Raw genomic sequence first — 144,179 nt, 5'->3', positions numbered from 1 at the left:
CAATACAAGAAGCTTAGGTCAGTGCCCTCTGTTCCCCAGCAGGAGAGCTCAATCTCTTTAAAGGCCAGGGAATAAAGAAACCATAAGTAAAACGAAACATACCATAGATTCATATTATAAGAAGAGTGAAGATCAAGAAAGAAATTCTGAAGAGGGCAACATTGTCAACAAACCCACACCTGCAACATCAAAAGGGAATATGAACTGGTCTGAAGCCCAAAAAGCCTTCTTAGAAGAGCTCAAGAAGGATTTTAAAAGTCAAATGAGAGAGGTAGAAGAGTCCTTTAAAAATACAATTGGCCAATTGGAAAAAAAGTATGCTGAAGAAAACAAGTTCCTAAAACACACAGTTGGCCACCTGGAAAAAAGTACACTGAAGAAAATAAATCCCTTAAAAATACAATTGGCCAATTGGAGAAGGAAGTACAAAAACTAACAGAAGAAAACAATCTGTTAAAAACTAGAATTGGACAAACGGAAACTAAGGACTCTATGAGAGAGCAAGAATCAGTCAAACGGGAACAAAAAAATAAAATTAGACGACAATGGAGATACATAACTTTTCATTCCTGCAGTTAAGAAGTCTTAACAAAATATAGTTTAGAAGAGATTATAAAAAGAAAAAATAGGCAATTTTGACTACATAAACTCAAAAGTTTTTTCACAAACTAAATCAATACAAGTTTCTCCCACCTGGGGGAAAGTCTTTGCATCCAATATCTGTGATAAAAGTCTGATAGCCAAGATATAAAGGGAATTAACACAAATATATGAGACCAAGAGCCATTCCCCAATAGATAAGTGGTTGAAGGACATGAAGTTTTCTTTCTTAAACATCTTTTTATTGATATATTTTGTTTTCACATAGCCTATATTTCCCCCTGCAACCCTACCCCTTACCTCCACTGGAGGGCCATCCTTTATAATAAAGCATTTTTTAAAAAAGAATGGAAGAAGAAAAAATCAGCAAAATCAATCTGTACATTGAAAATTTCTGACATTACATAAAGTGTTACATATGTGCGGATGACCATCTCTACCTCTCCAAAGAACTGGTTGGGGTAGGGGGAGAGAGAGTTAGGTGTTTTCTCATATGTCTGGGCCCAAACTTATTATTCCTAAAAGAAGAATTTTAAATGATCAAAAAACCACATGAAAGATTGTTCCACCACTAATAAGCATACAGCAAATTAAGACAACTCTGAAGTTTCACCTCACATCCAACAACCTGACAAATGATAACGAAAAGACAGAAACAATGTTAGAGGAGTTGTCATAAGACGGTCACACAACTATATTGTCGATGAGTCTGGGAAGCGATCCAACCATTCTGGGAAACAATTTTAATTATGTGAGAAAAGTCACTAAACTACTCACACTTCTTGACCTGCCATTGGGCCTATATCCAAAGGGGGTCAAAGAAAGAAAGGGGCCACAGATAGCAAGATACTCACAGCAGGGTTTTCCACGATTGCGAAACAAGCCCGGAAACAAAGTGAGCGTTCATCAATTGGAGAGCAGCTGAACAAGTCATGACCTGTAATTGTAACATAACATTGTAGTGCTATAAATGGTGAAGGTGAGAATTTCAGAAAGATCCGGGAAGACATCTATGAAGTGACACAGCGTGAAGTCATCAGAATCAGAAAAATACCCTCTCTGACTGCAGTAATGCAAAGTACGGGAGAATAAAGCCAGACATACAATTGTAGTGACCAGGCCTGGGCCCGGACAAAAGAGGACAAAGTTCACCTCCCTCCTTTCCTTGAACAGGTAAGGAAACAGGAAGGCTGGATGCTTCACACACCGTCCAACACAGTCAAAGTGTGCTATAGGGTTTAATCTAGTTCTATATTAAAAAAAAACAACCAACTGTGTTTTTCTGGTCTGATTCCTAGATGAAAGAGACTCCAGTACTGAACAAAAGAACCACGGGCACGCTTAGCCTGTTTTGGGCTTATAACACATCACCAATGGTTGTGGATGTTGCATAGGATACACTCGGCTGACTAACCACCCTTTCCTTCCTATCTCTCACACCCAGTTACAACAATTAGCTTCTTTGGGGGTGTTATTTTTGGCATAGGGGCAATATAATGGCCTATCAGGTCATGGAGAACACCCCACTGGTGCTTTCTAGGGTCCAATATCACATAAAGAATTGGTACCAAAATTACATCAGCTCTGAGCTGCCAGTTAGGAAAATGCCTAACATTTGGGCAGAGGTTTGGTTCACCACACTAGTTTAAATTTATGTGTATCCCTGACACTAGATAGACAAGGAATGGGAAGTTGGAGAAAAACAGACATTTTTGTTGGAATTTGGAGGGAAACACCCCTCATGCCTTCTGCTTGAGTCTTCTACTCCAAAATGCCCATAGGAAAAGTCCAATGGACCACCTTTTGCTTCTTCCTTTCCCGTGTTGCCCCATGCCACCAAATCTTTCCAACTCAATTCATTAAGTCCTGGGTGGCACTTGAGAGGTCCTTCCCTATTGTTCTGACTGCTCAGGTCTTGAGGCCCACACTCCTTTCTTTTAGTCTTTGGCTTAAAGATTGTACGCATCCCTTTGGGAACTCAGGCTCCTGAGGCAATGTTGTCTCTCTGCTCAAAGTTGACAGTAGTCCCAAATGGCTTTGGGTACTGAAAGGGGAATGCTTGTTCCTCTGAATTACAGCTCCCAGGATGCCCACCAGTTTGGAAACTCCTATTACATTTTTCTCTGGGGTTTGGAATTTTGCAGCCTCCTGTTAAGATGGCTTTGGTCACTTGATATCTGGATTTATACAGTAGGGCATCAAATTATATTAGCATTTAACAGAACCAGGATGATTAACTTTATGTCCCAGGTAATCACTTTACAATGCCATTCACAGCACACACACATCAATAATACATGCAAAGGACTGAGTCCCATGCAAAGCATCACTTGAAAAGCTGCTTTGCTGATTGGAGGTCTGAATTTCACGTTGGCTATGTTATATTCATCTGCCTCCACAGTGCATGTAGACCCATATAACACAAATAAACATGCATATAAGCAAATAAGACCAAAACAATAATGACATTCATAGGATATACAGAATGGTCCCCCTATGTGCTCACTTCTTGGATATCTTCACAGGGAGTTAGTGATCTCTGAATGTGACTTGTTTCCATTCTTTCCAGCTCCCCTTCATGGAATGTCTTCCCCATTAATATATAATCTCTTTAAGGATCTTGCTTCTTTATATTTGTATTCACAGTGTAAATGCTCTATCTACCCATAATATGCTGTAGAGTCTGGGAAATGGCTCAGGAGAAATCCCTTGTCCTAAATTCAAGCCATGAACGAACCCAGTGACACCTTTGTTCTTTGTTTTTTGGCTTTGTCTTTGGTAACTCTCCATTCTTCACAGGCACCATCATTGCCCCACCCAGGAGAAGCTGGTCACCTGGAATCTCAGGACCATGCTCTTTAACTCAGCCTTTCATAATCAACATCTTCCCAGCTCCCTCAATCGTCTTTACCCTCTGACTGGACACTAAACTCCTCACAAAGCCTTCCTGTATAGAGGTCTAGGATCTGAATTTTCCAGGTAACGCTCCTTTTTCCATCAGCTGCTTTGCTTGGTTTCAACTTCATGGACCACTGGGTACCTCCAGTGGCTTTTCAACTTCCTTCTGTGTACTGTCTTCCCCCAATAGAGTGTAGGCTCCTTGAGTGCAGGGGCACTTGATAAATGCTTATTGAATTGAATTATTTTGCCATAAGGCTCCTTATATACTAATTAGAATGTATGCAGAGAGATAAACCCTTGGACTCTTGGAAATTTACAGATCAATGTTCTAAAGAATCTAACCAAGGCCATAAGAGCAGCCCCCTATTTCTATAAAAACAATGAATAAGCCATGGGGCAGGTCAGACTTTGCCCCCTTCTTCTGGCCTCCCTCCCTCAAGTAGTTACGGTCCCAAACTAGGTGCTGGAGGACAGGAAACACATCGCATGTTGCTTCTCCACTCATCACTGCCCTAGAAAAGGAAAACTGGTTAGCCCGCTAACATACCTCAGAGATGGAATCTGTCCTGATAGTGCAAAAGAAGGGGAAACAAAAGTGGGAAAGAAGAGATTTTTGTTGGGGGATTCCCATGAGCTGCTACAACACTGTCACTTTAGAATAATAGCGGAGCCAACATGGAGCTGTTTGGCCAGGTCTAGAAATTATTCTTCATCAATGTCATTTAAATTCTTCACTTTTCTCCCACCTCCCCTGCCAGTGTGGTTGCTAACTAACCACAAAATCGCTCATTTAAAACAACATTTGCTGGCACATGGTAGGGAAATATGGGGAGGAGACACTGATTACTCTTCTCTATTTACTCCTGTGGTTTTCACCTGTGGCTTCAAGAAGCTGAAGCATGCTCAGCAGCCACGCCCCAGTACAACTGTCTTGGCAGACAGGCTAAACCAGATTGAGGGGAGCCAGTGGGCCTCAGACCCATCTGTGAGTTAGGGCCATGTCTACTCCAAGCATGTGAAGACGTTTCCCAGAAGAATGGAGGACAAGGACAGTTTGTTCCAGCAGCCATGAAGGTGGCTGCAGTAGGCGCCATGGAGCACTTAGAGCTTGGTCAGACACTGAAGACGCCAAGGTCATCCACTGCATCCTTCGGCATCGCCACTCATCTGGCCCTTTGTCTTGCCACTGGACTTTGATGACTGTGGAAGAGAGAGTGAGGCTCTAGACTGCACAACTCTGCCTCACTTAAGTCCAATTCACATGCAAGTCAAGACATCACCCAAAGCAAGTCACCTAACCCCTCAGCAAGCCAGGTGAGTCTAAGATTATAAACCACAGAGAAGGTGCTGACATGCATTGGGAGATAGAGTTTCTTCCTGCAGCAGTACCTTCTTACAGTGAGATTACAGGTCCAGTCCCTTTTTCTAATGGAAACTCTAGAGGCAGTGGGTTTTTAATAATAAAGAGTGGAAGGAATTAGGAGTAAATCCTAGTCTTCAATAAAACATAAATGGAAGCCTGGCCTTCATCTCTACCCTCTTCACTATCCAACCTTCTTTGTTTCATTTTCCCTGGAGTTAGTCTGGTCCACACTTCTCTGGTTGGGTGTGGGATCCAGCTCTCAGGCTCCTAGCCCAAGTGGTCTGTGTGGGTTAGACTGCTAGGATTGGCCCCCTCTTTTTGAATCTGTTTCTCCATCTTACCTTGGGATGATGGGCCCCTGACTCAAAAGGGTAAAAAAAAAAAAGAGGCAGTGCGTTATAGCAGAAAATGACCAGATTTGGCGTCTGAGGAATTGGAGTCTGAAAACCTAGCCTGTCACTTACTGTCTGGTTGCCTTGGTCAAGTCACTTAACTCCCATAGACCTCCATTCCCTCATCTCTACAATAAGAAAACTGGACACGATGCCACTGGATGCCTCTTCTAGAGTTTTAAAGCCAATGATCCCATGGACCATCATTCCCTCTCTGGTCCCCCAAAAGATTTCCCAAGAGTTTTAGGCAGCCACAGTTCTTGCAGAGCAGCCATCTCTTCCCTGGAGGTCTGAGTCTCCGTGTTCTTTTTCAGTTCTTTTCTGCCCATTGGCTCCCTGACTTAGGAGGCCATTTCTAGGATCAGGCCCCCAGAGCTGCTTCTTGTAAACCTCCAGCCTTCCTACACTGACCTCTCCTGTCCCTGATTTCCTCATCTGAAAAATTATTTGCTGAGGTTCTCCATGGTCCCCATGGTTCAGATCTGTTTCTAAGTCTAATAGAAAAACACTTAGTGCATCCAGGAATAACAAGACAGTTCTCATCACTAGCAATACAAGGGTCATTTTGTGAACATCCATAAAAGAATCCGCACCATAACTGAACTCAGGACTGTGGTGGCTGAAGGAGAGAAGCTTCAGTGCTTCTAGTCCTGTAAGATCACTCACCTCAATTAAAGGCAGTGTAGTAGAGTGGAGAAAGAGCTGATTTTGGGGCCGGGAAAACCTACTTCCAAGCTCCACCCGGGACTCATGCCAGGTGTGTGACTCTGAGCAAATTACTTAACCTCTCTGTGCTCTCAGTAACTCTCTGATACTAGAAACTGCAGAGAAGGTGCCACACTGCTTTGCAGAGGGGAGTTTCCTCACCAGAGAGTTTGCTGTATCAATGAAATCACACATCTGCTCCCTATTCCTATCCTTACCTCATTCAAATATCAAATCAGGAAGAAGCAATTTACTCCACAAATTGTCGTGTGTCCTTCGTTTACCCAAGAAGATGAATGACATCCCTTTTTATCGATGTCTTAACTTGAGAGTGAGTTGGACTTGGTCGATTGGTGCCCTTCATTCTCAAAGAGGACCAAAGTGACATCACTGTGTTGGAGTCAGGGCACAGTGTGTCCAGCCATGGCTGATCAGATCAATGTGAGCTCCGAAGGCTCTACCACAGGTCAGGCACAAATAGTCCATATGAACATTTGGAGCGGAGATGTCTCTGAATTTGCACCTCTCACGTCTCTTTTGAGCTGCTGCAATTCTGCTTCATTCATAGAGCACAGTGCCTTGGATTAAATTGGATTTAAGTGAGGCAGAGGTGCACAAAGTCAGCAACCTCACTCTTTCCTCCAGGGTCATCAGAGTTCAGTGGCAAGACAACTGGTGACGGCCAAGGATGCAGTAGATGACTTTGATGTCTTTGCTATCTGACCAAGCTCTAAGGGCCCCACGGTGCCTGCTTCTTTATGGTCGTTGGGACACATTGTTCTCATCTGCCCACTCTGCAGGAGGAAGTCTTCACATGCTTGGAATAGGCATCCCCCAACTCACTGACAGGTTTAAGGACTGTTGCCTGCCCTCAGAAGAGCTTAGACTGTCTACCAACATGGTTTTACCAGGGTGTAGCCACTGCCCACGCATGGGCAGACAGTCTACCGCCTGAACCAGGAAAACATTGTATACCACTGTATACAGCAATATTGCACAATGATCAGCTGGGAATGACTTCTTCTCAGCAATACAATGATTCAAGATAGTTCCTAAGGACTTATAATGGAAAATGCTATCCATCTCCAGAGGAAGAATTGATGAAGTCTGAATGCAGATTGAAGCATACTATTTTTCACTTTTTTGTATTTTTTTTTCTTCTGGTCTCTTTCTTCTTTCACAAGAATGACATATATAGAAATATATCTTACGTGACTGCACATATATAACTTGTATCAACTTGCTTACCATCTTAAGGAAGAAGGAGAACAGGGATGGAGGAGAAAAATTTGGAACTCAAAAACATTTCAAAATGTCTTTACATATAATTGGGGGGGGGGAATATTATTAAAAAAAAAAAGAAAACCAACTGCCTATGATATACATGACAAACTGGATACCTTTCTGATCACCACTTAAGTTCAATGTAATTCACAGACATGGAAAACTTGGATATTTTGCTTTTGAGCATTTTATTCTAGACTTCCCTATGTCCACAAGTGAATCCACATGACCAGTCCATTAAAATAAACTTGTGAGCCTTAAAAAACTGTCATTTTCTGCTAAGTTGAGATTACGCAGGCTATATACATCAGTCAGTCGACATGCATTTCAGTGCCTACTATGTGCCAGGCACTGTGCTAAGGGCCAAGGTACAAAGAAAGGCAAAAGGCAATTCCTACTCTCAAGAAACTCACATTCTAATCAGAGCAATAGCTTAAAATATTTGGCCTCTATCCTTCAGAAGTGTCTCGTTCTGATCGACCAGGGCATCTGAGCAGGGCTGGCTTATTTTAAGCTACATCCCCAATAAACAACAGGCAGTGGGCTAACAGACTGAACCAGAGAGGCAATGACTAATTACTAGTTCCATGAGGATCAATCCTAGAGTTTTTCTCTGGAGTTAGGTTTGATCACCCTAAGCCTAGTTACCCTCCCATCTTTGGTAGAAAGGCCATAGGGATAGTACTACCATATTTACCAGAATTTTACATTTTGGACATCAAATCTTCTTAGTATTATGAAAATAGTTTTGAATCTGTGGATTTCCTAAAAAGTTCTCCTTTCCTCTCTCTGAGACCTCTAGGATCTCTGGACAACACTTTGAGAACCTCCAGTCTAGTGGGTAGAGAGCCAACCTCAGGGCTGGGAAGACTTGAGTTTGAACTAATCCTAAATTCATCCTACCTCTGACATAAACTAGCTATTTGACCCTAGGAAAGCCACTTAACCTCTCTGCTTATGATGTTTCCCAGTTGTTTCAGTTGTGTTTAACTCTTCATGACCCCATTTTTGGGTTTTCTTGGTAAAGATACTAGAGTGGTTTGCCATTTCCTTTTCCAGCTCATTTGACAGGTGAGGAAACTGAGGCAAGCAGGTTTAAATGACTTGCCCAGAGTCAAATAACTAGCAACTGTCTGAGACCCAATTTGAACTCATGAAGATGGTTCTTATTGATTCCAAATCCAGTGCTCTACCCACTGTGCCACCTGGCTGCCAACTTCTCTGATTATCTCCAGGCCACTCTAAGTTCATGAGTTAATGACGCTTACTCACCAAGAGTTCCTTACCCCAATAATCACAGGTTCAGACCAGAAAACAATAATATCTCCTATGTTCTAGGCACTGGGAATAGAAAGACAAAGAGTGACAGAGTCTCATCCTTTCCAGCACATCTATTCTCCCTAGGGGAAGTCACAGCACACCCAGATGAGAGATATGAGGCACGCTGAGACCAGACCGAGCGCAAAGAAATACAAGAATACTTGATGGACTGATAAAGAGTAAGAAAGCAAAACTATGTAAACGTATGTGCAATGACAACAATATGGCCAGTCAATGAAAGTGACACTAAGAGACGGTGGAACCCAATTCTGGAGAACAGCAGGTCTCTTCCCATGATTCTCTGGGTTCCTCAGCTTGCTGTTTTGGCTGCCAGGAAGAATGAATCCACAAAGGAAGCCTCTGTGGATATGACCGCCCGAGCAGTGCCATGCTATCGTAGAATTTTGTAACTCCAGGAGGGACTCCACAGAATATAATGAGTTTCCAATGTTTTACTGCATTTCTTGGAAATGTTTGGTAAAGATCTCCATGGTTTTATGCAGGGGAAAGAGAAACTTACTCAGAGAAACAGTTCCTATGCCTGCCACTTTCCCTCCAAAGAGAGCAATTCCATGCCAACAGTAACACCCTTGGTACCCCTCTCCCAACAGAGAGGTGATGAACTCGGTGTAAAATGAGACCTATTTTTAGATATGGCCTGTGGAGGAATTTACTTTGCTTCACTACACAAATTTGTTCAAATGTTTTCTTTTCTTTTCTTTTCATCAATGGAGAAGGAACATAGGAGGGAAAGAAAATAAATGCTTGTTAATTAAAAAATCAATTTTTTAAAAATAGCCTAATTAAGAGTTCTTAACCCAGAGCCCATGAACTTAACATTTTAAAAAATATCTTGGTAATTTTATTTTAATTGAATTGGTTTCCTTATTAGCCTTTGTATTTTATCATACATATATATATATATATAAAAACAATAGTGCTGAAAGGATCCTTGACACAAACTTTTCAGAGTCCCTGCCTTCACTGATGCTTCTTAATTTACACTTTCCAGAGAAACTGTGAAGGCAGAATGGTATAATGGAAACAAAATGGCATGAGCCAAGTTCAAATGGCAGCACTACCACTGATTATCAGTATGGTTTTGGACAAGTCATTTAACCTCTATGTTTCCACCTCGGTAAAATAAGGCACTAGGATAAAGTGGTCTCTAAGGCCCTTTGCAGCTCCAAATCTATGGTTCTAGAATCCTGTTTTCCCAAGTCACAAATGAAAATATTGTTTTCTTTAATTACTCTCCACCATCATGTTACAGTTTAAAGGATAAAGTATTTCCATCAATTTCTATGAATATGAAGAAAAATTCCTGACACAGAAGGACAGAAAAGGTCTACCATGTAACTCAACTCAAAGGAAAAGTCTACTTTAACAGCTTAACAAAAATTGCCACTTACAGGACCTGTCTACTTTTATAGTCATGGGCCCTCAAACACTGAGAGACAGAACCCTTAAGCCCATGCATGTATCTGTGCACAACTTGACTTTCTCCTACAGTAATGATACATAAACCTCGAGTGAGATTCGCTAAAACTCCCAGGTTAAAACTGATTTCTACTCCACTGAGTACATTTAATTTTCACTTAAATTGATTTTTATTTCCTATTTATGTTTTGTAAGACTCAGGAAAAATATGTGTAATTATTCATGTTGATTCTACATGATACCAACATTCTTTTCAAAATTAATTAATTTATTTTGAACATTCATTTCTTTTTAAATTTGGAATTCCACATTCTGTCCCTTCCTCCAGCCTCTCTCCCACACATTGAGAAGGTAAGCAATACAACCTTCTTCTATAAGGGAAGTAGAAGAAATATCCAGAAAATCCCTGGAAAGAGGGCTAGCTTGGTAGTCGGAAGATCTGAGTTCAAATCCTAGCTCTTCTATTATCTGGGTGACTTTGGACAAGTCATTTCATTTCTCTGGGGCTTAGCTTCCTCATCTGCAAATTCAAGGGGTTTGGAAGAGATAAGAGGTGCCTTCAAACTCTGGATCCCAGGATCTTGAAGAGAATTTTTTAAAAATCGGACAGTATTTATCTATGGTCTTGTTTTATTTTGGTTTTTTTCCTTTGTCCTGCCCACTGTTGAAGCAAATAGTACCTTCATAGGCAGACAACAAAAGAGAGGCTATGGTCTCAAAACAGGAAGTCCTGGGTTAAGTACTGCCTCTCACCCACATAGGGCTGCTAGGGGATGCCAAGAGTGCAGAGAGCACTGGGCCTGGAATCAGGAAGACTCATCTTCCTGAGTTCAAATCCAGCCTCACACACTCCATAGCTGTGTGACCCTGGGCAAGTTACTTAATCCTGTTTGCCTCAGCTTCCACATCAGTAAAACGAGCTGGAGAAGGAAATGGCAAACCACTCCAAGAAAACCCCAAATGGGGTCACAAAGAATTAGACATGACTGAAAAATACATCAGCAACAATCTGACATATATTGGCTGTGTGACCCTGGACAAGTCCCTTAATCTCTCAATGTTCTAGACAACTCTCTAAGACAATAGATTGCAGAGAACTAAGCTGAATTGGTAGAGGGAGTTTACTCATCCAGGATTTCCCTATACCTTTGAAATTCTAGGTCAAGTCCCTCCCATTCATATACAAGAAGCTGAGAAAGTGAACAGTACATTAGCACCTGCTCAGACTCTTTCCTTGAAGACGATGCCCTTTGACTTTTATGCTCACTGATTACTTTTGTTTTGATTCAGTAATTAAAGCTAAGATATATCCTGGACATAATACAAGTTGTTGCTTAGCCAGAAGGGAGAAGAGACCTCACAGAGTGAACAGTCCCCCTCCTCAAATGCTTCCTACGGTTAGCTGAGTAATAATAACAATTAGAAAGATCCTCCATCAGAGGATCTGCCATGACCAGAAAAGGTGAGCTAGTCACATTGAGAGAGTTAGGAATGGCTGATAGAAAACCTGGGTGCTCCATTGTTTAGAGATTTCTTAGAAGACCATCAGCACATTGTGGGGTGTCTGCACCCCCACGGGGTATGATCAAGAGGACATGAACAAGAGTCCCACAAGACAAGACAGTGTGGATGGGCCGCAATCTATACTCTTGGAGGATATACCTCCATCTAGGAGATCACAGGTCAAGCCAAGTGTCAAAGCAATGACTGATACTTGAACAGAGTTGTCTCAAATAACATTTGCTATATCACAAAGTAGACTCTTTTCTAAAGTAGTGGTTCTCCAATCTTTCTTTTTTCTGCCCATGGTACAATATTCTTTATCACAAGGCATCATGAAATGCCATGAGAAAGTTGGGAGACTGACAGTCTGACTGCTGCTGTAAATTCCATACAATTCATGGCACAGCCAGTGGAAATTCTCAGCATATACCATGACACACCCTATGAGAACCTCTACCCGAAAGGTTGTAGGTTCATTTTTGGTTTTCTGGCTTACATTCACAGAATGACAGATTTAGAGCTAGGAGGGACCTTAATAACTACCCTCTCTCATCATCATGGTTTTAAATAATTGAAGGAAATACTAAATTTTAGAGGGTAGTGAAAATAAAGATGTTATTTTTCCCCATCCAAGTTCACAAACCCTTTGAAATCTCTCCATGAACCCTCTGGAAGGAATCTATGGACCTCAGGTTAAGAATCCATTATTCTAGCAGAAGCCTCTCATTTTTCATATGAAGGAATTTAATACCAGAGAGGTAAAGCAATTTATCCAAGATCACACAAGCAGGAGCAGGATTTGAACCCAGGTTCTCTGACTCCAAATGGAATGTTCTTTTCCTAGCACCATGGATGTATTAATCTACTTCTACATAAAATTCATGGTAATTGTAGTTACAGGCAAGAACAGCGAATTATACTGCCCAAACAAACGGTTTAAAACTATGATCAAAGAGATATGGTCAAAAATGCTAAATCTAAAAAAAAAAATCTAACCACTTTAGTATTAATACATTCAATGGTTTTGTTCAATCTTGGGGCAATGCAGGAAACTTCCCTGCAGAGCTCATGAAAAACATCTCCACCTTCCAGACTTTGCGCACCATGGATCCACAAATGAGTTACCAGGTGCAAGTTAGGAACAAAACCTAGGTAGCTACAAGAGAAAATGGAACCCTGTGTCCAGAATATAACAGGAAGGCACACAGCCAGAATCCCAAAGATTAAGAGGAGATACAACTCAGCTAGGTTTTGGTGACTGATATGGAAGGATGGGGAACCGATGATGAATAAGACTAGGCAATGAGCTCACAACATCAGTGGGGATGATTCCCTAAAGCAGTCCTATCCAAAACTCAACCAAGTCATGTTTCAGGTCAGTATTTGAAGTAGAAATATACTTTATTCACTCAGGGGAATGAATTTGTACTGGGAAAAGAAAGTAAATCCTAGCACATAGTAGGTACTTAATAAATACCTGTTGGTACATAGGCTGATAGATTTAGAAAAGATGTCAGAGGTCACCTAGTACAACTCCTTAATTTTGCAGATGAGGCAACTGTGGCTGAATCAGGTTAAGTAATTTGCCCAATATCACACAGCTAGCAAGTGGTAGAGTCATGATTTTAATGCAGTATACCAAATTTGGCACACTTTCCCCTACACCATGATTCCTCCCTGATAGAGTAATTATTTTTCCGATGTGTGGCCATTCATTGCTAAAATTAATCAATTAATTAATTAATTAATAGATAAATAAGTAAAATTTAAAAATAAAAAAAACATTGGCCCAGAGATAGAATGGACTGAAGAGGACATCTAGTCCGATCCCCCCATTTTAAAGACAAAGAAACTGAGGCCCAGGAAGGTGAAAAGATTTGCTCAATGTCACAGGTAGGACAGGGCAAAGCCATCATCCTGAAGGTGACCTGCAATATTTATTTGATGAGCCTGACCTTTAGTCTCCCTCTAGTAGTTAAACAAAGTCTACTCAGCTAAATTGTGTGGAGCATTAGGAGTGAAATTTAGTACCCCAAGACCTCAATAGAATGTAAGAGCCCTGCAGACAAGGACCATCTCATTTCTGTCTTTGTATCCTCAGTACCTAACACAGCACCTGGGGTTATGTCTGTGGTGGCACAGCGCCTGCGGTGGCACAGCACCTGGGTTACGTCTGCGGTAGCACGGCGCCGGGGTTGCATCTGCGGTGGCACAGTATCTGGCACAAATGCTTGTTGGTTGACTGACACAACAGCTACCATAGCATAAATAAGATTTTTCTCTTTAATCTCAGTGCCCGTCACTGCCTAGTGATTGGGGGGGGAAATTGTCCTTCCATGTATCCACACCTGCTCCTCTGCCTTTTCCCAAGCATCGTGGAAGATGCTTTTCTCAGGTTCTCCGGTAAAGTCAATTGAGGTTAAGAACAACAACAAAAATGTTAATTGTATCAATAAACTCAAAAAGCTTCTATTACCATGAGCTACTCTGCCACCCGAAGATGATCTGCAATGCAATATCTGAACAACTCCCTACTGGCCACAGCGGTGTTCTACTGAAACATAAGCTGACGTCCCTAACTCAATCCTCTTAACTCTGTAGGAGAAGAAAAAAAAAAATCAAGGCCAGGCACATGCTGCACTGATAACTGCAGCAGGGACGCAGGCATGTCCTTGGGAGGAGGGGCAAGAGCAATGTTGGGTTGTTCTTTGCTTTCATTCATTCTTTATGACAATCATTTGTGAGTGCGTCATTTACTACAAAACAACATGGGGAACCCTACCTACAATAGTTCTGAAATTACCACCCTTTCATTCTAGGGGACGTATTGGGCAAGTAGGTTTTCTCTAGGCTTGTACCTTGTGCTGTTGAGGCCACATGATACAATGGAAAGAACACTAGCTTTATACATACATATTATATATATACATATACATACACATATACACATACTTACCTATATACGTAAAATGAAGGGATGTGAGTAAATGGCCTCTCAGGTCCCTTCTGCCTCTAAACCAGTGCTCCTATGACAAATGTACTTTAGCATTCCAAGACCCCAGTAAAATGTCAGTTCCTTACTTATTCTCAGTATTGATACTCCTTCTACAGGTAAAGACTACAGCTCACTCCTTCAACAAGCTTAAGCTTACCTTAAGTTGTCTTAAGCTCCTACTATGTGCCAGACACTGTGCTGACTTCTGGGGCTGCAAATATAAGGAAATTCAGCAGTCCTTGACCTCCAGGAGCTTACACTGTAATGGGGGAAACAACACATAAAGGGAAGCAAGGGCATCATATAGAAATGTCCAGGAGGTGGCATGGAGAAAGACCTTAGCAGGTGTGCATTCTTTCATTTTATAAATGAGGAAACTGAGGCCCAGACAAGGCCCATGGCTTACTCAAGAGCACTAAGGTAGTACATGACAAAGCCAGAATTAGCACTCAAACTTAATGACACCAAGTTCACCACAATTTCCTCTGCATCACCCTGACTTTGCTCTCTTTATGTAAGGAATTCACTTCCTTTTCTAGTCATGTCTATCTTTGATGATATATTTTACTCAACTTTTTCCGTGTGTTATTGTTGGCAATGTGCTGTGACCTACTTGTCTGCTTTTTCTTTACCCTTTGGGTCATCCACAACATGTACTTTTTAGGCATCATACTGCTCTGTGACTGGCAGACATACAGAATCACCAGGAGCACATTGGTATTGAAAGCATGGGCTGTTATGTCAGGGAGCAATTTTAAATCATTGGGAAAAGCATTTCACAATTTCCAAATTGCAATCCAGCTGGCTTGCTTTCTTCCTCCTATTCAATTATATGCCTGTGTGTCCGTCAGTTTTGAGATTTCAAGTAACAGAGACAAAGCCACCAATGAAATGGATCTAATTAGAAGGTTTATTGAGTAACATACAAACCACATGGATTACTCACGCCAGCAGAGAGGGGTGGGCCTATCTTTGGTCCACCTCACTTATGCCCACTGACTCCCCATCTTTGTCTGGCCCAAGGAAATGAGCTGCATAGGTACCAGCTCCCAGAAGGTCAGCTCTAACCATAGTAACAGCCCAACTACTAAAAGGTTTAAGTTTCTAGGGGTTACAGAGTAAGGTTTGTACTGTGTTAGACAAAAGAAGAGGAAACCTCTCACAAAGACACTAACTTTTGGTAGAACAAATACAAGGATTTTGTCTGTTACAAAGGTTTTATTTTTCTTATTTTCCAGGAGGGTGGGGTGAGGTAGGAGCATGAGAAGGTCAGTCAACTAGCTTTTTTAAGTGCCTACTATGTGCTAGGCATTGCATGAGTATTGGGTTAGAAAATAGGTTTCTGATCTTTGAAAAAAATAACAAATTAAACACGTCCTCCTTCGTTTTATCTTAAAAATGCCTCATATGTTTGCATCAAGCTATCTCATTGTCCATCTGCAGTTCCCATCCAATACCGGTCCTGGCAGGTTAACTCAGTGACCTGCCTATCCAATTTCCTGTCAGAATCCAGATTATAGACATTCCTTATCCATTTGACCTTTTTTCCATATAGATTGCTGGGCTGGTATCTTTTGAGCAGCCATGAAGTCATTTAGGAGGTTGCAGGGCATTTCAAGACAGACTTGACACAATCACAACTTTACCTGCAAACAGGAGCTTCACAAGTGGTAAGTGGCAGAGATACAATTCAAACACAGTCCCGTGTCTCCAAATCTAGAGAGCTTTCTACTACACTGTGCCATGATTTCATAATTGAAGTACTCCTTCCAGCAGGAGTTATCATGAGTTATTATGGACAGATACATTCACAAAATGGAGAAAGGATGCCCACTGTCTAGACCGTGACATGGCATTGGATGGGAAGTGCATTGACTTAATCCATCAGGACCTATATCTTGGACTGGGACTACAGAGAGCTTAATGTACTATGTTTATGCAGACCTGATAGACAGGCCCATTTTGCCCAGAGGGGGTAGAGAGGGAGAGATATGCAGATAGAGATGGATGAATATCCATGAGCTCAGCCCCTAATTCTCAAGGAATTCTACCAACTCTTGCTTTTACTTTATCTAATACACTCATGATTGGTGCATTTTGACCATTATGGTAATGAATTTCTCTCCTCTTTTCTAAGTAGTCTGCTTCCAGGCCAGGACTCAGAGCTTTTTCAGCTCTATGGGTCCACCAAAGCTTAGACCCTGCTGGCCCAACCTTCCGGAATTGGGGCGGGGGTGGGGAAGACAATTGAACAGTCCTAATTTAATATTAAAGTACATTTTGTACTTCTGTTTTACTTTTCAGCATGAGAAATTTTTCTTCAAGCCCTGGTTTTATGTTAAGTGGCTATTTTTTCATTAAGATATAAGAAAGAACACCATGGAACATGGTGTTAGTTTTCTTAATGTTCTCATTATTTTATTTGCGACATCACAGCTTCTTGTTTATTTCTATTTATCACTTTCATTTCAGGATAATTTTCTTTGTTTTCACAAATAGGATCTTAATTTGGTGCTTTTTCCATGATACACTATGCTTCTTATTAGATTATTTAACATATTACTGTCTTCAGTATTAATAAGCCATGTTTTGTTGCTTAATTCTTCAGAGAAAATCCTCTAAAGCTTTTGCCCAGAATTAAGAAAGCATAAAGCATAGCCGATTGCAACACAGGTCAGGATTCTGGATTTGCATCAAATTTTTCTCTTTAATTCCCCCACAACCTTTTTATTTCTAGGCTTTTTCCAATCCCCTACTTCATGCCACAGATATTAGAGACCCAGAAAAGAAAGCTCTTCTCACGGAAGTCCTTGGCACTGCCAAATGCTGCAACATTAGAAAGAGATGTGGGTTTATTAATGGAAATGACACATAAAAAATAATCCGTGGCCACCTGCTTTGATACTGTGCCCTAAGGATTATGGGATCTTTCCATACGACTTGAAGCTGACACCTCCTGCATATGCTGTCTCCTCCTATTAGAATGTAAGCTCCTTGAGGGCAGGGGCTGTCAGACATTACTCCTTGCATCCCCAGCACTTAGTCCAGTGCTTGGAACATAGTAAGGGTTTAAAAAATTCTCTTTTAAACCTGGAAAGACTTACATGAACTGATGCTGAGTGAAGTGAGCAGAAGCAAGAGAACACTGTACACAGTAACAACGACGTCGTGCAATGACTAACTTTGATAGCCTTAGCTCTGCTCGCAATGCAAGGATCTAAGACCACTCCCAGAGTCTCATGATGGAAAATGCCATCCGCATCCAGAGAAAGAATGATGAAGATATGCAGATAGCAGCATACTAGTTTTTCTCTTTTGTTCTTACTCTCCTTTCACAACATGACTAATGTGGAAATATGTTTAATACGATTGTATTTGTACAACCTATACCAGATTGCTTGCTGTCTTGGGGAGGTAGTCCAGGAGGGAGGGGGATAATCTGGAACTCAAAATCTTATAAAAGTGAATGTTGAAAACTAAAAATAAATAAATGAATAAAAAAGAAGAGAAATTCATTTTCATTTATTTAGATTGACTTCAACATTTCAAGCATCTCTGAACTCCTATGTTGTGGATGGAGGATACAGAGAGAGAGAGAGAGAGAGAGAGAGAGAGAGAGAGAGAGAGAGAGAGAGAGAGAGAGAGAGAGAGAGAGAGAGAGAGAGAGAGAGAGAGAGAGGGAGAGAGAGGGAGAGAGAGAGAGAGAGAGAGAGAGGGAGAGAGAGAGAGAGAGAGAGAGAGAGAGAGAGAGAGAGAGAGAGAGAGAGAGAGAGAGCTCACAGATAGTATATGTTTGTGTATGTATATAAAATCAACCCCTCTATAATTTGGTGCATGATTTTGAGGCATGACATTATTTGAAAAAATGTATCTTTCTCTGGCCAACCCAGTGATAAACCTCTGAAAAACTGGCTAGTTAAGCCAGCCTTCGGACTACATACAGGCAGTCTTTCACCAGACCCATACTTGAAGCCTTACCCCCTCAGTAGCGCTCATCAAAGAGGGATTCAGAGACTTGAGAAAACTTGTATGACCTGAACTAAATGAGCAGAACCAGGAGAACAATGCTTAGAATGACTACAATAATATAAAGGAAAACTACATTAAAAGGCTTAAGATCTATGATCAGCACCGTCAGGCAGGCAATCCGTCAACAAGCATTTCCTAAATGTCCACTAGGTGGCGCAGTGGAGAGAGAGCCAGGCCCGGAGTCAGGAAGACATCTAAAGTACAAATTTGGCTTCAGACACCTACTAGCTGGGTGACCCTGGGCAACTCACTTACCCTTGTTGGCCGCAGATCCTCATCGGTAAAATGAGTTGGAGAAGGAAATGTCAAACCACTCCAGTATCTTTGCCAAGAAAAACCCCAAATGAGGTCGCAAAGAGTCAGACAACACCAAAACAACTGAATGACGAATGTCTCCTATATGTGGGACACTGTGCTAAGCACTGGGGATGTGAAGAAAGGCAAAAAGAAAAATGAAAAAAGATATCCGGTTCCTGCTCTCAAGGAGCTCACAGCAGGACGTGGAAACATCACGCAAACAACTATGGACAGATAAGACATATACAGGGTAAGTTGAGGGTAGACTCAGAAGGAAGGCACTAAGATTAAGGAGGATTGGGAAAGTTCTTTTAGAAGATGAGACTTTAGCTGAGGCTTGAAGGAAACCAGAAATGACAGGAATGAATGAATGAATGAATGAATGAATGAATGAATGAATGAATGACTCTCCAATGGGTAAATATGAGAGACTTCCAAGCATGGGGGCCAGCCAGGGAAAATGCTGACAGTGTCACATAAGGGGAATATTGGGGGGGGTCACTATCACTGGATTCCAGAGTATATGGGAGGGAAGAGGGGGGTATAAGATTGGAAAGTTAGAAAAGGGTCAGAATAAAAAGGGCTTTAGAAAGCAAACTGAGAGATTTATATTTTATTCTGAAGGGGACAGGGAGCCATTGGAGCTCATTAATAGGGAGACGACATGGACAGACCTGTGATGACTTTGACAACTGAGGGAGCACAGATTAGAATGGGGAGAGGCAGGCAGGGGGACCCATCTGCAGGGGATGACAATAGTCCAAGCATGAAGTAATGAGGACCTATCTAAGCTGCAGTCAGAAGAGAGAAGGGGGCATGTGCACAAGATGTTATGAGTATAGAAATTACAGTGCTTGGTGACTAATTAGAAATTATTATTATTCTTACAATTCTGATAACAGCATTTGTAAAGCATTCTGAGGTTTGAAAAGAGCTTTACAAAGGTTATTTTATCCTCACAACCACCCTGGAAGGTACGTGCTATTATTATTCCCATTTTACAGATGATCAAATTGAGGCAGCCACGAGACTTGCCCAGGGTCACACAGCTACTAGGTCTGAGGTCAAAGTCCAGCACTCCATTACATTGTGCCACCTAAATGACCATGGTGAATAAGAGGGTCTGGCAGGTATTTTAAATTTTTTATTGTCTTATTAGAGTTTACAAATCATCAACAAATACAAATTTTCAATAAGTAAAGAAGAAAAAAATGGGATTGTATACTCTCCAAGTATAACCTTTGAGAACTGAGGGTCATCTCCACTCTACAATAAGTCTCCAGGGGAGGGTGTTGGGGGTAATCTACTTGAGTACCCTGAGGAGAAGAGCTGGCCTGAATATCTGCAGTATGGATCACTGGACCTGCAGTCAGGAAGACCTGAGTTTGAATTCTGCCTCAAATACTTCCTAGCTGTGTGACCCTGGGCAAGTCACTTAACCTCTGCCTTGCTCAGTTTTCTCACCTGCAAAATGGGGATGATAATAGCTATTCCCCAGCATTGTTGTGAGGATCAGATGAGAATACATGTAAAGCACTTGCAAACCTTAAGACATTTGACTTACAGATAATAATGAATGACAGTAATAGCTAAATTTTAGCTAGCTATTGTTATTCATAGGCTAAACTAGGTCGCTTACTATCCCCAGTAGTGACACTGCATCTCCTGCCACCATGCATTTGCATAGGCTGTCCTCCATGTCTAGAATGCCCTCCCTGCTCCCCTCGACCTCTTAGAATTTCTTTTTTTTAAATTTTTTTTTTTGACTAGGCAATGGGGTTAAGTGACTTGCCCAGGGTCACACAGCTAGGAAGTGTTATGTGTCTGAGGCTGAATTTGAACACAGTTCCTCCTGAATCCAGGGCCGGTGCTCTATCCACTCTGCCACCTAGCTGCCCCAGACCTCTTAGAAGTTCTAACTCCCTCTTGGGTTCAGCTCAGACACCACCTCCTACACAAGACCTTTCCTAATCACCTGAGATGTTTGTGCTCTCTACTCTTCCGCAGAAATTACTTAGTACCTATGTTAAATGTATTTGTGTCTATACACATTGCGTACTCCATCTTCCAGCAGCATGTAGCTCCTAAGAGCAAAGGCTGATTTTTTTTGTCTTTGTATACCCAATGCCTACTGCAGTATCTTGTATATAACAGGTGCCTATTAAATGCTTGTCGAATGAATGCAGGTCTCTGTAAATTCCCTTAAAGATCTAGAGATCTATCATTGTGGACCAGAAAGGAGAGCTGGTATCAGGCAACATTTACAAAGTCTCCAACAAGGCAGACAGAATAAAGTCAGGACTCTGGCTTTTCCTTCTTTTATTTCTTCTTGTTTTTACTTGAGCCAACTTTTGAAATCCACCTTCAACTTTAACAATCCTACTTACTCCAGACTTCTTTCTACTTCAAGAACCAGTCTCCTCAAAGAAGATTAGTCTTCGGACAAAAGGATGGCTTTATAAAAATCCAATTCAAGATAAACAATGGAGTGTGAATCTTCTTTAAAATACACCAGCAGATTTGCTGTCTGAAATCGTACTCCCCTGAATTCCTTCCTGTTTCTGATCTCTGCCAAATTCCCTTGCAAAATTAATTTCAGTGTGGAATTATAATCCTCATTTCTGACTTAATTTTGTTTTAATGATAGCGCAGATGTTCCACATGAAAGAGGAAGCATTAATTTGACAACATTAAGGTTTGGTCGGCAAGAAATGCCAGGCACAGAAATGAAGTTGAGAGAAGGAAAGCAGATCCGTAACTCTTGGAATATATATGCGTGCTACAAAGCCAGAACACAAAGATCACCTCTGAGAGGTTTTTAAAAATGCTTTAAACCTTCATTTCCTGAATGGTCCAGAAAATAGCTAGACTTGAAGGGGGAAAAAATGAGTGAAATCTCAACTATCTGAATTGCCCATACGAATCAAATGAAAGAGGATCTCATTTGGAAGTGCATCTTAGACCTACATTGGAATTAAAATTTTGTCAGGGATTTATTGCTTGAATTTGGAATAATGCCAAGTTCCCACCACTTTTGCTAAAGAAAAAGGAAGACAAGTAAACTTTATCAATATATTTAAAAAGTACCTATTCACCCACCCAAGATTTTAGTCTCTCTGATAATAAATCACTTTTCTTTTTGCCTGGATTCCATTGTTACTCACATGTGGGGAACAGGAGAGTGGCTCTCCGAGGCTTCAGTAAGACACCTATAGGATGTGCTGCCATATTGTTTCTGTAATAATCTTGTGGCATCAGTGGCTTTGAAGGTTGGGCTATTGCAGGTAACATTCAATGATAATATGATATTACAGGTGAAAATGCTAGATTCTCCTCAGCCTCCTTTTGAGCATCACTGATGACCAAGCTGGATTTTCTTATCTATAGAAGACATGGATTCCATAGCAGCCCTCCTACCTGGCTCCTCTCCAATATCACGGCTACTATTCTGGTTGATACCCTCCCTCTTAGAACCTGGGGGGCAGACTGCCATGGCTGCCCACTACCCATTCTCGAATCCATCCTTCACACAAAAGCTAACTAGATATTCCTCAAGCACAGATCTGACCACGTCACACCCTCACTCAGAAATTTTCGATGACTCCCTATTACCTCTGGGCTCAAATTCAAAATCTTCAGCCTGGCATGTAACACGCTGTACAATATTTCTTTCCAGTCTTATTTCACGATATCTTTCTTCAGACACATTGCCTTCCAGCTGGTTTTGACACATTCCCTGTATGGGTCATTCCATCTGCTCTCCACATGGCATTACACAGATGGTTCTCCATGTCTGGAATGGATTTCCTCTGATGCCAACTCCTCCACAAGGCCTTTCTTGATCCCCTGACTTATTAGCACTTCCTTTTGAAAAAATGTATGACTTTATGTATATAGTTAGTGTTTACATAATAATAATGACGACGATAGTTAGCATTTATATAGCACCTATTATGTGCTAAGCACTGAGCATATAAAGGCCAAAAAAAAATGCCTGTCCTTAAGAAGCTTACATTCTCTAGAGGGAGACCACATGAACATATCTTGGTATATGCAAAATAAATTCAAGGTAATTGTGGGATCAATAATTGGGGGAATCAGGGGAAGGGAACAGGCATTTATTGAGTGCCTACTATGTGCCAGGCACCATGCTAAGTGTTTTATAAGCATTCTTTTATTTGATTAATCAAGAAAGGCTTCATGCAGAAAAACTGAAGATGAGTTTTAAGGGAAACAAAGGATTCTAAGAGGTGGTAGTGAGGAGGAAAGGCATTCCAAGCAGGGGAGAAAGCCAGTACAAAGTTGTGCAGATGGGAAGTGGTGGGAGGTATAGCAATAAGCCAGTTTGGATGGATAGTAGAGTAGAAGAAGGGGAATAACTTCTTCTAAAACAGGGGAAGTCTAATGCGGGCCAGGTTGCCAAGGGCTTTAGAAGCCAAAGAGAGGACTTAAGATTTGATTTCAGCCACAACAAGGGCCAGGGGAGTTTATGGAGCAGGAGTGTGACATGGTGGGACCTGGGCTTTAGGAAAGTCTCTTTGGCAGCCAAGTAGAGGAGGGCGGCCCATACTCAGCAGAATTGTCAAAGTTTGTGCTAGGTACAGTCAAGAACTCAGGATTATCTCCATGTCATGGGGACATGCAGGAGTAAAAATGAAGTAGAACTATTTCTATCTTACTTTATAGCCCAAGACAATATATCATAGTGGGTAGAGTGCCGGATTTGGGGCAAAAAGAAACCTAGATTTAAATCTCACCTCTGACACCTACAGGCTCCATGAATTTTAGCAAGATTCTTAACCTCTCTGAGACCTCAATTTTCTCATCTCTAAAATGGGGACAAAAATATCTCCTAATTCTAGATCTAACCCTGCTTCTTACCTGATAGGGTTATGGCAAGGACAGAATGAGATAGGGCTTGTAAAGGGATTTATAACCCTCAAAGCACTACATAAATATCAGCTTTTATTCTTTTGGTCATTTCCTGTGTATAACTCTAGTTTCCCCAGCAAGACTATAAGGTCCTTGAGGGCAGGAATTGAGGTATGGTTTCTTCTTCACTCTTCCCAGCTCACTCTAAGCACATACAAGAGCACAAAATAGATTCCCATGATTCAATCCAAAAAATATTTACTGAATGTGTCCTATGTATTAGCATTACATCAAATGCTATAGTTGAAAAAGAACTATGTCACAGTCTCTGCCTTCAGGGAGCTCATCAACATTTACTAAATGAATCTGGCAGTGAAGGCATGTGGTTTACCTTGCCTGTATTTGGTATCATTCACTTATTGCCCTTACACAGATGGACACAGTCTCACGGAAGGTGTGGCCAACGTCACCCAAAAAAAAAAATACGGAAACCACAATTAACCTGATTTACAAGTGGCATTTTCATTCCTGCTGCAATCATGGGAGGGGTGGATTTCTTCTGGAACATAGCATAAACAACCATAACCGATGGGCACAAAATACTGTCCATTACTTGTTATTATTCTGGAAAGGATTTGATGGTGTGGTACCACGTGGAGTAGGCAGACTTGGACACCCAGGATCTGTGCTGTGTCCCCCTTCATTGGCCAAGAAAATCAGATAGACATGCCCTGGGGCCAACCAGCATTGGACATCGATCCTTATTGCTGAATCACTGGACTAGGCTTGGGCCCGATCCCTCCCCACTTCTGATTCTAAAAACTCCACGTTTTCATTTGTTGGTGTTGCCATGGTTAGTACTGTTACTCTGTTGCTGCTGCAGCTACTGTTGTTTATACTACAATTCAAACATGAGCGCATAAGCAGACAACAATCTCCCTCATTTCCCTTCCCCCCACAAATGGCCATGACTGTATCAATCCACATTTTGAATTTTTCCAAAGAGAATTAGTCATCAGCCAATAAGCATTTCCCAAGCATTGACTATGTGCCAGTCACTGGGCTAAGTGCTGAGAATACAACAATGAGCAAAAAAGAATACAAGAGCTATGTGATAAGTAAAGGGAAATGATTGTGTTCTTTTGGCATCTGTCTCCTCTTCCCTGAAAAGTATTTAAAAGTGTAATCCATAACTTATCAATAATGGTGACCTTGGCAATGAAGTAACTCTTGCAATTACCATTCGCTCCCCGTCATCCCCATTCTCTGAAATAAAAAACAAGAGTGGGGGTTGGTTCCTCTGTCTGCCAGCACAAATACCTGTGTGTGTCTGCAGTGGAGCTTGGGCTTTTCCTTTGCATACAACATTTTGTATCTGTGTTGATGTTGCATCCTGCCTTGCAGAACGTAAACTCTAAGAATAAGAACTGTTTCATTTCTCTCTTTGTATCACTAGAGCCTAGCATAGTGCCTGGCACATAACAGGCTCTTCACAAATGCCTGTGAAATAGAATGTTTGCAAATGCTTTCATGGAATTGACCAAATGGCTCAAATCTGAAGTGGGAGAAATTTGTGACTAACATAGTCTATAAAAAAAAGGACTTTTCAGATCGGGTGGATCCTCTTTCGCCTCAGTCATCCAAGCTGTGCTCTGTAGATCACAGCTTCTTTCTATCAGCACATTTCCCAGCAAGGGCTGAAAAATCTTTTGGCAAAACAATACAAAATCAAACAAGAATATGATTTATTTTCCAAATGAGACTTGGTATGCTTTTCATTAAGAAAAATGGGATTTTCTCTTTATTTCAAAGCTAATCTTTTCTCAGCACACAGAATGTTGGTGGGGTTTGCCACGGATGCCTTTTTTTTTTAATTCACATGTCAAAATACCAAAGTCATCAGACAGGTCTGAATTTCCCTCATCTTCTACATTCTCCAAGTTTGCCCATAACTCCTGGGAATTTTTCTTAGCACTGCCAAGAGGCTGAGTGGTTTGGGAACTTTCATCAAACTAGGAACTCATGGACTGAGAATGTTAATCCTGGATTTGCCACATGAATCATCTAAATTCCCAGCCCCACATTTTGGCAAAATAAAGATGGCCGCCATGTCAGAGAGCCATACAGAGGAGACCAGGGGTTAGTACAGTGCTAGGGACATAGTATACACCAATGAAGACTTAATGATTAACTGATTAATGTGGATGTGATTTAATGTGGATCCATGGAAGAGGTACTAGATTTTAAGTCAGAGACCTGGATTTGAATCCCAGCTCTGTCCACTTCAACCAATGGGATCTTGGCCAAGTCACTTAGTATTTCTCGGCCTCAGTTTCCTCATCGGTAAAAAGAAGAAATTAAGTAAGGCATCTTCTAAGATCCCTTCTAGCTCGTAATCTATGATCCTATGAATTCAAATAACAGATTAACACCCTAAATTTCAACACAGTAACATCATGCCTCTTGTGGATAATACGTACATAATGATAGGTCCATATTGACAATGGCTATGATGAGTATGAAGCATCCCACTCTGGGTAATTCACTTATTTAGCTTCTGTCTTCCTGGCAACCAGTGGTGGCCAATCTTCACATTTCTGCATCCTGAATTAGACAAATGGCTTCTCATTTCAAAAAGATGGCGGCAGTGATCAAGCTAACTGTGAGCTTCAACATTCTGCATGTACCTTCATGGTTCCCCAGGGAGTGGGGACAGGACCTACTCCCAGATAGGCAGAGCATTCCTGGCCTGTGAAGACAGGAATGCTATACTTGCTTATTAATCCAGGAGTGTCTGCAGAATAATCTATTACTGATTAGACCTGAGCAGCTTCTCTGAGGCTATGAAATGGCACCATCCCATTGCTAAAAGATGTCCATTTACTGCAAAATCTACTTACATTCAGCCTTCCCTGCACTGGCCCATTTGTCTTTTCCTTAGCTATAATGAGCACACTGAGGCAAAGCCAAAGAGTGGATGTCTTTGTTATTGTAAGGAATTACAGCTATCTAATTAGATTCACATTTTGGGGACTCCTACAGCTTAGCTGCCGGAGCAGAGGTGATAGGTGCTCTAGAAACATGCAGAACCTTATAAACAGCCAGGACAGAAGCTACAGGTGGAACAGGTCTGGGTTCCCATTCCTTCCTTCCACAGGTGTGCTGGTCATCAGTTTTGAGTGGCAGGGAGGCAGTGTGGAACGGTGGAAAGAATGCTGGATCTGGAATCATAAGTTTACCATTATGGAGCAGCTAGGTAGTGTAGTAGATAGAGTGCCAGGCCTGGAGTCAGAAAGGCTTATCTTCCCGAGTTCAAATCTGGCTACAGACACTTCCTAGCTGTGTGACCCTGGGCAAGTCACTTAACTCTGCCTCAGTTTCCTTATCTGTAAAGTGAGCTGGAGAAGGAAATGGCAAACCACTCCAGTATCTCTGCCAAGAAAACCCCAAATGAGGTCACAAAGAGGACAGATACAAGAGATGTGGCAACTGATTTGATATGGAAGATGAGAAAGAGGGAAAAATTGGGAGTGATTCTAAGGTTATGAGTCTGGGAGACTAGAAGGAAGGCAGTAATCTCAACAGAAGTGGGAAAATCAAGAAGAGGGGAAGGTTTCAGGGAAAAGATGATGAGTTCCATGTTGGACATGTTGAATCTAAAATGCCCATGGGACATCCAGGTGGGGATGCTCAGGGAAGAAAAAAAAAAGGAAAGAGCTGGATAGGGGAGTCTTCTCCATAGAGACAAGAAAATTGAATCAATCAAACCACATGTACGGTTGAGATCATGACTGAAAGAAAAGGGCCCAAGGCAATACGCCCACAGATGGGGTGGGACACTGATAATGATCTTACAGAGAGTCAGAAAAAAGAATGGTTAGTCTGGTAGGAGGAGAATGAGGAAAGAGGCATATCATGAAAATTCAAAGAGGAAAAAGTATCCTGGAAGACTGGGCAGCCAAAGCTACAGGCAGGTAAACAAAAATGAAGACTGACAAAAAGGCCAGTGGGCTTAGCATTAAGAAATAACAATAATAAATACCTGGCACTTTGGAAGCTTTAAGGTTTGCAAAGAGCTTTACATACATGAATTCACTTTAATCAACAATCATTTGAGATAAGAACTATAGTTATTATACATGTTTATTCTTTTAAATGAGGATACTTAGGCTCAGAGAGGGTGAATCACTTGCCCAAAGTGATATAGCTAGTAATCCTCAGAGGTGAGAGTCCAGCCCATCTTCCTCACACCAAATTCAATCCCCTACCCAGCGTGCCAGTTGACCGGTGGGGTCAGAAGCCAGTTTGTAAGGGGTTGAGAAGTGAGTTTAGGGGAAGAACATGGAGACAACCAGCACATAGAGATAGGTCCAGAAGTTGGTTATGAAAAGGAGGAGATAAAAAGGACAGTGTCAAGTGAGATTTGGTTGTTATTGTTATTTTAAGGATTACGGAGAGCTAGGCATATTTGTTGGCAGCAGTGATAGAGATGGAGATTAAAAAAAAAAAGACATTGAATATTGGAGGAGGAAGTGTTGATGCAAGGGAAAAGCTCCCGGGGGCAGGTCAGGGCATCAGCAAGTCCTGGGCAAGGAAAAGGTCACTTCTTTTGTCTGGGGAAGATGAAGGAGGAGAAAATGGAAGCTGACCTTGAGGGGGTTGGGGGAGAAGAGAGAGCTCACCATAGCTGGTCTCTATTTTCTAGGTGAACTATAAGCTGGGTCCTCTACTAAAAGAGAGCGGGAAGTTAGTGGAGTAAGTGCCTTGAAAAAAGGTATCTGTGTTTGCAAAAGGAAGAATAGTGTCTCAGTAATGCGACTGTTAAGCAAAAGCTAGTCTGATGTAACAGGTGACTGAGATTGGTCAATGAATGCTCAGTCATTACGAGCACCTAGAGCACACTCTGCCTAAGGCAATCAACTCAAGAACCTGGGTATGGGTAGGTATGGTTTCAATCAGCTCAGCACGTGAAGAGGAGGAATTTTCTGATTGGCTGCTAAGTTAGGATGAATTCTGCATTCAATCCTGCCAGGCTGTTTTCATTTCCCTGCTTGGCTTTGCTTGAGTGAGAGAGACATGCTGGAAGCCTTGGGATGGGGAAAAGGCACCAGGCTTCCTTCCCCACCTGAGACTGACAGGTAGTCAGGGAATATGGCCCTTTGTCCTTTCCTGCCTTTAGGCAAAGAATACTGGAGATGACTATGACCTTGTAAACCTTGAAAGCTCAAGAGACTGAGCCACCACAGAACCTGTGATGAGAATCTAGGTCAGAGTTTGCAACCAGCTGAGGTACTAATGTAGCCTTGAGGATCAAAGCAAGCCCAGGGCTAGCAGGGATGCTACCATCCAGTAGTTTTGCTGATTCCATGGCTGGGGTAAACGTTTATAGAATATAAATGCTGTAAATGTGAGCCTGCTCTCCCCAGGGACGAGGGTACTATAGAAGAGAGTGCCCTCTCCACTACTGTGGGAAAATGTTCTTACTTCTATTCTTGCTGGATTTCAGTAGCTATACCTTTGTAAAGGCTAATTGATGTTAATTGGTTAAATGACATCGGTACTAAGCACTGGTGATTGATTTGGGGGAGAGTATATCAGAATGGGGGCTCAAGTCAATAACATTAGAGAAGCATTACCTGAATACCTCAGAGGTACCCCTAGAATCCTGAGGCGGATGAGACATGACCAGTCATGCTCTGGTAGACTAGATCTATCATTGTGAATAGGAGTCAGAATAAGTATCTTCAGAGTTTATACAAGCTATGCTACAATTCAAAACCACTCAGAAAACACAAACTGGACAATTCTCAACAATCAGTACTGAGGGGGGTGGGGGAGATGCAGACTTGATAACCCCCAAATCATTTTTGTAAGGTTATTAAAATGGTAGATCAAGAGAATGCCATTGACCCAAGATACATGTTGTGGTTTGCAAAAAGGGAAGAACATGGAATCTGCAAACCACTGAGTTCAACTCCTGCCAAAAGTCTTGATTGTATCATTAAAGGAATGCTCAGTGAAGAGCTGGGGGAAAAAAGGCAGAGATCACAGAGAGCCACCAGGACTTCACTGAAAACAAATCATCCCTAAATGTGCTTCCTTTTTTTAAGACCAAAACATCAGGGAAACAACATAGATATATTTTACCTAGATTTTAGCAAAGAATATCGTAAAGCATCTCGTGTTATTTTTGTGGAAAAGACATGAGCTAGACCAGTGGTTAGCACACTATGGCCTGTGGGTCAAATCTGACCCACAGCCTACTTTTTTACAATCCAAATACAATGAAACTTTCTTTTCAAACATAAAAAAAAACATTCTTAGCTCACCAGGCCATACAAAAACTAGGATGGATTTGTCCCTCAAGCACCATTTGTCTGAGCTAGACAATAGTGCAATTAGGTACAGACAGAGTTGTTGAATAGATTAGTCATTAATGGTTCAACATCCATCTTCAATATCGTTCCTCCCCAGGCTTCTTTCCTGACTCTCCTCCTAGACTTTCTCTATCATGACCCAGAAACCTTTTCACCTGGAACCATACTCTACCCCTGGACTTCACCCATTGGTGCCCTCTACCCCAACACTCCTTGCCTCTGTTGGACAGCTTCCTCTCTTGGCCTCCATTTTAAACAGGACATTCAGGCCTCCTACATTTTCATTCCTCTCCAGGCTATACCCTTTATTATCTTCCTCCATTAGAATATAAGCTCCTTGAGGGTGGAAACTGCCTTTCTGTATGCTTATGTTTGCATTCCCAGAGTGTAGCACATACTAAATGTTTAATAAATGCTTGTTGATTTGACTTGAAAGTAGGTTTCCTGTGTCATTAAACAATTTTATAAATAATTTGTATAAATTACTAAATGGCCTGCTTATCCAATTTTCCATCAGCTAGGTGGCACAGTGGATAGAGTACTAGGCCTGGAGTCAGGAATACTCATCTTCCTGAATTCAAATTTGGCCTCAGACACTTACTAGCTGTGTGACCCTGGGCAAGCCTCAGTTTCCTTATCTTTAAAATGAGTTGGATAAGGAAATATCAAACCACTCCAGTATCTTTACCAAGAAAACCCCAAATGGAATCACAGAGAGTCAGATACTACTGAAACAATTAAACAACAAATCCAATTTTCAGAGGATGCAAATCTCAAAGGGTTATTTTATCACATCTTGTGACCGATTCAGGATTCAAAAAGATCTTTAGGGGCTAGAATCTCGAGTTAGAGTGAATGAGATCAAACAGAATGGGGACAAATGTAAAATCTTCACTTGAGCTCCAAAATCAACTTCACATGCATAAGATGGGGAAGACATTCTTAGAAAAATGGTTTATCTGAAAAACGAAAAAGCTAATGGTTTTAGCGGCCTGGGATCCTACAGTGTGAGATGACAGCCCCAAATGAACAATCTTAGCCAGCCTTAAAAGAGACATAATGTCCAGGACCCTAGGTGACAGTCCTTCTGTACCCTGCTCGCATCTGGAGTACCAGTTCAGGTCTGTCCGATACATTTCACTGAAGATACCAATGAGTTTGAAAGCATCAGGCAGAGGGCAGCTTGTGAAGGGAGTGTTGGAGTATGAAGGGTTCTACCCTTTCCCCAAAGCCTTTTAGAGCCACTAATCATGTTCCTTGCCCTCTGCTGACCCAGCAGTGTGGTCATAGGACAGGTATGTCCCATATCTTAGGTCCCCTCCCAACTCAGGAAGAGTACAGATTTGCCCAAATAGTAAAATTAAATGTACTTTTAGCTGACAATGGCACTCCATGAGAGGTGATGAATAAACCATCATCACCTTGGTGGGAGGTCTTTGTTGCAGGGCACTATGTGGTGGCCTTTTTTTAGTGACTTAGTTGAAGATTTTGAAAAATATATTTTTATCAAATTTGCAAATGACACAAAACTGAGAGGAGTAATTAAGAGGGTAAAAGACATACTTAAGATTGAAAGTTATCCCAATAGTATAGAACAACCAGCTGAAATAAACAAGATGAAATGTAATTAGGATAAGTAGAAACCATGACATCAATGTATCAGTGCCACAGCTACATAAATATAGGATGGAGCTCCCTTCAGTTTAATGGCGGTTCCTGTGAAAAAAGACCTGGGCATTGTGACTGGACACTGGGATGCTCTCTTGGTGTGAATATCTATACAAGCTCTCCTTCTTCTCCTACAGTAATGCTGGCCTATCTTCTCTGTTATATTGACTACTGTTTAACTCCTAATTTTTTGCAACATGTTAGATAAAAACAAGAACACATTTATAATGATTGCAAAACACCATCTGAGCCCGAGTACAACTGGCTCTTCCTTAGAGATCTATTTGGAGTATGTCTGTCTCACATCTTTCCTCGACAAAGATGTGGGTTTATAAAGTTGGCCCTCAGTTGTGCAGTATTACAGTAAACAGAAGGGGTGATGATGCCAACAAATGAATTAAAAAAAAACCAGAGCCACTCTCTCGAACCCCCTGAAGATTCCAGGATTTGCCAAGAAGTAGACCAGTAGATAATGTGACTTGACTATAATGTACAAATCCAAAAAGGAAAAGTTGTCACGGTTAATATTTTATTCTTGGTAGCTCACGTAGGGAAATCATTGCAGACAGGGTGGGAGGAAGAATTGAGCAAGATTTTTCTCAAGTCTTTGGTGGTATTAGCATTATTGCTGAAAGAATGTTCAGTCGGAGCCATCTGTTCCAAGAACAAAAACAAAATTACAAAAGCATAAGCCAAGATGAAGCAAGTGTTAGCTGTGAGGCAGAGTGGGAGATATTACTGAGTGTTCTTAGCAATTAAGAAAAATTTTAAAGAGCTATTTGCTTACAGACAATGATTTTTTTCAAAAAACAATTATCCTGCCCTATCTCCTCACTGGTCTATGACCAGTGGTCACATGCATCAAAATGTTCCCTGAATGATTTTTGTTTCTTTTGTATTTGAGATGATGGAGAAAACACAAGATTAGGAACTGGTAGATGTAACTTTGAGAATTAGATATGACACCAGCTCCCTAGGTGACCTTGGATAAATAACAGAATCTTTCTGAGTTTCACTTTCCTCATCTGTAAAATGATGGGGTTGAATGAGATTACTGCCAAACTTTCCTCTGACTCCACAATTATATGACCTTATCCCTTTCTGAAGAAAAGGAATGGCACTTCCAAGCACACCATCACCTTGCCAGTACCAAAGAATGTCAAAGTCATAAGGGACCTTGGCGGCCATCTGGTCCTTGCCCACACCCCAAAAGAGTCAGCTGGACAATATACCAGCTAAGTGACTATCCAGCTTCTATTTGAAGACCTCCATTAATGGAAAAAAGGGGAAAACCAAGCATTGGTTGTTTCCTATGTGCCAGGCAATGTGCTAAGTGCTAGGGATACAAACACAAGCAAAAAGAAAGATAGTCCCTGCCCTCAAGGAGCTTTCATTTGATGGGGGAATACAAGACAAGACATAAAGTCAAGGGGGGAAAAGGAAAGGTAGCTACCAAGCTTGAGGGCATGAAGTCTGGAAGTCAGGAACAGGACCAGGAAGGGAAGGAAGACCACTTCCACGAAGTGGAGGCTCCAGGAATAACTTGGCCCTGGGAGAAGAGGGTAGGCCTTACAGAAGGATGTTACAGGTTGAGAAGGCACCGGGGGTGGTCGGATATTCCCAGGTAAGGAGGCGCTATGTACTAAGGGAAGCCACAGGATGAGACGACATGGTTTGGAAGACCAGAACCCAGGAACAGGGTTGGGAGAGGAATGTAAAGTATAACAGGTCTTTGACATTTGTCTGGATCATCCAAGAGGGAGGCACCCACAGGGGAGACATCAGGGACCTGCTTCTGGAAGCAGACATTCTGAATTCTCCTACTACAGGGGTGAGAGCAGTCTTTTCTGACTGCTATGTAGGTGAAACTGTCAGCATCTTTAAAATTTCCAGACAGGAAGAGTCATTTTCTTTCCTGGAGTGGCGGGAGGGTGAACATTCTTCTCACCCAAATACAAGCACCATAAACTGAGGTTTACAGAGGAAGGACTGCCTTCTCCCCTCTCCTGTTTAAGCCCTAAGGCTCTAAGAAGCAAGTTTACAGTTTTGCTCTGGTGCTTTTCTTCTCTTTTTTCTTTTTTCAGTTCTAGGCAAATGGGGTAGAGTCCTGAGACACAGCCATAGTGACTTTGGAGGCAGGATTCCAGGCCTGGGACTTAGAACCCAGAGGGGGTTTTGGACCTGAAACATGGGACTCTTATCTAAAACTGAGTTAAGATATGGACCTTATTCCCCCTCCCCTCTCCTGAGACTAAGGTGGTGGAGAGGTGAACTATGGGCCCCCTACCACCCCGATGTTGGAATGGATGTTTGTATATTTGTTCTGTCTATATCCTTGAAAGAGCTTTTGTAAAAGCTCTTCTGTGTAGTGGTTAAATGGAACTGAGGCGCCAGAGACCCTCAAAAATTGAGGAACGCAATTGGTAGGGAATAGAGCCAAGAGCTGAAAGTCAACACCCCTTTAAGGGGACTGGAGAACCTGGGGGAGGGGTGAAATGTAACATCCCTGGCCTTCCTGACGTGGGCACCAAGGTAGTCACTGTCACACAAGTAAGGGGGAAGCTGCCACTACCCGCTGGGGCTGCCAACTCCACTTTTTCCTCATCATCAAGAAGATTTTCCTGAGTTAAGACAAAATTTGCCTCTTCATAATTTTCAAACCCTTCCTCCTACTTTTGCTCTTTGGGGAAGCTGGCGGGGTGATGTCGAACAGAATGATTCTTGCATTTGGAGTCAGAGGACCTAGATTTGAATCTCGACTCTGACACTATTTGTGTGATCTCAGTTACCTGAGATCCTAGACCCCTCTGCCTTGCAACGACCCTTCTAACACTTCAAATTACTGCCCCTCTCCTCTCTTCTCCTCTCTCTCTCTCTCTCTCTCTCTCTCTCTCTCTCTCTCTCTCTCTCTCTCTCTCTCTCTCTCCTGTCTCTCTCTCCTATCTCTCTGTCTCTCTCTTTCCTGTCTCTTTCTCCTGTCTCTGTCTCTGTCTCTTTCTCTCTCTGTCTCTTGGTTTCTCTCTGTCTCTGTCTCTGTCTCTCTCATTTCCTCAGAAAGGAGGGACCCCAGGCAACAACAGCTATTGCTCTAACAGCAGGACTCCAGGAGTCAGTGACACTTGAGAATTCAGGAGCCCGTGCCAGGGACCGAGAATGGCACCAGCTGAACTCTGCTCAAAGGATTCTCTGCAGGATGAAAAAACTCCAGAAATTCTTTCTCTGTGTGTGCAGCCTGCATTATTCAGTGACCTCCCTCAAAGGTTCCAGAGAAGCAATCATGAGAAGAGCTTTCATAGTCCCTGAGTAACAAAATAAAGCTGGGGGTGGGGGGGTGGGGTGGGGGGGGTGTATTGCATCAACAAAAGCCTCGAAAGGAAGAGGGGAAACGTGGCAGAATTCAAAACTTACCTCTGTTACTATTTGGGTGCCAGTGGGCACATCACTTAATTTCCTGGGTCTCAGTTTCTCTATCTGTAAAATGAAAGAGTTAGACTAGGTGATCCCTAAAGTTCCTTTCCAGAGGAAGGGAGAATAAAGGTCTGTATCTTTATAAGCTCCGAGATCACTAATGGCATACTTCTTGAACTACCAATGCATAGGGCACAAGAATTGTCTCTGACATCTCAAAAACAAGGTTGCTTTGAGTTCAAATCTGGCCTCAGACACCTACTAGCTGTGTGACCCTAGGCAAGTCACTTACCTCTGTTTGCCTTGTTTCTCATCTGGAAAATGAGCTGGAGAAGGAAGTGGCAACCTACTCCAGTATTTTTGCCAAGAAAACCCCAAATGGGGTCATGAAGAGTGGGATACAACTGAATAGCTGTACTAGGCCTTTCCCAGTCCCCCCAGCTGCTAATATCTCTCCCTTCTGTCTATTCTATGTATATACCTAATCATTCACGGAGTGTTTCCCTCATTAAAATGTAAGTTATTTGGAGGGACTTTTATGATAATTGATGTGATATGCGTAACGAATATACTCATAGATTAGACCTTTCAGAATTGCCTTTTCCAGGTTGTGAGGCAGACTCACAATGCAACTTGAGTTGATCAATCAAACCTTGGCAAGGCTCACAAGCACCGGCATCTTTGTGCCTACGTAGGTGAAGTGAAGCGCAGCAAAGACTGTAGGACCTGTTCCCGTCACAGAACTCTGGGTCCTGTGACCCACCAGGTAATGACCCCCAAGGACTCAAGCAATGTCGCTCCCACAGAACTCCAAAATTGTTGTATTGTCTTCTACTGGGGGGTTTGTCGTAGGAAACCATGGGAACAGTTGCTTGTAATTCACCTTCCCCTCCCCCTTCCCACTTGTGATTTATGTATATAAATCCATCTTCACTTCAGCAAGGTGGAATTCTGATCAGGAGAATTCCCAAATTGCAAAACTGGTCCTCGCAATGAAGCTAATGAATTAAAGGGCTGCCTGATTACTGGCACTTTGTCTCCGGTCTGTTGTTTTGTCATTCTCAGGTTAGAGACTGGCTCAGGAAAATCCTCGAAGGCAGGAATTATTTTCACATGTTACCAGTAGTTAGTAGTGCCTGTCATGCAGAAAGAGCTTAAATGCTTGCAGATTGATTAATTGGAGAAGCAATGTGATTCCGGGGAAAGGGTGCTCTCCAGAACCTAAATCAGAGGACTTGGGGTCAAACCCTGACTCGGCCACTTAGTCTATGTGACCTTGGACAAGTCATCTTACCTGGGGGCTGGGGGGAGCAGCCTTAGTTTCTTCATCAGTAAAATGTGGAGGTTGTACTAGACGGTTTATAAGTTGCCCCCAGCTTCAAATCTATGGTCTTAATATCTAGGCTGTCCCCAAAGTCTTCACGAAGTTTAAGTTGGTAAGTAAGCGGTGTTGTTCCATCATTTCAGATGTGTCTGGCTCTTCATGACCCCATGTGGAGTTTTCTTGGCAGAGATATTGGCATGGCTTGCCATTTCCTTCTCTAATTCATTTTACAAATGAGGAAACTGAGGCAAGCAGGGTGAAGTGACTTGCCCAGAGTCACACAGCTAGTAAGTGTCTGTGGTCAAATTTGAACTCAGGTCTTCCTGACTCCAGGCCAAGTGCTTTATCTACTTTGTCACCCAGCTGCCCTTTAATAAGCAATACAATGCCCAAACTGGACTTTCTTTTACCAAATAATTTCTTTAAAAGTTCTCTCATAATTTTTTAAAGAAAGAAATCCTTTCTTCTCTATTAGAATAAACATGACCCTACCACGAATAGTGAAAAATTAAGCCCTACTTTTCCAACCCTTGTTTAAAGACATTTTTCCTGGAAAAGAAGTAAGTTTTCCGTTGTTCTTTGTTGGGCGTTTCCGTTTATGGATAAGCACCTGAGTGTTTATCCATTCTTGGAAATTCCCTGACCATAGTGATTGATAGAAGAACAAAGCCTGGGCATGCTTTACCCCAAATGCACAAATGTGGTCATAAAGACATTGTTTTCCTAACTCTTGTGAGATGTCAAAATCAAACTTTACTTAGAAAAGTTGCAAAATTCAATACATGTGGTACTGACCATATTCATTTCATTACATTGCAAAACAATCTGCTAGTAATTATGAGTAAATACAACCTCATAAAACATTTGCAAGAAGAAAAACTGTCTTTTAAAAACAATATAATCTTTAAAAAATAGTAAAACCTCCTAAAATTTTGCATGTAGGACGATAAAGAAAAACATTGAGATTCTAAGCACTAGTGACCCAGGGACCCAGAAACCAAACGAAAGATTATCAAAATAGGACAGCAACAACTTTCTCAGAAAAAGAAGCAAGAGATGCTTGAAGGAAAAAAAAAAAAGCAAGAAGCAAGAAAAAAAACCAATGCATTGCTACATATAAAACAGAAAAATAGCCCAACCCAGTCAGAAATGAGCAAAGCTATATTCTGTCTTTTGAAGATAAAACCTTTTGATTTAGCTGTTTTTCTCTGGTACACCATGATCTCTGTACCCAGCCTAATTTTATTATGAAGTCCATAAAGTGTATGTGAGTATGTGTGAGTGTGAGTATGTTGGGAATTTCACATTAAAAGTTTGTGTGGAATATTGTCATTTAAAGCACATCCCCTTGGGCATTGCCAAGACATTTCACACAGTTAATAACTATCATTTATGGTCATAGACAGGGTTATTTCATGCTCTTATTTAAGTTAGGGTGCCATATTTTATATACATGCCTCATTCCCAATAATAACTGCAAGAAACTGGGCTGCACAGTTAGGATGTCTCCTATGCCTTTTGCTAATTCCCCTAATTCAGTTCTCTGAGTCATGGAGCTCATGGAGAAGAGAGGGAGGGGCATTAGTGAAGTCCCTTATCTCTCTTTTAAGGCCGAACTGTGGCTAATGGAAATGATCTCTGCCTGGTGCCAGGGAAGTCTGAATACTGTCAGTATCAACCCTGCTGCGTTCTGAGCCTTGGCTTACTGCATCTGTCGCCTCCATCAGACATCTTGGAAACACCTGCTCTGAGCTTCCTTCAAAGCCAAGGTGTCAACCTTCCATACAGGAGGCCTTTTCTGATCTTCCCCGAACACCCCAATATTTGTGCTTTCTGCCTCTTAATATCACTGTGTATGCCAGGGGCAAAAGCGTTTCTCCTTTTGTCTGTGAATCTTAGGGGCTCAGCAGAGCATTGTGCATATTGGGGGGTGCAGGGTGAGGGGGTAGAGTGGAGGTAAGGAATCCAACCTGTGATTGCCTGGGTGTAGTAAGCCCCCTGGAGAAACTTCACCTTCTCCTCCCCTTATTGTCTCACAAAGTTGCCTAGGGGACTGAGAGTAAGTGACTTGCTCAGGGTCACACAGCATCAGGCAGAATCAGGACTTTGAGGTCAGTTCCCTACCAACTAAGCCTGGTAATTGCCCTACTTAAGCAGGTGCTTAATCAGGCACCTAGGTGGCGCCATACTATATAAAATGCCAGACCTGAAGTCAGAAAGACTCATCTTCCTGAGTTCAAATGCAGCCTCAGACATTTACCAGCTGTGTGACCCTTGGCAAGTCATTTATCCCTGTTTACCTCAGTTTCCTCATCTGTAAAATGAGATGGAGAAAGAAATAACAAACCACTCCAGTATCTTTGCTAGGAAAACCCCAAATGGGGTCACAGTCGCACATAATTGAAATAACAAAGGAGATTAATCAAAGCTTTTCAAACTGAATTGACCAGAAATGAAGGGATACGGCCATCGGCAGCTGCTACTGCTTAAAGTACAACAGATACAAAGTCTCGCAATCTGCTGAGGGGAAGCAGCGGCTCAGTAAGACAAAGTAAATACAAAATAACTTTGGCAAGCAACGTGAGGTGGAGGAACAATGGATGGGGAGAATCAGAGAAGGCTTCAGGGAGGAAGGAACCCTTAGACTGAGCCTGGTTTAAACAGAGTTGGAGATGAGACAGAAGTGAGGAAGGGGAGAATTCTGGGCATGCGGGACAACCTGTGCAAAGGCTCAGAAGGAGGAGACGTCATGAGCATTGAGTCTGTTGCAAACTCTTTTGTTACATTTTATACATAGTATATATTAAGTATATTATGTATGTATATACATATTGATATATGTTATTATATTTTCTTCCTTCAAGACCCAACTCATAAGTCCTCTTCTTTCATCATCATCATCATCATCATCATCATCATCATCATCATCATCATCAATAAACATTTCTTAAGCACCTACTATGTGCCAGGCACTGTACTAAGCACTGAGGATACAAAAAGAGGCAGACAGTCCCTGCCCTCAAGGAGTTTATCATCTAATGGGCTTTCATGAAGCCTTCCATCGATTCCTCTGTGGCAGGCAGGAAAACATTGCCCATGGCAATTTTGGGAAATATTGATGATCATCCCCATAATTGTCTGAGCCAAACCCTAGTAGCACACCCTGTAGCCTATCTCCTACCAATTCATGGTCCCAAAACGGGTACTCAGGGTTCAGGGATCTCTGTGGGTCTGTACTCCAAAAGCTGTAACTCATAAGCCCCTGCTAGTGTGTTTACCTTTAATAGTAAGCCAGTTCACACGATTAGCTGAAGCAAAGGCATTCACAGAGATTGCAGAGTAAAAGCATAACAACAAAATTCCCTCGGAAACCTAGGGCATCCTCTCCCACAAATACACACAGCATCAGTGGGAAGAGTAAGCAAGTACGGAGACAGAGCTCACTAGAAAAGAGACACGTACTGAAGGAAAACATAGCCAACTCACGTCGCTACTGCTGCAGAGTTCCTCTTCCTATGGTATCTGGGTGGTTCCACAATGGCCTCCCCTGGACCACCCAGGCTTGCTCCTCACTGGGTAGTTCTAATCTCCACCTCCAGCTTTCAGTTTAGCTGCAATCCTCAGTTGCCATCTTGACTTGCTTTTTCACAAAGAGCAGAGACCCTTTCCCTAGGATTGACAGACGCCTCACCAGTTCTTTTCCCTCAGGGTTTTATTTCTGAGCACTGCCACTTCTCAGGTGGGAGAGCAGAGAACAAAATCTCATGCCGACAACTTCAGTGCCCTGAGGCAACACCTTTCCTATCACAACATTTCCTCCTATAGTTTCTTTAGTAAGAGGCCTCCTCCTGATTGGCGATGACCATCTCTTCACATGCTCTAAATCTTCAACTCTACAGACTAGTCACAACCAGGCAATGGTCATTTGTCCAATAAAAAAAAATGCCTCCGGAATTCAGGATTTTGCAGTTAAAAAACACACAAACACACAAGCAAACAGACTCTTAAATCTCTCCTGTTGGTCCATGCAAATAAGAGGTAGGGAAATGCTCTAGAAGCATTCCAAGGTCTGGGGACAAGGCTAATTGAGCTGCTTTTCTGGCTCTGCCATGGGCAAATAAGCTACTCAAAGCCTCATATCCTTTACAAGGTTCAAATGAATAAATTCAGAGTTTGCACCTTTGTAAGGTGCAAAACAATCCCCTCAAATCTAAAAGGAGCTAGGAGCAGCTAGGTGGCACAGTGAATAGAGTTCTGGCCTTGGAGTCAGGAGGACCTGAGTTCAAATCCAGCCTCAGACACTTAACGCTTACTAGCTGTGTGACCTTGGGTAAGTCGAGATCACCTCACCACAAAGCAAAAAATAAGTAAATAAATAAAAATCTAAATGGAGCTCACAGCCTCTAGGAGGTGACTGTTCAGTCTGAAAGGGACTCACCTCACATCTCATTGTCTCTAGATTTGCCCCAGCTCAGTTCTTACAAACTTACCAAAGTCTGAAAGCGGCATACCCTCCCTTCCTCAGGATAGTGGCCACCCTTAGCAAAACCATCTCTGAACAGAAAAGAAAAATTGATCATATTTAAAGCAGATGAACCACATTTTCTAAGTGGTGTTTATTTTTCCAGACCAGCTCAGATAAAGACCACCTCACCGGCCCACGCTCTTGCATTTGCTAATCAATTCTTGGCTCTTTAGATGTTATGCTTCCTGCCTATAGCAGGAAAGAGGGTAACAGAAAGAAAACATTTTCCTGAATTTCCATCTGCTTATTAGACATCTCTTTCTAGACTCAATCCAGTTCTCCCATGCCCAAAATTACTACTCCCTTCAGGGCAGTGGATTAGCTTTCAGGTAGACCTAGGTTCAAATCCCATTTTAGACACAGGGCTTGTGGGGCCCTGGGTAAGTCACTTAACTTCTCTGGGCCTCAATTTCTTCATCTGTAAGATGAAAAGAGTTGGACCTGATGACCTCTAAGGTCCTTTCTAACTAAATCTAAAACCCCATGATTTTAAGACCTGAGTTCAAATCCCACTTCATCCACTTATAAGCTATGAGACCCTGGCTACGTCATTGAATGTCTGTTAGCCTCAGGTTGCTCATCTATAAATGGGAACAATAGTAGCACCTATTTTATAGGATAGAGTGAGACTTAGATGGATAATAAATTCCAAAAGCTTTGTAAATCTTAAGGCACTAGAGACTCAGCAGTTGATGATGATGATGATGATGATATATCTCCTGCCTTTGAGAATTCTTATCTGCCCTCAAGGCTGGGTTTGAGAGCTGCCTTCTCCATGAAACCTTCCCTGATTCCCCTCAGATTGCTAATGCTCTCTCCCTGCTCAATTTTCCTCATATTCCACCTCTTTGCATAATGTGTTGTGTCCTGCCAAGAGACTGTTAGCTCCATGATTGTAAGGACTTCCTCTGGGACTGTGTATCCCCAGGGCCTCACTGAGTGCCTTGAACATAACACCATTGAACCTTAGAGGCCATCTCAAACCCAACCCCCATATTTTACATATGAGGAAACTGAGGCCAATGACATTAACTAATTCACCCAAGGTTAGGCAGATGAGCAGTGGCAGCATTGGTGTTTGAACCCAGGTCCTCTGTCTCTAAATACAGTACTGATTTCTTTTCCCACACCGCCTCTGACCATTGTGGGTATCTTCTTACTTGCCCCTCTGGACCCTGGATGGCCTGCTGGCACCTCAGAACTTAAAAGACCAAGACTGAATTCAGATGATCAAGGCAGATAATGCAGAGGAAGCACTTGGCAAAGTCTGAACTAAGCATAACATGAATGTTCACTCATTGTTCTCATATTAGCATTTTTCCCTAAACTTGTTCTTCTCCAAAATTAGTCTTTTCAGAAGAGATCTAGAGACTTGCAAAGAATAATGATAGATAAATAGATTATAGATGCTAAAGTTAGGTAGATAGATTCATGATAGACAGATGGTAGATGATATAAAGTTGGATAGATGATAGATAAATGATAGACAGGTAGGCAGACAGATAGATGGACAGACAGACACCTCCCCCCTCCCAACTCCAGAAAGTAAGATGGGCCAGTCCACTTGGGTCCAGTGTGAACTCACATTCTCCATTTGGAACACACAGAGATAGTCCCTGTATTCCAAGATTCTATGTAGCTATCTGAATCAGGGCAAAGAAAGTAGGTTAATAATAAATTAATCCTGATATATAATTTTTGTCATGTCTGTGCACTTAATTTATTTTCCCCATTTTTCAGTTTATATTAAGGATTTAATATGGCTAGTAACTCTATGATTTCATTGGTATAGAGGACCCCCAAGTGAGGAAAGTCCCTCTACCAATGAAGGTCAATACCTTCTCTCTACTGTATAATCTCAGAGAATCCCCCACAGGACCGAGGAGTCAGGTGACTTGCCAGCATCACCCAGTCAATAGATGTCAAGTAGAGACAAGATCTGAATCAGGTTCTTGGGCTTTGAGGCAGCTCTCTAGCCATATGTCATAGTGCCTCAAGGACTGGAATACATGCTTCTACTTTCTTCCATTTAAAGAATGCCACATTACCTAAGATTGCCCCATGTCACTTCCCTCTGAGTCTGTTTCCTTATCTAAAAAAATTGGATTAAAAACATATATATTACCTACCCTGTCCTGGCTGTTGAGGGGAAAGTACTCCTTGTGATTTCATCAGGTAGGAATTCCCTCCCCCAGGCAGATTACTAGTCATCTTCTCAGTCAGAGCCTTAGAGAATTGCTCAAGGCTTCTTGCCTAGGAATTGTCAGAGGTGAGACTGACCCACATCTTCTCAACTCCGAGGCTTCTCCTTGGCACTAGGGCCCATGATGCTAATAGGACCATAAATTAAGCCTTGGAAAGGGACCTCAGAGGTCACCTCATCCAACCCCACCGTTTTACACTTGAGGAAACTGAAGTCCAGGGAAATTAAATTACTTGTCCAAGGTCACATAGGTAGCAATGGTCAGAAGCTAATACTCTGACTTCAGAGTCAGTATTTTTTTTTTCTGCTGCTGCCGTAATCCAACAAAACATCACTTCTAGAATAGATCCTATTCGGTTACATTTTTAATGCTCATGATTAGCATAGATTCACCCAAGTCATGCTTTACCAAACTCCAAAAAAGAGTAATTGCCTCTACTTCATCACTATCCTCTCACTTTTTTAACCAGACCACACCCTTCCACTGGACTGAAATTGCCCCCTCCCTGGTCAGTGATATTTTAACTGCCTAGGCCAATGAATGGCCCCTTGCTCCTTCTCTTGGCACTGTTGATCTGCTCCCTCCCTTAAACACTTCCTCCCTTAAACACTCCCTCCTCCCTTTGCTTGCACGGCCCATCCTACTAGTCTGACCAGTCCTTATCAATCTCTGTTCCTGGTTGATTCTCCTCCCCTGGCTGCTACCCTCTAAATGTGGGCATCTACTAAGCCTTTGGAGCTGACCCTGTCCCCTTCCCTTTCTACAGTCTCTCCCTTGGTATTCTTAACCACTACCATAGCTTCAAGCGTCAACTTTATATGCAGATGATTTCCAAGTCTATGTTTTAGTCTCAGTTTCTCCCCTAGGCTTCAGACTGACACTTCCAGCTGCCTCCTAGATATCTCATGGGATTATGGATTCAGAGCTAGAAGGGACTTTAGATCATCAATTGGTCCAATCCCCTCATTTTAAAATTGGAGAAACTGGGACTACAGTCCAGGTTTGGTGACTTTCCTAAGGTCATCAAACTAGTAAATTGAAGAGCCAAGATCTGAACTCAGGTCCTCTGACTCCAAATTCAGTATTCTTTCCCCTGAACCAAACTGCATGTTGCTCTAATGTGGAAAAGGCAACATTTCCCCCACCAAACTTCTCATCTTTTCTTTACCCATCCCCTGATTTTCCTATTTTTATTCATGGCACCTGCCAATCACCCAGGCTGGCAATCTTACCATCTATTCTTCTGTTTCTCTCACTCTCTTTGTTGTTGAGTTCTTTCAGTTGTGTCTGACTCTTCATGACCCCATTTGGGGTTTTCTTGGCAAAGATACTGGAGTGGTTTGCCATTTCCTTCTCCAGCTCACTTTACAGATGAGAACACTGAGGCAAACAGGGTTCAATGACTTGTCCAGGGTCTCACAGATAGTAAGTGTCTGATTTGAACTCATCCTGACTTCTGGCCCTGCTCTCTCTATGGCACACCATGGTGCCACCAAGCTGCCCCCTTTCAACCTCTATAGCCAAATAATTGCCAAGACCCTCTGCTTCTGCCTTCACCAGATCTCTTCCATGTCTTCTTTCCTGTCCAGTAACACTAGTAGAGACCCTTAGAACCTATAACCCAGACCACATTTGCCTCTTAACTGGCCTCTCTGTGTCCAGTCTGTCCCTTTGTCTGTCTAGCCTGGCTTTTCATCTCCCCTTTATGGTTTGTCTTTTCCCATTAGAATGTAAGCTCTTTGAGGGTAGGGACTGTCTTGCTAGCTTGTATCTGTATCCCCAGCACATTGTTAGGCATGTAGTAAACTCTTACTAAATACCTATCGATCTATCTAGCTGGCCTTCATACTTCCAACAAAATAATCATCCTAATGCACAGATCTATTTGTGTCACTCTCCTGCTCAGGAAACTTCCTTGGCTCCCTATTGATCTAGGATAAACCCAAACTGGGCAAGGTATTTAAGGTCCTCCACAGTCTGACTACAACACACGCCTCCTGTCCTGGCTCCCTCCAGTCTGCTATCAGCTCTTCCAGTCAAACTGGACTATTAGACTGCAGCCATTCCATTGCCTTCTCCTCTACTTTCCCACCTCTTCCAGACCTTCATACACACTGTCCCTGATAGATGAAAGACACTTCATCTTCACCTGTTTAAATCCTTCCCTACCTGCAAGGCCCATCTCGGGTACTACCTGCTCCATGAAGACTACTCTGAACCCCCACCAGTGGGAAATCATTCAACTTCTCAAATTGTCCAAGAGTATCCCATCTTAATTTCTCCTTTCCTCTCATTGCCTTATGCCATAAGTGTATTGCAGAAGTCACACTCCCCCACCTCCAAACTCCTTGAGGGGAGAGGCTGCATCTTATTTCATCTCTGTGTAACCAACAGCTAGCACAAAATAGATTTGTTGAATTGTACTGAATCAAATTATTCTCTTGCTCTGTTTGGCATCATGCAACCTTACCCCATCCTTACTCCACACTGATTTCCCAAGATATTTTAGTCTAATCAGTGTTTCTGAGTTTTTGCTAGGTTTAGAGGGTCAGGGCTTTACCCTCTAGGCATCCCAGTTGCGGGAGGGGGGACTGAGATTGCTTACACTTCTTTAACAGCATTCAAACAACTGAGCAAGAATAGTTAGTTAAAATTGGAGAGTTGCTCCCCTTGGGCCAAATCTTTGAGGAGTTCCTTCAAGGACTCCCACCCACCCTGCCCCCTTTCCTACCTTCTTTCAATGTTCTGAGACCTCTGTGGTATAACCCTGGTCTCTATCTCAGCTCCATATGGAATCGGGTGTTCCCTGCCCCTCTCAACTGAATTTATCTTTTACAAGTTTATTTGAGAGAACGGCTCTGCTAAATGTTCCCGGTGTTAAAATTGCTGTGTTATCAGCCAGCTTTTCTCCTCTACTTTGTCACAGTCTTGAAGCTGAAGGCAGTATTGTAATGAGACAGGGGAAGACTTTCTCAAGAAAGCCGCTCAGATAACTCCCAGGTTGTAAACCTGGATGACCTGAAAATGGTGATATCCTAGACAGAAATAAGGAAGGTAGGAGAAGGCAGGCTGGTTTAGGGCTGGGTGCGTGATTTGAGAGTCGTCTTCATAGTGGTGATGGTCGAATAATCCGGGGACAGACTCTCGAAGAATCTAAGGCCGGTCAGAGGACGCCCTTTTTAAGGTCTAAAGAATCGTAGCATCTTCTAGCTACCCAGAGAGGCGATCATATCCAGACGGAGGGGAAGGTAACTGTGTCAAAGTGCCGAAAGAGCAAGAAAAGCGAGAACACAGAAAAGGCAGTCAGTTAGAAGGAAAGAGACCGCTAGGAGACTTTGCAGAAAGGGGCTCCTTCCGAGTGATGGGGCAGGAAGCCAGAAAGCAAAGAGATTGAGAAGTGAGAAAGGCAAGAGGATGCAAAGTTCTCAGAGTCACAGGATCGCTACCTTACGACACCCTCCGGGAAAATCTTTCTGTTCTCAGTGGCCGTTTTCCTGGCTCCCTCCACCTTCTCTAGGCCTCAGTTTCCTTATGTGCAAAATGAAGGGGTCAAACGGGATTGCCTCTATTGTCCCTGTCGGGCTCCAAAGTGCCACGATTCTTCAGACCTTAAAAAAGGAGCCTTCTCCCTGGCCTTAGAACCTTCACAAATCTCCCAGGCTTTTTGCAGCTAGGGTCAGTGATTTCGTCTTGGAAGTGAAGGGAGCTACAAATGGGACAAAAAGGTGGTCTCGGGATGCAGGGTTGGGGGCCGGGGAGGCAGAGTCTTTGCCACCGGGGCCAGTCCCGGCTCCTGGGTAAGACCCGCGCAGTAGGGGATCCGCGGCTGTTGTTGGGCAGTCACGCAGCACCCACGGGCGCCCGGCCGGCCGGCCCTTGGTCGTTCCCACCAGAAGCCGGGGCAGAGACTACGGCCCCCAGAGCCCTAGAGGCGCCGTTCCTTCCCGGCACTGAGCCGAGCCAAGGAAGCTGGAGCCAGAAGCGAAGCGGGGGAGGAAACAGGAGAGAAGGCGGGTGAGCTGGTGGTTAGCTCCGCGGGGACCTCGGCGCGGGAGGACAGAGAGGAGGAAGAAAAAGGAGGGGTGAGCGCGCCAAGGGAGTGGAGGAGAGGCGGACGGAGCCCAGGAGAAGCGGGCGAAGACCGGGTATTGGCCGGAAAGGGAGTCCCGGAGCCTTCGGGCGGGGGCTGGAGGCCGTCCCAGCCCCGGGGGGGGGGAGGGGCCGCAAGCCCCTATTTGTGCCCGCGCTGGACGGCGCCCGGCTCAGAGCCGTGGGTCCCTGGTAGCAGAGGTTTCAGTCGCCTCCGCCCCCGTAAGCCCCCACCCGCCCCCCGCTGTCATGCTCGCCCGCCAACAGCGGCTGCCCGGCTGGGCCGGTCCTACGGCGGTACTGCTCGTGGTGCTGCTGCCCGCGGTGACTCAGGCCTTCTCGGGCCTCTGGCGAACGCTCGAGCCGGAGCGCCAGCAGCTGTGGCGGCGGCTGGACGTGGAACCCTCCAGTCCCGTGTTCCATCAGGCCGCCCGGGCCGCCCTGCACTACTTCAACTACCGTGCCGCCTCGCCCTGCACCTTTCGAACCCTGAAAGAAGTGCGCAGCGGCACCGCATGGGTGAGTGCGCCCGGGGCCCGGGGGCGGCGGGCTAGGGGGGCAACCCGCGGCCGGCGGGACCCTCCGGGGCTCTCCTCCAGCCTTTCAGGAACGCCCGCAGAACGCCCTGCATCCCGCGTCTAAATTCCCTCTGTCCCGCGTCTGGACCCCGCCGAGTCCGAGCTTTAAGCTTCCCCGGGGCCGCCTTCCAAACTGGTTTCCGAGTCCTAAGCTGCTTTAAATTACCTGTCCTACACTGTCTCTACGTTCTAAAAGTCACTATCTCAACGTCCAAACCTCCTTCTAGCATAATCCTAAAGTTACCTGCTAAAGTTACTGAACTTCCTTGTATCATAAACCTCGTTACCTGTTTCAACGTCCTTATCATAATCCTAAAGTTAACTGTCTCATGTTAGAGCTCGCTGCCTCAATGTTCTAAAAATCACTCTCAGCATTCTTAAACCTCCTTATGGCATAATCCCAAAGGTACCTGTTTCAATGTCCTTATAATCCCAAAGGTACCTGTTTCAATGTCCTTATAATCCCAAAGGTACCTGTTTCAATATCCTTATAATCCAAATTACCTGTTCAATTCCTATAAACCCAAAATTACCTGTTTCAATGTCCTTATAATCCCAAAATTACCTGTTTCAATGTCCTTATAATCCAAAGGTACCTGTTTCAATGTCCTTATAATCCCAAAATTACCTGTTTCAATGTCCTTATAATCCCAAAGGTATCTGTTTCAATGTCTTTATAATCCCAAAGTCGCCTGTTTCAATGTCCTTATAATCCCAAAGGTACCTGTTTCAACGTCCTTATAATCCCCAAATTACCTGTTTCAATGTCCTTATAATCCCAAAGGTATCTCTTTCAATGTCTTTATAATCCCAAAGTCACCTGTTTCAATGTCCTTATCCTAACCCCAAAGGTACGTCCTTATAATGCCAAAATTACCTGTTTCAATGTCTTTACGCTAATCCCAAAGGTACCTGTTTCAATGTCCTTGTCATAATCCCAAAGTTACCTGGCTCAACATTCTACAACTCATTGTCAACGTTCGTGTTTCAACGTTCTAAAGCTCTCTGTCCCAACGTTGTCAAGCTCGCTGTTACTGATACTGAGTTCTAAGAGCTGCCGACATCGGGGTTCTAAAGTCTGCTTGGTCACGAGTCCGAAGCCCGTGGTGGCTACTTCTTAAGGCTCGGTGTCAGCTCCCGAAGCCCGTGTGCTGGAGGAAGCCCCTCGGAGTCTGGCACCGGCGCCCGGCGGGCAAACGCCTTAGCGGCTCGAGTTTAAAAAGTCGGCTTCGCTGGCAGCTGGGAGAGGAGTGTGGTTGCTCAAATAACAGGGCTCCGGTCATAGGAAAGCTTAGCGTTCTCCTGATCTGCCTAGCAATCTCAATCAGCAATCAATCAATTAATCCACAAGCATTTGTTAAGCACAAACTCTGTGTGCCAGGCACTGAGGGGGGGAGGGGAAGGGAGCTACAAGCAGAAAGAATGGAACTAGAAGCTTGTATTAAGCACCTGCTGTCTCACTCCATACATCTTAGCTTCAGTTTCCTAGGGCTGATGGGGCTGTATCGTAAATAGGGGATCTCAGAAAAGCAGCTTGGTTTAGAACGCTCCTCTTGGAGGCAGGAAGCGATGGATTTGAATCTAGCCACAGAGAGACACTAGCTGGGTAACTCTGAGCAGCTTGGAGCCTCAGTTTTCTGATCTGTAAAATGGGGGTAATAATAGCACCTACATCTCCAGATTGTCGTGAGATAATGTGCCGTGCCAATCAAATGAGATAATGTGTGGAAAGGCCCTATTTAAATATGAGCTCTTATTATCTTAAGGTTTCTTCCTGCCCAAGTCCTGGGATGTTAGGACCAGTAAGAGGAAGCTGGACTAGACGCCTTCCCCCCCCCCCCCATCCTAGCCTTACATCCTATGAGCTGTGAAATGAGGGAGCTCTTCTTACCTAAGCTTGGGGAAGCAGGGATAGAGAGGGCAAGGTCAGCAGGACATCAATCAGAGGCCAGACCAGTTTCCATGCAGGACCTAGTATGGGATGCCATCTCCCCTTCCCTGCCCCACCCCCAACCTTACTAATTCCAGATCCTGACACAAAGAGAACATGTTTTGATGTGGTATTATTTACATTTCACCATGGAACTGTCATCGCCTTTCCTAAAAGTATTGCCTGCTTTAATCTCATAGGATTGTGTGGAGGGAAGGCAAAGTTTTCTTAACTAAGGACGGCCTTGGATTTAAAGCTACAATTTGTAATCTTGACAAATTTGTATCTTGTCTTTATCTTGTAGTAACTGGGATATCTCTGTTTAATGTAAGCTTCAGAACAGATACTGTTTCATTTTTTTTTCCTTCTAGCCCCCAGAATGTGTGCTTAATAAATGATTGTGGACTGATTGAAGGGACGTTATCTACAGCACCCCAGCTATTCAATGAGACCGCTCTGTGTAACTATGAGCCTCTCTTTCCTCATCTATAAAATGGGAGTAACAATACTTGTGCTACATACCTCATAGGATTATTGCATTGTAATGAAAACCTTAAATACCACATGTGCCAGACGCTGGCAACTTTCAAGTGATGTGTAAATGTGAGTGGGTGTAGTGGGATTGATAGAGAACTGCCCTTGGAGTCCCAAAGACCTGTCCCAACACATGCTAGCTGGGTGACCTTGGCCAAGTCACTTACCTCTATACATCCCCAGGAAGCTTCTTCACCGTAAGTTGAAGAACAGGAGCTTGCTGCTTTGATGACCTGAATTTCCTTACTGGGAGTTCTCTATGTCAATGGAATCAGAGGTCAAGTCCACAAAAGAAAAATTAATCATTAAGGGGCAAGGATTACAAAGCTCACATCATGACTTATTAAAAATTTTACTGACAGGCACCAAATTTACCTTAAAATATAGCAAACGAGCCTTTCTGTCTTGTAAGATTTCTGAATGACTTACATCTGAATATCCTTAGAGTCCTGTAGCCCTGCCTGTGGTACCTAGGTGGTGCAGTGCATAGAGCCCTGGGCTTGGAATTAGCATCTTCCTAAGTTCAAATCCAGCCTCAGACACTTACTAGCTGTGTGACCCTGGGCAAGTCACTTAGCCCTGTTTGCCTCAGTTTCCTCTTCTTTAAATGAGCTGGAGAAGGAAATGGCAAACCACTCCAATATCTTTGCCAAGAAAAGCCCACATGGGGTCACAAAGAGTCAGACATGACTGAAAAATATCTGAACAGGCCTGCCTATAGGTCTCAAAGAGTTATTTACACATTCTATTCATGATATGTAAATAGCTGTAGTCTTCAGCAGTCTCAAGCACAGAGGTTGTCACCATGTGAGCTAGGCTATTCCTCATTCTTGCTTACATCTGGAATGAGGGAAAACTTGTAATCTAAGAGACCATGGCTAATTTTCTCCCCACCCACCTTAGCCTTGGGCTTCCAAAAATGTAGGCAGCTAGGTAATTCAGTTGATAAAGAACACATTGGACTTAGCTTCAGGCAGACCTAAATTCAAATCCAGCCTCAGACACTTACTAGCTTGGTGACCTTGGGTGAGTCACTTAACTTTGGCCCGCTTCAGTTTCCTCATATATAAAATGGGGTTGATATTATCAGCAGTGAGGATAAAATGATGCATTTGTAAAAAATGCTTTGCAAGCTGGCTATTATGATCATTATCATTAATTGCCCTGTCACCATCTTTTTTTTTTTGGCTAGGCAATGGGGTTAAGTGACTTGCCCAGGGTCACACAGCTAGTTAAATGTTATATGTCTGAGGCCAGATTTGAACTCAGGTCCTCCTGAATTCAGGGCTGGTGCTCTATCCACTGTGCCACCTAGCTGCCTCCAACCCTGTTACCATCTTGATAGCTTCCCTGTCAAAACAGGGAGGCCTCCAGGGAGCAGGGTTCAGGCCCTGCTGTCACAGTAGAAAGGAAGTAATCAAAGGCTGGTAAAGCTCTTTACTTATGTTTTCACATTTGCTCCTCACAAAAATCCTGTAAGGTTGTTGTTGTTATAAAGCCCATTTTACAAAAAAAGAAACCAAGGCTGAGGGTAAGTAACTTGCCCTGGGTCACATAACTAAGAAGTATCTCAGTCAAAATTTGAACTCAGATCTTCCTTGGTTCAAGCCTATTGCTCTTAACTCTTGATCCACCTAGTTGCACTACCTACTTTCAGGATTGATATAAGTCAGAAGCTTTGTACACTTCAAAGTGCTAAGAGAATCATGAGATATATCCTATCATGTTAGATTTATTGTATTGTGTTCTGTCCTGTTATATCATGTCTTTTATATTATCATTATCATATCATTGTATTATCAGATCACTTCAGTCCATCGTAAGAGCCATGATTTTTTCAGATTAGATGCTCCCTCCACTGACACAGTTTTCAACCCCTCCATGACTCAGTAGCTGGTTTCTCTAGTTGAATGGCCATGACTTCTTGGCTGGGTGATCGGCTTTTCCAGACTTAGCCAGGTTGGTCCTGCCATCACTGGACCCATCCTCTGAACCTGTCTAGCTTGGTAGGACCCAACAGAGTTTATGCTCCTTTGGCCTACTCTTTGAGAGCCCAGGGTCAGTCATTTCCATGTCATGGGGAAGACTTGGATGAAGGTAATTCTGCTGTTCCTCAGAACAGTTCTCAGGGTCCACACTACTGAGATTTCATCAATATGAGGAAGGTCCTTTGTGGAAACTCTCCATGGATGTGACCTCAGACAAACTGAGACCTGGGAAAGACCTTAGCTCCCACTGCATCCAGGCTATTGCCAGTCCTCCTGACCTGTGTCTTGCCACTGGACTCCAATGACTCTGGAGGAGGGAGTAAGGCTGTTGACTTTGCAAGGCCTTGCCTCACTTAAATCCAATTCACTTGCAAGTCAAGACATCACCCTTCTGACCTCATCAGTCCTCTAACAACAACTACAACTTGTGGATTGGATACTCTATCACTTCTGGTCTGAGAGCTGCCTGGGGCAATGAGAGATCTTGTTCATGGTCTTTCAAGCCAGTTTGGGTCCAAGGCAGGACATGAACCAAGGATTCCCTGACAGTGAGCATGGCCTTCTACATGATGTGCAATGCCAATTCTCCATTTGAAAATTAAAGAAATAGCACTACTTCCTGGCTTCCACAAAGGAGCTCAAAGTGCCCACGGAAAAATCCAGTGAGGAAAACAGTATTTCCTCTCCCCACAGAGAACTAAGTTGATGTTTTCCTATCTCTAATAAGTGAAATATCACATCATTCTGAAAGCATCTCATCGTTTTTAACTTAAAGAAAGAAGCAGGCATGAGGAGGCCAGGGAAACTTGACAGCCAAGAAAACACCAGCCACTGGGTGTGGGGAAAATGCCAGCTGGGGAGACCATTCTTCCTATCTTTGCAGAAGCACTGCATTACTTTCAAAATGACCAAGGGGACAAAGCCCAGTAGGCCACGGTGGTGGCAGTCTCTGGTCACAGAATGGTCTCAGGGATTCAGTGAAAGGGAAACAAAGTCCGAGATTCTCTGGCCTGGCTGTCCTTCCACTCTGTGGCCAATGCCCCACTCCTGTCTCCTTTTCCACGCTCTTGCCATTCATTCAATAAACATTTCTGAAGCACCTGCTATGTGCCAGGCACTGTGCCAGGCACTGGAAGGTTGAAGGAAGCTTAGTACCATGGTTTTATTGGCACTAACCAAAGATGTTCTTGAACTGGAGTGCCCAGGTTCTATTTGCTTTCCTTTTGGGTGGTTCATGGGAGAGTGGGGTGGAGGGACCATTCCTTTAGAGTAAATGTGAGCACCTACTGGCCAACCCTTCCTAACAGGCATAAGAGTTAGGCAACAGGCATTTATTAAGTGCTCACCATGTGCTAGGCACTGTGCTAAGTGATAGGGATGCAAAGACAGTCAAAAGACAGTCCCTCTTCTCAGGGAGCTCACAAGGAGGGGAGGAAGGATAGACAGTCTGCAAATAACAAGGCAAGTGGAAGCTGAGGGGACTGGTGAGAAGCCTCTTCAAGAAGGTGAGAGTTGAGCTGGTTTTTGAAGAAAAGCAGGGAAACTGAATGGCATTGAGAAGGAGGAAGCTCATTGCAGGCATTGAACTCAGCCGATGCCAGGGCCTTGAGACAGAAGATGGCATGGCCTAGATGACAAGGGCAGCTGGATCCTTGAGTGGAGGGAGGGGAGGAAGGTGTGAGAAGACTCGAAAGGCAGAAAGGGGCTTATGGAGGTAGTGCTTTAAATACCAGCCAGAGCAGTTTATATTTGAGCCTTGAAGTGATAAGAAGCCTTTGCAGTTTATTCATGTTGGGGACTGGGGAATAACATGGTCGGACTGTAGCTTTTGACTTTGCACAGCTTGAGAGGACGTGAGCAGAGCATGGGCTGGGGTGAGCAGAAACTTGGGGGAAGGCTATTTCAGTGGTGCAGGTGAGATGGGATAAGGGTGTGAACTAGGGCCATAGCTGTGTGAATGGAGAGAGGGGGCATGTATGCCAGGTGTTGTACAGGTAGAAACAAGATCTGACAATAGATCAGCTCTTGGGGTGACGCTGAGGTGAGCCTGGGGGGTCTGCAAGGATGGTGGTGCCCCTAGGAGAACAGGGAAGTGTAGAGCCTGGCTTATCTTTTCTCTTCTTTTCCTATCTGTAAAATGGAAATAAAAGCTGTTCTTGCTACCCCACAGGATGATGGTGAGAATCCAATGAGAGGCTTTAAAAATGAGGTAAAAAATAATACATCATACAATGTATGATATGATCTATCACGTGTGGATGGGGTGCTGGCCTTTAGTAATAAGAAAGACCCAGGTTCAGATGGTGCCTCAGACGCCGAGTGACTCTGGACAAGTCAGTTGTGCTCCTGGGCCTCAGTTTCCTCATCTGTAAAGCAAGAGGAAGAGGAGCAAGGTGAACTTCTCTCAGAAGGCCTTTCCAAATCTAAAACTCTTGGCATCTTAATCTGGTTGTAGAATTTTTCTGGGAACACTAGCGGCCTCTAGTGGGCAAAAGCAACAATAGGTCTGTAGGATCATAGCTTAAGAGCAGGGACTTCAGAGATGCTGGATGCACTGGATAGTACTATCCAGAGATACTGAAAGATACTCGGGCATCAGAGACGTGCCGAAGGTCACACGGTAACAGAGGCAAAATCTGAACCCAGATCCGAAACCAGTGATCTTCCTACTATATACCATGATACTCCTTTCTTAAATCCATGCTTGTTAGAGAGCAGGCAAACTCTGGCTAACATGGATGTGACCTTCTCAATGATATCTGGACAGACCGGGAAAAAACCCCTATATGTATATACACTTATGTGTATGTTTGTATTCATACATAGATGCATGCGTATGTGTATACATATCAACGTGTGTGCATTGTGCATATCTGTGTGTTTCTATATGCATATATGTGGAAAGAAATAGGCATTCATACACAGAGTCCTTCAATTCCCTAGCACTTAGCACTGTGCCTGGCACATAGCAGGTGCTTACTAAGTGCTTACTGGGCAGCTAGGTGGCAAAGTGGTTAGAGTGCCAGGCCTGGAGTAAAGAAGGCTCCTCTCACTGAGTCCAAATCTGGTCTCAGACATTTACTAGCTGTGTGACCCTGGGCAAGTCACTTAACTATTTGCCTCAGTTCCCATCTGTAAAAGTGAGCCAGAGAAGGAAGTGGCAAACCGCTCGGGTATCTTTGCCAAGAAAACCCCAAACGAGGTCACAAAGAGTCAGACACAAGTGAAAATGACTGAACGAAGGTAGCTGGCTGAAACTCAATTCAACAAATATGTATCTATAAAGTGCTCAATTCTGTGCTTGCTGCTGAGGAGAGAAAGGTGGAAAAGAATGGAATGGTCCATCTCTCATAGAGGTTACAATTTACTGTACAATTTAATACACTAATACATGTACCCAAATAACTACAAATTGATCTTATGAAAAAAAACGATACCTCATGGAAAAGGAAATGGCAAACCACTCCAGTGTCTTTGCCAAGAAAATCCCAAATGGGGCCACAAAGACTCGGACAAGACTAAAAGTGACTGAACAACAAACAAGAAATGCTTATTGACTGACCAGGAAAGTCAACACACGCACACACACACACACACACACACATACACACACCATCCCAAAAGCAAAGAACACCAATTCTTTTTTTTTTTGGGGGGGGCCTAGGCAATGGGGTTAAGTGACTTGCCTAAGGTCACACATCTAGGAAGTATCAAGTGTCTGAGGCCAGATTTGAACTCAGGTCCATCCTGACTTCAGGGCCGGTACGCTATCCAATGCACCACCTAGATGCCCCAAAGAACACTAGTTCTGAGGTTCCCTGATGTTCTTCAGGCATGAATGTCGCTGCTTGCCTATCCTCTGCATAAATGGAAATCATTCCAAACAGCTGTGGAAAAGACAAAGCCCCAAAGCAGTGTGAGCTGCTGAATCTGTGCCCCTCCCCCTTCTTCTGTCCACCCCATCCATCCTCCCTATAACTGACCACCGTGTCAAAGGACGGCTCCCCGATCGCTATTTTGTCCTTGGTGAGATAATGGCTCAGGTTTATAGAATGCTTTCCAGTGTTTTACATACCATGTTCTCCTTTGTGTCTCACAACAACCCTATGAGGTAGGGATTATAGCCCCATTTTACCAAATAAAGAAACTGAGGCTCTGAGAACTTCAATGATTCTCCCATTAATTGACTTTCATCTCACAGCCAGAAAGTGCAAAGGTTTCAAGTTGGACACAAGTCCAGCATCTACTAAAATCATAGGGGACAGGATTTAGAAGTGCAAAGAGATCATCCTCCTCATTTTACAGATGAGAAAACTGAGGCCCACTGGTGACATGCCCTGCTCAAAGTCAGACCAGTAATAAGGAGCAGAGCCAAAACTTAAACCCAGCGTTGTCTCCACTTCACCAAGGCAAGCTCCAGGAGATGGACAACCTTCAAGTGACCTTGGCCTCCTTAGCCCATCCTTTAACCAATTAAGCTAACAGAGGCAGATGGGCTAACAAGGAACAGCTTTAGGAACTGGCCTGGCAGTTCAATCTTTCTAGAACAGAAAACATTTACCACACAAGGAAATGTGCCCCACTGTTCCTCAGCAGAGCAACAGAACTGGAATGACAAAGCATTTGTAGCTCCAGGGGCCATTTGGGGGGGGGGCGCTGTTCAGCCCCTGAGTTTAGGGGCCATTGTGTGGGCCTGGTTGCTTTGATGCTTTATGATCCAATCAGATAATTTGTTTTAGGGCAGATAGTTCATTTTAGGGCAGATAATTTGTTTTAAAAGACTGCAGTGTTAATCACAGTTGACCCACTCTCCTAGTCTTATCTCTTCTGTATGGTCTGTCTCTCTCCAGCAGTGTCTAGCCCCCTATTTAGAATGTGGGGTCAGTTATCCAGCCTTGAGATTCATCAGCTGAAACCTTGGGAGTCTGATATCATTGCTGCATCACCTCCTATGACTCTGGACAAGAACCATGATGAATATGGCCTTGAGGTCATGCCACAGACCAGAACTTCCCTGCTCAGGACAGGTCCACCAGGACGGCTGATCTCTTCTCCTGGCTTCCCTGTGTGCACAGGCCACCCACAAAGCAGGGCTTACTTATCCTCAGGGTTTTCTCAAGGACACATAACAGACAGAGATGATCTTAATAAGAACCATAAGTATTCTAGGCAACTGGCAAAAACTTGTTGTGATAGTGGAAGCTCTTTTTCATGACATTTTGAAATGAAATGTCATCTCGACTCCCCTGCTGTTTGACATTTCTCAATTTTTCTCCTCTTCATTTTTGAGCCAGAATCCTAGCCCCGGAGTGGGTAGTGGAAAGTTACAGAGTGATATACGTTAGTGTCATTTCTTCTCCTAAGCTCCTTCTCTACTAACCAGGGACCTTGTCTGATGCTTCTCTTCTCCCCTGGAAACCTCAAAAAACAGAGAACAGAGGAAGCACCCAATTAACACTTGCTAATTGAGTTTTCCCCAATATTTATTTACCAGCTGTTTGAACAAAGGCAAAGCTGATAAGCTTATCACAATCGTAGATGACAGGAAGCCAGAAGACAGCGTGACCACATCAGGCGATTGAGACAGAATCCAAAGATGCCTTGGCAGGCTGGAATGATGGGTCAAGTGCTAGACTTGGGAGTCAGAAGAAAACATGGTTCAAGTCTGGCATCTAATACTTAATAGCCAAGTGACCATGGGAAATCATTTCATTCTTTGGAGCCTTGGTATTTTCATCCATAATTTGGGCATAATAATTCCTGCTGTGTTCTCCTCACAGAGCTGGTGTGAGGATGAAATGAAATAAAATCTCAAATCATTAGATTGAAGGGAGAGACCTATTAAACACCTACCATGTGCTGGTGCTAAGCTAGGCACTAGGGATACAAATCCAAGCAACAAAGACAGCTCCTGCCCTCAAGACCCTTATACTCTAATAGGGCAAGAGAAGACATAAGGGGAGGGAGGGGTGAAGGCTGGAGTGGAGGTCAATGGTGTGGTGTCTGCTTGTAAGCAACTTAAGGTCTCCTATCAGAGGCCAGGATGGTTCCAAGGAGAGAGTCCAGGTCTCCTGTGCAGAAGAGGTGGAGATGGCCAGGATGTGACTGTTGGCTGTTACATACATATATGTACATATAAACTACATGCAAACATGATACATATACATGCAGACATATGTAAGCTACCTAGAGGCCACCACAGTCTGGTTCCAGCATCATCTCATACCACAGGCCTCACGGCTTCTAGTTTCTACTCTCTTCCTGCTTTTTTCATTGTCCTGTTGCCCATGCAAGCTCCTATTTCTGCCTTCCCTGCCGGCTAAAGTTCCTCCCTGCCTTCAGGGTCTGTCAGGTGCCACCTCTTCTGTAAAGTCTTCCCTGGTTCCTGGCATCCCCAGGTGACAATGTTATGCTCATTAGTCATCGTTAAGAGGTAGGGCTTGAACCCATCTTCTCGGCTCCAATCTGGCACTCAATGCCCTATGTCATGCCACCTCACCAGGGAAAGGTTCCACTCAGTACTTTCCCCTAAAATATTTATGGGAAGAATCTCTCTTGCGGGATTTAGAGTTGATTGTATTTTCTCCACTAAAATTTGCCGTCTTAATAATGTGTTAATACACGGTGCACTGCGAGTTCAGAGCCTCAGTTTCTCCATCTGTCTGTGGCATCAGCTTTGTGAGCAGGGCTGTGGAGAGGAGGGGCTCCAGTCGATGCTATACCGGAGTTGTCCACTAGGTGATGTCTTTGACTTTGGATTCCTGGAGGCTTCTGGTACATGACCATGCTATCAAGGAGTGGAGTGGAGGCCATGGGTGTGGCATATGGTATAGATTGTCAGACTTAGTTGACATGTTGGTTGGTTTTACTGATCTGCTTTTTTTCTTCTTCCATTTTTTGCGTGAAAAGGGATGGATCCTGGGGAGACGAGAGGGAAGGGATATATTCAGAAATGAGGTAATGTAAAAATAAAAGATTATTTTTTAAAAACTGTTCACAACAAAGGTTTATTTACTGAATGAAGGAATGGTAGCTGGAATGGAAATAAGGATGCAGAGAAAGTAGAACGGCTCTGCCAGGTCTCAAGCATGCTAGCCAAGCTCACTCTATTGAGCTACCAGTTTCTAGGAGCACCCAAATACTTCCCACCCCTTTTCTGTGATTGTAGTGTGGAGGTGACCCCATGTCCTCAAGGGTACAGCAGCAGAGAGCCAGCTCTGGCTAACTGGACCAAGGTGAATAATAGCTCATAATAATAACTAGTATTCCTATAGTTTTAGGTCTTTAAGGTTTACAAAGCACTTTACATATGCCATCTCATTAGATCCTCACAACAGCCCCTATTATCCCTATTCTACAGATGAGAGAGAGGTTAAGTAACTTACCCTGGATCTCATAGCTCCTAGCTATCTATGGCAGGATTTAAACTTAGGTCTTCCTGACACTCATGCTCTACTGGGTATTGATTGGTTTTGTGTCTGTTTTCCTAAGAAAGTGTAGAGCCCCAGCCCCAGAAGGTCAGTTCCTAGGTGGTAACTGGTTTTGGCCCCAACATCCTGAAATGGTCACCAACTTATAGAGGGATTGCTGTCTGTGTCAGGTGAGGGGGCACCCATAGCAATGGAGTCACACATTTACTGAATGAGTGAAAAGGTCTGTCACCCACACTCTGAATCAACTGGGGATGTCTTAGCGGGGAAAAGAGTCTCCCTTTTCTTTCTTTCTTTGCCCAGGGTCACACAGCTAGTAAGTGTTATATGTCTGAGGCCGGATTTGAACTCAGGCCCTCCTGAATCCAGGGCTGGTGCTCTATCCCCTGCGCCACGTCACTGCCCTGAGAGTCTCCCTTTTCTGTTCAGAATCACAGACTCTAACTGTGAGAAAAGATCCTGGAGGTCAGCCAATCCAGCCTATACTGAGTAGAGTTTGTATGTATTTATGTATGTATGCATGTGTGTATGTATTTGTCTATACATGTATGTGTATATATATGCATGCATGTATGTAAGAATGTATGTTTTGCTGTTCTTCAGCTGTTTCAGTCACGACCAGCTCTTCGTGACTCCATTTGGAGTTTCTTGGCAAAGATACCGGAGTGTTGGGGCAGCTAGATAGAACAGTGGAGCGAGCACCGGCCCTGGAATCGGGGACCTGGGTTCAAATCAGACACTTGACACATATTAGCTGTGAAATCCTGGGGAAGTCACCTGACCCCGATTGCCTTGCCAAAAAAAAAAGATACTGGAGTAATTTGCCATTTTCTTCTCCAGCTCATTTTACAGATGAGGAAACTGAGGCAAATGAAGTTAAGTGACTTGCCTAGGGTCACCCAGCTAGTAAGTACCTAAGGCCATATCTGAAGTCAGGTCTTCCTAAATCCAGGCCTGATGTTCTATCCACTGAGCTCCCTAGCTACCCCATATATTCTATAGTATGCGTGCGTATGTGTGTGTGTATATATGTATGTATGTAGTAGAATATATCATTATATAGTACGTGTAGTAGCATATGTAGGAGTTATATATACTACATAGTATGTATTTAGTAGAATTATATATATTATACCATACATAATTATATAGCATAGTACATGTATAATATATGTAATTTATATATAGCCCGCCTGATGGTAGCCAGCCAGCTACCATCTAAAGGCCCCCAGTGATGAGAATTCACCATCCTTCAGTCTACTGCCCCAGGCAGCTCTACCTATTAAGAAGTTTTACCCTCCTCCACTGAGCTGAAATCTCTCTCTTTGTACCTTGTTACTATAGGATTTTAGAGCTAAGAGTGACTATAGAGAATGTATAGTCCAATTCCACAGAAAGGGAAACTGAGGCCCAGAGAAGAGAGGCAAAGAGCAAAGCCCAGATTCCAACCATGTCCGGTGAGTTAGTTAGGTCTGTGGGCCTTCCCTCATACCATATTACCTGATGCTCCTGGTTCTGCTTCCGAGGCCAAGAAGAATCAAATCATGGCCCCAGAACACTTGAAGACGGCCATTGGACCCAGCCTCTGGGCCCACCCTTGCATTTTGGTTTGGTGTTGGTGGTCAGGAGTGATTTTCTGGACAAGTGGATCCTGGCACTCGATGCAATGCTTATGCTCAGTAGCTAAGACCCAAAGAAAGCAGCTGAATCACAGAGCTGACAGCCAAGCTTTAGGGATGGTCAATTCCAGCCCTTGTCCCTGAGATAAGCAAAATGAGACCTAGAGATCTGGTGAAGTGCATACACTGAAACTTTGCTGTGAAAGCTGGGCAGATTCCATCGCCGGCTGTCATTGTTTTGGAGATAAAAGAAAATGAGAAGGAGGACAAGCACAGGACAAGAGGTCAAACTGCAGGAGCCATCGGGCCCAGAATGCGAGAAACACCTGTCCTGCAGCAGCTCTCTGCCCTGGACAGGCCAATGTTCAGGCTGGCCACCACCTTTTAGGAAAGATATGGAGAAGCTTACATATTCTTTAGATCAGCAGCTGTCAAAATTTTTGGTCTCAGGACTCCTTTACACTTAGAAATTATCAAGGAACCCCCTCAAAGCTTTCATTTAGATAGACTGTATCTTTCTATACTGTATCAGAAATCGAAACATCTTGGTATTAATGTAAAATAGTTTCATCCTCCTGGATCCCCTGACAAGGTCTCAGGCATCCTCAGATCACACTTCTTTCGGTCATCTTAAACCCAGTTCCTCCAAATGGGTCCAATTCTACAAAACCAGCCTTAGGAGAAGATGACTCCCTCACCTTTACCTGCAAGAGATCAGTGTCTATGATTTCTAAACACAAAGGCTAGGAGAAAAAGCCAGGGATAGAAAGAGTAACTGTTTTAATGTGAATTTTTAAAGCTGGTAGAGCTTGTTGTAAAATCAGATTAAAGAAATCGGTCCTTAGCAACCAAGGGGAGGTGGGATAGAGTCCAAGCAGTGTTTTCCTTTGGAGCATGAGTGTGTCCTTTCAAGAGATCAGATAGACGCAGCATCGTCCGTCTGGAGATGAGAATATGCAAGACTGCATGATTTCAGTGGTCTCCTGCCACAGAAAACAGAGGGTCCTTTGGCAATAGGATCTTTGAGCTAGTAATGCTCTTTTACTAATTTCGATGCTGGTGGTGGGTGGTTTTCATTGTTTTGAACGATTAATTGGGTAAATGAATTTTTAAAACGTCCACTTTTGAAACCAGTCAATATCGTGCTCAGAATATCCACATTCCTTATTCTTTATCAAGTTCCCCAGGTTGCATGGAGGTCCCCCACCTGTGGCTCTTTCCACATCTACTTCCTTGCTTTTCATTGTGTGTTGCATGATACAGAATGTTTCACACAGGGATCAAGGACACATCTACTCTGTCCATTGCTCTGGAATAGGGTTGGGGTTGATGAGAGGAGTCCTTAACCCTTCCATAGCTCTTACTCTCAAATTCAAACTATGTCCACATCTGTAGATTGAAGGGGTCAGACTAGGTGCCCTCCAATATCTGCTCATGATTCACCACGCTTCCTCAATCGCCCCTCCACAGTATATCTCACTTCCATCTAATCTCATAGCTGCCACCAGCTTATTTCAAGCCTCTGTCACTTTCCACTTATTGGACTATTACACAAAAGCTTTCCTCCCTGCTCCAATCCGATCAACAATCATGTAGTAAGTGCTTCTATTTGCCAGGCCCTGTGCTAAGCACTTACAAATATTATCTCATTTGATCCTCAGAACAACAAAGACAGTAGGTGCTATGATTATCACCATTTTGTAGATGAGGAAATTGAGGAAACAGAGGTTAATGACCTGCCCCTTCCTCTACCTCTTGGAACTCTTACCTTCTTTTAAGGCTCAGCTAAAGGACCACCTCCCCCACCCACACACAAAAGGCCCCTCTGGTTCCCACAGTCATTAGGGCTCCCCTGCAGTTCTGTCTGTCATATTATTTTGTATTCTGTTTGTATTTACGTTGTGTTTGCCTCTCTGTGTACATGTTTCCACGGACAGAACGTAATCTCCCTGAGGGTAGGGACTCTTCTGTGGTTTTTGTGTGTGTGTGTGTGTGTGTATGTCCCCAGAACTAGAACAATGCCTGGCATATAACACAGGTGATTAATCCATGCTTACTAAATTGAATTCTAGCAGTGAGCGTAACATCTTGCACATGGTAGACGCTGAATGTTTGCTATTGATGCTGGGAATGGTGAAAAAATGGCTCTTTATCTCACCTAAGATACTCAAATGAGATAGAGGCTCCCGAGGACATTTCCCTCCATCCCCTCCCAAGATGCAAATCCATCCTTCTTCACGAGAATTCTGGAGCAGTCACCTTCAGCGAATTGAACCAAGAGGCGTATTTCGGTCCCAGAAAGATCTCACTGTGTAGTTGGGGATTGCCTGACAGGGTCGGATTTAGAGCTAGTGGGGACCATAGTAGGCAGCTAGGCACCACAGTGCGCAGAGCTCAGGGCCTGGGGCCAGGAAGATTCATCTTCAGGAGTTCAAATCTGGCTTCAAACATTTACTAGCTGTGTGACTCTATGGAAGTCACTTAACCTGTTTGTCTCAGTTTCCTCATCTGTAAAATGAGCTGGAAAAGGAAATGTCAAACCACTGTAGTTAGTATCTTTGCCATAAAGCCCTGAAGAATCTGACATGACTGAACAACAATAAGAGGGACCGTGATGCTTTCTTTGCTACTCTCTGACTTTGAGCAACTCGATTCACCTCAGTTTTCTCCTCTGTAAATGGGGTGAGATGTGTGGACTGGACAAAGCGATACTCCCTCCCAGCTCAAGAGGACTCCAAAGCCACTCACCAAAGACTCAACGTAGGAGGGATGCCATTTGGTGATTTCTGATCAGACTTATGTCCAATTAAAAAAAAGTTCTGTAAATATCATCTCCTCACTCCTTCCTGCAGGCTGTAAAGCTCCAAGGTCCCTTCCTTCATTTGACTTTTTCTTTACAAAAAGAGCCTGGAAAATATGACCAACAAAGGTTCTCTGCTTCTGGCTGTTGACAAAGCCTGATGATAATAAAAGTTAAAAGAGAAAGGATGTCAAGAATTCTCATCTGTCTCCCAGATGATAAAACTGGGCAGCAGGCAGGGTCGGGGAGAGGAAGAGTAAAACTGTTTGGTACAGAAGGACAGAATGCTTCCTAAAGTTGATGCTTTGTACAGCTCACAAATGCAACTGTGATGACCCTAACTTAATTCAACAAGTGTGCTGCGTGCTGGGCACCTCCCGAGGTGCCGATAATTAGATCGTAAAGTTCTCCATTAGACTGGAAGCTCCTCAAGGGCAGGGACTGTCTTTTACCTCTTTTTGTTTCCCTGGGGCTTCACATAGCGCCTGGCACATAGCAGGCACTTAATAAATGTGTATTGATCGATTGCTGATAATGTCAATATAAAAAAGATACAATCCCTGCCCTCAAAAAGCTTACATTCTATTGAGGGATAATGTGTACGAAAATAAGCAAATACAAAAATTTGAATAAATTAGGGGGGATGGCATTGAATGGGGGAGGAAGAGGCATCAGGCCCTCCTAATATAGGAAGGTATATAGGCCTGGTATAGGAAGAAGCACCTGACCCTTGAAGCAGCCAGGGATTCCAGGAAGTGGGAGTGAGGAAGGAGACATCCCGGGCATGGGCGACAACGTAGAAAGACCCAGAACTGGCAGGTAGAAGCTCCCGTCCAACAGGAGCTCTTAACTTAGGGTCATCGGTCTTGGTTGGTTGAGATAGATGGAGATGCATACACACACGTACATATACACACGGACACACATATGCATGTATGTATGTGGATGTAGATGTACACATGTAGAAAACCATTTCAATTTAATTGTTCTCCTTTGTAATCCTATGTACGCAATTTTTACACATTTCAAAGCATATGAGTCCATAGGCATCACCAGACTGATTGCCCAAGGGATCTGGGTCACAAAAGGTTGTGGGGGTGGGGCAGAGAGCGGGGGATGGGTGCTGCTTCCTCCCAGTCGTGCCTCTTATACTTCCTGCCTCTGATCTCAGACACATTTCTTAGCTTTTCTGTGCCTCAGTTTCCCCATCTGTAAAAAGAGGGGGTTGGGCTGTATGGCCGCAGAGGTCCCTTCAAGTTGTACCTCTGTGGTCCAAGGAGTCCAATGTGGCTCTTGTCTTTGTTCAGCTCTGCCCAGCACCCCATAATGAAGCCCTCTCAGACTTGCTGTTAGTGGATTCAGATTTCACAGATGAGATTTCCGCTGAGCTACCTCCTCTGCTATAAGCATTTCTGGGCTCCTCGTCCTCCAGGGAATTGGGGGCCCCTGGACCTTTGGGAGCCTGGCTTTGGAGGCAGGGTGACCGAGGCTTCCAAGTAGAGGTAGAAAACTTAGGGCCAAGTCGACCAAAGAATGAGTGGCACTGACCATTGAGCTAAGTGGCCGGCCAAGATGATAACAGAGACAGGAGGACAGAGGTGCAGGATGAATGGCACCCGGGGTTGGGATGACTCTGAAAAGAATGTCTCCTTCAGGAGAAGGGAGAGGGAGTTCCAGCCCTGCCCCGGGCCCCGACCTGGCTGTGGCACCCTGGGCCAAGCCCGATGCCTTCTCTGGGCTCCAACCTCCATAGAAACAGGGCCACAGAGGATCCCGCATTTTAAAACGGGATGTTATCTCTGTCCTACCGCACTTTTATTTATACTGTTCAACCTTTCCTGGTTTTATTTTAAGCTGGTTTGTGCTACCCTGGGGAGCACTGACCCCTGCTCTAGGTTATCCCCGGCAAAGCTGCTGATCTCCGTAGGTCCGAGGAGTTTCCTCTCCATCCCCATGCCTTCGTTCCTTCTGGTCCCCAGACTCCCCTTTCCTCAGTACCCATTTTTAAAGAGCTCCTGGGGCTCTGACCGCTTATTCATCAATAACTCAAGATCTGGGACCGTGGCAGGGTGGAGACCCCTCCTACCAGCCTCGACAACTTGTCAGTCAAGTATCCAGCAGTTATTAAGCACCTCCTGTTCTCCAGGAACCGCGCTGGGTGTGGGGGATGCAAGTAGCTACGTGGAACAGTGGAAAGAGGGATGGCACTGGAGACAAGAGTGCGAATCCCATCTCAGATAGCCCAAACCCCTCCCTTTACAGATGAGGAAACTGAGTCCCAGAAAAGTAGAGTGACTTACCCATGGTCACACAGCCAGGATTGGAACCCAGTTTCCTTTTGGTCTTCAAAAATGTCTCTGGCTGCCCAGTCCTCTCCCTGCATCCCACCAGATGATAAGCATCTGTGAAATCAGTGAGACTGGCCCTTGGAACTGACATGCAGTCCATCACTGGGCCGATACTCAAAGTCTGGCAATCTGCTGGAATGGCCTTTGAGGACCCAGAGTCATCTTCATGTCAGGAGGAGGCATCAGAGAAGAACCTTAGTGGAAGATGAGATGGAAGTATAAGTTCATCATCATCATTACCATCATTGCCATTATCACCATCATTGTCACCATCACCTTTATCATCACCATCATCATCCTCACCATCACCATCATCATCCTTACCATCCTCACGATCCTCCTTACCATCCTCACCATCATCCTCACCATCCTCACCATCAACATCCAAGCACGAATTCTCACTCCACTCTACCCAACAAGTAATCACCAGGAGACCCCAGGAGAACGGAGACATTCTGAGGGCCGTTCTGGCTCTGCTTTGAGTCCCCAGCAGAGGGCCACACGATCCTGAGGGATCTTGAGGACCGTGAGTCCAAACATCCTCATTTTTCAGAAGAGAGAGGGTAAGTGACTTGCCCAGGGTCACACAGTAAGTCAGAGGTGGGTTTCAAACCAGGGCTTCCTGACCCCAGGCCCGGCGCTCTATCCACTGCCCACAGAGTCTTTCTGGCACGTTGTAATTGGTTAATAAATGTTTGCTCAATTGAACTGAACCACCTCCCAGTGAAAAGTCACTATTTCTCAATTCATTTTGAGATGCTGGTGCTGATAATTGCAAGTCCAGTGTTCTCCCCCTACTGAAACACTCTGACAATTGATTATCAACTTAGTCATTATCTCTTTTATTTGGCATAGAGGCTAGAGAGCTCACCTCCAAGTCAGGAAGGCCTGGGTTCAAGTCTTGCCTCTGACTTGTGCTGGCTGTGAGACCCTGGGTCAGTCATTGAACCTCTCTGGGCTTTAGGCCATTTTCTAAGGCTGTGGGAAAGGTGCTGCCCGGAATTGGCAGAGGGAGTTTCTTCAATGAGAATTCCCTATCCCAATCAAGTCCCAAGTCCAGTGGACCCCTATATAAATAAATACATGACGAGTGTGTACAGCTTCCTGAGGGCAAAGACTCTGTCCTGGTTGTCTCTGTAATCCAAGGGCATTGCGAGGTGCCTGGCCTACGCTAAGTAGGCACTCAGTAAATGCCTGTTAAATACCCCATACACCACTCTCCTAGGGGATTCTAAAAAGGAAGGAAAGACCTGCTATGAATATACCTCATCCTCCCCTCCTAGAGCATTTCTTCTGTGGAGATTTCAGAGTCCAGATTGGAGAAAAGATACACATTTCCTATCTCCTGTCCTCTGAACCATGTGACTGCTTGATGCTTATCTCTACGGAGTTTAGTCAAACAATGATAGCAACCTCTGAGTCATCGGGAGGAAGAAGGAAGGCAGGGGCCTTTGTGGGAGATAAAAGCATCTCATCTCCAACAACAGAGGACCTGAAAAAGAGCCCTGAAGAGAGCATCCCCCACAAATAAAACAAGTATACAAAGATCTAAGGTGAGTCTGACTCAGCTCCTGTTTCTCATCAGCCAGGCAGATGGCGGCCTGGGTGTTCTGGGTATGCAGCTGTGCCTCGCTCTGTGTAGGGGTGTGGCCCTAAAAGGCCACGTGTAAGTCAATCCACGAGTGGCCAGAAGGAACGGTTTTAAACACAGGAAGTTTTGTCTTGAAGGAATCCTGCTGTGAATTCTAGAGAGTGAATCACCGTGAACCGTGAGAGAAAGCTTCCTCGTACGACCTGTCATCATTCAGTTGTGCCTGACTCTTCATGACCTCACTTGAGGTTTTCTTGGCAGAGATACTGGAGGGGTTGGCCATTTCCTTCTCCAGCTCATCTTACAGATGGGGAAACTGAGGCAAACAGGGTGAAGTGACTCGCCCAGGGTCACACAGCTAGTAAGTGTCTGAGGCTAGATTTGTGCTCAGGTCTTCCCAACTCCAGGCCCAGTGTTCTAGCCACTGTGCCACACACACCGCTAGCCCTTGTACTACCTACATCAAGCGTTTGTAGGATAAAGCTCTTGAGGGCGGGAGTGCTCACACAGTGCCTAGCGCACAGAGGCCATTGGCAAATGTTTGGCCAAGAACTGAACAGTGGTAAGAAAAGCACTCGGGAGACCCAAAAGGTCTGTGGAAGTGTGAGCTACTGACAAACTGAACTCTTTGCTATTTCTAACACACACCATGCCCTCTCCTATCTCCTGGCCTTTGCCTCAGCTGTGGCCCATGCCAGGAATGCCAACTTCTCAGAATTTTTCTGCCCAGCTCAGCCCCTGTGAAGCCCTTCCTAACCTTCCCAGCTCCGAGTGCCTTCAACCTGCCCCCCCACCTCAGTTATGTTGTGTCTGAGTTTCACGGTTTGTGCTTCTACACTCAGGCCTGGCACACAGTAGGTGCTTAATCAATGCTTGCTGTTTGGTTGGGTGGTGCCCCTGCTCTTAGAAAGAGCTGCAGGGGCAGCTGGGTGGCACAGTAGACAGAGCTCCGGCCTTGCAGTCAGGAGGACCTGAGCTCAAATCCGGCCTCAGACACTTGACACTTACTGGCTGTGTGACCCTGGGCACTTCACTCAAACCGACTGCCTCACCAAAAAGCAAAAAAAAAAAAAAAAAAAAAGAGCTGTTGATGGGCAGGTTCCATCTCAACTCAGCTCCAGCTTCCCTGCATAAGTAACCTGAACAAAGGATTCGTCTCCATTGCCCCGCCCCAGCCCATTTTCCACAGACTTGCAGCCTCCCATTACCAAGTTTCCTGGTCCCTGGCGGCCAGCTGCGCTGCCCACACCAGTGCCCCGGGGGCAGGCCTGGCGCTGAGTTCTCTGTGGGATCCCCTGCGGCAGCCCCAGTCACTTCCCTGGTTCTAGAGGCCGCTCAGGAAGACTTCAGTGGAGTCACTGCTATCAATCACCCAGCCAGGGGATCGATCAGCAACCACTGATGAAGCCCTTCCTACACGTTCACCCGGGAGACAAGTAAATATCTAAATAAATGTCACTGTTCAGTCATTTCAGCCACATCCGATTCTTCACGACCCCATGTGGGACTTTCTGGAGGGGTTGGCCATTTCCTTCTCCACCTCATCTTACAGATGAGGAAACTGAGGCAAACAGGGTGAAGTGACTTGCCCAGGGTCACACAGCTAGTATCAGAGGCCAGTTTTGCACTCAGGCCTTCCTAACTCCAGGCCCAGCGCCAACTAGCCAGCCATGTAAACAAATACCGTATAACTGTGAAGTGAATAAATACAAGCATGTCCAAAGTGGTTCAATATCAAGTAGCTCAGGAAGGGGGCACTGAGATAACACGTGACTGCTGGTAGCTCTGGCACGGCAAGCAAACCTCACCTGGCTTTTGGCTGGAGACGCAGACTGACCCCCTCCTGGGCTAGCTGCCTCTCATTTCTCTATTTCAGGTCAATGCAAAAAAGGGACAGAAGTTTGACCTGGAGTTCACTATAGAAAGCTACAAGCCGGAGGTAGGTACATCCCAGGCTTTGAGGAGGAAACCGCGGGGAGGGGGGTCACTGAAAGTCCTTTGAAAACAGGAAAGCATGTATGCATGTAACATTCGTATCTGTATATACAGGAGAGGCATATGCCTCGGAGGCAGAAGGTCCTGGGCTCAGCTGCTAAGCCTGACGCTTACTTAACTGTATGACTGGGTAATCACTCCACCTCTTGGTGAAACTGAGGCCAGTGAGGCACACAGGCAGTGCCAGCACCCACATTCAAACTCGGGGCCTCTGACCTTCCTTCCATTCCTTCCATCACTATCTCCCATCATCAGGAAACAGCCTTTTCTTTGGGGCATCTTGTTTTCCATTCTATAGAGCACATCCGTGGGCGGGGGCGGGGGGGGGGAATAAGGGAGGACAAAGTGGGGAAGGGAAGTGCGGCATAGCACATAGCATACTAGATCTGGACTCAGACGGCCTGGCTTCCAGTTCCTCCTGAGACACTCATGAGTTTATGGAGCGGGGTCAGTCGCTCATCTTCGAGGGGGGTGGTCCCTTCCCGCTTGAGGTCTGGGGTCCTGTGACCTCTAAGGTCCATCCTGTCTCTACATTCATCATTCCCACAAACAAGGGGCCACAACTTCTCTCGAATGTGTTGGCTTCACACCTGGGTGAGGAGCGGGTGACTGATCCCTGCAGTGCAGACCTTGTTCCTTGGACAACCCAGAGGGCGCCACGCCATCTCCCCTCCCCTCGGTTGGACGTGACTCTCAGGGTCACCTCGCTGGGTGGTCTCTCACTCACCCAGACCAGGAGGCAGAGGCCACCAGGCCCCTGGTGGGATTCCCGTTCTGCTGGAGCCAAGTGAAGCCACTTCCAGGCAGCAAGAATGGCTTACAAAGAGGAGGGTTTTGTTCATGTTTGCACTAGAACCTGCATTCTAACTGCTGATTCAAACAGCAGCAAAACCTGAGAAAGACCATTGCCCCATTAGGCCGTGGGTGGGAACAAGGAGGCTGGCAGAGGGCAGGCACCAGGGGGACCCCAGGCTGACGTTTGCTGTCCAGCCCGGCCGACGATGGCCTGAAAAACGGGCCTTCTCCAGCCAGGAAGGCAGTGTGGGACCCAAAGCATCAGTCAGTGCTCAGTGAGGGCTGTGGTACAGCTTTGTTCTCATCTCCTGCTCTGGCTAAGCAGAGGAGCCTCTGAAGTCATGTTTGAAAACCCAGGGAACTCTTTCTCTCTCTCCTTCTCTCTGTCTCTCTCTCCTTTTCTCTCCTCTTCATCTTCTCTCTCCTCTTCTTCATCTTCTCTCTCCCTCCCCTTCTCTCTTCTTTCTCTCTCCTCTCCTCTCTATCTCTCCTCTCTTCCTCCTTCTCCCTCCTCCTCCTCTTTCTTCTTCTTCTTCTCTTCTTCTTCTCCTCCTCCTCCTCCTCCTCTCTCTCTCCTTCTCTCTCCTCTTCCTCTCTCTCTCTCTCTCTCCCTCCTTCTCTTTCTCTCCTTCTGTCTGTCTCTTTCTCTCCTTCTCTCTCTCCCCTTCTCTCTTTCTCTCTCTCCCTCTCTCCTCTCTATCCCTCCACTCTCTGTCCTTCTTTCTCCTCCTCCTCCTTCTTCTTCTCTCCCCGTCTCTTCTCTTTCTCTCTCTCTCCTTCTCTCTGTCTCTTTCTCTCCTCTTCTTCTCTCTCCCCTTCTCTCTTCTCTTTCTCTCTCCCTCTCTCCTCTCTCTCTTCTCCATCTCTTCTCTCTCTCCTTCTCTCTCCTCTTTCTTCTTCTTCTCCTCTCTCCTTCTCTCTCCTCTTCCTCTCTCTCCCCCCTCTCTTCTCTTTCTCTCTCCTCTCTGTCTCTGTCTCTTTCTCTCCTTCTCTCTCCTCCTCCTCCTCTCTTCTTCTTCTTCTTCTTCTTCTTCTTCTTCTTCTTCTTCTTCTTCTTCTTCTTCTTCTTCTCTCTCCCCTTCTCTCTTTCTCTCGCTCTCTCCTCTATCTCTCCTCTCTGTCTTTCTCCTCTCTCTCTCCTCCTCCTTCTCCCCCCTCTCTTCTCTTTCTCTCTCTCTCCTTCTCTGTCTCTGTCTCTTTCTCTCCTTCTCTCTCTTCTTCTTCTCTCTCTCCCCTTCTCTCTTCTCTTTCTTTCTCCCTCTCTCCTTTCTATCTCTCCTCTCCATCTCTCTCTCTCTCCTTCTCTCTCTCTCCTTCTCTCTCCTTGTCCTCCTCCTCCTCCTTCTTTTCTCTCTCCCCTTCTCTCCTCTTTCTCTCTCTCCCTCTCTCCTCTTCCCCCCCCTCTTCTCTCTCTCTCCCTCCTCTCTCTGTCCCTCTGTCTCCCCCTCCTTCTCCTTCTCCCTCTGACTGTCTCTGTTTTTCCCCTAGTTAATTGAGGAGCGTCTGGGCACATGCTCTGCCCTGGTGATCTTCAGGAATCAGAAGCCCAAACCCACAGTCAACATAACCTGCACACGACTCCTAGACGAGAAGGAAAGAGAGCAACAGGATTATGTGTTGTACAAGCAAATGAAGCAGCTGAAAAGACCCCCCGACGGGACCAGAATCCCAGGTATAAGCCAGTAATCATCAAAACATCAAGGCATCCTCTTGCTTCTGTAGCCACTGAACCTAAGAGTGGAGCAGGGGAACGATCTAAAATACTTTTCTGCAGCTGCAGTTGGAGGCAGCCATAGCTGCAGTTGCAGGCAGCCATAGAATGGGGCGAAAATCTAGAGTGCCTGGTTGTTTGGACTAGACTTACAAGTTACCTGTGTTTGCCTGGTTGTTCACCCATGACAATGTGACCACTGGCCTCTTTCATGAGGAGGCCACCTATGGGGAGAAGGTTGGGAACAGAAATTATTGATTTCCAATCAATATCATTACGTCCCAAATGTCTCAAGGAAACACCCTCCTTAATTCATGCCAACTGCCATTTCAGAAGATGTTGGTTACAAGTTTTGATTTGGATTACTCCTTAAGGAATCAGTTATTGTAATCCAACTATAGGGATGTTAGTGGTATTCCTGTCTGAATTATTTAGTATTATGAAATATAGTACTTAAAGGAATAGCCAAATGAAATGTAGGGTAAAATATAGAATAAAACTAGAATAGAGGAGGATCTCAACATGCTCCTTTCAGACCTAGACAAATCTAAAAAAAAAGTTAAAGGCCTGAATAAAATTTTAGAAAATTTAGATATAGTAGATTTCTGGTGATTACTACAAAGCAATAGAAAGGAATGTGTGTGTGTGTGTGTGTGTGTGTGTGTGTGTGTGTGTGTGTGTATGTATGTATTCTAAGCTATGTGTAGTATCCTTACAAAACCTGACCATATAGTAAACCATAAAAACCTTACAAACAAATGCAAAGAAGCAGAAATACTAAATACAGTTCTTACTGAGCATAATGCAATAAAAATTATGTTAAATTAAGGACCACTGAAGAAAGGACTAAGAATTAATTAGAAACTAAATAATTTAATCCTAAAGAATTAGTGAGTCAAAGAACAAATTGTAGAAACGATAGATAATTTTAAGCTCATAACAATGAGACAATATATTAAAATTCTGGGGATGCAGTCAAAGCAGTCCTTAGGGGAAAATTTATATCTCTAAGCACTTTTATCAACAAAAGAGAAAGAACAGATCAAGAAATTGGACATTCAACTTAAAAAAAAAAACCTAGAAAGTCAACAAATTGAATTACAAATGGAGGAGTTTGGTAGTAGATAAAGTGAATTTGAGACCCAGAGCTGTCCCTGGAATCCACTGATCATTTCATTCATGCTATGTAGACTCATCTTAATGAAGCAACCCTGATTATTATATGTGTTGACATCAATAATAATAACAACAGATCTTCATAAGTCATTTTGAAGGTCACAAAGTTCCTTCTACATATTATCTCATGTGAACCTCACAACAACCCTGAGAAGTAGGGACTATTATTACCCCATTTTACAGATGTGGAAAACTGGTTCAGAAAGATTACAAGTTAGCACATCATCACAGAACCCATCAATGTCACAAAAAGGATTGGAGCTCAAGTCTTCATGACTCTGGGTCCAGCATTGTATTGCCACAGCAGATGGCTTTTTCCCTATAATATTTTTGGGAAGAATCTCTCTCCTAGAATTTAGAACTGATTTTGCTCTCCACTGGAATTTTCTCCTTTTAATGTGTTAATGAACACACACTAAAGTTCTGCTTCATTAGTAGCTGTGCACTTCAGTTTCCACATCTATAAAATGGGAGAAATAATACTTACACCTCAAGATCTTTGCAAACATCGAGGTGCTACAGGAATTTAATGATTCATAGCTCAGAATGCCACTGTACCATGGACAAAGCATCGAACCATAGGTTGTGTTGAATTGGCTGAAGTCCTGTCTTGTTGCTGAATTTTAGGCTAACCCTGTGGGGCATGATAAGCAAAGAGAAGCAATGGGATACCCTATCCTTGGAGCTAAGGAGACTTGGGTTCAAGGCCGACCTCTGACATGGACTAGCCCTTTCTTCTCTCATTGCCCCCCCCCCAACTCTCTAAGACTATGGGCTGCAGAGGAAGCACCACCTGCATTGGTAGAGGGGATTTCCTCACCTGAGAGCTCCTTATGTCAGTGAAATCACGGGTCCAGTCCCTACCCCGGACAATGAGCAATGCTCCCTAAAAGCTCTTCTCATCAGAACCCTGCCATCAGGCCAACTTTCCATGGATCAATTGGCCTTCTACGACATCAGGTTTCTAGCTGACAGATTTTAAGAATGTAACAGTGTAAGATGAAACAAGATAAGCAGAAACAAAGGTAACAAGGCAGCTGGGGAGTGCAGTGCGCTAAGCTCTTAACTTGGAGACAGGAAGACTCAAGTTCAAATCCAGTCTCAAGCACTTACTATGTGACCCTGGGCAAGTCATGTAACCTCTGCCTCAGTTTCTTCATCTGTGAAATGAGGATCATAGTAATAGCTACCTCCCAGGGTTATTGTGAGGATTAAATGCTATTTTATATATATGTACATGAATATACATATATATATGTATATGTATATACATAAAGCACTTAGCACAGTGCCTAGCATATAGTAGGCACTTAATAAATGCTAGTTAAATCTAAATCTAAGCTGGCTGAAGATTTCCAGGTGTCCATAATGGGCAAACTGATGAAAATGAATTTTTGACTTTTTTTCTTCCTTTTTAATGTGTTTATATCTCAATGTTCCAGCCAGTGTCTTTTGCTCTTTCTAATGTTCTTTGAACTTAGCCCTCCAGCTGTTCAGGCATCACGGGAACAAGGAATAATAAATCCATTTTTGAAATGCTGATTGATACCTTTGTGAGAAATAACTGAACATCTGGACCCACTTTCTGTGGGAACACCTGCAGAAGCAGTCACAGTTTCCAACTGATCCCTGCAGCTAACACGCTGGGAGGGAGAGATAGGAAATAACCTGGAGATTTAGACAATTAAAAGGCAAATAGGATGAAAAAATGTGGGCTAGCATCAATCTGGCTCACGGCTCAGTTTGGAGACATTGGGAGATTTTTTTTTGACAGAGAAGCTTAAGAATCCAGAAAATTTGGAGGCACACCTGCTAATGGAGAATGTAAGAAAAAAAAAACAACTGTGCACCACGATATTCATGCCTTATTCTCATCCATTTTTCTTCCCCAAATCACAAATCACTTTTGCTATTTTTCCGATATCTCCATAAAGATGCAAAATCAAAAACTAGACAACACAGGACTAGATTTATGCCAAAGACAAGTTCATTTGCTGAAGAATGAGTCTTTTAGAAGTGACGACTTTATTTCATATTATCGTGCACAAATGCGGGTGTCCTGGATTGTTAACTAAGGCTTGCAAACAGATTGCACAAGGAGAGACCCAGCTGGTGATGCTTCTTCTATCTCACAGCCTGGAGTCAAACGCTGTGACTCAGCCACAGCAGATGCCCAGAGCATCCTGAAAGACAGGGCAGAGACATCAGGCAATGAGAGGGAGAGGCAGGCAGGGTCTCAAGAAACAAGAAGCCTCGTAAGTGCTTTAAAACTTGCAAAATCCTTTACATCTATTATCTCACCGAGTAACAGCACTGATAGTCACCACATATAATGTGCCCTGAATATATTAACCTATTGGTCTTCAATCCTGTAGGCAGGTACCACAGTTACTGTAATCTCCAATTTATGGATGAGGAAATTGATGTGGAGAGAGATGAAGTGATTAGCAAGGTGCATGGCTAGTAAGTGTTAGAGTGGGCTTCCAATCCAAGCAGGTCTCACCGAAGTCCAGAAGCCATCACCCTCCAGCCTAAAGCACTGCCTCTCTGTATACGAAAGAACAAGGTGTATTTCTTTTGAACCACCAGGGGGCACTGCTGGACACTAGCTTGATCCTGTTCTGCCATGAAGCTCAAGCCTTGGCAATCCAATAGTCAGTCAACAGTGATGTTCTCCCCAGGAGGTGCCTGGGAGAAATTACCAAGCTCTCTCCTGACACTCAAAGAGCTGGCTACCTCTGCCCCTTAGCCTGGCTGCTTTGGCTGATGGCATGGCTCACCTCATTATTCCGGGAGTATGGTCTCTGTGAATTCATTCCCATCAGCGTCTTGGCTCAGCACGCACCCACTGGGAAAATGGGTCTTCCTTGTATTTTAGGGGCAGGATTAACATTATCTATTGGAGTGGCTCACACAAGCATGGCTAAGAGTTTGGCTTCTCACAAATAAAGAAAGAAGCAGGAAGGACAGAATCAAACCTATAGCATGTCCCAAAATGTTAAGACCGTTTAAAGCTTCGCACTAAGGCCTTTGGGACACCCTGAGGGCGTAGACTACCTGTGAGGGTGACCTCTGTTAAGGCAGCCCTTAACCAGTCTGGAGCAGGGGTGAGGAATCTGCAGCCTCGAGGCCACACGGGGCCTTCTTGGTCCTGAAGTGCTGCCCTTTGACTGACTCCAAACTTCACAGAACAAATCCTCTTCATAAAAGGACTTGTTCTGTAATACTTGGACTCAGTCCAAAGGCCGCCCCCAAGGACCTAGAAGGCCACATGTGGCCTCGAGGCCGCAGGTTTCCCACCCCTAGTTAATCCTCTAGACACTGGAGAGGTTCAGGCCAAGGTGAGGAGCTTAAGAAAGGCAAGGCCTGCATTGTTGGCCTCCAGCCTCCCACCCTTACCCCTGCAGGATGGACAAAGCGTGAGCCACTTACTAGAGGGTCTTGGCTGGCCCATCACTCTGGGTTCCCGCCAGTGTTGACAATGCTGAGTCTCCACTCTTGCGCCTCTTTCACATGAGAGCGCTGTAGCTGGAAGTCTCCATGGCATGTGGAAGTTTCTGAATCTTGTCCAGTAGTGAAGAGGAGTCATATATAGTGGCCAGGCACCATTACTCATATTCCCTTTTCTCTAACTCATACATGACTTGGGCCAAGCTCTCTTCCCCTGTGCTTTGGCTCTTTTCCTTTTATAAGTTACACAGGCAGGGCCTCTTTTGGAATTTTATGAGTAGGACCGACCCAGGACCCAGGACTCATCCCCTCCTCTTCCTCCACCTTCCAGGGCACTAGAATGAGGAGGGAGTCACATCTTTATTTCACATCTTTAATTCTTGATGTCATTGTTCTGCTTTTACATTATGTAGCATGAAGACTGGGTATTCACTAGGTGTTTTATAATTCATTTCCTCAGAATAGCTAGAAGCAGCAGGGAAGCTTTCAGTGGCTCAAGGAGACAAAACAGGAAGGCGTCACGTGATGGTTCCAAATGCCACCCGAAAGCCACGTGGGTGGCTTTCCCAGCCCTGGTCCTCAATCCCGTGGCTGAAACTTCTCTCCACTAAACTAACACATCTGTGCTTACTTCCTTCTTCTCAGGCAACCTTGGCCATATGGACTCATCTCTGCAGCCCATGTGGGACTTGGCCATGGTTGGCAGCTCTTACGTGATGTGGGAGAAGACGTCGCAGTCATTATACTACTATATGCTGCAGCTCAGTAGGGTAAAGCAATGGGTAAGCAATACAGAAAAAACATCTGCATTGAAGGGGTCCATCCTGATGCCCCAATGAGGAAGGAGTCGGACCTAGAAAACACACTGGCCCCATTGGCAGCCCATGAACTAACTGGCTGAGTTAGGGGGTTTCCAGAATCTAGATAAGGACTTTAGACAGCATGACCAAGATTGTAGTTTCCCCTCAGGAGAATAAAAACACAGGCCACGCCTACTAGGTTAGAGATAAACTCATTTTTCAACTGTGGGCACTATTGTTTGAAAATCATTTCTATCTCTTCTGAGGACACATGCTTGTTATCAGCTAACGCTGATGCCACGAGGCTAGAGAGGGCCCTTTGTCCACAGCCCCAGTATAAGGAGTGAGAATTCCCTTCCTGTACCTAGCTGGGTGACCCTGACAGTCACTGACCCTCTCTAGGACTTGGTTTCTTCATCTGTAAAATGAAGGGTTTGGGCTAGATAATCTCTATGGTGTAATCCTATTCTCCTATGTCAGATGGATGGTCCACAAACTCCATCAGAGACTGGGAAGGGTAAAAATCTCTGTCCACCAAAGCCGCCAGCAGGTTGGGTAGATTCTGTTTGGAAGAACACAGATCAGATGACAAGGCCCAGATGGGCTGCAATCTGCTCAAGTGGAGGGAGTCTTCACATTCATGAAGTCATGGATCTATTAACTCATTCATCCATGACATTCAGTTCAGCTCAATTCAATCAATGTTTATTAAGCACACACTGTGTGAGCTGAAGGATGAGTCTTCATCTCTGTTCACTCCTCCTAAATTGTACTAGGCTTAGAAATGTTGTAAAATGGCGCCCAACTGAATCATCCTGAGGCTTCACAGCTTAGCATCAAACAAGATACAGTTGAAAGAGCCCTAGCTTTGGAGTCAGACAACCTGGGTTCAATCTGCTTCTGACAGTACAGACCGCAGGACCTCGAACAAGTCAAGACCCAACTCTGGGCCTCAGTTTCCTTCTCTGTAAAATGTAGCGGGGAGGACTAGCAGACCTCTGAAGACCTCTGGGCCATCTGAAAATTGGAAATGGGGACTGAGAACTCGGCACACACCAAAGATGTCACCTGAGACAGGAAACAGTAGCTTGGGTCCCTTGTAAAAGTAAAGAAATAAACACACTCTTGGGGGCTGAGCCTGTGATTTCCTTGGGTTGGAGAACTCAATTCAATCCAACAGGCATTTGCTTATTTTCTTCCAGAGAAGAAGCTCCCTCTATCAAAGCAGATCCCTACCTTCTGGGCTACTCCAGTAGTCAATAAATATTCATTAAGCATCTACTGTGCAGGCCAGTTGTGGTGGAAAGCTTGGGGCATCAAGAGGTTACGTGACTAGCCCAAGCTGAGGACTGTAATGGCCCACTTATCTGAGCCCCTGATTTTAAAGTGCTTGTAATTAGAGATAATGGGGAGAGTCCAATTTGGTGAAAGCCTTGAGCTCCCTTTTAAAAAGTCATTTACAATAAGATGTTCAGATTGTCTGATCTTGAGACCACTGTGGGGGTTCCATGACCCTTCACCCAACACACAAGGCCCAAAGCATTTGGCTCAAGCAGACAGTGCCCAGGGTAGCCGTGGCCAGAGAGAAGGAGCTGATACAGACCTGAGCAGCCAAAGGTGGCCTGTGCACGTCCTTCCACAAGGTAACTGGGGATCAGAACCGGTGCCATCCCAACCAGCCAGGTGGGGGCCATGAGCCCTCCTCCTGGTTCCTAATGACTTTTTGATGCAATAGTCCTAGGAATCACAGGCCCATCAACTCTCAAACAAATGGAGGCTGAGATACATCAATAACATCAGGGAATGAGGATTTAAATAAAAACATAAGCTAGAGATGAGCAAATGGTACTTCTTCAGGCTCCCTGCCAGCCACAATCACTCTCAGCCCACGGGGGACTTGGGGAACAGCTAGGGAAAGTTCTGAAGACAGAAAAGAATTAAGGTATTCTTTGCAATCATCTGAGCACCTGTCCTAGAGCCCTAGGCCTCTTATTCAAGTCGAAATCCCTCCCCCAACACACACACACACACATTCACATACACACATACACACACTCTCACACTTCTTTGAGCACTCTTCCAACTTGACAGTGCATATGAAGAGTCACCAAGAGAACCCTGGATCCCTAATGGAGGAAGCCCACTCAAGGTTTGAACAAGCATACCCCAGTGCCCTCAGAGAGGGGTAACGAGGACCACAGTAGCTGTAGACAGAACACAGAAGGCATGTGGGGTATTAAGGAAAATAATCATTCCACCCTGGAGGTTTTCCTTGGGAATCTAGACTTGCCCCATCTCTGACATCAAAACCAGACCAGACCAGACCAGACCAGCCACAGCTCACCATCTCATTATAAAAGGTAAAAGGCAAAATAAGGGGAAACAAAAGCCCTAGCTCTGAAATCCAAAGTCCTGGGTTCAAATCCCATCTGCCCATCTGGCTTTGGGCAAATCTCCTCGTCTGTAAAATGAGGGACTTGGAATGGGCAGCCTTTGAGGTTCCTTATAGCTCTAGCCCTGTGATCCAGTCTTCTATCAGGTAGAACAGATTCATCAAGGTAATCAAAATTACATCATTACAGTGAAATCTCATCCACTCAACCTGAATTCAGACTCTGTGTTAATTTGCCCGAAGCCAGGCAGAATTACTTTCACTCAAGCCCATTACATCTGGGACTGTTAAACAAGAGGATATTCTCAACGCCAAGAGAACTTCTAAAATCTGCCCTTCCCTACTGAGTGAGCTCTAATCCAGGGGTGAGAGTGAGGGAGATAGACGGTTAGATAAGTGGTCTTCCCCCCAAGCCCCAGGACCCTACCAGTAAGGACTTCTCCATGGAAATGAGCTGAGGCCTTCATTGAGGAAGGCGGTAGCCATAAGAACAAGAGTTTCAAAACTCAGAGAATGCTGGAAATGGCCACGCCTTAAAACATGGGGAACTGCCTTGATTGATTTGATGTGTCTGAAGTAACGTATTTCATCCAGGGGGCCGGATTCCCATCATTGACTTCAACACAAGCGCTGTCTCCATTCAGCCTAAAATCAGCTTCCATGGTTTCCTCCAAGGCTATTCAGCTATTCTGAAGGGCAGAATTAGGAGAAATTGTTCTGGGAACACTATCCAGGATCTAAAAAGAAAACAGATTTTTTTAATTGCTGAAAGAAAAAAAAAGATGGCATACAGCAGTCAGGGCTTGAGAAGTATAGCAAAGGAAGAGAGCAAGCTAATGAGTTGCACAAACAGAAGCATCGGACCTGGGCAGAGCAGTTTCCTCTCAGACCCAAACAGAACAAAGTGCATCTTGTCACCCCAGCAGAATCAGAGCCAGGGACTGGAAATCAGCAAAGCATTTCCTGAAGAACGGGGAGGGGGATTTTCTCTTCTGAGTTCTCCAGCCCTCTCCAGGGAACAACGTTGCCACCAGCATTTTAGTGGACGGCTGGTTCTAGAGCGGAGTTGCTGGCTGACTCCATTGAAACAAATCTCTCAAGGCTTAGCTACCAAGAGAGGAAAGAAGCTTACCAACAAGACGTGGCCAATTCTCCATTGTGGATTATCCACATTCTAACCTTATCCCCCACACTGGGCACCTCATGACTTAGGGTCATGGATTTAGAGCTGGAAAAGACCCCAGAGATCATGTAGCCCAACCCCCTCATTTTACAGATGAGGAAACTGAGGCCCAGAGCAGTTCAGCAACTTGACCCAAGGTCACACGTGGAATAAGAAGAGTTGGAATCCAGGTCCAGGCTCTATGAGTCCAGATGCAGGATTGCTTCTGTTACATTATGGTGATTCCCAAAAGGAGGGACTGAGCAGCCATCTATATCTGGAAAAGAAGCCCCAACACCCAACATCCAACATGAACCCCTTGCCTTGGGAGGCTGGGGCTCCTCCTCCTCCTCTTCTCTGGAGGCCATCAAGCAGAAGTTGGAGGACCATTGCTTGGGTATTTTAGTTGGGGGGAATTTTTTTTTATATGGGTTGAACTAGATGCCTGCTGAGGTATCTCCCAACCCTGAAATTTTGTGTTTCCATGACATCCAAGAAGGGGGAACCCATGACTTCCCAAGGCAGCACATTCTACTTTTGGCTAACATCGGATAATAATTATTAGGATGTTTTTTTTATAGCCAGGTAGCTAGGTAGAGCAGTGGACAGATTGCTGGACCTGGAGTCAGGGAGATGAGTTCAAATCCTTCAGACCATGACTAGCTGTGTGACCCTAGGCAAGTCACTTAACCTCTATCTGCCTCAGTTTCTTCATCTATAAAATGAGGATATTAATAGCACCTACCACCCAGGGTTGCTTTTTTTTTTTCCGTTTTGGTGAGGCAATTGGGGTTAAATGACTTGCCCAGGGTCACACAGCTAGTAAGTGTCAAGTGGCCGAGGCCAGATTTGAACTCAGGTCCTCCTGACTCCAAGGCCAGAACTCTATCCACTATACCACCTAGCTGCCCTCCAGGGTTGCTTTGAGGATAAAATGAGATAATATTTGCAGAGTGTTTTACAAATCTTAAAGCATCATTATTTTAATTATTATTAATTTGCGTCTTTATATCCATTCTTCCGAGTTTTGTCCTTTGGAGCCAGAGGAAGTCTAGCCCCTCTTCACCAGGAGACAACTTTTCATATACCTAAAATTAGTTATCATAATCCCATGATACCACCACCCTACTCTGAGTCTCAGGCACTGCTAACACCTACAACATGTTTTACAAGGTCATATTACAAGCTGGTAACAAAGCAGAAACCCTCCTCTTCCATATCTCACTCTAAGAACATCATGCGCAAGGAAAGGAGGCAAGAATAACACTTAGGAAAGAAAAGGAATGCTAAGGGTATCTAGCATGACGTCAGCCAACAAGCAGTGATTAAGCCCCTAGTGTGTGCCTGACACTGGGCTAAGAGCTGAGAATACTAAGGAAGGTAAAAACCACCTTTGTCCCCAAGGAGCTCAGTCTCATGGGAAGACACCAAGACAACAGCTATGTCCATACAAGATATAAACAGTACGAATTGGAGTTAATTAGCATTGAACTGAATTGAATAACAGGTCGTTATAACTCTTTCGTAGCTCAGTATTAGAACAGTGCCTGGGGTATCACAGACATTAAATGAATACGTGTTGACTTGTTTTGACTTGACTAGACCTGGTACCAACTCAAACTATTCCTCACATTCATTCTTTTTTCCTTTTGCTAGATAACAAGAGGTGATTTTATCAATTTCAACTACACCGTCCTACTCCATGAATTTTCAACCCAGGTGAGAGATCCTCCATGCCCTTAATAAACAAACAGGGTGCTCACTGTAGGTCGCTGTCCATGCACTAATGCTACTTCCCATCCTGTCTTCTCTAGGAGATCATTCCCTGCCAGATTCATCTGCTCTGGTATCCTGGCAAACCCCTTAAAATACGGTATCACTGTCAAGATCCCGGAACACCACAGGAAGGTTCTGGGAATGGCGACGGCTCAGCAGAGACCCCTACAGATATCCTTAGTAACTTCTGAAAGATGGAATGCCTCCTTATTCCACCTATACCAAATTAAAATGACCATACTCAATAGCTTCAGTGGCTACCTGGTACCATAGCTGAGTAGAATCGACTACAGGTATTCTGGAGATGTAGGCAACAGAGTAATTAATAGTCAATGTTCAGAAAACCCACGGTATTTTTTTTTTCTTAAATTAACTTCTGGGAGCACATGCCTGATTCCAGTAACTCATGAGTGCACTTAACTCCACTCAGAGCTACTTTGGGGCCACCTGAATATCAGGACTGGTTAAACCCGAAAATACTACACATGAAGCTGGAATGAATTAACAGCTTCAAAAGAGTGTGTTCTTCAGGCTGAATTTCCTATTCTCAAAAGCTTGTACCTAACATTACTTAAAAAACTATAGCTGACTATTTTATACCACCCAAATCTCAGAGTGTCCATAGGGAAATAAAGATAATATATTTCAATAAAAGCAAACTGAAAGGGAACTATTAAGCTGGTTTAGAACAAAGTTTGTGATTTTTAAGGTTCCTAGCAGAATGATTTGTTCTTTAGCCTGAGAATCGACGGTGGAAATAAATATGGTTACATTTCTAAATAAGACAATTGGCTTTGTCATCATTTGGCTTGACTGGCAAGGTTTGCTTAGGACCGAGAGTGAAGTTAAAACTGAGAACGCAAAGCACAGATTGGCAAACAAATTCTAGGGGAAGATCTTGGGATAGGATATTTAGAGCTGCAGACTAAAGAGGCTACCCAGTCCAACTTTCTCATCTAACAGATGAGGAAACTGACACCCAGGAAAGGTAAATATGTTGCCCAGGCTCACAAGCATCTGAGATGGGATCTGAACCCAGGACTTCAGGATTCTAAAGTCAATCATCCTTCCACCATATCAAGCTTCCTTCTGTTTTTCACTTACAGAAAGACCTTTGCACCCTGGATTTGTGCCCTTAGCCTGAGTAATTTAATAGCAAGCAGGAGAGCACATAATGGAAGCTATAATTGAATTTAATGGAGTGCCTCCTTGGGACAGGACCAAAATGGCTGGGGGGAGGGGGAAAAAAAAGAGGGATGGAAAATAAATGTTCCCGTTATCTGGTGGTACCCAGAATTGGCATGTCATGGAAGGTCAGTATCAATGTCAGAAAAGTATTGAGCAAGTTACTTAGGCTGATTATGAGGAAGCAGCAGCCTTAAAAGAAGCAGTTGACAAAAATACTGAACATTTCCATTTGCACTGAATGTTAAAATACACGGCAGAACCTTTATGCCTAACTGGAAAGTTCTCCGGGCTTGGACTTAGTTCTGGGTCAAAGGATGACTGCCAAGTTTAGTTAGTTCAATGTTCTCATTCTACAGATGAGGAAACTGAAGCCCTGGAGAGTAAGTGACTTGCCTAAGGTCACATGGGCAGTAAGAGGCAGAGCTGGGAATCTAGCTCATGTCAGAGGGCCATGGACCCTAGCAGCCGTCTGGTTCCACCTTCTGACTTTACAAACAAGGAGAAGTGACTGCCCAAAGTCACACAAGAAAGGAACAGAGGTAAAGTCTTCCACTGCAACGTCAGTGCTCTTCCCACTGTACCATGATGTCATATGACCATCAGTAACACTATGAACCACCCAGGTTTCTACAGCATCTCACACACTGGCACCCCTCCCTCTCACTTAGACTATTTACATGGATTTAGGTAGGAAAGTGTAGGACTGATTTAAAAACAAACAAAAATCCCAACCCCAGCTATCCCAGTTATGGGAGGCTACATAATAATAATTCACACAAAAAGAGCATTGTCAGATTTGCAAAGCACTTCATGAGGTCTTCTAACAACCTTGTGAATTTGATATTATAGGGATCGTCAGCCCCACTTTATAGATGAGCAAACTGAGGCTCAGAATTTAGGTGACTTGTTAGTCAACAAGCTTTTATCAAAGTATTAGGAGTACAAAGAAAGGGAAAAGGCAGCCCCTGCCCACAAGGAGTTTATAGTCTAATGAGAAAGACAATATGTAAATGACCATTCACAAACAAGAAGTACAGAATAGATTAGAGCTAATCAGAGAAAGCACTAGAATTGAGAGGAATTTGGAAAGGCACTCCGTAAAAGGTGGGATTTTAGCTGGGACTTGAAGAAAACCAGAGAAGCCAGGAGTCAGAGATGAGGAAGGAGAGCACTTCAGGCATGGATGATGGCAGCCAATGAAAATGTAGGCTGGGAGACTGGGCTTCTGGTTCAAGGAACCACAGGGGCCAGTGTTACCGGACCACCGAGTATTTGAGGGTGGGGTACGGTGCAAGAAGAAGGGAAAGGTAGGAACAGACCTAGTTATAAAGGACTTTGAATGCCAAATGGAGAATTTTGAATGTATCTTGGAGGTGCTAGGGGCCCACTGGAGTTTATTGAGTAAGGGGGAGTCATGGGCAGACTTGAGCTTTAGAAAGCTCAATTTGATGGCTGAGATAACTGGAGTGGAGAAACATTTGAGGCAGTGAGAACAACCAGAAAGTTATCACAATAGTCCAGGTGTGTGGTGATGAGATTTTGACCCAGGTCTTCCTAACTCTATGTCCAAGCATCTAACCATGATTTCACACTTCCTCTCTAGATCAATTTCCTGGATTAAACACCCCCTTGAAATACAGTAAAATGAATGGCACACGTTCAAGCCTGCTCCCCAGTACAATGCATTATAGTAATCCAATGGGTGTGACACTTTCAAAAAAAGATTTAAAATTTTCAAGAGCTTAGCTCCTCTGAATAAGCACTCAGCCTCCCATGACCACACACATAAGAAGGGACGTCTGGTCTCTGATGCCAGAGCCAAGTGTCTTTGCCCAGTCTTAGCCTTGAGCCAAGAAATGCAACAAATGCTTAGCTGGGTTATAAATCTACAGGTGAGTCCTTCCCACTACTGATGGGGTACAGACCCAAGCCAAGAACTTTGCCCCTTACCCCAAAAGAATTTGGGTCCCATTTGTCTAAAGGATTCTTCTTGAATTCTCCCACTTGATCAGGGAGGTCTCTGGAGTTCCCTTGAGGCTACAGTCCTATCAACTGGCCTTTTGTTATTGCCTAGGCCCAATCTTCCAATTCTGTTACCCTTAACCTAGCCTAGCCCTCCACTGTCTTACCTTCCCATGGCCCTCAGCCACTTCCCACCCTAGACCCTATCTAGACCCCATTCTCAACCTCCCAGTCACTCCCATCAAGATCCTTCCTAGGTCCCTCCCACAGTCTTTCTGTATATAAGGTCCATCTTGTCTCCATTAAGGTGCTCAGATTCCCTAAGAACCTAGCCAATAGCTTACAAACATTAGAAATAAGGCCTTACAGACCCTCAGAGCAGAGTGGTGGCTTAAGCCCTGGCGAGATGCCTCATCCAACTGCCCCTCCATTGTATGACTGACAAATCAAGCTTTTTGGTTAAAATACAAAACCAAGCCCAGAGTAAGGGAAGAATCATTTATTACGGTTCTTGGGAGAACGAGGCACACCTCTCGGAAGAAATCGCGGCCAAACACAGAAACAAGAGACAGCTTTATACTGTTACAACGCTGAGACTCCTCTCTTCCAGGCCCAGATTGGTCCTTCCCTTTACAGATTACTATCTTCCTGGTCCGCCCATCCCATGTTTCCCCTTGTCCCTAGCATGATCAATTAATGAGGCTTTAATTCTATTCAGGGTGTGTAGCCCATGCCCTTTGTCCTACTTAGGGCTGGTTAAAACCAGTTCTGCCCTCTAGAATTTTGGGGTCTGTTAGAAGATTAGGGCCCTTCTCATTGGCTTGCTTTTTCTCATTTTCCTGTTTTTGTCAGGTTTTACAAGCTTGTTAGAACAATGTAACTTGTTATTACCAACTTGTCTGCTGATGTTGTAAGATGTCAAAGGTTATCTTAAATTGTGGGAGCATGATACCTTGCTCCTTATACAAATGTTCAGATTCCTTAAGAGTCTGGCCAATATGGTGGATCCTTAATGTTGTCTCTTGCTGAAAGAAGGATCAGGTTGAGTTCACTGGGGCAGGACCCTCGTGTTTTGATTTTGGGGTAATCCTAAACCTCTAGACCTCATTAACTACTTTGTGGGATTCTAAGACCTGAGGTCTGCAAATGCAGGGAGTTAATCAAGAAGAGGAAATCTGCTCAAGAAAAAGTCTATCAGGGAAGAATATACATGGAGACACCAAGTATCTTGGCATTTTATTTTAAAATTAATACAAAATTCATAGAGGGGAAAGAAAAGGGCACCAATTTAGCATGTAACAGTTTTCTAAAATATCTCCCTGTGGGAAATGGATACTAAAATGACCTTTCATCTTCTTTAACTGAAAAGATACTTTATTATTCATGTTCTTTTAGGATATCTCATCCCAAATAACTGGAACCATGTCATTTTTATGCTCTGCATACAAACATTAGATAGAAGAGAAAGATTTGGATAGATGTCAGTTATTTAGAATAATAGTAAAATGGCTTCTCTTTTCCAATTTCATTTATCTAGTTGGTTATTCCTCTGAGTAAGGTTTTTCCTCTTAGAATCAGACTTAAAGCAGAAAAAGATCTCAGAAGTTGCATACAACCCTTTCATTTTATAAATGAGAACACTGAGGCCCAAGTTCACATAGGAAGTAGCAAGAGTTGGGATTTGAACTCAAGCCCACTACTCTCTCTGCTTTATTGGGCTATTCATTACCTCTCATGTTCAACACATTCAAAGAACATCATCTATCTGGTTGAATGAGAGAATTAATCTATTTAATGGGACATTCCAGAGAAAAAAGAAAAACTTGCAGATCTAGAAAGAGAACACCCTGAAATATAAGAAAGGAGTCTACAACGTTAAGCCTCTAATCCTTTTACTTGCTTTGTACCAGGCTCTTTCCTTGGAGCTAACAGGACTCCTGAAAGCATAAAAATTTAAACCATTGTGACCAATGAAAAGTCCAGGAGACGTAATTTCTGGGTAATTAATAATCAATTTATTAATTACGGCTAGCAAATAACCAATGAAATGAGGTCAGTGGCCAAAGACAAACCCATTCGGAAGAGGGGTGTTCCCTACAGGGAATCAACTCTGACTGGTTAAGAGAGGTGGGTTTATTCTAATGAAGGATTGGGGCACTATTTTGTCACTCTTGGACAAAGAGACTCATCTCTACCCAGACCACCCCTACCTCAGGGCAAGCTAGACAAAATGATCTGTTCTCCACCCAGTCTTACCAGAGTAAAACAATGGTGGAGTTACCTTAAGAATTCCACCTAGACCAGATGGTCTTTACCCTTTCCCAGTGGGGTGGGGTCTTGCCCCAAGATTGAACCCAATCTCATCACCAGCCCCGTCCTTCAGAGGCTGCTTTGACCTACAGGGGCTGGTTTCTGAAAGAGGAAATAGGAATGGGAAATAAATCTGGATCACCCCATATTAGTAATTGCTTATTAATCATTATTTCTCACACCATTCTCTCACCAACTCTCACCAAGTTACTAGCGTATTGCATAGAACAGGAAACTTTTTTTTTTAAAGTGAGGCAGTTGGGGTTAAGTGACTTGCCCAGTCACACAGCTAGGAAGTATTATGTGTCTGCGGCTGGATTTGAACTCAGGTCCTCCTGACTCCAGGCCTGGTGCTCTATCCACTGTGCCACCTAGCTGCCCCTGAAATTTTTTGTATGCTTAGAAAATTTTATTAGCAAACTGAAAAGATCATGTGATAAACCAAACCCTCCTGCCCCTAAATAATAAACCCTCCCCAGCATATAGTATCCACTCTTTTCCTTGAAATTCACAGAAAAAAGGCAGGACTTCCTGAGCGCTTGCAATTGCCTAAATTCTTTCTAGCAGAATTGCGTCCAAAAATAGGATCCTCTGATTATCTGTGAAATCATTTTTATCCAAAAAATTGAGGCCTTCTTTTTACTTAGGTGAAAGAACTTCCGGCCAATATTAGGATGCTATTGAACCTTGGGCTAAGGATTCAACATACAGAGAACTAAAGACAGCTGTAGAACCTAAGGGGAAATGGAGTTTGTGGCCATTTTCAAAGGTTGAATCATTTAAATGTTTAGCATGATGCAAATGACCTAACACCAGGCTAATGTCGAATGGCCCACACACTGACACAAGGGTTTGGGAACACGAGTTAACCAGGAAAGTGCCTTGGTGTTCATAAGTAAATAATCAAGCGATTAGATTCCCCTGGGAAAGGGCCAAGTTCAGTTCATATTTTCTTGTGCCAATATCTGTCGTCAATTCATAATATCTTAAAGTTAAAAACTGATTTTCTTCACTACATCATAACTTGTGCCTATCCTAATCACTCCTCCTCCAATCATGGGAGAGCTAGTGGTTGGTTTTTACCCATTTCACGTATATGAGGTCATAAAGAGCTTCCTCCCTGGGAGTTCACTAAGCCAACGAAATCACAGGTCTGTCCTGATCCAAAAACAAAATGGTTGTAACATGTAGACTTTGGGTCCACCCCACAACTTAGGAGCTTGTGATGAAGTGCTTGGACCCCAGCTAAGGACCTGGAAGACCTACCTATCTACTGGTCTTGGGGCATGTCTATTAGGTTGGGGCATGTCTATTAGGTTGAGCTAATCGGTCTTGCCTGGGTTGGTAGGTTTGGAATCACCCAGGGAAGAAAGGGAAAGGTCTGGACAAAGAACATATTAGTTGGGTGGGAACAAACATGCAAATGCAGGCTCTGAAATGAGCCAGAAGGCCCACGGTGCCACGTGGTGTCAGTAGGAGACTTTGAAATGAAAGGCTCAAACCAGCTGAAAGATCTAGCTTATGGGTGGAAAGAGCAGCTTTGAATAAGGTCAAAGCAAAATGACTTCAAAAACAGGGTGAGGGAAGCCACTCTGAGGCCTCTTTTGGGTGGTCTTTTCTTCACTGAGAGTTTGTGGCTTGGATAGGAGGGCTTTCCAGCACCTCGAGGTTTGAGAGTTAAGTATCGCAAGATGACAGATGATGGACAGTGGAAGGGGTTTTCCATCCTAGCCCCCCCCCCCCACACACACTGTACGTTCCCCGCTAGTCCTTCATAGTTAATTTTTAAATACCTAAGAGATTGGTGTGTTATATTAGAGAACAGGGGAATGAGCAGAGTGAAGAAAAGCCTGTAATTCTCTTCCTAAAAAGGGGGCTCTTGGCTTTCGGACGTCAATAAGCCAGGAGAAGGGAATCTAGCTTGAAACCTGAAAGTGGCGCCAATGAGCTAAGACCTGAATTAGAAAAAAGTGTGATTATCAGCAACACAGAGATATCAGACTGGTAACCATGGTTCCATTACCATAGTATGCCTAGGGTTTCAGCAAGACATTTGATGGTTGCTCCTATCATCGCAGACCAGATAATAGTAAAATTAGGAAGATTCAGAGCAAGGTGAATGACTAGCCCCCAGAGAGCAGTAGCCTCCAACATAGTTATCATGCCTTCTTCTTTGGCCCTATTATTTTCTTTCTTTTTTGGTGAGGCAATCTGAGTTAAATGACTTGCCCAGGGTCACACAGCTAGGGAGTGTTACGTATCTGAGGTCACATTTGAACTCAGATCCTTCTGACTCTAAGACTGGAGAGCTCTATCCACTGCGTCACCTAACTGCCCCGGCTTTATCATTTTCAGCACTTCTCTTGATGCCTCCCTGAATGAACGTCTTTCCCCTGCCCTGCCCTAGCTCAACGTGGCGGGAGGGCGGGGCCGTCTACCAGCAGTAAGAAGACAGACCAGCTCCACTTGCCACGACTGAGGAGGCCACCACCTAACCCTCACCGTCCAGTGCTCACCAAGCGCTGCATACTCACTCTTGGATGGATGCTGACCCTCACACGTCCTCCTCTGCTGGAGATATTCCAGAGCCCCGTTCCACTCTAACGCTCGAACCCTCTGTCCTCCAGCTTGGGAATCGTCTGACCTGACATTGCTCCCCCAAGCCCGGAGTCCAGGCCTTGCCATTTGCCCTGATGCTTTCCCTGCCAAAGAACTATCAGCCCTTCTGTCTGCCATGAAATGAACACGAACACACACCCTCCTTTGTTATCTTGCTCCCCCTTCCCCCCATTAGAATGTGAACTCCTTGATGGTAAGGGCTCTCTCTTTGTCTGCATCCCCAGCACCTAGAGCAGTGTGTGGCACCCAGCAGGTGCTTTAGTAAATGTGTTCCCACTGCGTTCCACTGTACAGATGGCATGCTAGCAAAAATGAAGGTACTGTGAGGCTTGAAGAGATGGTAACTCAGAAGCAAACAAGACTTAACAGGCTGGAACAATGGGCTAGATTTATGCTGGTCACATTTTCTTATTAAAATCTTACACTTAGGTTCAAAAATTGAACTGCAAATGTACAGGATGGAGGGGTCACGGGTCAAGTGCAACAGTTCAGCCTCTAAGTATGATATGGCAGCTTAAAAAGTTCAGGTGACCCTAGGCTGCATTCAGATAACGAGAGCGCCCCAAAGTCAGTGAGGGTTCCACTGTCCTCTGGCCTGCTCCAGCTGTGTTTAGCTTTGGCCGCACCATCTTAAGAGTCCTCGATATGCTAGAATGAGTCCAAGATCTGGGTGGGGAGGTGACCCAAAAGCATTTCATGAGAAATCTGCCAAAGGAATTAGGGATGTTTAGTCTAGAGAACGGAAGACTTGGAAGAATACTCAAGGGCTCCCATGTGAAAGAATCAGACACGCTTTCCTTGGCCCAAGAAAGCAGAATTAGGACTAGTGGCAGATTTTAGCTTGACAGGAGTAAAAACTCCTGAAATATGCATATATTTATAGAGAGAAAGCAGTACCAAAGTCAACTAAGTTGCCTTAGGGAGCAGTGAGTGTGACCACTTGTCAAGGCTATCGCAGAGAGGTTCAGCTGTCTGGTTCCTGGGATCCCCTCCAACCCTAAAAGCCTGATTGTATAAGTACCTAATGAAGCAAAGAGCTTCTCAGGTTAATTCATCCCTATTGCCAATATCACAGAAAATCTGAACTCGCCTAGGGCAGCTGGAGCAAATCTGGCTGATGCAAAGGCACAGTCCATGGAGACATTCCTCTCAAAGAATGGCAACCCAATTCTGAGCCTCTCTTCTCCTGGGAGGCCTCCAATGTTAACAAATGATTGGTGGGAATTTGCAAACGAAACATACTCTGCAACACCAATGCTGAGTCAGTAACAATAACATTTAGGAGGCTGATGGATTTGTCTTAAGTCACAATCCTAACTTCTTTTGTGAGCCTCTAAATACAGAGCCATGCCAGAAGATACTTGCAAAAACCACAAGGAACCTAACGTCTTCTTTTAGCTACTGGTTTTGGTTTTTTTTTTTTAAATCTCAAGAAAGAGGTGGGAAGTCTTCTATATCCAGATGGTCTTTGGAGGAAATCATCAGTATTCCCAACTTGGCTTAAATCAAACTGTTGATACAAATGAATGCCTCCCCTTTCTCTCATTTCTCACCACCGCCCCCCTCACACCCAACAAAATACCAATTTTCCCAAATACCATAGCCGATTGTTTCAAGCCTCCAGACCATGGTTTATTTGTTTGCAAATAGAAACCATCTTGGTAAGAAGAAAGACAATAGTCGCTGTGTGCATGTCTCAAAAGGCTGGATACTAGGCTCTTTTGAAACCAAAGGAGTCTATGGAAAGACAGACTCTAGAACAATCTGCCATCACGGCCATCTGGAACGTTTAATCGCTTATGAAGGCAAACTCCAATCAATGACCCTCTTTCAGGGAGCCAGCATTGGGGGCGCTAGACCAAGGCTGATCATACCCAGAAAGGGCTGACACTGATGGGCCCTCGAGGCTGTCCACGGTGCTGCTGAGCTGAGGGTCACCTTCTGACTAATCTAGGTAGGAAACACTTCATGGCAATCTCCCTTATTTTACATAAGGCCCCACTAGAATGCCCCCTACCCTCCTAAAACCAAACAGAGTTATTAGGGAGCTGCCAGAGCAGCAAACTTAGGAGCTTAACCCCTTTATAGCTAAAAATTCAGGCCAATACATCAGTTTCCTAAAGCAAGGACCGAAGCCTGAAAAAGTTCCTTTCTGCCCTTTCAACAACCAAAAATATTCGACCACTGGCAATGTAGACATTAGGACTTCACTCCTATCAGTAGCCTTTGGTAAGAAAATAACATCAGTCCAATATAGTAATCCCTCAAATAAATATTTGTACTGTATAGTATAATCATTATTTTTAAAAGACATTTTACAATAAACTAAAAAAACTACTCCACGGCTGTAGGGTATTATACATATATTATCTCTTGGTTGCTTCTGAATAAAAAGAGAGGAAATCCCCCCAAATCCCAGTCTCCTCGGCCTACATCCACTCCCCTGGAGCCCATCAAACTGGGGGAACACAGGACAGTGCACAGCAAATCTAAACCGAGTTCAGTGCTTGGCATGAGGGAGAAAAATCAGCTCTTGGCTTTTCCTTTCTTCACAGGGAGCTGACCTGTGGCTTCCAGGTGCTTGTGGATGAGATCTTCTTGGGTGGCAGGCAAACACCGCTGGTACCGAGAGTACTCCATTGTATACTCCCCTTTCCCCTGCAAGACAGAAAGGAGAACACGATCTACCATCCCGTGCTTATTACAACTATCATGGAAAGCCATTCAAAAACAAGACCCATTCCCCAACCATCCAGCATGCATCTATGTGCTTAGTGTGTGCCAGGAATGATGCTGGGAATTCACTGGGAATACCAAAGACAGAAATGAACAGTGCTCATGTTCTATCAGAGGAAATATAATTAAATATAAAATACGCACAAAGTCAACACAAAGCGATTTGGGATGGGGGGCAGGCTGAGGAGGCCACGAGGGCAGGGAGCGTTTTGTAGGAGTTTTAACCATCTCTTTCCCTTTTCTCCATAAGACAGAGAAAAGAGAATTCACTAGGTTTCTTACAGCTACCAGGTACAGCCATGCCCAGATAAGACTGATTTCCCAGATCTCATCTGTTAGATGGGTGGTCTCTTCAAGCACACATGTGTCCCCAACTGAAACCCTGGCTTACCTCTGTGCACGACCGAAGTTCTGTGGCATAGCCAAACATTTCATTTAGCGGCACCTGAAAATCAAGGAAGTCAACATTTCAGTGATGCTTCCAGAAGAATATTTAAACACAGAAAAGGCTCAGTTATTTCACTCCTGTGGAGGGAATGTTACTGTTAGAGGAAAAAGGCTAAAAGAACTCAAAAGGAACAACTTATTTCTAGGCTTCCAACAACCACTAACTTAAAAGCACACTCCCATCTGGCCATCCTTGGCAGGCATCTGTCGATCTGACCCCTCTGCTGTGTAATGCCTCTTTGCTCTGGCTTCTTCAATCAGCTGCTATCGGAGCTGCTCCTGGGGAGGTCCGAGGCCTCTTCTCACATCACAGGCACTCCCCTGACACTAGCCTGATGTGGCTGTCACCCATCGAATCTGAAGGCCTACGTTTCCAGGGAGGCAGCTAGACATATAAATCCATACTGAGAGAAAACAAGACTGGGATGCATCTTAAAAAGATTTCAAGGCTCAGACCACATTCTGGGTCAGAGGCCTCTTTCTACAGCCCTAAGATGCAGAGCTCACTGCAGACACCACACCCTCTCAACACCTGGCCATCAAGTTCTCCCACACAGACACACAAAGTCAGGACTGAGAGCACCAGAAAGGGCTGGCCGCTCGAGTCCAGAGTTCTCATAACAGACCTGCATTTCTCGGACCTCTCCCAAGATCAATGGCACTTACATCTGCATACAAAGTGAAGTAGCCCTCTACGCCGTCTTGTCCTGTAATCGTGCCATGGCGGCGGTTAATCCCAGCGATCACAGCGCCCTGGAACTCATTAGGAGCTATCACCTCCACCGACATCACAGGCTCCAGGACACACACAGTAGTGTTTGCCAAGGCTGGAAGAAAAGGCCAGAGTCAGTGTGTTTGTCTCACACCCATGAGCTACAGAGAGTATCTGCCATCACTTACAAGCATGTGTGTCAATCTGCTGGGAAAGAGCTCAAATGAGGGCGAATGGATTCACCAGCACCAACTCAGCTTTACTGTGCTTCAGGCGGGATAAAGGTTTGGTGAACTGACCTGAATTCTGGCACCCATGAACGATTCTGCACACTTGTAATGTTCGATCTGCACACATTTCCCTACCTGTGATTGGTTTTCCCAAAGGAGAAACTAGTTAACTGGGGCTTCATTCTGACATAAGGAATCTCTCCATTAACAGACAGTTCCCCCTCCAATCATGGAATCCAGGGACACCGAGCTAGGAGGGCCCCTGAAAGGACACTGAGGACAGCAGGACAGTGCATTAGTACCTTGTCTCTAGGCATGTGAATGCCCAGGCCACCCTGGGAAAAAGAACCAAGAGACCGCATGGTACAACTCACTGTGGCAGCCCCTCTGGGGGCTTGGTTTTAATCACATCATCACAAAGCTCTTCCTTTTATCTAAACAAAGTCGTGCTTGCCTCCATTTAAATCCATCTTTTCTTTTCCTGTTCTTGTCAGACAGGGAAACCAACTGTCCCTGAATCACGACTTTGGCCTTTCCTTTTTTAAGCTAAAGAACCTAATTGTCTTCACTTTTCTTTCTATGAATTGTGTTCCCTTCCACAAGTCACTTTGGAGATTTAAACACACTTAAACTTAAATGCATCTGCTGCTATAATGGAAGCCTGTTTAAGCTATCCAATACACAAACGAGTCATTTGTAGTTTGGGGGAGCACAGTATAATGCAGACCACTAACGTGACCTTTGGGATCCCTCTGACAGGGGCAGGGGCTGAAAACGGCCTTTGTGCTAGTTAACAAGGAAGGGTCTGCCTAAGTCTGCTAAGCCCTATAGACCTCTTCTCAAAATGTTTTTAAATAACTGAATTTCTTCGTGCTAAATTTCTATGTGAGAGGAGTGAAAACAAAGATATCTATCTTCTCCCACCCAAAGTCACAAATTCCCTGAGATCTGTTCAAGGTTAAGGACATGGATCCCCAGGTAAGTATGCCTTGCCAACATAAAAACAGTCAAAGGCCAAGTGTTCTAATCTCCTGCAGAAGTACCCAGTCACTTCAAACATCCTAATTACCAGTCATGAAAGCATCTGCCTCACAGAACTTGAGCAGCTCTAGCTCTGTTAGCCTAACTGTAGTTGTGTTCTTCAAAGTCATCGAACTGAATTTCTTGAAAATGTTCTATAATTCAGAACAATCTGGCCCAGCAGACCCCCACTTAGTCCACACAAGTGAGTTTTATGGCATTTTTAAAAAAGGCATTGAATGTAAAAGACTCCCAGACTCCCAGGCTCCCTTAGTGGGCCACATCGGAAACACAGAAGAATCAGGAGCAACAAAGAACACAGACACCTCTGGAGCTCTGTCTGCTGCCCATGGAGGCATCACGTCCACATCACCGGCTTCTCTGGCTCTAACGACAGCTAGGGGTTTGTTTTTGGTTTGTGTTTTTGTTTTTTTTTTTTTTTAACATGGACACGTTTTAACCAGATGATAAAATTCCCAATGAACAACAAAGTCTTAGGAGAATTTGGACAGTTCTACAATGACCTTTAATTCTCCCTCTCTCTCCCTAAATCCTCCTGATTCACCTCTCACCCTTTACCTTCTCCTACTACCAGCCCACACCACAGGGCAAGCCTCCAGAGTCAACCTGTAACTGTCAGGTGGCAGTCACTGTGAAGGTAGCCAGTGGACCTGCCTGAGAGTGCCAAGGTGGGACCCTGAGGACAAGCAGGAAGACTGGAAAAGCAGAGACACACCTTCAAGCCAAGGGCTGAAGCAGAGAATCCCTTGGGATGGAAGCTGAGGGGCTGACCTGAATAACAGGGAAATGTAGGTGTAGGGTAAGGTCAAACTGCTCAACAGACAGGCATTCACCCAGATTTTGGCCTACCTGGTCTACAGGGCGATATGTATGAATGGGGTAAAACTCAATTAGTCGGTTAGGCAACATTTATTAAGAGACTACTATGCATCTGGTACTGTACTAAGCCTTAGAGATACAATTCAATGAAGCAAGCTATATACAAGATAAAAAGGAAATAATGAAGAGAGGAAAGGCACCAGAATTAAGAGGAATTGGGAAAACCTTCCTGTAAGAGGGGATTTTATTTGGGACTTAAAGGAAGCTAGGGAAGTCAACAGGTAGAGATGAGGAGGGAAAGCATTCCAGGCAAGCGGGACAGTTGGAGAAAATGCCCAGAGCCGAGAGAGACACAAAGAGAGAAGAGAGAGAGAGAGAGAGAGAGAGAGAAGAGAGAGAGAGGAGAGAGAGAGAGACAGGGAGACAGAGACAGAGAGAGAGAGAGAGACAGAGAAAGAGAGACAGAGATAGACAGGGAGACAGACAGAGAGAGAGAGACAGGGAGACAGAGAGAGAGAGAGACAGGGAGACAGAGAGAGAAACAGAGACAGAGAGAGTGTCTTGTTTGTGGAACAAGGCCAGCGTCACTGGATCACAGAATATGTGGTGGGCAGAAAGGCGTAAAAAGACTGGGAAAGCAGGAAGGGCCTGGGTTATGACGGGTTTTGGACATGCAGAGGCTGGAGGGTGTGATCGTGATCCAGCAAAGGATTCAGAGGAGATGCGGTCAGTGACCTAGGAGGAGAACACCTGGAGAGAAGAGAGGATCAAGGAGGGAAGGGTGATCCTCAGCGTCAAAGGCTGCGGAGAGGTCAAGGAGGAGGATGGAGAAAAGGCCATTAGGCTTGGCAGCTAAGAAATCACTAGTATCTTTGGAGACAGCCGTTTTGGTGAAAGACTGGAAGCCAGAGTGTAAGGGGGTAGGCAGACAGTGAGAAGGGCCAGGGAAGGACGCCATGGCAGATAGCCTTGGATACAGGATGACTGACAGTCAGCAGGGAGGGAAGGGAAGGGCATGGAAATGCATCCGCCACCTTGGCCCTCCCAGGCTTTCTTCTATTTTCTGAAGAAATGCTTTGTAAAGCTTAATGCTCCACAGAGTTCTGGGCACCAGGCTGGCTCAGTCGGGACCTTGGTTCCCCCTGCAGGATGGCTAGAAGACGGGTATATGGAGCAAGGTCCTTTTTCAGCAGAAAATGAGCAGAAGAAATGGTTGTAACAATCCTACTCACAAGGTGAAAGGCAGGCAGTGAAGGGAAGGCCTTCCCTTTTTTATTGTATTCAAGACAAAGCATCATTAAGTCCCAGAGACAAAGTGTTAAGTTCAGATTCCGCCCTAGTGATTTAACAAAAAAACCAAACAAACAGCCCACAGAAAATGTGAGCCAGAAAGAACTGGAAAGAGAAGGGACAATTCAGCTGGGGAAGGGCTGAACAAGCTGAGGCACGGGATCACGATGGAATACTACTTATGGTGGTCTAAGAAATGACGAGCAGGATGCTCTCAGGACAACCTGGAAAGACTGACAGGAACTGATTCAAAGAGAAGTGAGCAGAAGCAGGAGAACGCTGCCCCCAGCAGCAGCAGCAGCGTTCTAAGGATGGTCACCTGGGAAAGACTTGGCTGTTCTGATCAGGGTAACGATCCAAGACAACTCCAGAGGTCTCATGATGACAAAAGCTGTCCATCTCCGCAGAGAGAACTGATGACCTCTGAAGGCAGGCTGAAGCCAATTTTTTTTACTTTCTCTATTTTTTTGGGTTTTTTGTCTTTTTTCTTTTGCAACATGGCTAATATGGAAATATGTTTCACGTGACTTCACATGTATAATTAATATCAAATTGCCTTCTCAAGGAGGGGAAAAGGGTAGGAGACAGAAAGAGAATTTGGAACTTAAAATGTTAACAAACAAATGTTAAAAATGTTTTTTACATGTAATTGGGATATTTAACAAAATAGTTAAGAAAACAAATAAAAATATATTAAAAAAAAAAGGAGATGTGAGCCAGATGAATTTGTGCTGCTGTCAATGTGAAGCTATTCATCTGGGATGGAGAACACCCACGAAAGGATTTATTTTAATGTTTCCCCATCTTTAGCAATGATATATGATCATCTCAGAAGGAGCTGAGGTAGAATTAGCACTGAGGTGCAGTGACCAGCATTCTGACTCTAAGCATTAAGATAAGAGACCAGTAGCAAGGAAACTGGAGAACTGAAATGCCCAGCTACTACCTCTCAATGACTAAGGCAGGGGGAGAGGAGGAGGAAAACAGACATTCTGAAATAGCAAGTTTAAAATGAAAAGACAAGGTGAAGAAACAGACATTCAAGATAAGCACTTTAGGGGGCAGCTAGGTGGCTCAGTGAATAGAGCTCTGGCCTTGGAGTCAGGAGGACCTGAGTTCAAATCCAGCCTCAGACACTTAACACTTACTAGCTGTGTAACCTTGGGCAAATCACTTAACCCTGACTGCCTCACCTTAAAAAAAAAAAAAGATGAGCACTTTGCTTGAGCCAGTCTGCCAGAACCACTTCTGCAGGGTTCTGCACAGCTGCCCAGTCTGCTGGCAGACTGTCTAGACATGCATACACACATATGTATGTGTGCGTGTATGGATGTGTGCATGCATGTATAAACAGAGATTTGAATGATCTGGGAATGACTCACTCTCAAATATCTACTAGTTAACACTGACGGGATACTTTTTTCCAGCATTTTTATTCAGGGTAGAGTGGTGGATTGAGCCAGGAGTGAAGCCAGGGAGACCTGGAATCAAATCCTACCTAACACATGCTATTTGTGTGACCCTGGGCAAGTCTAGGCCAGGGTGTGGAACTCAGCCATGAAAACTCCTGGACTCAAGACCCAAATGTAACTGGGAAATGTTTAACAAAATAAATAACACCACAATAAAACATAATGCTAATTTGTGGCCTTCTACAGCAATATTCAGCAGAGTTTGCTCTCACTACTCTGGGCCACACCTAAGCCCACCAGTGGAGGAGAAGCTGCAGAATGGGACCAGAGAAGGCATCATTGCAAGGCCAGGTCTCACCCCTCTTGTTTATCCTCAAATGCTTTCTTTAAAGGGATAAAGCTTTAAAAAATGGTAAATATGGCAAACCTAGCTGTTTATGTAATCCTTGCCCTACAGGGAAGCCAATCCATCTTTAGCTAGTAATAACTGAGAGGTGTACAATTTCAATTTTAAAAAAGTAATTTGCTTTCAGCACACTGCTCTCATGTAAGAGGAGCTGATGCTTCATTCCTGGCTTTGGATTTATTAAATAAATTTATCAAAACTAAATCCACCTACACTAAGCACTGCTCAGAATATCATACCGTCCCTAAAATCTGGTATTTACAATGAATAAAATGTACAAAGCATTCCTCTCCTCTACCCCTTTTGCTTTCAGCAGAAGGCTTAAGGCTACTGCCTGTCTTAGCCGTATATGCTTTTTAGAATATCTAAGATTTCAGCTTAATTTTTTTTTTAAACAGGAAAAGATGGCTAAGTTCAATGGTCTTAAACCCAGAGCTCAAATTCATTTTAAGTTTACAGCCCTTCAATTATTTTTGTAGTGGCAAAGAAGTGGTAACTAAGGAAGTACCCGTCGACTGAAGAATGGCTACAAGTCATGGGATAGGAAGGGAATGCAATGCTATTGTGCCTTAAGAAAGGACAAGAGAGCTGATTTTTTCAGAGAAGCCTAGGAAGACTTGGATGAACTGATTCAGAGTGAAGTGGGAAGAGAAAGGAAAACAACTTATACAACACAGCAATACTGCAAAGGAAACAGCACTGAAAGACTTCGGAATTCTCATTAATGCAACGACACAGGCTACACTCCAAAGAGCGCAGACTGGGATTTTTTTTAGACATGGCCAACGGAGGAATTTGCTTTGACTGACTATTCACAGTTCTTACGAGGGTTTTTTTTCCCTTTTATTTTTCTCCCAATAGTGGGCAGGGGGATGAGTGAGGAGAGGAAATACATGTTTGGTAAATGAAAACAAATTAAACTGATTAAAAAAAAACCATATTAAATAGGAATGTATATGTATAGCCCATATAAGATTGCACACTACCTTGGGGAGGGAGATGGGGAGGAAGGGGGAGAAAAACTTAAAACTCAAAAGTTTATGGAAGTGATTGTTGATAGTTCAAAATAAATTAATTAAAATTTAAAAAAGAACCCAAAAAATGTTGAAAACACTCAGATGGAACACAATGATCACTTCAAAACAAGACAGCTTTAAAAACAAATCAAGCCAAACTCACCCTTGTCTACTTTTTCTAACAGGGTTACCAGACCGGTAGAACAACGCAGTGACTTAAACATAGCGCACCCGCTTAATCAAGGCCCCTGACAAAGGCTTGTCCTATCTTTTTGGAAAAGCTCGGCTGATGTGAATCATAGCGAATCTGTAGATCTGGAATGCTGATCACCTAAACCCAAGGGTGGGGGGTTAATGGACTGATCTCAACCTCGAGACTGGCCTCTAGTGAAGTGAACCAGGAATCCGTCCACTCAGTTCTGTTCAACATGGTAGCCAACCACCTGGCTAAAGCAGTCTGCAGTACGCTTACCAAATATGCAGGGGATATGGAACACTCAAGGCAAAATTAGGATCCAAAAAGACCTTAAGAGCTGGATCTAAGATAATGAAATTCAATAGAGCTACTTAAGGTTTTCAGTGGGGTTCCAGGTGGAAGATAGGGGAGTCAGGGACACCAACACTGCTGTGAGCCTAGGTGACATTAACGGAAGCGGCAGATTCAGACCAAAGGGGCGCTGTCAGGCTTGCCGTGCGCCCTCTGCCCAGGTCAGACTACAGCATGAGGAAGGGGGGCCTTTCTGAGTGCCATATCTTAGGAGAACCCAGTGCCAACCTAGAACGCATCCAGAAGAGTCATCAGAAACGTGAAGGGCTTAACAACTGAAGTGGAGACAGGTGGGCTGGGGAGAGAAGAACACCTGGGGAAAGAGGACAGCGTCCCTAAGGATCTCGCGTCACCGTGTGGATGTGGGAGGAGCCTTCTTGGATCTGCCACCAAGGGCAGCACCAAGACCAGCGGGCAGCAGAGAGGCAAATTCCAGCCTTACGTAAGGAAAAACTGGCGCATGATTGGAGGGATGAGGCCAGACTGCCACTTAAGGAGCTTGTGCAACTCAGAAAGGGACAGAATCCTGAGTTCAAACCTCTACTGACACAGTGGGACCTCTGTTAAACAATGGCTCTGCGAATGGAGTCTTTTGGCCAATGTATGCTTTAGGTTAACTGAAAGTTAATCCTGAAATTCTTTGTTTCATTGATAGAAAATTCTTTCTGCAATAAACTGTCTCCTCTGCCTTAAGTATAAGGCGCAGACTTTTATCACACTGTGGGGACTCGCAAGGCCACAGGCTCATCCTTAGGAACACAGAGCCATGGCCTGAGTGGCGTGGGCAGTCTGTTCACCAGTGCAGTGTGCCACCTGTCCACACTTGTCCATCCTGTGATTCTTATCACAGGACCAGAGAGTTAGAGCTGGGAGGGACTTTGGAGATCAGCCAGTCCAACCGCCTTATTTTATACCTGAGGAAAATGATGGCCAAAGAAAGAGCTGATGTCATTCGCCCAGGGTCACCCGGCCGGTGTCATCGGGGAGATTCGGACCCAGATCTTGCTGGCTCCCAGTCCAACTCTCTCTCCACTAGGCCTTCTCGTCCAGTCCCTGTCCTTCCATTGATCCTCCACAGGTGATCTACCCCAAACACAAGAAGGCTTCCTCTAGGCCTCTGATATTCTGTGGACACTCGGTCTGTCCATCTGTTACTGTTTGCTCTTAACTCATGCCAGAATCGCCTCCTCTTCCAGTCACGCCTCTCATTAAGATTGAGAAAAACCGTTGAAGCAAGTGAACACTACGGCTCGTTACCTTTCTATTTCATGTTTCATGACAGTCGTCACTGTTAACACGCCGCAGCCTGTCTCTGGGTCGCTTCTGACCCTTGTTGATGCGTTTTCCAGGACTCAGCCACAGAGCATCTCTGGCAGAATGCTGGTGTCAAGACAGAGGCCTTGGGACTGGGAGAAGTCCGGAAGCCCCAAATGTGTTGTACAAATTCCCCATGTAATCGAACCCATTCTTTTCCTCTCGCTAGAGGTCCAGGAGATTGGACCTTTGTGCCTCAGCACAAAGCCTTATAGTGGCTGGCTTAGATAAATTTCTGGTGTCAAGGTCTTTCTTGTCATTTCTTTCTTTCACAAAAGTCCACTACGAAAAGAAAAACTGGGCAATTGAAGAGGTTTCTGATTTCTGCCATACTACAAAGCTGTCTCTCCTTATATGGAGGGTCATTATATTTCTTTGCCAAATGATGACAATCTTCTATGTCCCCAATGCCACAGATATAAAGACATCCATTTCGTGGGCAATCACGTATTTTCTCCCCTTTGCATAAATCACTTAAAAATTAGACGGAGACTACAGGTAATTTATACCAAAAGTGCTTTTCTGAAATGCTGACGCTTCCTGCCTTGTATACAAAGGGCACAGGTGATAGACTCCCAAGATTTATCAAAGTTTTTTTTTTCCCTTAAGGCAAGAAACAGATAAGAGAAGTGGAGTTTTGTTGTTTTCCACAAGAACTCAACACCCCCACCCCACCCCCATCCCTAATGGCCTACAAAGAGCAAATGATTCAAGAGATTTATCCTACCTTGCTTAAGTGCGCCTTCCCCAGCTCGGATGAAAGAGATTTCATTGGAATCTACCATGTGGTGTGCTCCATCTTGTACGATAAATCGTACCCCAGATACCCGGTGACCCGAGAGGGGGCCTTTCTCACAAGCATCCAAGAACCCCTGAAACAAAATTATATAAGAGAGTGTGTGTATGTGTGTGTGTGTGTGTGTGTGTGTACACATGTGTACACACAGAGCCTCCAAAGTGAGTGATTCTTCACAACCTCTCAAAGAACCCCAGACACTCAGGGGTTTGAAAATTGACGGATGCTTCTTGAACACCATTACTTGGGCATAAGACTGCAAGTGAATAATGAATGAGACATTATTTTACAGCTCTATTACACAGGTATTAGAGCAATATGAAAAAAAGGGCTGCCATCTTTGGCCTCTTTCCTTAACAGTAATTACCTCGTTTTTGCAGCCGTCATAAAGAGAACATTATTATGATTTCCCAATGAGGAAACCAAGGGAGGGAGAAATGAAGCCTCTTCACATCCCACTACAAAACCTCCATCAAAACTGAGTTTGCACTATAGATCCCACTCTCTCAAGTACTAGGCCTAGAGTAACAGATCATAACTTTAAAAAATGGTCCATAACATCAATGAGGACTGAAGTGGGGAAGATGATAATAACCTGCCCTTTCCATGGAGCTGTAACATAAGAGTATATTTCATTAGGCTTTACAAATTTCAGTTCTCTGTAATTAAAAAAAAAAATTTGCCTACTTGAGGCAGGCTACTGAACAGAGAACACTGGAAAAGAGTACAAAGGACACATATGATTGAAACAGAAGTTCAAGGAAAAACTCAAAATCCAGAGAAGTATTAGCTACTGTTACCTAAATTACAGCCTGTCAACAAGGAACCTCTAATTTGAAAAGGGGGAGAAAACTCTGGAATTAAACAAGAAACAAAAATCAGCTGCAACTTTAAATTCTACCCTAAAACAGGTAAATTTAGAAAATCAAAACAGCAAAAGTCCATGAAACTAAACATACACAATAATCTCTCAAGATATAAGTAAACATTCCAGTTTTTAAAATTATTTTACTAGGACTTATCAGCAACCAACTATACATTTTCAAGTTATTATCAGATAAACAAAGTTACTCTCACTGAGAAAATACAATCTCTTACTAACCTCAAAAAGGCATCAATTTGTTGGCCACGTGGCCACACAATTACAGAAAATAAATTCCTTCAATCAAATGAGGGGTGTAATGGTCAGCTCTAAGAACAAAGGTATAATTAAGGCAAAGAAATTAGAGAGGAATGAGATGAGACAGTAAGTCAAAAGTTAAGTCAGCCCACTGTTGTAACAAACCAAAGTAAATTTTCTCACCTTTTCTATGGCAGGAATAAACTGCTTTGGAACATTTGTCCCATACGTGTTGTCCACAAATTCCAACTTGGTGTAGTTCTCAGGCTCCAGAGGTTCTAAGACGCCTATCACTTTCCCATACTGGCCAGCACCACCAGACTGTTTCTTATGAGTAAAGTCAAACCTGTACATGAAGTAAAGAGACACAAAAATGATAGCATCTCTTGCTACTTCAATGGACCCAGGATTTCACCAACGTGGCCACTCCCTCCACCACTGAAAACTACAGTCCCTTCTCCCTCTGCTCCTCAGGGGTGATTGCTGACAATGCTTTCCCATGGATCCCCGGTAGAGAATCTGCCCTGTGTCCCAGGCTTTCCTCGGGCACCTTTCTGGGTCCCTGGGGAGCCAGTGTATCACTCCAGCCCCCCACCCCTTCTTAGCTGCTCCTCCACAACATTTTTTGTCATTAAAATTAAGAATATTTCCACCATATCTTTCTTTCCTTCAGCAAACAAAAAGGATTAAAATTCTCCAGGAGAATTCAGCCAAGGTTGGTCAGAAACTCTCAAGAATGAAGTTGTATTTGACAAAGAGTTAAAACAGGTGGTAGCTTAAGACAGGTGTGCAGTGGCCCGATTCGCCAACCAACTTAAGACTGTAAAAGGACGTGCAGAGAATATGGAGGCAAGGCCAGGTGGCCACATGACAACTCTTAAGAGTGTGGCCTGGTCCTGCAGAACCCAGGGTAGGCTGCTAACACTCAGAATGAGCTGAGGCTGGCCTGGAAAGCTGAGAACAATCAAAAGCAGATGACTGTCTTTTAAAGCTCTACTGAGGGAAAGAGGAAAACCTAAGAAGGGCAAGGCCTGCTGCTGGGGGTGGATGGGGGGAGGTCAACAGCCAACAGAGCAGGAAGAGATGATCAGTTCTTACTTTACTACTGTTTTCTCTGCCCCAAAGAAGGACCTTTGGAAAGGGCAGAACCAAAATGGCTCCTAAGAAGCTGATCCTCCAAAGTCTTCTCCATTTTCCCATTGCTGCCAAGCTCTACCACCCTCGGAGTCATCTTCTCCTCCTCTCTCTCACTTCCCCTGCCCCTGTGCCAAATCTTGTCCTTTCTACCTTTCTCACATCTGTCTCCTCTGCCGTCACGATGACCCCATCCTGGCACAGGTCCCCGTCACTTCTCACCTGGACTACTGCAAACATGTGCCCGCCTCAAAACACTCCCCATTCCAGTCCATCTTCCATCCAGTCACTAAAGTGATTCTCCTAAAGCACAAGTCCCACCACATCACTACCCAAAATATAAAGCTGTATATTTGGTATAAGGCATAGGAAAAGGCCCTCCTAGCTCTCCATCTTTCTTACACTCTCCACTCCTCTGTGTCCTCTATGAGTCAGCTATTCTGATTACTTGCAATGCCTCACACACAACACACCTGACTCCCTGGGTCTTTTCACTGACTGTCCACCATATTTGGAGGACAGCTAGTGGTACAGTGGAAAGAGTTTTAGGCCTGGAGTCAGGATAACTCATCCTCCTAAGTTCAAATCCAACCTCAGACACTTACTGCTGTGTGATGCTGGGCAAGTCACTGAACGCTGTTTGCCTCAGTTGCCTCATCTGTAAAATGAGCTGGAGAAGGAAATGTCAAACCATTCCAGTATCTTTGCCAAGAAAACCCAAATGGGGTCACAGAGAGTCAGACACTATTGAAAAACAACTAAAGGACAACAACATTTTGAATGCTCTCCCTCTGGCCTTCCCTGGCCCCCTGCTGCACCAGGCCTTTTTCAGTTCCACCTCCCCTTACTTCATAGCCCGACATTCAGGCAGAGGCTGGCACAGAATTAAGTACTTAGAATTAAGTACTCATTGCCCCTTACTACCCTTGATGAATTCAGATTACCCGGCTCAGGTGACATCTACCCGAATATTCCAAGAATGAACAGACAGAATCATGAGACATTTGAAAGACCAAGGATGGGAGAGGTTCTGAAGGCCTGGGCGACAATCACTGGCCCAGTTTACAAACCATAGGCCAGTGAGCGTAGCTTCAATTCCTCAGAAAATTCTAGATGGCTCATTAAGGAACACCAAGAACAGAAAGCGGTGATTCTGGCTTCCTCAGGTCCAGGTCATGCACTAGTGACGTGACTGCCCATTCCGACCAGGGCACTTTCACTTGTCTCTTGAGCCCAGAACCTAACACAAGCTCTGGTGCTGAGGGGCTTAGGAAATGATTTTTAATGCATGAATTTCACTTCTGACTTGAGGAGTCTGAGATGCCTAGGAATAGCCATGTAGGGAAGCCCGGTGGGTGTTTGGTGACCTGGACGTGGGTTGGAGAGATAGGGGAGGGGGTATAATTTGGAGAGTTTTCTGTATGGAGATGATAAGTACATCACTTAAGCTGAAAACCCCAAGTCGCAGGCTGGGAAACCCATAAGCCACCGATTGTGACAGCTCCCTGTTTGGGGGTGCCGACTTACTTGGGGTGGGTGGCCACAGGGGGAAAGGAGCAAGGAGCCTCAGCCACTTCCCCTGGGCCTACTAACAGGTTTCAAGGAGAGAGAGCGTGGCAGGGGAGGCAAAGGGCAGAGTCCCGCCCCACCCCGCCCAGAGCCGAGCCCTTGCCTCAGGGGATGGACCTCACTAATGCTAACAAGGAAAAATCCCAGGAGAAACAGATAGTGGAGGTCCGCCCAGGGCAGCTAGAGGAACCAGAGGAGGCCAAGGCGGGAGGAGCCCAAAGGACCGAGGGCGGAGAGGGCAGCGCAGCCCAGCCCGTGGCTGGCCCGGCTCAGCTTCCTGCCTCCCGGGAGGAGGGGAAGAGGGAGGGAAGGAGGAAGGAGGAGGGAAGGAGGAAGGCGGAGGGAGTGGAGGTGCCCCCGCCCCCGCCGCCCAGCCCGCCAGTGGCTGCCTCCTTTTCCGTGTCTCCACATCCTCTGCCCATCTGCCCGTCGGTGGGCCCCGGAGCCCCAGCCCAGCCGCACCCCGGCAGCCGCTGCCCCTGGCCAGGGATGGAGATCCCCCCGACCCACTTCCCCGCAGCCCGGGCGGCCTCGGTGGCGGAGAACTGCATCAACTACCAGCAGGGGACCCCGCACAAGGTGTTCCTGGTTCAGACGGTCACCCAGGCCAGCCTGGAGGTGAGTGTCCGCCCGGCCCCGCGGGGATCCCTTAGTCAACCCTGCCTCCTCCGTCTCCCGGGCCGCTCCCATTCCCGAGGGCTGGTTTTCCGGGGCCCAGATCCTCAAGTTAATTCATGGGAGCTGCCGAAAGCCGGCAGCAGGCGGAAGGGCGGCCAGCAGGCAGCCAAAAGCCTCCTCCCACGACAGCCCCCCATTCTAAAAAGAATCAACATTCCTAAGATAGAAAGGCAGGCAAGCCAGAGCCGGGAGGCAGGAGGTGGGCGCACAATGAAATGAGAAATGCCCGATGCCTAAGGGACGGGCTGTCACCAAACCCGGCGGGTGAACCCCAGTCCAGGCTGGAAGCCCCACTTCCATACCATCCAGCCACACCAGAAGCCCTCCCTCCCCGGTGGTCTGCAGGGTCCGTCTCGGGGCCAGCTACCAGACCCAGTGTGCATTTCACTGCTGCCGCCGCCGTGGTCATAAAAATGTTTATGTCACAAAAGTCTGGCTAACGAGGAGCCAGAGCAGCTCCCTAACCCGAAGACCCGGATGATTCCAAGGGAGAGCATTTCCCGGGGCTTCTTGAGAGGCCCCTTTCCTCCCCAACGGTCCCTCCCAAAGCCTCCAGCTCACGTGCAGCCCCTCGACCCGTCTGCAGATCACTGCCCAGCCCCTCTGCTAGCCAGCATTCATGGGGCTAAGGTGGGACGCTGGACAAGGGCTTGCTGCTCTAACTGATCGATTCTTGGAAAGACTGCCTTCGCAGGCTTCTCACTTGGCGAGCTGCTAAAAATCACCTGAAAAATCCAACTCTGCTTGCCCCTTCTGTAGGGAAGCCTTTCTCTCCCAGGCTCTTCCTTAGGTCTGTTCTTTTGAAATGCCTTGCCTGACCAGCATCCCGGCTGCTGATACACACACTAACACATCTTTGCCTCTTCCTACGGTCCCAGGTCCCCTAACAAATTAGACCCGATTGCCCCCCTTCCAAACCAGAGAAGGAGAGACTATTCTTCCTTCTCTCTCCATTGTTAATTCAGGACATTCCAGGAAGTGGACATAAGTACCACCTGAAATTTTCTGTGGAAGAAATCATCCAGAAGGTAAGTAACACTTCATTTTTCAATGTGATTTGGTATAACACCTAAAATAATCTTTTAACAGAACATAAGGTTGCTGATTTTGGTCACTATCCTTGCCTCCTAAATACTGAACTATTACCTATATTGGAGAAGCTCTGTGGTCTGTATACTCAAAGACCCTATGGGGAAATGGGCATTTTTGCTGTGTTATATATAAAACAAATCATCCATTTCAAACAAGATATGACCATGGCTAGTCTGATCTTGTGGATAATATGACTGTCCATGGCTTTACTGGAAGTACCTTGAAGGAATATGCTTTTTCAATTACAGCTATTTTTTCAAATTGCTTTCCTCATTCCCGTTCTGATTTACAAGGGGCTGGAGAGAGGGAGCAGTGAATGTCTACTTCCAGGTATCTATGAGTAATAAAACGGCCAAATGATACTAGTGGGCAAATATTCTTCAGTAACATAATAGCAAAGATAGTAAGACATTAAATAGGCTTAGTAAAACATATTAATATCAATATGACAAGAAAAGGGAAGTTTGGGCCATTGCCCTCATAAAGACTGATATGAGGCAGTCTCAGGGTTTCAGTTTTGCCATTGGCACAAGATGTCAAACAGAATCCAGAGAGATACAGGGTCAGATAAGAATGCTAATAAAAGGCATCCATGTTGCCAGACAACCAGCCACCTTTAAAACGGCATGAGCGTTGCTGCCTTCTCCTAAGGGGTGGGAGATGAGGTACTTTCAGAAGCCAATAATAAACCTCCTTCTTGCAGTACCACTAGCACCTCACTTTGATACTGTAAAGGGAAGGGCCTCAGGGTGATCTCACTTTCAAATCTGGTTCTGCAAATGTTTATTATTCATATTTACAAATATTTGGTGCTACAATGCAAGCTGGAGTATGAGGATTCCACAGGACGTTTGTGTGTGTCTATAAATAAAAATGCATATACATGTAAGTGTGTGTATGCATGTATACAGCCACACACACATATATCAGGGCATTTAAATGCTTCTTCTGGAAGAGCATAGAGTAGGGCCAAATAAGTCACCCTGATTAACGGACACCCAGATTCATCACAGAACCAGGCCCAGAGCAATAAAAAGACAACAGAGTATTCTGAATTCCGACCCAGAGCACCAGGATAAGACCTTTACTGCGTTCTACAGATCTGAACTTTGTGCAAATATATTTTAAACAGCAAATTACCGTGAACTGCCGAGCACAAATACTCTACCCAACAGCTGGACAAAGCACCGCACCAGAAGTGGACTTCACGTTTGAAGGGGAGATTGGGAAGAACCCAGATGAGGAAGACAATAAATTTTATGAGCGACTCAAATCCATGAAGGAGCCACTGGAAGCAAAGAATATTCCAGGTACATATAAAAATGCTACAGTCCTTATTTTCTAATTTCAGAGGTAAAATGGAGTCCTCGTTGGCCCAATCATAAAATACCAGCAGTTATTCACACTGCACAAAAGCCCTGTGAGTGAGGCAGGTCAAGTCAGCACCCTCTCCAGTGGACAGATAGGACCCCAAGGCATGGCAGGCAGAGCCAGCATCCCCCAACTGGAAAGGGAGAAGGCCAGGAACGGATCCTGGGTCTTCTGATGCCAAGCTGACTGCTGGGGGCAGCATCCCCCTGGCTCCCTCTCAGGGTCAGGCGGTTCGGCTTTGGCACAAAGCGTAACTGAGTCAAACAACAGGGGTGCTTAAGAGTGGGCAGGCAGTTGCTTGTCATGGTTCTTCTGCACATGACTTTGGAGCCTCGACTTTCCACAGCTGAGAGGACCGTGTTTCCAAGAACCTAGAAAGCTCGACTTCTGACTTGGAACTGGGTGCCATTTGCTCCTATGTTGATAAGAAGGTGGCTGCATTCACAATATGAATGTTTCCCTCCCACAGACAGCTTTGGGAACGTCTCGCCAGAAATGAAACCAGTCCGACACCTCGCTTGGGTGGCCTGTGGTTACATAATATGGCAGAATTCCACTGAAGACACGTGGTATAAAATGGCAAAAATACAAACTGTCAAGCAAGTGGTGAGTAGCAACTTCTGGACCATAAGACACGGGGGATAAACCTGGAGAACCACTGTGACCATATGATGAGCACAACAGAAAACGCAGACGTTCCCAAATCAGCGCTCAAACACCCACTCTGAGGGGGAGCAGGCAGCGAAAAGCATACTAACGTCTGGCTCTGGGACAGGATGCTGAGACTATGCGCAGCACGCTTTTGTTCCCAATTATGTACAGCTGTCTCAGCCTGCCGTGACATTTAGTTTGCATTTCCTGCACACAGGGTTAGGAGACAGCATGGTGATGGTAAGGGGCAGGATATTTTCCTGGGGGGGCTCCTTGCCGAAACAGTCATGCAAAGGCAAAGTGGTGATCAGAGATGACATACTCCATCTAGGAAAATGACCACTGCCATGTATCCAACTACATAAAAGACGTCTCACCTAAAACTTTGGACAGCTAGAGTCAGATAACAATGCAATCCCTAGATTAAAAAAAAACAAACAACATATACCTATACACACACATATATACACACGCTGCCAATATGTATCAGCAGGAGTTCACCACACCAATAAAAGTCCAGGTCTGGACAAAAAAAAAAAAGATGCATATTCACCCATTGGTGTATGCTTCTTCATCTCCTATTAGCTCTTAACTGCATCTCAACACTGCTACTTTTTCCTCAATCACAAATTAAATCGACTAGTAGGTATTTCTGAGAATTTATTTACAGCATATTGCCGAGGCATAAGTCTTCTATTAAGTCATTTATCTTTTGCTATTTCAGTTTCAAATTTTTTAGTCAGAAATACTTTGATTTTAATCCTTTCGGTTTTATCAGTAATCCCATATTCTACACAACTTAATTTTACTTTATTAAAGACACCCAAAAACCACTAAAATTACTCTCCCAAGTTGTGTGCTCCAACCTGCTCAAATCATGTTTGGCACCTGTCCTTTTCAACTCAATATCTGCAAATGAACTGTATCTGCTCTAAGTCATCAGTTCCTACTGAGACCTTTCTCTGAGCCTTCCAAGGTCTGTAAATCTAACTGTTCAGACCGCTGTTACTACTACATTACAGAGTTCTTACAAATTTTTGCTTTTTAGCTTCAAAAGTCAAAAAGGGAGACTATTAACTATATAAGGAATTCACAATTTGAAAGGAAGGAAAAAAGGGGTGAAAAGCCCCTGACTGAACATAACCATCTTTTTCCTACCCTTTCATTAAAATTTTATTTTTCATAAGTAAAAATTCAAATGCAGAAGTGTTGGGCTGCCACACAATCACTTCTACAACTGGAATAAAACCCTTTAGCTAACTTGTTGCACATGGCTGACTTGTTTTGTAAAGAGACCAGTTACAACGGACTTTGAAATACTTCTCTCCATTGGCTCACACAAATTTTAAATGACCCTTAAATCCAGATTACAAGAACTGTTCTGTCAAAACTCAAAGCCACGTCACATTTTCAGCAATATTATGTTGATGACCTAACATTCAGGGCTTTAATTTCCTTCACTCATCTTCCATATTATTTCACAATAATCCATGGAGAAGTTAGAAACATATTATTTCCTTAAAAAAAAAAAGGCAGGAGAACTGAGGCACAGAGAAATTATGCACTTGCTAAAGTTAATGAGGGAATGAAAATCACAAACAACCTACTTGACCTTTTAATAGATACCTGCTTTTTAAATGTTTTTACAGAATGTCACATCCTAAGGTATTTTTAGGAAGTTTATGGAGAGCCTGGACCAAGGCTAGGACACTGAGCCACACCAACTACCTTAACAGAAGGTTCCAATTTTTCCAGAAAATGTCTCACTACTATGGCAGACAGACTACTGGCTGCACACCATTAACAGTCAAAGGAAATGGTTTCTGCAGAGCCACCCAAAAGCAAAGCCAACCTTCCCCTGTTTTAGGACATTCACTACCAATCTGTACAGAAAAGATCACGAAGCAGAATTGAATGCTGAGAGCCTGGAAGGCCCTCTGAAGCATCCAAACCAACTGACTTAAACAGGAACACTCCTTGTGTGACAACGCAATCGCAGAAAACAAGCATACCCCCTAACGAGTTTAGGAATATTCTAATATAGACATTAGTTGTCTTAAAGAGCCAGAGGCTCTACTCACAGGATAAACCAAGGTCTAATTAGCTTTCCTTAATTAGAAAACTCAGTAAACATATACACTGTGTTTATCACAACTTTTAGATTTTCCAGAGTAAGCTTTCCATAGAAACATGTGTTTGCTTTACTACAAATAACTCATTTCAATAATTGATTGTCCCTTGAGCTCTGCTTTCATGAATAATGATGGATGCTCTCAGGGTTCTTAAATAATAAACTAGTCTTGTAACAATTCTCATGCAGCTGTCACAATAACGAGCAGCCTAACATCACAGAGGGCACAAACAGAAAACAGTCATGTGGCACTTTGTGAAGAGTGCTAATTAAACCAGTTCCAGGAAAGTTGGAATTAGAGAATGAACTCAGGGCTTGAAGAGGCCTCAGGGGTCATCAAGTCCAACCCCCTCATTTACAGAAGAGGAAACTGAGCCCTACAGAGGCTCCTTGACTTGACCCAAGTCCCAGAGCTAAGGCAGGAGCAGAGCCAGTCAGAACTCGCCAGAGAGCTCTTTCCCACTGAATTCAGTTCAATTTTGAGCCACCTTGTGATCTCCATTCTAGCATCTCAAAATGAAAGCTGATTTCTTTTTCATTAAAAAGTGACTTTTTTGCTAAGGAAAAGCGTGTTTTGAATGTGGGCTGTCTTTATTTTTGTTACAGAAAAGAAATGATGATTTTATTGAATTAGACTATACCATCCTACTGCATGACATTGCATCTCAGGTAAAGTAACATCACTACACCCCTGCCTCAGGAACTGAGTTTTTAGAGAAAATGCCAACTTGCTGATGGATCTTCCTTTCATGTGCGATTTGGGGAGCCGGTCAGGAAGGCAACTCTCCGCTGCTAGTGCCTTTCCCTCAAGGACGACCCGACATATCTAGTGTGTGCCTACCTCTGTACACGCCTCGTCTCCCCCATCCCTGAGAAGGCAGTAAAGCTTTTCCCTTTTCCTTTGAGTTCCTACCACTTTGCAGAGACCTGCCACATAAAATCCTTGTTGATTAACTGACTGACCATCAGCATACCTCAAAGGATATCTTGCATTTCTTTTTAGTAAAATGCCAAGTATGTTTCCTTAAATATCTTAAAGAACTTCATCTTATGTTTAATTTTTCCTCCCTAGGAAATGATTCCTTGGCAAATGCAAGTCCTCTGGCATCCCCAGTATGGAGTTAAAGTGAAACACAACAGCCGTCAACCCAAGCAGGCCCACCTGGAATAAGCAGCAGCACGCAGTCACCAACACCCCTGCTCATGCTGTTGACCCACCCCCCTTCCACTTGGGAACCAACCCTTCCCAAGACAGTGACATACCAGTGTCTAGCCTGCAGATTACTATTGCGCAGACTCCATAATAAACACTTCGATTCACGTCTAATTGGATTAATGGTGCTGTGTACTTACGAGACAGGTTCAGTGATGCTTTCTCTAAAGGCCACTTTGGGCTTTCCAGTGATGCAAGGGCAGCCATATTCTCGCTCCATCCTCTAGGGAAAGGGCGGAAGGGAGGGGAAAGAGACAACCAAAAGTCAACAAGGTATTCATATAAACCAGAAATGTTTACGATCCAAACACCTCCCTGCAAATCGGATTGCTAGGTCTACCCTGGAAAGTGGAATAATTGTGAATTCTGAAGTGAGAGTTAACCTCACTAATTCTGAATTACTACTTGGGAACAGGGATAATTCAGACTGGTGCTGAATTGTCATTTACCCAAGCTTAATTAGCAAATCATTCATAGATGGTGTAGATTCATACAAACCAATTTGCTGGGCAAGGGGGTGAACGTGGTAGGCACAGGGGGGAGTGAGATCAGTGGGCAGAAGCAGCCGCTTTTATAAAGCTGAAATGTTAATTATATGCATTTATCTATTCATAAAAGAAAGTAACCAGATGGAGAGTTGGCAAGTGACTATAACGAATGGAAAGCAAAAACATCCTACATTTTTACAAGTGCTATAAAGTTTTTTTCCAGTTCAAACTGGCATTCTTCCTAATTAAACAATTAGTGAATGTCTGCTATAAACTAAAAATTTATTTAAAATTCATTGTAATATAGTATGGGAAAACAAAAAGTATAGGTGTACTGAGGCTTTTCACTACTTTTAAATATATTAACATTCCAACACAAAAAAAACAGATTAAAATGGGACAGTTTTTCACAGTATATTTAAATCACACAAACAAAATTAGGTTTCCAAAACCTATGCAAGTCACTAGGCCATTCTTTGGGAGGTCAGGAATCTTCAGAGAAATCCCTGCTCCACTGCTCTCTTCAGCTACTCCCTCCTATTGTTTTTTTTGTGGACTAAAATGACCTTCCAGAAGAGCCCTCTTGAAAATCGGCCAAAGAAGGGCGAGGAGGTGACGGGGCTCCTGGGTGAGGCCCAGGCAGACCCCCAGCCCTGCGCACTATTGCAGGTCTGTGTCAAGAGAGGCAGCGGGCACTGAGGGCAGACAGCCAGGAGACTTGGGTTCAGAGCTCACCTCCAACAGAGCGCAAGTCACTGAAGCTCTCAGAAGATGCCAACCTGGCTGGCGGGGACACTCGGCACATAAGCCAGGGAAATCCCAGCCCAGCCCAGAAGACCCCAGCAATCCCTTTTGAGAGTCCTTGGATTGCTCTCCAATCTTGAACTCTACAAAAGTAAGGGTGTGACACACGAAGTGCCTGGCCCTGCCCGGGGGGACATCGGTCATTACCTGAGCATAAATTTCCAAGTGTAATTCTCCCATTCCAGAAACAATGGTCTCTTTGCTTTCAAGATCATAGTGGATCCTAAATGTGGGGTCTTCTCTTGTAAACCGGGCAATGCCTTTTGAAAATTTCTCTAGATCATTCTTTTCAAAGGAAAAAGCAAAAAGTTACATTATTTGCATAGTTTCAAAGACACGATTTAATCTATATCTTATTCTCTGACACACTTGAATTTCAGGGACCAAGCCGAATGAATTAAGCAAAAAACAAAAAAATCTACTCTCACGGTGGCTTTTTTTTTTTTTTAACTTAAAGACCTCTGGGTTCTGGGGGAAGGAAGACATCTCATGCTCCATGAGCTAACACTGGATGCCTGCAGAGTCAACAGGAAGAGAGGGACTTTTCTGCTTTTCTTCCCTTTCACAAGGAAACAGGCACCTGAAGTTTGTGTTGAGCCTTACTCTCTTTCCTACTACACTGAAAAAGTGGCCTGTTCTGGAGAGGGAAGGGAGGTCTGAGCAGAACTGCCTGCCTAGGCACAAATTCTAGAGATGCCAGGCCTGCAGCACAAACCCGGAACCATCGGGACGTGTTTAACATGGTTGATGTAGAAAAGCTGCCCCACACAGCCTATTAATTTCTGTCCTGACAAGAAACCACAATCCAGCTGTCCAGATTTACTCACTGAGCAGAACAGAGGACAGCCCTGAAGGAATTACTGAAAGGAAAAGAATGGAAATAAAGGCCTTCCCCTCCCCTACTGGAGCCCTCACGCCAGTGATGACAAATAGGAAGGTCTGACATCTGCCATGACGATAGCAGCCTAAATGTCATCACTACCTAGCTGCGACATCCTCAACCCTCGATGGCAAGGGAAGGGACCTTCAGGTGACATACAATCTGCTCCCATCTGTAACCACCACAGCTGATTTCCAGAGGGCAGACCTAGACCTTCTGAGATCCAGGTCAATAGAATGGGCTGCTTCAGGAGGTCTGAAGAGGTTTCTTCCTTACTGGAGGTCTTCAAGAGAGGCCTAAACGACTCTTTGTCACCTAAGTTATAGAGAGGATCCTTGCTCAGGTCTCTATGGTGTCTTCCAACCCTGAGACACTACAGATTTGCTAATCCTGACCATTCCTCCTTGAAAACAATCCCACTGGGGCTCAGGGACAAGCTCTGTCCCCTAGCTGGGACTTCTCTGCGGGGGGACTCACATCAGCAGAGCTGGACCTGAAGAGAGCAAGTGAATCCTTGCCCTGGGTCATTCAGATACCAAGTGGCCAAGCCAGGATCTGACCTCACGTCCCGTCCCCAGACCCAGCATTTCTATTGCTCCCCAACATTCATCCAATAGACCAAAAAACTCAAAAACTGACTGCAACATTAAGAAAAGCAGCACAAACTAAAGGAGGTTGATGAAGAAGCAGGCAGGGACAGGGCATTTGATGGTGAGAGGCACATCTTTCAGAAAAATGCCTACCTTGTTAGAAGGCTTCATTGATACGGAAATGACAGGATCAGGAACATGAATTGACTCCTAGGATTGTTTAAGAAATAAGTTCTAGTTTAGGCTGGAACAGACTGGGGAATTACACAGAGTAACACAAACTGAGAAGCACAAAAGACGGGATTGTGTCACAGAGGCAGCGAAAGAGCCCTGGTGGGAATCCTGGCTCTGCGTGGGGCTCAGTTTCCTCATCTGCCAACCGAGGGGTTAAATGGGACAATCACGAGTCTCTAAATTCGATACTCTCTGCAAAAAATCATAGTTTTATCACCCCAAGGAGGGCCCTTCCTTCATTAGAAGGTAAGCTCCCTGAGGGAAGAGCCCGGTTTGCCTTCCTTTCACCCACGTGTTTATCTGGTACAATACCTGACACACAGTGAGGACTCACAGTGAGCCAGGTGTGCACAATCTGGGTCAGCGCAGTTCCAAGATTCTCTGGTTGGATGCTTAGGCAATGATTTCAAGTTTTAAAATAGAAACAAAAATCCCAATTTGGAAACTTTAAAAGGCTAATTCACCAACAAAGGTATCGCCAATCAAGCACCCAACTTAAACAAGCATCTAACACGTGGCAGGCAAGACCATAAAGACGAAAATACAAGGCCTCTTCTCCCTCAAGGAGGCTCAACTCTACTGGGGGGGAGGGGGAGGGAGGCAGTGAAACTACCACTGTCCTCATCTGTAAGAAAGAGACCAGGATATGCAGAAGATCCCAGAGGATCCCAAAGCATGGAAACTTCTCCTGGATACCACTTCTCTCTAGGTACCCAGACTGGACCTTTATTTTTTAGTGGTTAGAAAAAAAATCATCACCTATGGTGTCCGAATGGCCCAAATGGTCGGACTCAACAAAAAGAGTTTTCATGCTTTTCTGAGTTTAAACAGACTGCACAAAAACACATATGTTGCCAAGTCCAGTGATTAACTGCTCTAAAGCCACGGAACTCACCATGGAGAGATTAATGTTGTCTTTGTCCGTGAACGTGTCTCCACTGGCACAATCGATACCAAACAGCGCAAAGATATCTCCGGCATAAACTTCGTCAACATCCTAAGTGGAAAAAAAATGGCGCAAGAGTACATGCGTGTGACGTGTTAAAAACATAAAGATGGAGTGCACAATGTTTACAAGAAACACTACGTGATCACTCAGGGTAGAAGCTCCCCACACTTCTGCCAGCCAGACAGCAGCAAAGCAGAGCACCTTCACCTGAGTTTCATTTCTGTACATTTAAAATTTCTGTTCTATTTAAAATGGACCATTCAGGGACGAGCCATGACTGCTCAGAGAATCAATAACACTGATATTACCAAGTCCTTGTGGCTAGAAAATGGTTTCTTTGAGATTCTAAAGTACCACATGCACTACTTCAATCAGATGAGATGTGAGACATATTTTCAATCCATAACTTCAAAGGAAGTTCTAAGAGCGTAGGCAGGAGAATGAAGTCCATTGTGCCTAAAAAAATCTTAATTTTCAACAGATGTAAACTGGCTGAAAACACAGGAAATCCGAGAGCAAAATGCTAAGCTTCCTGGTTTTTGTCCGTTTGTATCAGCTTCATTCACAATGGCTTCATTTTTTTCCTTGCTTGCTGGGCAGCCCAAGACTGGCTGGGGACCCACAGAACAGCTGACAAACCCACCTGGTCCCGCTTCCCTCTGTCCACGCCCTCTGCTGCCCAAATAACAGAACAACAATACTGTGGAGCTCTGAGACATGGCTTGGTCACCTTCAGGGCCCATGGCAAAGAGAGATGGCCAGCGGAAAGAACATTTTTCTTAGGATGGACGTATTTATGTATGTTTGTATCTACTTTTTTGTGTATGTGCATACATACATACATACATATCTATGTGCACGCACACACACACACACACACACACCCCATCCATGAACACACACGACTGTTCCACGCTCTTGGGCTCAGGAATATGGAGGCTAGTATGGAGGTACAGCAGCTGGGTGGGCTCTTCTAAGTGGCAGCCCAAGCAGGAGCCCTAGGAGCACCACACCAGAGCCTCTTCCCCAGCTCGACCCTCAGTCTGTCCTACTTGGCAGGCTGCTGGCAGACTGATGGTATCAAAGTGCTTTCACTTGGAAATGGAAGGAGGCAGAACTGTCCTTTGCACTCCAGAACACCCTGGAGCGTAGAAAGACCTACAGTCTTATTCCAGGATCCACTAGAAAGAAAATTGATCTGATGCCATTTCTAGGACAGATTAGTATCCTCTAAACTTTCTGGCCCTGAAAACCACCCCAAAAATCATTCCCACTCTATCCACTTTTTCCTGCTCCTGCTCCTACAACAAACCCTTGCTGAGACCTAGAGCTGCCACTCTTGACCAAGGACTGGGAGAGAACCCCCTCTCTTTGACTCGGGATGTTGCCACAGATCCTCCCCAAAGCAGACAAACATCTGGCAGAGGACGTTTCTTACAGGGACTGCTTTTCCTAATGCTAAGAAACACCGTAGGAAGGAAAAGCAGCATAGAGGGAGCAAGTGCTTTTCATCAAGGGGAGGCGAGGTCTTCGGCTAGGAAGCAGGCAGGGGAGTGCCGGGGAGAAGGAACCAACCGTCTGGCTTCTCGGGGAGCCTACCACTTGCCTCCATCACGTCCGCGTGCATTCGGATGAGGCGCTGCAAGCGAACCTTCTTCTTGGTCCTGGTGTTATAAATGGTGTCTGCTTTCTTCAGCTTGCCCTGATAATTTCGCACATAAGTCAGCTGTCCAAATCGCCCAGCCTGGAAACGTGCGTTGGGGAGGAAGGCAGACAAGAGGAGCACATGGCAATTCAGAACATGTCACAACTGCACTTTTTTTTTTTTTTAAAACCACTGACCCTTCTGTACAATGTCTGAGTCACCAACCATCAGAAGAGAACAGAGTCACTCTTCCCAGGGAGCCTGAATGGAGTCCTCCAGAAGTTCTTCAGCACTCCAAAATAAATCTCTCTCTTATTTCCCTCAAATCACATCATTGGGGGAGTTTTCAAAAACTATTTAGACAATGTTTAGCTAAAGCCCAATCCAGTCATGTTTAGGGGGAAAATAAACAAACTCTAGTGGTATGTAAACTACTGTCTACACGATCAAGGACAAATCTTTTCCAAATTTCCAAACTCAACCCTCCCCAAAAGATACCTAACTACATTCACCATTCTTAATTAGCATAGTTAAATTCAGCAATGAAATAAAATAAAATAAATTAATAGCTTACCTCCAGTTTAAAAGCCAAGCCGACAAAAGATTGGGAATTATCTCTTTTGGAGCTCATTAAGACTTTGGATTTCTCATCAGAGTCCCTTAAAGTAAGGGGAAAATGTTTATACACTGTAAGCCTGGACAGTTTCCCTCACAATCATTTAGCAGCTGTCATCCGAGGGCAGAGCATGGCTGCTCCCCTCTTTCTAAATCACATCTCATAGCCTACGTGAACGTAGCTATGACAAGGCGACAGCAGCCTGCCGGGTCTTGCCTCTGCCTTCACCAGAGAGTAAGTGAGCCAAAATAAAGCAGGGATGGTAAAGAAGAGGAACAAAAAGGCTTTTCGGCACTAGAGCCTATCTACAAATCTCATCCTAGAGCAAAGAGAAACGAGATTCATCCCACACAACACAACACACTCTCTACTTAGACAAAGTATGTGAAAAACGTTTTTTCCTTCTAAGTCATTTGCATAAACTGCTGATCAAGGTTCCCCTACAACACCATTTTGTACACTGAAAACCTAGACCTCACCTGAAGACTGAAAAACTAAACCCAGTAACTTCGACACCCAGCCCTGTATTCAGGGCCTCTTTGGAGAATGGAAATAACCCGACAGCCAGAAAGCTTCCCTGCACCTCCCTGACTTACTCCTGATTGAGAACGGCATAGTTCTGGACCTCAGATGGATTGGGGAGGTACGCCAGGACCCCATCGAGGAGAGGCTGCACCCCTTTGTTCTTCAAAGCACTTCCCACAAAGACAGGCGTAAACAATCGCTTAATGGTCGCTCGTCGGATCGCAAGCTAAAAAGACAAAAGATTACCTAGATGTTACTTCTGTCTGACTACATTTAAAAAGAACATTTTGTGCCTAAAACCAAATAAGTATGAGTAAGTTAGTAAACAGAAGAACTGCTATTAGTTAAGATTTTATAGTACAAACACCAGCAGCAATTGGGAGAGCCAGCCTCTTTTTCTAAAGGTCATAATCGGAAGCAGGAAGGCCACGGCCCACCAGTGAATCCTGGCTCCAAACGCCCTTCCTAGCCTCGGCCCACCCTGCTCTGCTTCACACACTCTGCTCCCCTGCTCCCCTGACGGGCCACGCACTCTGCTTAGTGCTGGACAAAGAAAGGCGAAAACGTGGCCCTGGCCTTCAGGGAGCTCACGCTCTAACAGGGCAGACGACATTCAAAGAACTAACTACACACAGGACACACACAGAGCCGGAGGAGGGGGAAGGGGAAGGGGCCTGCCAACCAAGGAAAGGCTTCTCGCTGTTCTTCATGAGGATGCAGAGGGTGCAGGAGGCGGATACGAGGCAGGAGAGTGAGCCTTCCAGGGACAGCCAATACTGTCCTACCCTTCCCTGAGCCACTCAGCTCTAGTCATTTCCTCCCTGTTGAGATCCTCTTCATCTGAGGGCCAGATAAAGCACCGCCCCCCACACTTCTCTATTCCCTTTCCATATTTCTTACAAACTCTGCCTGGACCTCCCCTCTGCCCCAACACATTCTACTCAGTGTCAAACTCATGGACAACTCACTGCCCACCGATCACCACCGTGGGACTGTAAAAGGGCCTCAAGGACAGGCATGGTTCTATTTTCTCTTTGTATTCCCAGGTTGTTAAAAATAGCAGACGCTTAATAAATATTTATGGAATTGAGGTCAACATTGTGTACCATTTTCTATTGATCTGATTTTGTCCTATAACTGCCTAAGTCATGCTCTGACAAAATTCAGCTGGCCTGTGATGGCTTTAGAAACCCAGTTCTTTTGCTAATCTCTGATCTATTCTTGCCCGGTGAATTCTGCTAACATTGAGGAATGAGCTTGCCATAAGGGAGTTAGGCCTATCCTTCACCCAAAGAAGTCCAGGTCCTTACCTTCAGCCTTGCCAGTGGACTGGAAGAACGAACACTTTTTAGTCTCAGGAGGGCAAGAGGGGGTTGTTGCTAGCCTCTCATTACAAATTTCCAGCCCATCATGTTGTTCCACACGGCTTAGCTATATAACCAATCATGCTGCCCTCAATCCCATGATGCCACCTACCCTGTTCTATACTCCTCAAATTTGCTTGGGGTCTTTGGCTGGAAATTGAGGCAGCCACTGACCCTTTTATTGGCAGGTAGCATGCCCCTGTTTAAAAAAAATGGTATCTTGCTCAGAGAAACATGTCTCAGATAACCTTTTTGTTAAATTTCACTCAGGACACCTTCTTAGAAGCTACAGAAGCCCACTCGTTCCAATGACAGAGAAAGCACAGTTTAATCACATAGTTTGTAGAAACGTTTTCCTCTCAAAACTCTAAATGATACTGACACTTCTTAAAGGATAGAGGGATAGCTTCGTTTGTCATCAAATATACTTTAGTAGCTCTGTGACTTTACCCATGGAGGTCCTCAGTCTCTCATCAATCTCACTGCCCATCCAGAGGGTCTCTCGTTCCTGGCCTCCCATCAGTCCTCCGGAAGGAAGGGGGAGCACCTCATGTCCTGGCTTCCTCTCCATCTCACAATATGGGACTGGCACCAGTGAAGCCCACAGGCTGCCCACTGGTTAATCCCTTGCTACTTACACGGCTAGCCCATCTTCTTTTTCCCAATCATACATCTCTCTAATAACATCCTTTTTGCCATTTCTGCCTAATTTCTGGTTGGCAGTAAGCTGCAGTCTACACCTGCCCATCATGTCTATGACCAGTAGCCCCACAGCACCGCAGGACTGCCTTTGAGAAATCATGCAATGTGTTTCCTAAGCCTGTGCATCAACCCGGCACAATGACCCACCCTTTATAGTGATAGTGAAAAGGGTGTGGCATAGTGAACAGAATGCCAGGCGTGGAATCAGCAGGTCTCACCTCAGATGCACACTGGCCACCACACATCAATGGGGATGTCAGACAACCTACAATACTGATGGTGGAGGTATAAATACAAAAATGACACAATCCCTGCTCCCAAGGAGGTTCTACACTACTGGGGGAAGATGGCATACACGCAGATGTAGATAGAAGACAGACAAAGTAAATACCAGGGAGTTAACTATAGGATGGGGAGGGCACCCACAGTTGGGGGGATCCGGTGGGGCCCAGTGCAGAAGGTGACTCAAGGGAGGCATGTGGCAGAGAAAAAGGAGGGTATCCCCGGCATGGCCAAGACGGCGGATGGAAAGTGGTACCTGGCAAAGCCACACAGTGCAGGAGGGCAACAATGCACAATGGGGCTGGAGAAAGAAGTCTGGGCCAAGGGGTCAAGGGCTTGGTGAGCCACTAGAGCTCACTGTGTAGGAAGTGACATGGCCAGATTAGCCATGCAGTGATCATGCAGTGTGCATGAAAATGACCTTGGCAACTTTATGGATGATGGACTAGAGTGGAGAGAAACAAGGCAGGAAGACCAAGTTAATTACACATTTAAGTCTCAAAACTTTTGGATCAGTGTTGGTTGAGAGGATTTCCTCACCCAGAATTCCTTGCACCAATGAAGTCACAAGCTTGGACCAGACTAGTGAAATTGTTCCAGATTTACCCAGGACAGAACCTTGAAGGGTACACGGCCACCATTGGGGGGGACGCTCCTGATGTCTGAGGAATAGGCAGAGAGGGATGAGGAAGAACCAACAGATGGCAATGTCATGAAAACCCAAAGAAGAGGGGAGGTTCAAGAGAAGAACGGTCAAAGCCTGCACGGAACTCAAGACCAAGGACTGAGAAAACCATCCGAGCTGGCAATTACCTGGTAACCTGGGGAGACCCTGGAAGGACCTGGGCTGAGCCCTGACCCCATGGCACACGAGCAAGCGAAGAGCTCCCAGGCCCTGAATCCCACTCTGATAATCAAGATGTTACACTACGTTACATGTACCTCCCCCTGCACGGTTTTTCACTCAGAATCCCCCACACCAGCACAGTGCTGTGCCCAAGGAAGGGAAGCCATCATGTGCTCCAACTGCTGCCACGCTTACATTCCTATTAACACCAAGAATCTGTAGCCACCAGCAGGGCAACCAACGTCCCTCATCTAGAGACACTGCTAGGGTCACAGATTTAGAGCTGGAAGGACCTCCGAGGTCGAGAACCCTCCTTTTGTAGCTGGGGAAGTGAAACTGAAAGGCTGAATCATCATGCACTCCCAGATTCTATGGTTTTCTGGCTTATCTGGTTCATCTATATGCATGCGGTACTAGGATTCAGAGAGGCAGCTGAAGAGGAAGCATCAGCCTCAGGGACCGAGATGAGGGCTGGAGACGGGGACCTGGGAACCATCAGCAGGCGCGGGAGCTGAGCAGATCACCTGTGAGACAGTCTACGGGCTGAAGAGGGCTCAGGGCAGAGCTCCAGAGGACAGCCACAGTGAGCAGGCACTGCCTGTCCAGAAAGGAGGCTGCGGAGGAGCCGTCAGACAGGGCAGAACCAGGAGAGAAGAAAATCTTGCTGCAAAAACAGTGAGATGAGGCCTGAGGAACGGCCATGCAGTGGGGTGACTGAGAGACCCCGGGAGAGGACGGCTGCAGCTGCTGCTGCTGCTGCTACCACTGTGCCAGCTGCTCTTGCACCTGCTTCTACCATTCCTGCTGCACCTGGTGCAGGAGGTAGCTGAAAGGGGGCGGTGCTTGAGGAAGCCTGAGAAGGCGAATGGGGCAATGACTAGTCACTGCCCTGTAGCACTGAAGGCTGTTGGGGGTAGGCCTGACTCAGACGAACAACGGTAATCCAGGAGGAAAGGAGGCACTCATAAGCACTCAGCAGCTACTAAAAGGAGGCTTGTTTTGCCGTAGCATAGAAAGGAAGCCAGGTCTGAAGGCCCCAGCCCCGTTCGGTTGGGCCTTCTTACAGGTGCAGGTGGTCAGGAACGACAAGAAGAGGTGGTATCTGGAGGGGCCCCCCTTGAGCCTTGGCAGCTTGGTTACCTTTCAGAGAAATGCGGCAGGGGGAGGGCTCAGCTGAGATTCGGTCCCAGTCACTATCACTACGACTTCAGGATTCTGTCCTCTGTTCGGCAGCACATGAATCAGAGCGAAGGAGGCGGAAGGTAGGAATGATCTATGGCTGGACTTGGCAGAGGACGGGGGAGGCCGGTAGGGGGAGGAAGGGATTCTAGAGCAGAGAATGACGTAGAGGTGAAAGCACTCACCAACAAGAGGGTGGGCAACGCTGAAGCGATGGATGACCTGGCAAAGAAGTGAGGGGCAAAGAGAATGGCAGTCACAGTAGGGATGGATAAAAGGATGAAGGAGTTGTGAAGCACCAGAGGAGAAAGACCAATCCAAGGTGATGACGCTGTGAGCCAGGTGCCCTTTCCCTTTCCAACCACAGAATGAGAATCCTTCACTCTGGCATTACTCACACTTTTGTTCCCAGCTCATGTCCCAAATCCTGAGCTGAGCCAGGGCTGAACACTCACTCCCCTGCCCTGTTGTCAGGTCAGGCCCTTCCTTCCTTGGGGACGCAGACTTTCCCTGGGGCTCTAGGGCTCTGAGAAGGATCAGGCCTAAAGACCCGCCCGACACACTTCATTTGCTATCCTTTTTAGCTAAATCGCTAAAACTTTCTCGGATTCTTATGCCGAAAGCTAACACCACTTAAAGTGACTAATCTTTGTGTGCCTCCCACAGGTCTGTTCTTCCAGCAGGAGTGCTACCGCATGGAACTATTGCCCAGACCTTGTCCTTTGTGCTTAAAATGTGGGAAACCGAAAACTATGTGGTACACACTTCAGACACTCTAGTCTGACTTGGTAAGAGGGCAGATCTCTTACTGCAATTCGGTAAGATAAGTTAACAGCTATCCACATTCCATATTCAAAGACACAGCCGAAATTAGCTTTCCAAAATGACCTCTCAAAGTCACAATGAACTTTCTCCCCCACTTAGATCTTCAGCTACATTTAGCAGGTGCTCTGCCCTACTCCAACGTGTCTACAAACCAAGGTCCCGGGCACGACCTCTGCCCAGTCAGTCTCCCCACAAGCCTACACTGAGCACCCACTTTACATCAGGCACAGCACACAGCACGGAGGAGAAGAAGAAGAGCAAAGAGAGCTCAGATGCTAAGGGGCCACGCACGTACAAGCCAGAGCGACACCGCCTCAGAGGAAAAGCTCCACCATTAAGGGACCAGTTCTCTCACCTGATACAGCACCTGTCCGCCACCCCCAGCAAGTCTCTAAAGCCCAACTCAAATGTCTCATGTCCTCCTGGGACCACTCACTGGCAACAATCTCTTCACTCAGACTGAGCAAAGGACTTTCGCTGGCAGCCCGCTAAGGCCTGTGGGTCTGGGAGCTCCAGGTCCCTCCAGCTCTGGGCTGAGGATCCTTTGATCCCAAGGCCCCTGAGCCCACGTTTAGAGCTCTCTCAGTGCCTGTACGGCACTGTCACATAGCAGGCACTTACATGTGTTTAAACTGAACTGTACTTCCAATCCGTGGCAAACAGGAAACCGGACAACCCTCTGGTTAGTAACTATAAGGGTAAATCGCCTCTGAGTTTAGAGCCAAGGCTTTCTAACAGCCATGGTCAAGCTCAGGTCTTTCTTGTAGGTGTTATCATACATGTCTGTACCTTCTCCTGTTTTATTTTTATTTTATTGTTTTAGGCAATTGGGGTTAAGTGACTTGCCCAGGGTCACACAGCTAGTGTGTGTCAAATGTTTGGTCTGAGGCCGGATTTGAACTCAGGTCCTCCCGACTTCAGGGCCGGCACTCTATCCACTGCGCCACCTAGCTGCCCCACCTTCTCCTATTTTAATTCAACAGGTGTTCTATCCTGGCTACCGCGTGAAGCACTGGGAACATAAAGATGAAGAACTGACACAGTGCATGGCTTCTGGAAGCTTTCGGTCTCCAGGGTGACAGCTCATCGTGCACGAGTTACAATGTGGTCAGCTTGGAGGACAGGTCAAACAACCCGAGGCCGGCAAGGGAGCGCTGCCCTCACTCCGAGCTGTGGAATCAGGCAGAAGCAGCCCCTCAGCTGGGCCTTAAAGGAAGAACTAGAGTCCACTCCAGGCAAGGGGAGAGCCATAGGAGTTCCCAGTGGCAGGAGACTGCAGGACAAGAACGCCTGATGTTTACTGAGAGGTTTACAGTGTCCAAGTGCCCTACCTACTTCCCAAGGCTCTGACTCGGAAGAACCATCTGTAAACCTAAAGCACTACAGAAATCTGAGCTGTTATAAGAAGACGGCTTTATGTTACAAACTGTGCTGCAGGACAAGGGGATCTGCCCAGAGAGCCCGACATGCTAGACAGCACAAGCAACTTTACAATGCCCTGGACACGGTCAGTTAGAAGGGATCGTAGGGGGAAACAGCGAGCTCCAAACAAATGATCATGTAACCAAAGCATTCTAGAGCTGGAAGGAGTCTTGAAGGTACCCTTTACAGAGAAGAGGGGGAGTGGGCCCTTCTCATGTAACACGGGAAATACAGAAACAGCCTAAGTACTTGGTCGCCAAGGTGGCCGGATCTGCTGCTGGCGTGAGCAGAAACTAGAGCTCACCTGTGGCTGACCCTGCATTCTCCTTCTGACCCCTTAAGGCCAGTGCTTCCCAGGAGCTTCTGCCTTCCTGCCTCTGTCCCTCAGAACGAGGAGGCGGGCAGCCAAGCAGCCAACAGTCAGGCTCGGCTGGCACCTTGAGCGGAAAAGACTCCTGGGCAGCGAGCAGATGGAGCGTAATGGGAGAGAAGGCACGAATGGCAAAGGGGCCTCCCCAGGTGGGCCTCTGGGAGCCACTGAAGACTTTTGAGCAGAAGAGTAACCTGCCCAAGACCGGTGCAGAAGGAAGATGAGCTGGAGACAGCAGGGAGGACTGGCATGAGGAGAGGTACTCTGGTATCTCTGGTACTCAGCATGCCAGGCTTTGTGGCTTGGGCCTGATCACAGTCCTTCTGGCCTCTGCCCGCTCTGGCCAGTGTGGACAGTGAAAGGATCGAGGGGCCTCAGGAATCAGGAAGGCTCTGCCCAGGCTCATCTCATTCTGCTTTTGTAGAAAGGGAGATGCAGGAGAGGGAGAAAGAGGAAGGAAGGGAAAGAGAGAAAGAGAGAGAGAGAGAGAGAGAGAGAGAGAGAGAGAGGAGGGAGGAAGAGAAAGAGAGAGAGAGAAAGGAAGGAGGGAGAGGGAGGGAGGGAGGGAGAGAGAGAGAAGGAATGAAGGAGAGAGAAGGAATGAAGAAGGGAGGGAGGGGGGGAGGGAGGGAGGGAGAGATAGGGAGGGAGGGAGGGAGGGGGAGAGAGAGAGAGAGAGAGAGAGAGAGAGAGAGAGAGAGAGAGAGAGAGAAACTGGAGCAACCTACAAAAGCTTTTGTTTCCCACGTTTCTATTGACTTCACCCTTAACCTGGCTCCCCAGTGAGACACATCTGTTCTACGGAAGGTGGGAACGCCCTACATTGAGGACCATGAAGCCACCAATGGCTGCATGGGCCAAGGCCTACCTCCGTTCTGCACATCTGCCTTCTCTCTCCAGCAAGCTTGTTGCCTTCCTGAATACTGGGTGGGCAGTAAAGGTGTTATGGGGTAAATATGACCCAAGAGACCACAATTCTTTCTGTGTACATAGTTTTAGCTAAACTGCCAAAGGATACTTGATGGAATTAAAGGCAAAATAAGCAATGACTGGGTCCAGAGAGGAATCAAGTTCTTTTTGTTTGGCTAAAAGCATGGTGGCTAAAAGGATGGTTCATAGCTTCCAAATATACACAAAACGCTAAAGAAACATTTGTATCAGAATGTCCTCTAACACGAGATTTGAAACTATATCAGTTAACAGAAAACTGAAAAATTCTTCAAGTGGTAGGGCAGGGGAGGTACCAGTCAAGACACATTTCTGACATTGAGACAATCGCTCTCCAAATTTTTTATACGTTTCTATATTTATTTTCTTTTGTGGAAAGGGCACAGCTGATTAGCTAATTATGTTTATCATGTGTCTTCCTCAAAGCACATGTTATTATTCCTTCTTTTCTATCCCAAAATACAGCATAAGGAATTATTTACTTAACATGACACGTGACAAACATTTTCCCAAGACCCCAACCTTTTTTTGTCATTATTTCCTCAATCAGCAATGAGGACAGTAGAAATGCTGTTTCTGGAAAGAACAGAAATGCCGAGATGGTACTGCTTCTCCACTAACGTAAGGTGTACTTTAAGAATACTTGCCTGTAAGTCTGTCACTGAGGGGACTTTTTCTTCCAAGAACAGCTCTCCAAGCTGCTCATCTGAATTTGCAACACATTCAATGAGCTCCTGGCGGTGGTCAGTTGCTGCCGCCCTAAATTCTGCTGGGATTTCAGCATATCGGATGGTCTGCCTAGGAAAGAAATTCAGAAAACGGCATCTTTTCTGGAAGACTGGAAGGCATACAGTGTGGGCTTCCCTCAGTTTCCTCTGCTCAATTCTGAAAGCCTCTGGGCATCACTGCCCATTCTGTCTTCTTTCCTTCCACGGCCTATCCCCTGGTTCCCTTCCTGCCTGCCTCCTCCAGGACCCTCATCTAGCCATCCCTCCCCCACGCTCATGAATCCCCGACATCTCCCAATGGAATGGCTCTTCGCCACCTACTTACTAACATGCTCACAGGGCCATCTTCAGTCCTCCTGATCTGTATCTGGCCACTGGACACAGATGGCTCAGGAGAAAGTGAGGCTGGTAACTCTGCACAGCCCTGCCTCACTTAAATCCAATTCACTTGCAAATCATGGCATCATCTTCCTGATGCCACAGTCCTCTTAAAAGGCAAAACACACAACTAACATGCTCAGATTTCCCCAATCCTAAAAAAGCTTTCCTCTGGCCTCTCTCCCATCCAGCTGCTCATCTCACTTCTCCTTCCTCCCCCACACTGCGACACATCAAGCTTTCCCTGACTATTCCTATGAAACTGCCTTCTCAAATGTCACCAACGACCATCTAATCGCCCAATTCAACAGCCATTACTTTCAGTTTTTGAAGGAAGAAATTCAAACCATCCCAAACACAAAAAAGATGCTCCAAATCACCAGTGAAGAAATGCAAATGAAGGCAGCTAGAAGCAGCCCCACGTCACACCCAGCAGCCGGGCAAAGATGATATAAAAGGAAAACGACAAACGCTGAAGGGAGTGCAGGAAAACATGCACATGAACATATACTGGCAGAGCTTCAGATCGGCCCGGCTATTCTGGAAAGTCACTTGGGGCTATGCCCAAAAGGTCACTAAACCTCACAACCTTGGACCCAGCTAATCTGCTCCTGGGCCCATGCCCTGCAGAGATCATGGGGGAAAAAAAAGGGACCACATAAACAAAAATCTTCCTATCAGCTTTCCGTAGTAGCAGGACTTCAGGGAAGGGAGATTAGATATAATTTTTCAATAAATATTTTGGAAAAAATCATTCCAACCAAATTTCAAAGAGATGCTATCTTTTGAAAGGAATTCATTTTCACTCTTTATTATTTCATTGCTCTCCAAATTCCAAAGTGTTGCCACTTACCCAAAGTCTCCATCAAAGTACATGACCCGCTCCTCAATGAGGTCTATGATGCCTTTAAAATCACCCTCCAAGCCAATGGGTATCTGGACAAAGGCTGCATTATAATTTAACTTTGATCTGGAAAATAAAAAATGCATTTGGGATTATAAGGAAAAAGGTGGCAAACCACTAGTTAGGTAACTACTTCACATTTTGAGTTATAAACAATTTGCCACCTATACAGAGCCCTCACTTGCTACTCCAGAATTTCCAACATTTAAATATGAACAAATTCAACTTTACAATTTTGAACAACCACGTAAGTCAGACTCAAATGAAGAACCTAGGGCTGACTGCCAGATAACCCTGCCTTGACTTCTCTCCAGCAGAATCAACGTCATGAAAGAGGGAGGGAAAGGGAAGCCCACCCACACATGCTCCACTGTGCCCACGATGCTGCCACTACCCTTCTCTCCCATTTCAGCAACTAGCCATGTGGACATTCACAAGCTACGGTAAGTCAGCACTTCCGACCACACCCATGTCTTCCATTTTACCCATCACCCCAGGCTCTTTCACTTCTTCCCGCTGGGCCACCGCCTGAGAGCCAGAGACTTGCCTTCTACAAAATCTCTGCCCTTTCTGATTTGCTGTGGCCTGAGCAAGCCAACCGACTTCTCTACAGATGCATTTTCCCATCTGTGAGAGAGAACGGCAATGCTCCAGCCTATCACCATGAAGGTCAGGAAGAAAGCAAAGCACTGAACTCTGTAAAATGCCAAATGCTACAAATGATTCCAAATAACAGTTTTAAATCGAGGAAGATGATTTACTTGGGTTACTGCAGCTGTTAGCAGAAATAACAAACCAAAGTAAGAGAATTTCATTTTATCCTCCAGTAACTTAAAGGCTATTAACTGAAGTTCCTCACATAAAGGTTAAAGTTAAAGATGATCCTCTTATCACGTTCCTAGGTTTTTCTTAATATTTGTTTAGGCTATTCTGGGTTTTAGAGGCAGCAAGATGTAACGAAGACAGCAAGATGTAATGAAAGACCTTCTGACATACAGAGGAGCCTGGGCCCATCACTTCACCTCTCAGGATTCTAAGCAGTCTTCAGGACTCTCTGTTTGTAGAGAAGGAGCTGACCTGAATTGGGCAGTATTCTCACCTAGGAATTCCCATCTGAGGAAAACACATCTCTGTCGCAGGTTCTAACAGGCAGTTACATAATATATAAAATGTTGGGCCTGGAAGACTTGGACTTAAAATCCAACCGAGATTCAGACTAGCTTTGTGACCCTGAGCAAGTCACTTCACTTTTTGGTATGTCAGACAATGCCCCAGGATTAATCTAAGTCACAGACCAGCCTTCATCTATACAGGCAGCAGCTGTTCACATGCCAATCTTTCCCCAAACTGATGAAATCATCAGTCAGTTGACAAATATTTATTTAAGGCAGCTACACAGTGCTGGGAGTGCAGGGCAGGACTGGGCATCAGGAAGCCCTAAGTTTGAATCCAGTCTCAGACACGATCTGTATGACTGAGCAAGTCACAGCCTCTGAGCCTCAGTGTCTTCACCTGTGAAATGGGGATAAAGTAGCCAGCAATCTAAAAAGCACAACAGCCTACTGTTTTCATCACTATTACTGTTATCGTCATCATCGTTATCATCAGCATCTCCCGTGTGCCAGACTCTGCACCAAGTTCTGCACATCTGGGGCTTGGCATTATTCTAAATTTGCGCCTAAAAGACAGGAAACAGATACACACTCTGAGGCCTAAAGTGTCTCAGCAGCACGGCTGACTCTGGTTACGAAGGGACATAAAACAGGTTAGAAATCCTGGCCACCAGTGGGTGCCAAGACCAGCTGCAGTGAGGCCCCAGGGCCCAAGACAGCCCCTCCCCTCCTCCAGGGCACATTCCCAGCAGCCAGCTGGGATGAGCCCCACCCCTCAGTACCTCATCTGCTGCAGCGCCCTGGATGGGTTAGAGCCCATTCGGTCCAGTTTATTAATGAAGGTTAGAAACGGAACGTTGTATCTTTTCATCTGACGGCTGACGGTCATCGTCTGGCACTGAACGCCTCCAACCGCACAGAGAACCAGGATGGCACCATCCAATACTCGCAATGCCCTCTCTACTTCGATCGTGAAGTCCACGTGGCCTAAGGAGACAAAAGTGGCAGGCGATGGTTCAGAAGAGCAGCCAGGGTGCCAGCCCGGCAGGGTCCTCTCAGCTCTTCCTCCCAGGCTCACCGGCCACTTTGCTCACTCACTGAACGGACAGGGTTCGTGACTGTGAGGATCTCTTCGTCACTCCCTACACACCTGCCTCTCTAAGGAGGTCACTGACACCCGCCTCAGTGAATGGCAGGCTTCTTGGTGAGCATGCTCAGCACAGGGCCCGGGCACCACACACACGACCTCACGCTGGGTGTGGGCAGCTCCAGAACAAATCACATAAAGATGGGAGCAGCTAAAGGTCCCAATTTAGTCACTCTGGCTATGAATTAAATGGACACCAAATCCAATTACCCTAGTACTCTGCAATCCATTTTCAATCACAAGGCGACTGTTAGAGGAAGTATTTAAGTGTTGGGACGGGGAGCCCGAGGTGCCAAGGACCCTGTGGTGTCTCGGCATCCTCTCAGTGCCGGGCACAGAACCTAGCACGTTATCTATGAACAACTGCCCATGTGGCTCAGTGGACGACGTCCTGCACTCTTGGGTTTGAATCCTGCCTCCCCCTGTTCGTTAGCTCTGTGACCATGGACAAGTCCTGTGACTTCTCTGAGGACGTCTCTTCATCAATCAAAGGAGGCTCAGACTCTCTGCAGTGCCAAACAACCTGCTTCTCACAGGGCAGAAATCAGGCAAACTCGGAAGCCCTGTGTAAATGCAGCTGGCGTTACTGGAGGATAGCCTCCCAGCTGGAAGGGACCTCCGGTTATCTCACCTGACCTACCGGGGGGCCCAGAGAAGGGGACCAGAGACTGGGAGTGGTCTTTAGTCTTTCTCGGAGCACTCCGTTAGGCCCCAGGGATGGGGAGAGGGGAGGTAAAGATCCTGACAACTTCGCACCGGGTGTGTCTATAATGTTGATGTTCACATCTTTCCACATGGTGTAGGTGGCTGCAGACTGGATAGTGATTCCGCGCTGTCGCTCGAGTTCCATGGAATCCATGACGGCACCAACTCCATCTTTACCTTTCACCTAAAAGCCAAAAGAGAGGCAGACTTACACACATTTGTGCACACCTCAAAAAAGGAAGGATTCCAATGTGACAGGACCCTGACTGAGCGAGCAAACTACAAGGCTTCTAAGAACGAGATTCACCTGAGCCCAAAGCTGCAAAGTCTGACCTATTCCCAAGGTCACGGCAGCCAGGAGCAGTGAAAGAATCGACCTGAGCGCCAAAGCACAAAATGACCGATTCTGACCCGTCCTCCCCTTGGCCGTTCAAAAGGCCACCGAGGGGCAGCAATCGGCTGGCCCGCACGGACACGCTGGCGCTGAGTCTGCTGCAGTTTGCTTACAGATGAAAAAGACTTCACTGCCAGCCTCTATGACATACAAGATGACCCCTCTCTGGGGACATGTGCAACGAAATGCTGAAGTACACAGTCCCACGCATGTCTCAGAATTTTTTTCATCCATGTCATCGAAGACCCAAAATCAACATGACCTTTCTCCTTTGTACTTCCCAAAAACTTAGGCTTTTTACTTTCTTTTTTTTTTTTAAAAAAATTTTTTTTGTTTTTTAATTTCATCAAAATGTAGCTGAACACTGCCAGAGGTAAAAACAAAACAAAACCATGTTTCTATTTTAAAGTGTATTGGGTTTTTTTTTCCTTTTTTCAGTGGAGCCTAGTAAGCCATGATGGAAATGCAGCTGTCAGAGCAGTGACCAGTAGCCCAATGTCTGGAATCTGGGGCCATGGTGCCTCCTACCTCGTGCATCTTTGCTATTCTTCCAGTGTAGTAAAGCACTCGTTCGGTTAATGTTGTTTTCCCGGAATCGATGTGAGCAGAAATGCCAATGTTGCGGATCCTCTCATTAGGAACAACTCCTGAACACCATCGACAGCTCTTCCAGTTCACCTGAAAACACAGGACGGGGTCAGTCCCACTTTCAAAATACAAAGAGGCAATTAGGGTTGGCTACATGGCAGGCCCTCCTCCAGCACAGGATGACAGAGAGCACGTCACTCAGAACAGAGAGAACAGAAAAGCAGGTCCCAGGCCTCAAGGACTGACACACGGCCTCACAGGCAACAGGAGGCAACCGGGCCAGATCCCCAGACTTACCTGGCACCAAGCCGAGGCGAAAGAGAGTGCAGGAAAGCCATCCTCCCATCTGCGGTAGTGTATTCAGTGAGGGAGGATTTTACAAACCCATCACAGGCTGCTTATTCTATCAACATTGAAGCTCTGTAGCTGACTTCCCCTTTCTTTGTGAAGTCAGCCTTCATCAGAATGAAAGCACACACATCTTCGTCTTCATCTCCAAAGACGAGATGATTCCTTCACCCCGCTGCGCCGGGGGCCCACTCCTTGTGGCTTAGTGGTCACGTGTGCCCTGCAGGGTCCAAGCTGTCCCTTGGCCACGCTGTATGTGCTCCTATCATCCTCTCACATGAGCAGCCAGCACGCACTTTTTGAGAGCCTCCTACGTGCCAGGCTCCGTGCTGGATGCTGAGGATACGGGACATAATAACAGGTGCTTACCTCCTGTCAGGGAGGGTAGCAAATACATGGAACTAGATTTATGAGAACATATCTGTAAAATAAAGGCAAGGTCATTTTTGGAGGGAGGTTCTAACCATTTTGGGAGGACTTTCCATGGACGGTGGAGACAGAGCGCTTTGGCAGTATGGAAGAGAGTCGAGGAAAAGGCCCAGAGTGACTTGTATGAGGGAAAGCCAGAAGGCCAGTTTGGCTGAACACAGAATGCTGAGAGGCAGATGATACATAATAAAGCTGTGGAGGCAGGTAAAAGCCTTCAAATGCACAACCGAAGCTTATATTCGGTCTTAGAATCCACAGAATCCATGGGGAGCCACTGCAGTTTACTGAGGACAGAAGAGCAACATGGCCAGACCTGAACTGCCTTTTTTTTTTTGGCTGAGGCAATTGGGGTTAAGTGACTTGCCCAGAGTCACACAGCTAATAAGTATCAAGTGTCTGGTCTGAGGCTGGATTTGAACTCAGGTCCTCCTGACTCCAAGGCCCAGAGCTCTTTCCACTGTGCCACCTAGCTGCCCCTTGAACCGTATTTCAAGAAAATCACTCTGGCAGCCGAGTATAGGACGGACTGGACAGGGAAGGGACTGAAGACTGTGAGGCCACTGCAGGGATCTGAACTGGAGTGGGGTCACTGCCATGGCAGCAAGGTGGCTTCTGAAGCCATTCACTGAGAGCTCCCTCGGACACTTTACCGTCCCCCACAATCTCCTCCTTCCTCCCTGGGTCACATAAAGACATGTGTCTTCTACTCGCCAATGTGAAACCCTCTACATGCACTGTGACCTCTTAAATCCAGCTTCTGACCTCATCACCCCAACCACACTGCTGTCCCCAAAGTGCCCAGTGATCTTGTAGCCGCCACACCCAAGGGCCTTTCCTCAGGCCTCATCCTTCTTCACCTCTCGGAGGCTTCTGACACTGTCGCTCACTCCCCCCCTCTCCTGGTTCTCCTCCCACCTCTCTGACAGCCCCCTTTTAGTCTCCTCTGCTTGACCCCACTCTGGATCACGCCCTCAAACCCTCAGTGTCCCCAGGACCCTGTCCTGGGCCCTCTTCCCTCTACACTACTTCCCTTGGGGGTCACATCAGCTCCCCTTGATTTCATGACCATCTCAGATCTCTGTGGACCTCCAGTCTCACACCTCCAGCTGTCTTCCAGACTTTTCTAACTTGATGTCCCATAGACATCTTCAGCAAATGTGCCCACACCAGAACTCACTTTCTCTTTCCCCCTAAATCCTCCCCACTGCTAACTGCCCTGCTACTGCAGAGGGCAACACCATTTTCCCTGTTCCTCAAGCTCCCAAGCTGGCAGTCACCCCTCGCATCCAAGCGGTGGCTCCCTCTCTACCTCCCTCCAGATCCCTCTCAGGTGTTACCTTCCCACATTAGAATGTAAACTCCTTGAGGGCAGGGACTGATTTTCTTTTTCCTCTTATGAGCATCCCCAGTGCTAAGCAGGGCGGCTGGCACACAGTAAGCCCTTAATTAATGCTTGTTGCTTGACAGACTCCATGACCTTCCAATCCAGCCACACCAGTCCATCCCCGCCAGGTGTCCTCCCCCAGCTTCCAAAGGAGGCCTTTCCCAGGCTCTCCCCACTCTCTGCTCCTGGTCTTCCCTTCCCTTGGCCCAGTGAGTTGAGATCATGTTCACCATCTCCCCTCCCCTCATCAGAATGAGAGCTCCCTAAGGCAGGGATGGGGCTTTGCCTTTCCCAGGAGCTATCACCTGGCATGCGGGGACACTGAGTTAGCCGTAGAGAGAAATGCTTGTTGACTGAATAGGTTGAGTATGTTTTAGATCTGGAAGCCCCGCCCAGCCTCACTCACCTGTGGGAAATACCACCTCCTGGATGTGAAAGGATCAGTGGAGACTATCCTGCCTGTGTCGGGCCGTGAGAGGAGGCTGAGGGCAAGCTTCTGCCAAATGTCACAAGTTCAAAACTACACACAAAAACTGCATTCACTGCTTCCCAGAGTTTTCTGGGTACAAAGCACCAGCTGATGCTTCACCATTATTTACTTTGCCATTCACAAAGCGGTACTGACAGCTTTAAGGCAGCCCAAGAAAGGGGGGGGGAGGCGGTTCCCTAAGTAAAAACACTACACGAAATGGGGTTTCCTTTATTCCTTTGGACAAGAAATGCATTTTTACATCACGTAGGCCCAAGATGTCTTACAAATCATCTTCCAAAAGGCTGCACCACAGATGGGCTGATGGGCACAGCCAGGGAACAGGGGAATCCCATGGACTCAAAGTTCGCCCTGGCCGACGGCTCCCCCAGCCCCAGAAACCAAGCCAGCCAGTGGACTGGACAGGCCTGTGGCCATCTTGTCTGCCGACCCTCGGAAAAAAAAACAGAAGAGGGTCTATCTCTCTCTCTCTCTCCTGCCTTCCTCCCACTCTCTTCTTCCACCCCAAACCTGGAGGTGAAGAGAAGAGAGAAAGGGCAGAGGAGGCGGCAACGGGGATCTGGTGGAGCACAGCCCCTACCCCCACCCTCATACGGGCACGGGGGACGAGAAGAGGAGGGAATGAACGACAAATCTTCATAGGGCGCAGGGGAAAGAGCATCGAATCCCAGGCCAAATCCAGCCTCAGACACTCACTGGCTGCGCGATCCTTGGCAAGTCATCGGACCGCCGTCTGCCTCAGTTTCCCCAAAGTTAAAAAAAGGGATAACAACAGCACCGGCGTCCCAGGATTACTGTGAGGATCGAACGAGAGAATTATGGCAAAGCGCCTGGCAAACAGTAGATGCTATTTGAATGCTACAGCTGTTGTTATTCTTTAACGTTTCCAAAGCACTTCACACACATCAGTCTCAACGACCCTGCGAGATGGGCACTTATAAAAGGCAGTCCTTACAGGGCTCCACTCTCGTGGCGCCACACTAGTGTCACAGCCAAGGCTCACGCGGCTCTTCAGTGCCAGCCGGCCCGCGTGTCCAGCTTTACCGATGCCCTCAGACGGCACGCTGACGGCGGGCACTTGCCCTGCGCTCCGTTAACAACAACAAGGGTTAACCTTGACACGAAACCGTCCTTGCCAGCGCTCGGCCGGCAAGCACGACGTGCTTCCCTAACCACGGGGATTTGTTTTCCACTCGTGTCCGCCTCTTCGTGACCCCACGCGCGGTGTTCTTGGCAGAGACGCCTTCCCCAGCTCGCTCTGCAGATGAGGAAACTGAGGCAGACGGGGTGCAGCTGGCACCCGCGGGGTGCTCCGTCGCCGACACCGGCCCCGAGCTTCAACGGCCACGTTTACACGGCGCTCCAATACCGCCTCTCTGAAGCGCTTTCGGGCTTGCAGAGCGCTTTACACACGCCGGCTCACGCGTTATTCACAACAACGCGGGCGGGAGGTTCCAGCGTTAACTCCCGTCTTACGGATGGGGAAACTGAGGCCCAGGGAGGTTCGGGGGCGCGGCCGGCGAGTGCCACGCCCCCTCCGCCGTCTACACCGGGGCATATCCCCCCTCCCCACCTCCCCCAGCCCAAAGCCGGGTAGAGACCGGCCCGAGGTGGGCTGGAGAGATTTGAACCCAGGCCGCCGGAGGTCGGGGGACCCTCTCCCTCCCCCCCACCCCCGGCCCCACGTGGGGCGGGGGCGGGGCAGCGCTGCCGAAGGTCACCTCTCCCCGTACCTGCCTCCCGGGCCGAGGCCCGCGCCCGCCCAGCACCGCCCGCACTCGGAGCAGCCACATCGCGGGACGGACGGACGGACTGACGGACGGACCCCTGGACAGACGGCGGCGTCTGGGCAGCTCCACACGCAGGCGCAGCACGAGCCGCTCAAAGTCGCGCCGGACTCCGGCCGCTCACTTCCGGACCGGCGAGGCCGGACTCGACCACTTCCGGAGCAAAGGGCAGTAAAGAGGCGGGGGCGGCACGGAGGCCTTGTAAGGGAGCTCGGGGCTCCGAGCGGCGTCGCGCCCCCTGCTGGACGGGAGGAGCGCTGCAGGGCTGCCCCGCGGGGACAGCCGGCGTCCGGGGCTGGCCCACAGGAGCGCTTGACTGAGCTTGCTTCAAACGTGCAACTTCAGAGATTTTCCAAGGGTGCACGAAAGGGTGCATCCCGGGAGACAGCTGGAGTCAGCCTGCCCCCCACGGAGAGAGGGACCAGCCCGCTTCCCCATCCCCTCCCCTTCCCACCTCCATCACCTCCTCTTACAGTGCCCATTCCCTCGCCACTCAGCATTGATTGGGCACCTACTGTGTGCCGGGCACCGTGCTAAGCGCTGGGGAGACAAAAAGAGGCAGTCCCCGCCTTCAAGGAGCTTACAGTCTAGCGGGGGGGGGCAGCATGCAAATAAACGTATAGGAAGCAAGCTGTGTATGGATAAATCGGAGCTGATTGATGGAGAAAAGGCCCCAGAACTGAGAGGGGAGGGAGAAGGTTAGTGCAGTGTGGTGGAAAGGGAAGTGTGCTGTTCCTGCAAGTTAGGAGGGGCCTGGTTTTCAAAATTTACTAATTAAAAGCTAGAGATAAAGTTTGCAAATTACTCTACAAATATCCCATTTTACCCATGGAATGACCTTAGAAGGCAGATGTTATGACTATCACCTCCATTTTTATGGCTGGGGAAACTGAGGCATGGAGAGATCAAATGACTTAGCTAAGGTCTGACAGCCGATTGAAACGCAGTCTTCCTGCTTCTAGGTCCAGCACTCTGTTCACTGGGCCACTTTATATGCTTATGTATAGATTATTAATAAGTAAGCCTGTTTCCTCATCTGTAAAATGGGGATAACATTTTGCGCCTGCACCACATAGTTGTTGTCAGAATCCATTGAAACAACACACAAGATGCTTTGCAAATCTTAAGGTGATGTGTAAATATCACTATTATTAAAAAGAAGGAAACTGAGGCAGGGGAGGAAAGTGAGTCCAGTTCAGAGTCACAGAGAGTTAGTGACACAGCTGGACCCAAATCCAGGTCTCCTGAGCCCCAGGATAGCCTGAATCCCTTGCTGAGCCATCTTCAAGGTGCCTTCAAATCCTGATATATTATGATTCCATGGTTATTTTAGGAACGGTGGCTAAATGTCAGAGCCCGAGAACCTGTGGGAGCTCTGCTTCTCATGCCCTCTGGCTTGTGACTGACTCTGGGGTTCTTGGGCCAGTTTCAGCACTGGACACTTGTGGGCAAGAGTACCTCCAGCAGCACTTGCCCAGTGAGGTCCCCAGAGAAACTCAGACGCTATATTCAGCCTTCGGTGGAGGACGCTTAGCTATTCCATGGGTCATCACGGGTTTAGATTATGCTTTTCCGCTTAGAAATGTTTTCTTTACACCAACCTCAAATCTGCATCTTTACATCTTCCCCACATTGTCCCCAGCTCTGTCCTAAACAATCTAATCTTTTCTCCACTTGATAGCTCTTCACTCAAATCCAGTTTAGGAGGAAGTCAAGACGTCACCCTGTGATGTCACTGGTCCCTTGAAATGTAGGAGAAACAACAGTCCTTCACACACTTGAAAGCCACTGTCATCCTCCACCCCTCCCCTGCCGCCAAGTCTTCTGATTCCCACTTCCTTTGGCTGATTCTGGATATAAGCCTCTCTCCGATGCTAGGGAAAGGCTTGCTTCTATGAGGTAATTACAAGTCTGCAGGCTTCAGAAGGAATCAAATTAGGACGGGCTGTTTCAGACCCAAGTCACCGGTCTTATTTTTCCATGAAAGTACTTGCAGTCTTTGGGAGATGAGGATGTCAGATAGATATACTCACAAAGGGATACAACCTCAGAGTGTACCACAGACCACCTGGACAAAACAGATGAAGAGTCTGGGAAACAGATCACAAGCCTGGCACAAGGTAATCCTTATAGTAGTGCAGAGGAACTTCAATTAGCCAGACATTTACTGTAGCTCTCTGCAAAAAGCAGAGCAGCTGGTGACCTTTTAGTCCTAATGATAATTTCATCCTTCCAAAGGGCGAGCTGATAAGAGGAAATTCTTTGCTGGGTCTGATTCTCACCAACAGAATGGAACTGATTGCTAGGGTGCAAGTGATGGGAGGAAAGCATCTCTCCCTCCTCGTTGGTGGTTTTAAAGAGAGGAAAACTGTCCAGAGTCTGACAACCATGGACTTTCTGTGAACAGATCTCAAAGGGTTCAGAGGAGGGATGGGTAGGAAGGGCACATAAAACCAATTCTACAGGGGAAGTCAACAGAAGGATGTTTCTGCTCTCAAGTATGAAATTCTGAAGACACTAAAAGAAAGAATTCCAATGATTAGGAAGGAAAAATAGGAGTTAGTTGAAGATACCCATGTGGATACACAGAAAACTCACCCACTGATTTCTAGAGGGAGATTTCCTCAACAGCATGATTCTGTTTTTTCCTTTGTTCCCTTTTACAAAAGGCAATTTTAATACTCATTTTTATAAAATTTTGAGTCCCAGCTTTTTCTCCATCCCTTTTCTCCCCTCTTCCTAAAATGGTAAAGAATTCAATATTGGTTATATATGTGCAATCATGCAAAACATATTTCCATATCAGTCAAGTGAAAGAAGAAACAGACCAAAAGGGAAAAAAACACAGAAAACAAAGTGAAAATAGTATTCTTCAATTTGCATTCAGACTCCATCAGTTCTTTCTCTGGATGTGGATAGCATTTTCCATCATGAATGCTTTGTAATTGTCTTAGATCATTGTATTGCTGAGAAGAACTAAGTCATTCATAGTTGCTCATCACACAATGTTGTCGTTACTGTGTATAATGTGCTCCTGGCTCCGCTCACTTCACTTTTCATCAGTTCATGTAAGTCTTTCCAGGGTTTTCTGAAATCTGCCTGCTCATCATTTCTTATTGCATAATAGTATTCCATTTACATTCATATACCACAGCTTGTTCAGCCAACAGCATGATTCTTGCAGAAGGAAAGTTACTAACATGACCCCAGTAGCTGAAGAACTACAGCCATGTTAGGAGGGCAAAGAGATGACCTTTTCAACCCTCCTCGCTATTTCTGAACTCGAATACGTCCACAAACATGAAGATCCACAGACCTGTAAGACCTTACACTATTCCTCTGTACATAGCCAGATGAGAGGGGCTAAGGACACTGGAGAAATGTTTGTTTGGGGCACCATGATGTCCCACTGGACCAGAAGAGGTATGCCCTCTACATCGTCTTTGGAAAGGAATCATCTGGTCTATTTCAAAGTTTCTACTCAATTCTAGCCTTTTCTTCGAGGACAAAGTTCTCTATTTCATTAAATATCTATTTCTTCCTCTATAGGAATAGACAGTCAATTGTCAACTTCTGTGGGGGTAAAATTCCTAGAAAATGGCACAAAAGCACAAAATGTGAATGTTGATATATTGAACCTATGAGAATATAGGAGGTTAGGTTCCTACAACCACCCAAAACTGTGATCTTTCACTAGAGATTGCTAAAAATACAGTTTTCTGCATGCATTTCTTTATAACAAAACATTCATTCTGATAATATGTACTTTTCCTAAAACAGTAACCATAAAATCACCCATAAGATGCAATATATGAAGTAAAACTGGTAACATGGAAAACATTTTTTCTTGCTAGTAATTCCCTAGAATTCTATGACCTTTGGTGCTAACACTGTAATAAACACAAAAACACTGATTTCAGGCAATATTCACTTTTCATAA

General features: G+C 45.2%; 3 protein-coding genes and 1 long non-coding RNA gene across 9 annotated transcripts; 2 read left to right on the top strand and 2 right to left on the bottom strand.

Annotated features, from left to right (window-relative positions):
- Positions 1-32,265: 32,265 nt before the first annotated feature.
- LOC110210090 (uncharacterized) lies at positions 32,266-48,920 on the bottom strand. Its single transcript, XR_013483403.1, has 3 exons — positions 48,752-48,920; positions 35,155-35,217; positions 32,266-32,400 (listed from the first exon to the last, which is right to left on the bottom strand). It is a non-coding gene; the product is annotated as an uncharacterized LOC110210090 (long non-coding RNA).
- RARRES1 (retinoic acid receptor responder 1) lies at positions 47,493-84,159 on the top strand. 2 transcript variants are annotated; one of them, XM_078147578.1, is made up of 6 exons: positions 47,495-47,815; positions 69,991-70,053; positions 72,393-72,576; positions 77,887-78,023; positions 83,252-83,314; positions 83,410-84,159. In XM_078147578.1, exons 1-6 carry the CDS (start codon positions 47,546-47,548, stop codon positions 83,560-83,562), a joined length of 870 nt encoding a protein of 289 aa, XP_078003704.1. In that variant the 5' UTR covers positions 47,495-47,545; the 3' UTR covers positions 83,563-84,159. The 2 variants fall into 2 exon arrangements, with proteins under 2 accessions (XP_078003705.1, XP_078003704.1); XM_078147579.1 differs by lacking the exon at positions 69,991-70,053 and having other exon boundaries at positions 47,493-47,815.
- On the bottom strand, positions 57,778-140,395 carry GFM1 (G elongation factor mitochondrial 1). 5 transcript variants are annotated; one of them, XR_013483401.1, is made up of 21 exons: positions 140,186-140,395; positions 135,742-135,891; positions 134,871-135,003; positions 133,750-133,954; positions 131,805-131,921; positions 130,493-130,643; positions 121,978-122,132; positions 121,340-121,424; positions 120,727-120,864; positions 119,067-119,168; positions 118,091-118,147; positions 116,615-116,752; positions 115,316-115,398; positions 105,520-105,682; positions 104,148-104,292; positions 95,300-95,460; positions 94,578-94,631; positions 94,015-94,108; positions 66,476-66,717; positions 64,124-64,282; positions 57,778-59,244 (listed from the first exon to the last, which is right to left on the bottom strand). XR_013483401.1 is itself a non-coding variant. In XM_078147577.1 (19 exons), exons 1-19 carry the CDS (start codon positions 140,243-140,245, stop codon positions 81,118-81,120), a joined length of 2,196 nt encoding a protein of 731 aa, XP_078003703.1. In that variant the 5' UTR covers positions 140,246-140,395; the 3' UTR covers positions 80,871-81,117. The 5 variants fall into 5 exon arrangements, 3 of the variants coding, with proteins under 3 accessions (XP_078003703.1, XP_078003702.1, XP_020844529.1); XR_013483402.1 differs by lacking the exon at positions 64,124-64,282; XM_078147577.1 differs by lacking the exons at positions 57,778-59,244; positions 64,124-64,282; positions 66,476-66,717 and adding an exon at positions 80,871-81,122.
- Positions 108,378-115,289, top strand: LXN (latexin). The gene is made up of 6 exons (XM_020988871.2): positions 108,378-108,657; positions 109,683-109,745; positions 110,942-111,119; positions 111,650-111,786; positions 114,569-114,631; positions 115,035-115,289. The coding sequence occupies exons 1-6, from the start codon at positions 108,529-108,531 to the stop codon at positions 115,131-115,133; spliced, it is 669 nt and encodes a 222-aa protein (XP_020844530.1). The 5' UTR covers positions 108,378-108,528; the 3' UTR covers positions 115,134-115,289.
- Positions 140,396-144,179: the final 3,784 nt, after the last annotated feature.

The sequence above is a fragment of the Phascolarctos cinereus genome, unplaced genomic scaffold, assembly GCF_003287225.1.
Source record: "Phascolarctos cinereus isolate Bilbo 61053 unplaced genomic scaffold, phaCin_HiC Scaffold_7;HRSCAF=346, whole genome shotgun sequence".
NCBI lineage: Eukaryota > Metazoa > Chordata > Mammalia > Diprotodontia > Phascolarctidae > Phascolarctos > Phascolarctos cinereus.
The sequence above is the reverse complement of the archived record's forward strand: the minus strand, read 5'-3'. Positions and strand labels throughout refer to the sequence as shown.

Bases quoted from the DNA above. Each gene is read 5' to 3' on its own strand.
- RARRES1 (XM_078147578.1), top strand. From the start codon at position 47,546: ATGCTCGCCCGCCAACAGCGGCTGCCCGGCTGGGCCGGTCCTACGGCG. The intron at 78,024-83,251 runs GTAAGCAATACA...TCCTTTTGCTAG, and splicing joins TCAGTAGGGTAAAGCAATGG to ATAACAAGAGGTGATTTTAT. The intron at 83,315-83,409 runs GTGAGAGATCCT...TGTCTTCTCTAG, and splicing joins TCCATGAATTTTCAACCCAG to GAGATCATTCCCTGCCAGAT.
- LXN (XM_020988871.2), top strand. From the start codon at position 108,529: ATGGAGATCCCCCCGACCCACTTCCCCGCAGCCCGGGCGGCCTCGGTG. The intron at 111,120-111,649 runs GTACATATAAAA...TCCCTCCCACAG, and splicing joins GGAAGCAAAGAATATTCCAG to ACAGCTTTGGGAACGTCTCG. The intron at 114,632-115,034 runs GTAAAGTAACAT...TTTCCTCCCTAG, and splicing joins TGCATGACATTGCATCTCAG to GAAATGATTCCTTGGCAAAT.
- GFM1 (XM_020988870.2), bottom strand. From the start codon at position 140,245: ATGTGGCTGCTCCGAGTGCGGGCGGTGCTGGGCGGGCGCGGGCCTCGG. The intron at 120,865-121,339 runs GTAAGCTATTAA...GCACGTTTCCAG, and splicing joins GCTTGGCTTTTAAACTGGAG to GCTGGGCGATTTGGACAGCT. The intron at 118,148-119,066 runs GTGAGTTCCGTG...AAACAATCCTAG, and splicing joins ACAACATTAATCTCTCCATG to GAGTCAATTCATGTTCCTGA.